At 35.0% G+C, this 140,997-nt stretch overlaps 4 protein-coding genes and 1 non-coding gene across 5 annotated transcripts in view; 1 reads left to right on the top strand and 4 right to left on the bottom strand.

Moving 5' to 3' along the window:
- The window catches only part of LOC144447270 (inositol hexakisphosphate and diphosphoinositol-pentakisphosphate kinase 2-like), a 24,965-nt gene extending 17,210 nt beyond the window's left edge, over positions 1-7,755 (bottom strand). Inside the window, exons 1-3 of the mRNA XM_078137187.1 lie at positions 7,714-7,755; positions 4,896-5,173; positions 1,933-2,276 (exon numbers count right to left, since the gene is read on the bottom strand). Of these exons, the coding sequence (XP_077993313.1) occupies positions 1,933-2,276; positions 4,896-4,973 (422 nt within the window). The 5' untranslated portion in view covers positions 4,974-5,173; positions 7,714-7,755. The remainder of the gene's footprint in view (positions 1-1,932; positions 2,277-4,895; positions 5,174-7,713) is intronic.
- A 4,046-nt stretch (positions 7,756-11,801) lies between these two features.
- LOC144447292 (vacuolar protein sorting-associated protein 4B-like) lies at positions 11,802-36,308 on the top strand. The gene is made up of 10 exons (XM_078137214.1): positions 11,802-12,327; positions 12,637-12,649; positions 14,520-14,649; positions 15,315-15,429; positions 16,311-16,493; positions 17,254-17,407; positions 28,343-28,391; positions 29,728-29,954; positions 31,918-32,111; positions 32,607-36,308. The coding sequence occupies exons 1-10, from the start codon at positions 12,288-12,290 to the stop codon at positions 32,807-32,809; spliced, it is 1,308 nt and encodes a 435-aa protein (XP_077993340.1). The 5' UTR covers positions 11,802-12,287; the 3' UTR covers positions 32,810-36,308.
- A 2,358-nt stretch (positions 36,309-38,666) lies between these two features.
- LOC144447511 (signal recognition particle 19 kDa protein-like) lies at positions 38,667-42,804 on the bottom strand. The gene is made up of 4 exons (XM_078137555.1): positions 42,723-42,804; positions 41,446-41,593; positions 40,242-40,350; positions 38,667-39,681 (listed from the first exon to the last, which is right to left on the bottom strand). Exons 1-4 carry the CDS (start codon positions 42,797-42,799, stop codon positions 39,560-39,562), a joined length of 456 nt encoding a protein of 151 aa, XP_077993681.1. The 5' UTR covers positions 42,800-42,804; the 3' UTR covers positions 38,667-39,559.
- A 9,041-nt stretch (positions 42,805-51,845) lies between these two features.
- LOC144447268 (adenomatous polyposis coli protein-like) lies at positions 51,846-140,746 on the bottom strand. Its single transcript, XM_078137185.1, has 12 exons — positions 140,633-140,746; positions 95,196-95,446; positions 88,815-89,007; positions 75,710-75,830; positions 72,889-73,080; positions 69,703-69,852; positions 67,821-68,213; positions 63,960-64,077; positions 63,227-63,475; positions 62,899-63,000; positions 60,914-62,226; positions 51,846-60,076 (listed from the first exon to the last, which is right to left on the bottom strand). Exons 1-12 carry the CDS (start codon positions 140,653-140,655, stop codon positions 53,231-53,233), a joined length of 9,951 nt encoding a protein of 3,316 aa, XP_077993311.1. The 5' UTR covers positions 140,656-140,746; the 3' UTR covers positions 51,846-53,230.
- On the bottom strand, positions 60,328-60,465 carry LOC144447884 (small nucleolar RNA SNORA14). Its single transcript, XR_013482065.1, has one exon. It is a non-coding gene; the product is annotated as a small nucleolar RNA SNORA14 (small nucleolar RNA).
- Positions 140,747-140,997: the final 251 nt, after the last annotated feature.

Raw genomic sequence — 140,997 nt, 5'->3', positions numbered from 1 at the left:
AGATTATTCTATGCTCATTCTTGATGGTGCTGTAGAAACTGTCAAGACCTTAACTAGCAATCTGATTATGAAGCTGGTATAGCTAACTTCTTTGAAATCCCACAATTCACTAAACAAAATATTGTAAAGTGATCATAATACCATAGACAATACAGTGAATAAATGGCAAGTCAAAATATAGCTCTCAGCTTATCAAATAATATTGTGTGTTTTAGTTTCTAGTACCGGTACTTGTAAAATGTTGTAGATTCTCCAGCTCTGATAAAAGGAGCAAGACATGAGATTATTGTGATAAATAATTTACAGGCTGTGTAATAGCTGGTTAAGATATTCAAGTAAAATGTCTGAAATAATGCAATAGTCCCTTGTAATCTCCACGTCTAAGTAAACTACACTTCCTCTTATGGTTAACTGACTTGTCCTTTTGTAAGTGTTTTTGGTTACTGGGGTATCCCTGCAAGATCTACATTTGTATGGTTACTGCAATAGTAGTTTGTAGATGAAACATTATTGATAAATTTGCAATGCAATGTACTGAACTAAATATATACAACTTTATATTTGAAATGTACTCTCTTCTTTTTTTATATTTTCTTTTATTAGTGAGTAGTTTTTCTTTGTAGTTCAGATTAATTCATTTTATGTTTGTTCTTTTGTTTTGTTTACGGTACCTTTAATAATCCCCCATATATTATGTGTACTTAATGAATAAATATATAAATAATTAATTAATTAATTATTCAGCATTCTTAAACTAATATTGATTGTAATGATCATACATTTCTGACACACTTTGTAATTACCCCTCTCTGACATTCTTTGATAAGTACCAGCTGTTACAAAGACCCAGTTATTTTCTAATTCAGTCCTGCTTTGTGTTATACTATTATTACTATTCTGATGTTTGTTATTTAACAGGATGCTTCAGGTTTTTTCACACAATTTTAATAGTGACAATAAATACTGCATGGACTTGAGAATAACAGTGTTCATGTGTGTTTGAGATAGAATTAGAGGCCTTCAATCACTGATAAACATCTTTACTACAAGTAAGTTTAGGTTCCACTGACTGAATATATGAAATATAAAATAAGAGTGTACAATGCACATCTTGTTTAGTGAGTGCTCTCTTTGAGGCAGAATTGAAGGAAGCCATGAATCCTACAAATTTCATGTAAAACTGCCAGGTGAATCTAACTCAACTCAGCTGATATTTTCTAATCTATTCTGTCAATTTGGAAAATACCCCGGACACAACTCCCACTTAGTATTATAGATGTACTCATTTAGGATGTCAAGTACTGACTACTACTACCACAGGCCTATATGACACCATTATGTGCAAATATACAAATTAGAGATTTTGTCAGGTCATCTTTTTTAGATTAGTTCAAAGGTCAAGTTGTGATATCAATCCTTGTAGAGCTAGTTATTGTTTACACTATTTCATATGATTTGTACTGTTACATAATACTGACATCCATGATGAAGTAGTCAGGACAACAGTTGACAGCTAGATAAATTGATACTCTCAATAATATGACTACCTTTAACAGGGCCACAGTCTTGTGTTATCTGTGGCATCGAATCTCAAGATCTCTCTTTCCACATTGTATCTCAAGATCTCTCTTTATACATCGAATCTCAAGCGATCTCTCTTTAGCATCAAATCTAAAGATCTCTCTTTATACATCGAATCTCAAGAGATCTCTCTTTAGCATCGAATCTAAAGATCTCTCTTTATACATTGAATCTCAAGCAATCTCTTTACATACCAAATGTCAAGATCTCTCTTAATGCATCAAATCTCAAGATCTCTCTTTACAATGCTATAAAGAGATGAATCAATACCATGGGTAAATCTAGACTAGGGCCGTAAAACATAGGATAAATATTTTAAGTACTGTAATATCACTACTTTGACATCCTTACCTGTCCTGTAGATGTATTTGTTGATATAGATCGTTAATAACAAATGGTTTCCTGAGTTCAGCATACTCTATTGCCTTGTCTAATGGGAATCCTTTAGAGAAGAATGATATAAGACAGTGACAATATGGCCAGTTTTCTACTGGTTCATTCAGTATCATTTCTTCTTTAAATACTTCAGTTACAATATATTCAAATTGTTCCAATCTGCCCAGAATCTCCTTCATAGGTTTAGATAATGATTTTTTCTCCATTGCACATATTGCGACAACGATAACGGCTTTGCTATATTCATTCTTAACTTTCTTCTTAACCTTGCGTGATGTTTCTTCATCTTTGAAGTTTTCCTACAGATATACACGAAAAAAAATTTAAAAACTTTTTCAAAGGAAATAGGCATGCCACATCAATAGGCTTTGCCTCTGTAACAAGTAAATAAAGTATCAACTTGTAACAGTAGAGGGATAAATTACTATCTGAATATCAAACCTACATTTACAGAATGTGTATAAAAAACATACTGTTAATAAATGTAAGATAAAAGAAATTATTTGTTACCTACAACTTTCTGAAATTTACAGAATTTGATATAGTCTACAAAAAGTTTAGAAGGATGAGATGGCATATTCAATAAATGTTTGTTGCTTGTTATGGCTATAATCACTCATAGATTCATTCTGACTTTAGGCCTATCTGGCCTCTACTGTCAGCTCTGTGCTAACTTAGTCACAGGGTTCCTGCATACTACAGTCTCTATATAGTGAAGTGTCCTATCTGGCCTCTACTGTCAGCTCTGTGCTAACTTAGTCATGATGTTCCTATGTACTACAGTCTCAATATAATGAAGTTTCATTAGTGTTTTCCTTATAAATCATAACACAATAGTTGGTTTTCCCACAGTTTATCAAGACAAGTTTCAAACATCTGTACTATTGACAATGATACCATGTTGGCTAGTAATACTGTAAACCTGGAAATATTTTGCTAAAGACTTGTTTTCGCTTATTTTTCTCTGGAAAACAAAGATGCAGAAATAAGTAGTGATGTACACAAACAAAATGTACCAGTCTGGTAATTAGTTAAAATTAGTCTTTGAGAACTAGATAAAGAAGGTTTGTGTAAAATCCCAAAATTTTGTTGCTGTGAAAATACCTACATTTACTCAAATTCAAAGCAGACAATATTTTATCAATCTGATGACCTCCAGCAGATGTATACAAATCTGATGCAAGCTGTGTAATCCAAGCCATGTGTTATTAAGAACTGCAAGCAAACTACAGTCCTTCTTAGTCAGGGATGTATATATGGGGCAGTACCCAGCAAAAAAAATGGCTACTTCACAATGTATTGCCAGCTACTTTTTCAGGAATCTTTGTTTCAACCAGCATATTTCCATCACTGACCTGATTCATGAATCTCATTTCTACATTTTACCACCTACTTTTTGCATTTTACAGACTACCTTTAAAATTAGCTACTTCCCTGTCACTGTGACTCTAAGCCAATTTGATGCATCATTGAGGGGAGTAAACAATTTCTAGTGACACACCAGAATTTGATGTTCCCTATCTCTTACTATGTGGTAACCAGTGTGCCCTCTAAGCCAATTTGATACACCACTGACACACACAATTTCTAGTGACGCACCATAATTTGGTGTTCCCTATCTCTTACTATGTGGTAACCAGTGTGCCCTCTAAGCCAATTTGATACACCACTGACGCACACAATTTCTAGTGATGCACCAAAATTTGGTGTTCCCTATCTCTTACTATGTGGTGACCAGTGTGCCCTCTAAGCCAATTTGATGTGCCACTGACGCACATAATTTCTATTGACACACCAAACTTTGGAGTTCCCTATCTCTTACTATGTGATGACTCACAAGAAATACCAGTTTTAATTGTTTTGACTCACAATAACAAAATTTGGCTATCATTAGAGGACAATCTAACACTCTCCTGTAGTCTGTTGTCAGATTTCAAACGGCAGGAGATAGGGGTATTTTGGTCCGAAATTGCAGACTGCAACTTTCCTGTGGTCTACAATTGAAATTTGACAAAATTCTTAATTTCATAATCTTATTATATTGACAAGTGCCAATCAACACTTAAAACAACAGCAGACAAAGGTAAATGAAAGTGTGAAATTCTATTTTATTCTATACATATTAATTACCTGGTATATCAACTTGCTTGTTGCCTGTATTTCACACCTTTCCTGACCACAGAGAGTTATTTTGATATATGTGTTATTTCCATTTTTTTATAAAATTGGCATAATTTAAGAAATCCAGCACACTGAACACATGTTAGCTTGCATAGCCCTCTCTCAAACTTAGAATTTCTTTGGTCACAATGTGTATTCAATGTAATTGCAATACATATCCTGTACAATGGGATGTATGTTTATTGTGTCTTTCCACTAAGAATCCACCTTGGAGACCATTTTATTTGGAAATCAAATATACCTAAAATCACAAAAAACTTATGAACATATTGTTCCTGGTCGTTTTTGAAATCGTTACAGAAATTTGGTTCACCGCTATATTGTTTTCAAGGAAATCATCAATCTATAATTACCCTTACACACCCTGACAGTGTTTGGTGGCCATTTTGAATTTGATATTGAATCTTATATTTCATATCGTTTTCTTCATTATTCAAAAATATTTCATAGTGACCCTTCATTTTTCTTCATGATAGAATGGGGTAGAGTTTTCTTGAACAAAGTAGCTGCAACAGTTCTGATAAATTTCAATAAGTTCATTTGTGGGTACTCATACAATGTATGACAAGTTTTGGTAGAGCTGTACGAATTATACAGTGTTGACTTGCAGTTTGAATAACGCACTGACTTGTGGGTAAACCAGCACTATTTTCCATACTAAATATGGAATGCTGAGAATTCCATACTCCTACAAACTCATATGATGCCATGACATTTTTTCCCAATTTGATCCTTACCTTATCCTTAGGAGAAGAACCGAAATCTTCCTCGTCATCTCCAACCAAAAACACAGGACAGGAGCTCTGCACTGCCATGTCCAAAATATGTTCCCGATATATTCACAATGTTATAAAAATTGCTCCTGAAATTGCGTATCCATGGTTTCAAATCACAACTTCACAGTTAGTGAACATTTCTAGTAGCTATCCGAACAAAACAATTGTGAAGTGTGAAGATGAAATCCAAAATACTTGTATCTGCTATCTATCTATATCCAATGGTTTGCTTGATAAATCTGTTGAGAAAGAAAAATAAACATGTATACAGGTCACATGATCAGAGCACAAAATTAGCAGTAGTCCAGCTAGACACATTGACTAATCATAGTACGTAGACTAATAAATTTCTAAGGTAGTAGTTGATCTGTTAGAGTTTGGCTGATGGAGATCTACAGAAATATTTAATTAAAAAAGTTTGTTTGGCTAAATCTGATTACCAAGCATAGAGGTTAAATTCATGCCCTGGGCCTTGCCTGGATCTTTGAACAAATCACAGATTCAGATATTTTGAGAAAACTGATCTATTGAAATAATCAAATTTATGCTAATCAAGCAATCATGAATTTTCATATCATAAAAAGTTTTTTTATTACAATTTAATTTGTGAGAATGAATGTTCATAGACTGTAAATAATGAAATTTCTACTCATAGAGTATACACTCTGATGATGCTAAGGAGACGTCAGCAAACATTCTGGATTCACTTCCAAGAAATATTTATAGAAATTACTAAATTTAATTTGTATTTGGAGAAAAATGTTTACTTAAAAAATCAACTTATGTCAGTCATCACAACAAAACATACCAAAGTGATTCATATTTCTTAAGTAAGTAAATAAATAAATAAAATTAATAAACAAATTAAATATACTTTGGAATACATGATTTTTTTCAAATAATGATGTTTTTTTGGTTTTGGTTTTTTTCAGAGAAATTTTGACTCAATGAGTTAACATTTTTTGAGAATAATGACATAATTACACCTCACGGACGATCACACAATGTCACACAATCTCAATAAACAAACTTCATTCATTTACAAGGAGGAGGTCTGGCGCCAATGTGATTGCTAAATATTTTGCACTTCTAACCAAATTTCGAAAATTTTCCTACCTTCAATGATAACAGGTTCTGTATTTATTATTAAGATGTTGATAAGTTGATTAAAATTTACTTCTAATGTGACATACAGTGCTGGGTTTCAGTTATTGCATCAATCGTAGTGATGTGACTGCTACAGTTTTCATCACGGTTTACATCATAAATAAACGTGTCAATGTCACACTTGTGAATGTTCACTTAGGGTAAGGGGTTTTGACTAAATGAACAAAGTTCATTTACTGAGATTGTGTTACACTGTATCATCCGATTCTCTTATGAAACCAAAGTTTTGAAAAATTTTGAGAAAATATTGAAAATAAAAAAAATTTGAGTATGAAATTCAGTTGTCTGGCAAAGGTATTATTGTAAAGAAAAGTTGGTGATGAACAAAAGAAGTAGCCGAGCTAATCCCTATGACATCACTGATTAAGATAAAAATAATCCCAACATGGCAGGAAATTAATTATAGCAATACAAACCGTGTAAATCTGGTGTTATGTGCTCTAATTAATACTTGCTACTTTACAATACTGCACATGCAAAACAATAAATCTAGTAATTTCAGTCACACCAGGGAAGTATTCCCTGGTGTGACATGATTACAACACATTCAATCCTTGGCCATATCATCTTATTATATACCTACATATTTTTCCACAAGAAAATTTTGCCATTTTGTGACTGTACTATAGTCACTAGTTGGTTTCGTATTTTTGTTTTCTTACAAAATTTGTGAAAATTGCATGAAAATGTGTCGGCTACTAGTTATACCATGGAAGTGGGTGATACATCCATGGATATAGACAGTGGAGAAGCTGGGACTAATACATGTACACCCATGGTTATACCACAGACAAGTATTACTTGTATTTGGTTATACACACATGTATGGACAGTGATTCAGCTCATCAGCTAGCTCTGGATGTATGTGCTACAATGTTCAACACGTCTTTAGACGTGCCGAACATCATAGCGCATACATCCAGAGCTACTCATCAGCATATCAATCAAGGTCCAGGAAGTTGTTATTGTTATTGTTGTTGTTGTTGTTGTTGTTGTTGTTGTTGTTGTTGTTGTTGTTGTGAAACAAACCCACCTTTCTTAATTAGTATATACTTTCACTATTGAAACCAAGCTACTAGCTATACTAATGACCTCTACAAATAACACCATAAAACCAAACATCGTGGTTTGTGTACACAGACTACGGAAGTGCGATTTGGGCAAATGTTCTACGGTTCTATATCCCCCAGTGACATCAAGATCAAGAAAGATGGTGGAGTTTCACATGTATTTAGTTCACATACATAAATTGATCACATTCGTACAACCATATTTCCATGCTACAACATAGGAATGAGTAATATTCATCTTTCTTGCCATCTGTACAAAATACTCGAGGAAAATAATTTCAAATGTGAACACAGATTCGGGTTATTTTGACTTGAATATGGGTTGATATGATGCCAATGGTGGCATGACATCAACCAGTAAGTACTAGGTAGTTGTACATTTCTATTTCAAGGAATTCCCACATTTGTCATCATTTCACCAAGAAATCTTACCTCTAAACAATCGATGGCCGATGTTTATAGTATATTCAACTTCAATGGCATAACTTCGATGCGTGTGACGTACAAGAGCACAGCAGTTTGTAAACAATATTACAACATACCCGACTAAGAACGTGACAACATGCATGCAAGCAGCTCGCACAGTAATAGTGTAACATGCACTTTGACCTCGATCTGTCCCGGCTTCTTTCAAATTCTCTCTGCTGTAAATGTTTCTTTTACAATATGTTCATGTTTTAACTGTGAGAAGGTAAAGACAAACTTCACAGGTACAATCTACCTACTCACCGAAAAAAAAATAACAGGGCGGGTTTACCACGGGGAATTTGTTTACATATGTAATTACGCTGTTATATGCACATGTACGTCATGGTCCGACCATGGTCCGACTCTCTCTTCCCCAACGAAAGAGGCGCTGTTTTCAAAGCTACTAGCACCTTGACTATCCATAACACAACGTGATTGGCCGCACCTGAAAAAGATCTGTCTTGCCGAGGCTGGGCCACCGTATTACTGGAAGCCTAGCTGAAATATTTACCTTAAGCAAAGAACACTTTGTGTAATCAACATGAAAGAAAATTGTCACTTTATTTTATTTTCAATTTGTAGATAAAGAAATCTCTCTCTCTCTCTCTCTCTCTCTCTCTCTCTCTCTCTCTCTCTCTCTCTCTCTCTTGAACATTCTTGAACATTCAATACTGTAACAGTATTCTACAACTGTATGGCTATATTACCTACATTTTAACTGACCTATTCAGAGATATTTTGGCAGACACACACATTCGCTTGGTTATTGACTGTCTCATAAATAAATGTATGGTACTAGGTAAATGAAGTGTACAATTTTACACAAGACAATACCGGGTAAACGACAGCTCCTGGTGAAGTTTGAATGTTGAAAAAGTCGAGAGAGAGAGAGAGAGAGAGAGAGAGAGAGAGAGAGAGAGAGAGAGAGAGAGAGAGAGAGAGAGAGAGAGAGAGAGAGAGAGAGAGAGAGAGAGAGAGAGAGAGAGAGAGAGAGAGAGAGAGAGAGAGAAAGAGGGGGGGCAGACAGACAGACAGACAGACACAGAGAGAGACACATACATACATACATACATACAGACAGACAGACAGACAGACAGACAGACAGACAGACAGGCAGACAGACAGACAGATAGATAGATAGACACATACATAGACAGACAGAGAGAGGACAGAGAGAGAGAGAGAGAGAGAGAGAGAGAGAGAGAGAGAGAGAGAGAAAAAAAAAACTCTTATTCGGCATTTACACAAATACATTCGCATGGCTGTCATCCAACTCATCATTGTATATTTTTTAATATACGTTTACGTACGACATTATATATATGCTAATTTATAACATGTGTAAGAAATAATGTCATCGAATCTTTATTCCTAAATTTACCAGGTTTTAAGTTCTGTTACCAAGTGTTGGTTAAATAGTCGACTTCAGTAGAATACATGTACAGCACTGAAGGGTATCTTTATCAGCTAAAATATGCACTCAAAAGTATAAATTTACAAAATAAAGACAATGTAAAAAAAAAAAAACCACCCTCACCTACCTAAACCCTTTTCACACCTAATTTATCTGAAGTTCGATCTGTGAAACCATAGATAAGGAAAAGGTTTGTCTACGTCAGTGCTCAGACCACTAAAGGGATCTCAGGTCAGGGCAATATTTGATGTGAACGAACTCGAGGTTATAATGATCATACGGTCATATATACTTAACAAAGCTGCCAAAAATGTCTAGCTTTAGTGTTAGGACTTGGAGTGTCAAGTTTTTCATGTCACCAAAATGATATTGCGTCGAATATGTAGGTTATTAAATGGACAATACATAGTAAATATAATTATATCATCTAAGTAATTGATAACTCATATGCCATGACTTCCATACTATACATTGAAATATATCTATTAGTTGTGGATAATTTTAAACATAGCCTAGGTAGATTGCCGAATAGAAAAACGATGTCATCGTCGCTTTTTTTCTGAGTGCGGAAGGATTAAGTTTAAGAGTTTAAATTTATTACAATGTAAATTGTTTAATTGGTGTAAATTGACCATTTGAGTTGAAACTTTTACTTTAATTACGTTGTGGTTTGATTGTACAAAAGAAATTGTCAACTTTTTATGAGCTGATTACTTTTGTTACAAATCATGAATTTTCTTATCTTTGGGTTTATACTTAAATTCAATGTGTTACATTAATCATATAATTTATTAGACCATCTCATTTGGAGTCTCCGAGTCTAGAACTAAACCATTAGCGTATTGAATGCAAAATTATCTATTAGTCATCTTCCGACCGCAAGGGGGCGGGCTTCGATATACATTCTCTTCCCACACCACTAGACAGAGCGAGAGATAGCCAGGGAGTGGAGGAACGGACTACTATTCATTGAAAAGTCAATACGTCTGTCTGTATTAAAGTTTTACAGGTTTTTATGTTTTTTCACAAAAAAATGTTTGAAGCTCATTTACAAAAATATTTTAAAGAGTTGGGAACAAATGACACCCTTGTTTTATATCACATGTTGATTTAAATCCTTCAGTTACACCTTCATTTAGCTTTATTCTGCAGTTTAAATTTATGTCCATAAATTTGATAATATCTTAAACATCGGTTGGTAGAAGAATACACAGCTCTCCAAACTGTCAATACCCATAAAACAGCTATAAACTTATACCAACATTTCGGTTAACTTTTTTTGTTCTTGAATACTATGTTCAGTTATAATTTGTTTTCACCGTGCGGTTTTCTACTAAAATAAAACCGCCTTTTTAAATATTTGTTATTTATAGATAGCATGCATACCTCCTATCTCAGCCAGGAAAAACAGTCAGATTCTTTCCTTTTTAAGAAAAAATTGGGCTTACATGTGTAAATAGCTTGAAAGCTGTAGTATTTGCCAGTATGGTAATCCATGATCAATCAATCAATCAATCAATCAATCAATCAATCAATCAATCAATCAATCAATCAATCAATCAATCAATCAATCAATCAATCAATCAATCAATCAATCAATCAATCAATCAATCAATCAATCAATCAATCAATCAATCAATCAATCAATCAATCAATCAATCAATCAATCAATCAATCAATCAATCAATCAATCAACCAACCAACCAACCAACCAACCAACCAACCAACCAACCAACCAACCAACCAACCAGTCAGTCAGTCAGTCAGTCAGTCAGTCAGTCAGTCAGTCAGTCAGTCAGTCAGTCAGTCAGTCAGTCCGTCCGCCCGTCCGCCCGCCCAACCACCAACCCACCAATCAATCAATCAATCAATCAATCAATCAATCAATCAATCAATCAATCAATCAATCAATCAATCAATCAATCAATCAATCAATCAATCAATCAATCAATCAATCAATCAATCAATCAATCAATCAATCAATCAATCAATCAATCAATCAATCAATCAATCAATCAATCAATCAATCATATAGATTTGTCTGTAATTTGTTATTGCAAACAAAAACTTGTTTGTAGAACGTAGAGTGCGACTCGGTGTGTGTATGGCTGGAGAAGATCACAAGTGTACTCTGGAGTTGAGCAGCTTCATATCTCGCTTTGTATGTCAACAGTAAAATTTTGTAATCAATCCTGAAACGAACTGGTAACCAATGCAGGCTGATGACAACTCAGTGGAGAAATGTGTTCAAACTTCTTATATCGGTTGACTTTTTTTGTTCTTATTTACACTATGAAATACTAAATATTCACTTAAATGTATTTTCACCGTGCAGTTTTATCTATTATTGTGTCCAGTATAAAAATTGCACTTGTTGTCTGTTTCCTAAAGCCAAGCTGTAGATCATGTTTACATGCAATAACAGCTTTACATTGTAAATGAGTCATTTTTTAGATAATTTGTTAATATATTATTCATGACGCCTCTTGTAAACAGATTTGATAAACAACTTTATTTAAGTGCAATCATGAGCGCGATAATTGAATACTTTCGTTTCCTAAATTTTGAAAAATTGTAAGTTAAATAAATGTAACTGCGCGAAGTCTTATCCGCATATCCTTGTGAGTGCGCCACGCACGGTTAGTAGAGTTTCGAAACTCGTTTGTTTTTTTACACATGACATGGTGCATGTAATTCGTGGGCGCAGTGTTATTGCGTCATATTACTATGAGTTGCAGACGCCCAACACATGTGGATGTTCGCTGCTGACGGGCTTAGATATCATCGCATTGTGAAACGTTGGTGAAAATGTTGAACGATTTCTGACAATAGTCGTATAATTTCAACATTGGTCTTTAGTTTCACCAGGTTCACAAATAATTTTACTTCTAAAGTTGCTCCTACGCACAGTATATGTCGATATCGATTCCATTGTCGTCTGTCTATTGTTAACGTCGGCCATATTGGATAGTGTTACGTGTATCGGTCGGTCGTTGACTCTGGTTGACTCGTACCGCCAAGGATAAATTGTAATACTCGACATTGATTGGTGCTTGGGAGAAATTTGCATACAATTCACAACATTTTGTAAATAATCGCTTTCAAAGTCATGTTCTCTGATGACTCATAAACGTGAAAGATCGCGAATGTGAAACGTCCCATGTATGCTTGGTCAAGTGAAACATTTCAATCTCCATATGAAGTATCAGATAGCAAGCTAGTTTATACCAAGAGATGGAAGTAGCAGAGATGAGCGTGGTACAGCAATACCAAGGTACGGAAGAAGCAACAGTTTTTGTGATTCCGATGTGTTGTTACAGTTATTATTGCCTGTTAAGTTTAGAATACGAGTAGAAATGACCGTGAAACGACTCTTGCAACCTCCAGAATTACAGACCCATGAGTGCACTTCCATGTAACGAAAGGACTGCACACGAATGTAAAATGTTCTCAAGTCAAAATTTAATCGTGAAAGTGGATTCGCTAAAAGTACACCAAATTTGTGTTTTCGCTAACTTTCTTTGTTTTATTTTCCCTCCTTTTCTTTTTCACTTGGTTGGTCATCGTATCTTCCCGATCGCAGAAGCCTCGGCGTGGTAAGTCCATATATTTTATAACATAAGTCATAACGTTATATTTGCATGGTATTTTGTCATCTGCATAGTTGCACGCTTATATTTTGGAAGTAATCGCATTTCAAGTTCATGAGAAAAATGTACGTTAAAATGTAAGATGTAATTTGGGTTAAAAATTTCACTGAATTCACACGTACAACCACCAAGGTAATTGATATAACGATGGCAGTATAACTGTATAACTATTAAACCCAGCACACGTTTTCTGGTGCTCTCAACTTCTTTATATCGAATTCAGCATGCATCTCCCGTATGGTATATGTGTTCATACATTTTTTTGTATTTTTATCAAGATCTAAAAAAAATACCATTGAAGTAAAGACTGCTCCTAACCAGCCCCTCATACATTTGTAAAACATGATATGTATTAAACTTGAATAAAGTTAAAAGTCCATACCACCAGGCAGGGGGGACTTCCTGCTCAGATTGCATCATCAATTGTGGTTTTTTAAAACCACCTTTATCAACAGTGGACTTTGGAATAGCTTCATTGTCCTTGTTTAAGTTTGTATGTATTCCCTTTATAATGTTGATTAGTGGTGACATGTGTTATGTAAGTATTTAGCCTATGGGTTAGCAGGTCACTCACTGACTGCATGGTACATAGCATGTTTGGGTTACCCAACCAGCATGTACCATGTGTGGTGTTAGGCCTTTAAAAAAAATAATTGTTTGATGCTGGTTATCCGACCCCATCTAGCTTTTCACTGCCAACCCTAAACTTTTTTTTATATTTAATCAAGAAGAAAATAATAAAATTGTAAAAATTGTGAAGTCTTATGAGAAACAGTGGATACAGAAACTGCCATTAACGTATAAAGACACTTTAAAAATGTTCTTCCAATCTGTGTTTTCTGTACATCTGATATTAAGAAGTAAATAACACAAAGACCATTTTGAAAAGTGGAAAACCTGAACTAGACACTCACACAGAAAAGAAATTATAGTAAAATATATTTTAAAAAACCATACCTATTCTAAAATTGAGCGTAACTGGAACCATGCAATTTTTGCAGTAAATGTGGATAAAGTTTGTAGCCTAAAAACTGCAACTCTCAAAAGCTGGTTTGCAAGGAGAGCAACTAAGAATGTTTCTGCTAAACTTTAGTTCTGCAACTATTTCCTTCTGTGTTCCTTCATAAAAATTCCATACACATGTAATATTGCATAGAATACACATGAAACATAATCTTCATCTCTTCACTTGTTAAAAAGTTGCAAAATGTGAGCTGAACCTAAATTTGTGTCACTAAACATTATTCAAATTATTTTTTTTGTTAAGTGTAATAATATTTCCTGTTATTTCAGCTTATGTTAGTAGTTATTATTGAAATGGTTATTTACAAATCATGAAAAAAATGGAATGAACAAATGTTATGCATTTCTAGATAAGATAGCTTCATGTTCGTAAACTTTTCAAGCAAGAATCTATATAAATGATAGAGATAGTTCTGCACAGGATGAACTCTCCATTTTAGTGTCATATGCATGGTTGATATGAGTCAGTTATGTGGCACAGTGTGATATGAATAATATCATTTCCACTGTCATTGTGCCATGTTTTACTTTAATATGTAAGTGCTGTCGAGAGGGTTATTTTAAATACCTGTTGAAAAAACAAACCGAAGTTGAGTTGTTTGTGAAATTTTTAACTTTCCTGTTATGTGTTGACAAAAATGATCATGCACTTTGTTTTTGAAGTGTACGCCAGATGAACCTTTTATAAGTAGAAGTATTGTGTTACTGGTGTGTTATTGAAAGTGTTTTTTTTCAAACAAGAATGCCTCCAGTGCACAAACAAGTGTGTTTTTCTTATTTGCATACAATGCAGGCTGGCAACAGCAGCTGAAGAGTGCCGCAAGACAGCCAACGTGGACATAGAAGTACTCATTAAGAATTGTGAAAACTGTGCGAGTATGATTGAAAACATACAGGAAATTGAAAATAACCCTGTCAGAAAGGTAGGCGGTGCCTTTAAACTTTGGAATGCACCATTCTAATTTGTAGGGCTGGTCAGCTTTCATTATGGGTGGGTGTATTTTTTCAGGTGTACAATTGTGTTTGGAGTTTGATTGGCAGAAGTTTACTCAATACACTTGCATCAGCCCTGATGGTGACCCCAGGATTAACCTTGTAACATACTAAATAAGAATATAAATAAAAGAAAGACCTTGGGTAGGATGTCATATTGTCACTGTGATCTATCTTTGGTTTGTTCAATGAAAAATATTTTTTGTTTGTCATTTTCAAGGCTGAGAATAAAATGCATATTGGTTGTTATTAATTCAAACAAATGTACAGCCTTTTAGCCATGCTGAAAAATTGTTCACAGCATGTATTGTACGTGTGACTTACGTACATGTCCAAAGTCAAAATAAAAGTCATATCATGAGAATAAAAGAGAAATAATAATGATAATTATAATTCATAACTGAAATCGCTAGCAATGATGACAATGGCCATATCAACACAAAACACAAATAAATTCTTAATTGAAATCCCTAGTAACAACGACATTGACCATAGCAACATTACATATAATTCATCACCTTAATGGCGTCAGAGAAACGATTTCTGTTCAGTCAGTTTTGTGACATGATTCACACTTTTTCATTTTCTTTTACAGACTGCCTTAGAACAACTCAGTTTGACAGTAAGCTGTCACCTAGAAGTGTTAAGAGCTAAGAAACAACAACTAGACTCGTCTCAAGACAGTCCTATGAGTCTTGCAAGCTCTAACGGTAAGTACGGAAAGTACTGTTTGTTAGCAAGAAGATTTAGAATTGAAAACGAAATAAAAAGAAACCTTTATAAATACAGTAATGTTGAGTACTTTTAATTCCAATTTTATTTTGATATAGTTGATAAATGATTCTTCCACCATGTGCTGGCTTGACATTTGCTTCATTTTTTCACAATCCATGGAAAGTCAAAACAGAATTAGTTCTTACCTGTGTTGTTCAGTGGAAATTAATTCTCTCAAATGTAAAGACTTGTTAAGTGTTCATCTATTTTCATATGTTTACAAACAATAAAGTATATAAGAAACCATAGACAGTGAATAGTTTGTAACTTTCTCCTAAAAAAATAAGATTTTATGAAAACTGGCTACTTGCATTTTTATGCTGCATTGATGAATCTGTGTCACAGTTTAGTTCTACACTACTATTTTTAGCCTTGCCCTGTGAATATGATGTCTAGGTAACCTACATACCATAAATAAACTAGCTGCAAAGATGTGGCACTGATGTTGCACTGCCCATAGGTCACTGGATATGTTACTCTGCTATATGCATTCCCTGTTGATAGTGAAACAGTGTAATGGTGTCACAGATCTAAGGATATACAGATGCTAGCACATGGTCACAGCTAGTACAGTGCTCAAAATTATTTTCTAAACTTGGTAGTACCAGTGCTCTGTGACCATGTGCTAGCATCTGTATCAGGTTGTGAGATTTAATAGCAAATTGAACTACTACTAATTTCAAGCCCTTGCAGTGAAATCCAAGCTTACATGATTCAAAATATTGAATATTTCTAATACAAAATCTAGCAAGTTGGTAGCTGCACAGACAGGATATGCAAATTGTTTTATTTTGATTATTTCCTGTTTTGTATTCAGGAAACACATGTAATAAAGATAGTGCAGGTGGGAATGAGAAGGAGAAGCTAAGGTCAGCAATTCAAGATACTATCCTACAGAAAGGAGATGTAAAGTTTGACGATGTGGCAGGGTTACAAGAAGCTAAACAGACACTGAAAGAAGCCATTGTGATGCCAGTCCAGTACCCTCACTTATTTACAGGTAGGTTTCACATAGTTTGATTAGCTATGCAGTGATAGTTGTCTAGTGTGTAAGTCATAGCTATGCAGTCATAGTTGTCTAGTGTGTAAGTTAGTCACTGTAGGTCATAGCTATGCAGTCATGCCTTTTATGGACTATTTATAACATTTGAGCAGGTCAAGGGCATGACTAGCTTACTGTCAAATATAGTAGTTTATTACATTTTTTGTAATTACTATGGCAACTATAAATCACTATTGACTGTAAGTCTTGTGTTACTTACATGATACTCTCTGTTTAGAGCCATAATACTACACTGAGCAACAATTATACTACTACTGTACTAAGTATTTAAATTGTGTGTTCACCCGATGTCTGCTTGATTTTTCCAAATTAAAAATTACAAAGAAAAAAAAAACATGTAAGAGGTGATATATAATCAGTGTACTCTGATTTTGACTTTTACAAATATTAATAACACAGGATACAATAAAAGGCGATGAACCATAAAGATAATAGTCACCGTTTCCAATAAAAGATAAAACCATATTGCATATAAAGCTGACATTGTTTGAAGGCCAAATTTAACAAAAATTAATTTCAATATTCTAGTTTTTTCCCTTTGTTAAGATTAAATTTACCAAAAATTATTTTTAATATTCTAGTTCCTTCCCTTTGGTAAGGTCAAAATGTAACTAAAATTGATTTAATGTTCTAGTTCCTTCCTTTTCATAAGGTCAGAGTTTTAAAAATGAATATTGTTTCCTCTTGATTGCTGCAGGAGGTAGAAAGCCATGGAAAAGGATATTACTGTATGGGCCACCAGGAACTGGTAAATCAAGACTTGCCCAGGCAGTGGCTTCAGAAATAGAATCGACATTCTATTGTGTGTCCAGCTCAGATCTAGTTTCCAGCTGGGTGGGAGAGAGTGAAAAGTGAGTACACTTGTATATCATACAATTTCTTAACATGTTAGTTGGGATGCCAACATGGTTTTGTAAGTGGAGGTGTAAATTGTAATGATACCATATAGGAACTAGACTACTAACATGCATACAGCTCACTTCAAATTACTGTTCACTGACTTTTATACAACCGTGCAGAAACCAATCAGATTTGAATTGTACCAGAAATACCTGCATTATTCTGTGCCTTGACAGCCAAGCACAGGGAATAGTAGACAATGTGTGCTTTTGTTGTAGTCTCATGAAATATTCATAAATAGATTTATTGTCTCGGGGAATATTTTATTCAGTTATTCTTGTCAAGGAAAGAATGTAACAACAATACAAATATGTCATACTTGCAAACACATATTTGGATTGTTCTCATGAAATAATCAAAAGTATTTGAACAATTGTCTTCATTCGTATTAATCATAGAATAGTAGAAAAACTCTTTGAGTAAGGAATGTACCATATGTGATGTGCTTTGAACATATAGTGCATTGCAGGCATGATAAGCAGTAAAAAAAAAATACTCCAGTCCTGAAAACAAGAAAAACTGATGGCCATGTACAACAAATGATTTCTATTAAAATTAGGTGCATTGCAAATAAGCTGTTAGAATTGACTCACAAATGAAATCTGAAGAAAAAAATGATATGTTGCAAACAGAATTTAGTACTAAACTGCCAACTATTTGTTACAGCTGAAATGAAAACTTTTAAATGAACCAATTGTAAAGGGGCTGATATGCAATGTTAACTGGTCGATGAACTTGTTAAATCTCTATTGTGAACGTGTGATGAATTCCCAGTTGTAGTCTTCATAGTCAAGAGTAAAAAATATTGGATGACTAAATATTATTCCAAGGCTTACATCAGACTTTGCCAGATAAATAATTTAGACCGAATTGTGTACATTTTGTAAAATGAAATATTTATGAAGCATTTTCATGGTGTTAATTTGTAGCGTGGGTGGTAGGATTTAACAGCTTGTACAATCTGCATAACTATAGCAACCTGTATTTGTTCATGGAGAGAATTCCTCACTTCTAAAGAACTTGTTGATTTCTTTGTCTAAATACGATTTTAAAAATGTGTACTGTGAAAACTAGAAATATGAGAATTTTCGTAGTAAAAATGTAAGTGTAAATTTATTTTTTCAAAATATGATTTTACTGATGAAATATTGACATAGTGAATATCTTTTTTAATTTTTGATAATATTTTCATGATTTACATGTCTGGTGGTTGTTATTTTAGTACCTGTAACTTTTAGTCCTAATGTGTGATTTGATAATGTCAGATATTATCACATTGCAATTACGTTAAAAATAGGAATATTAAAATGTTGAAGAGCCTTCATAATGTTATTAAAAGTTTATAGAATCCTAATTTGTTAATGTGTAATTTGAGATTTAAGTTTTGTATTAACTAATCCTGCATATATAATATACACATAATTATATATGTATGATTTTAATTCTTAATGTTAATATTATATGAGTGTTCAGATTGTAAAGTCTCAGTTTAGATGTGGAAGATCAATTAATAATGAGTGGGGAAATCATTTTCTCTGGATATTGAAATTCAGTTTTGGTGGCTGTAGTTGCCTAGCCTGTAGCCTTTTAGTTGATTTATATGTAATACACTCAACTCTCAAATCATCTAAGAAACCTAGAAGCTAGGGTAGGGTAGAGTTGTCTTGAAAATTAAGTAAAAGAAAGAAGAAGTCATTTGAAGTTTCCTACAATGTCAAGACTCAAAACATGTTCAGTGTCCTAGTAATTAAACGTTATCTAAGGGATGATCAGACAGCAGTGTCACACAAGCTCAATAAACGATTGAAGTTCCTTTTAGGGCAAAAAAAAAAATCCTTCCCCTAAACAAACACTCACAGGTGTGACATCACACATTTATCATGTGTCACCATGATGAAAATTGTAGCGCTCACACCTCTACAGTTGATGCAGTGTTAAAGCATAGTAAACAAGTTTTTAAAAAATTATCAGAAACCCAGCACTGTATATTACATTAGCAGTAAATTTTAATCAATTTATCAAAGTCTCAATAATAAATACAGAACCTGGTATGGTTGAAGGTGTGAAAATGGTCCATGGCAACATGTATCATTGCATCATTATATGTTATGTATACTGAACTTTATCAAGAAAAGGGAACAGAATGTACATCATCACTTTGCACTTAATAGAAAACTGTTTACTTGGCATGATAAGCAGAAATCAATAAATTGAAATAGTATTAGGTCACAAAAAGGGGTGTTATGGCCTAGGGTCGATACATTGAGTTCACATAACCTTTGTACAGCATTAGAACTGCACACACTTCATTGAGTAGCCAACAGATTTGTGGTGGTGTTATTATCTCAAGCCTACTTTTCACAAACAAATTTGACAGGTCACTAGCTTACTCCTGTCACCATGTTGAATATTCTAAAGTGTTTTTAAAATTAACATTAGTTCAAGGGTAACAGTGACACACTGAGTCGTGGATCATTCTGTCATGGTCAGTCAGTTTCGAATATCAGCCACACACAGTAATTAATTTCTTATCATGCACCAAAATTTGGTGTTCCTAAAATTTAGTGTGCCAATGTGGTCTATAACTAAACCACTGAGTGGAGGTTTAAATCGTAAAGATACTGTATAGGAACTAGACTACACTGGACCAAACGTCATTGTAAAGTTGATAGCTAGCCAAGTCTGAGTATTCTGTGGTAACTCACAAGAAAACCAAGTTTATGTCTTTTTCACTCACAACAATTGTTGTCTTACATTAGGTACACTGCCTCTTGATCCATGGAATGAAATATCTAATGATGTACCTAAGGCTCTATTTTGTATTATGCAAAGTTAAAAAAACCTCGTAACGACATACTGTAAATGAAAGCTTGTAACTACATACTATAAATGAAAACTCGTAACTACATACTGTAAATGAAAACTCCTAACTACATACTATAAATGAAAACTCGTAACTACATACTGTAAAAGAAAACTCGTAACTACATACTGTAAAAGAAAACTCGTAACTACATACTGTAAATGAAAACTCGTAACTACTGTAAATGAAAACTCGTAACTACATACTGTAAATGAAAACTCGTAACTACATACTGTAAATGAAAACTCGTAACTACATACTGTAAATGAAAACTCGTAACTACTGTAAATGAAAACTCGTAACTACATACTGTAAATGAAAACTCGTAACTACATACTGTAAATGAAAAGTCCAGTCAAGATTATTTCTGCATTTAGTACAGCTATAGTGATTACTACTGTCAACTTAAATATGATTTGAGGTGGTGAATTATATAGACACCTTGTTAAGCTATTTGACTTTGAAATTTATAAAGAATCCCTACTGCATATGACATATATGTTTGACCATTAAAGCATTTCCTGCAAGGGGTTATGGGAAACCTTATAGTGACATCATAGTTACCAAATTAGCTATTATGCATGACAATTAGATATTATTCCCTCCCAATATTTTCTTCCTTCAGCCAAGGAAAATACGAGTGTCCTAAAGGGCCTTGTCACTACTCGTCGCTAGACGAATAGTGATAACCCTTAGGTCACAAGTATTTTTTGGCTGAATAAAGAAAAAATATTGGGGAATAATATAATTTAATTATACCATTGCCAGTAATATTCTTTAAAAATTTGGTTAAGTAATAACAATTTTGAATGTATTGACTCATATTTTGAACTCAGCAGAACCAGTAACATACACAAGCATTGTCATGATGGAGACACACGTTGTTGTGGAATAGAACAACCAGAATGTATATTCCATATTTCTGGCTCGTGCATGGTATAATTGTTTATCCCTTACAGCAACATGTGATATTATGAACACAGCAAGTCTCTGGGCCAATGTTCATTTGTTATCGCTGAAAATAGATGATGAATGTATCACTAGGGACTAAATATGGCCATAATTCAAGTTTTCACACCTGTTGCTTTCAGAACATTGTTGTTTGTTTACATACATGGATACAACACAGTGTTCTATTCCCACTACACAATGTCCTGTCTTGCTCATAAATATTTTGTTCCCTCTTTATTGCCATCCTTTTATATTCATTGTCTCTGGGGTCTGAATTTGAGAAATAAAAATAAACAAATGGATGCTGGCTAAAAATATCTACTTTATTCTATTGATGCTGATGGCAATTTGAATTTATGACATTTTACAGGGTTGGCTAGCCTTGCACCTCATCACAAGGGATTTTTGGCTTTTCTGCACCATGCCTGGCATTTCACTAGTGGTCGTTTATTCAAACCTAATTTTAGATTAAGATTTTCTACAGCGTGGAAAGGTACAAGCCATATATTCCCACATGACTTGATTCTAGGCTGAGAGTGAGCAGGCAGGCAAAAAATACTGTCAATATATGTATTGTGACTCTAAACTTATTGTTAGCAGATTCAGTTGAAATAATGTTTGTGGTAAAATAAAACAGCGTAAAAATGGAGTCACTTTTACTGGTACTATTTTTATCCACCAGATAAAAGTGGAGCCAAAGTGTGAAAATATTATGTTTCAGCTAAAACATTTGAGTACCAAAATAAACATGTCCACAGTTTTAGCAAATTTATAATTTCAAATATTTAATGTAAGTAGCTGTTACTGTTATCGATGAAATATCAGTGGTACAAATATGGTATAATACATAGGGTATTGACTCAGCTGACATTGACAGGCGGGCACACAGACAAGACAAGACAAGCTGGTGCTGTAATCACCATATTAATGATGTGAATATTACAAATCCAACACGACCTCCATGTTGTACCGTACAAAATGTAAGTCCGCCAGCTGACTGATGAAGACCAGCAGGTCACAGCGCTCTGACCACAAATCATAATCTTATGATTGAATTATTATTATGAATTTTGACATCAAATATATTTTGTTGCCAGAGTGTATATTGAACTATTTCATAATTTGGTCATTCATAATCAAATGACTTACAGTATTTTTTAATACCAATACCAATATGTGTGTTTGGTTATTTCATAAATGCATAATTTTATGATTGACAGTTATTATGAAATTTGACATTACACATATTTTTACATGTAAATAACATGGTAATTTGCATATTGGTTTCCATAGTAATCAGCATTTGGATTATAATGCACATAGTTATATTTAACACATACACACATAGACATTGCAATCAGCCATTTCTCTTCATGTGAAAGTATTATTATGATTTTGGCATTCAAAGATTTCTAAAGCTCAAGTATGGTAGAACACTTTTACGGTAGAACCCTGTCAAGCATGGCAGCCTGGGTGGCAAAGATGGTGTTTGCACGTTCTTTCTCTATAGTAGGGAGAACGCTAAGATATTAGCAAATAACTCTGTATATGTCAAAAGTACCAGCTTGTACTGAGTGTTAAGCAATGTTTGAACCAAGATCGAGAGTTAGGTCATATCATAGTGACTTTAGTTAATAAAATTCCTTTCATAATTTTTAGCTAGATCTGTGTTATTAGTCTTAATGGAACAAATTCTTTGGAAAATTTAAAATTTAAAAAAAAATACAAATAATGTCCAACAAATGCTCAGCAGTTCTTTGAATCAAATGTTTGGAAAAATTGAGAAGAAGAAAAATAATTTCTGCATTCCAGCTAATGTTTCATCAGTTCCTAGAAACAGCTATTAGATTTAAAAGGTTAGAGCTGGGAGTACAAATCACATATTGTAATCTGAGAATATTAATCTGTACAGCCTTAAAGGTGCACTGTGTACAGTATGTCTAGTCTGTTAGACAGGTGATGCATATAAATCTAAATCACCAGAACTAAATTGTCAGTGTATTTATAAATTCATGGTTGCAGAGTTCCTAGGGATCAGCTAGATGTGGTTTGTTCAAAATACCCAGAAATAGGTATAAGAAAAAATGTGCTGGTAAAGTTGGTATTATGAGTATATTTGTATTGTTTGTGTAGTCTGGGCACCCATGATAAGTATCTACACTAGATACAGTAGGTCTGTCCTTTTGGTGACTATACCAGCCAGGGTTGATGCATTTATCAAACTGTTGAGAGAGTGAATGTTATACAGTCATGTAGCAGAACCCTACACATGAGTACCATTGTTGCATACTTGGTGTATTTGCATGAGTGCTTGCAGTGTTCTCTGCGGACATACTTTCACCAATGATGTGAGTGAAAAGCGTATGCCAGCCTAAGAACCAGACGTGAAAATGCAGCAAAAAAAAAGTGCAAGCATGATTGCATATACCTGGTGCACTCAAATCTGGGGTTCTGTCATTATTTCAATTTACATGTTTTATTCAAAACAACAAATATTGCAAATTGTGTATTCACAGTGGTTGACTGTACGTTATGCTTGTGTAGGCTCATTTGCATACATGTGTCCAATAATTTATAGTATTGCACTGCAGGTATTACTTTTTGTCCCAGATCGATGCCACCCCACAAATTGTTACGAAACTTGGATAAATAATTGTAACCATCTAATTTTATTTTAATGTATAGTATTGATTACTTTGTCCCCCAAAAGAATCATTAAATGGACAACTTTATCACCAGTTCTTGTCTGACATTTCAAGTTGCATCATAACATGACTGTGTGGTTACAGTTTTATCACTTGGGTTAAAAACCAAGTCAGTGTACTTCCTGAAATTACTTTATTATCTTTGTAACATTTTGTTCATTTGAAAATTTCAAATCAGAAACACAAAATATAAGTTAGTATAATGTAAGTGTTTTCAGGGTGAGGGGGTTGATAAAAATCTAATTTATTGACAATTGCTTAGCTTAGAGGCTTGTTATTTGCTTTCAAATCTAAAGATGTAATGGAAATAATTTGAGAAAAGCAAGGAGGAGTCTCAAGGCTAACAATAGGGCCACTACCTTATTAAAATATGGTAACAGTAACAGTAACAAAAATGATTGCGCTTAAAGTGGTATGTTTTAATCCCAGCTCATCACATTAGTGTAATATTTTCTCCAAATTTTATGAAGTTCGTATGGTACTGGGAGAAATGAATATTACATGGGATCATTCTTTTAATGTTGACAAACTTTTTCTCCAGCTCTGCCATCGTACCAAACAAAAGTGTTTTACAGCTAGATTTTGATTCTAAACCAAAAGTGGGCTTTTAACTAGTGCTAGTATTAATGGACATGTTGTGACATCCAGGGACGTCAGTTTACATTACATGTAATGCTAGCAGTGATGGACATGTTGGGATCTGAGGATGTCAGTGTGTTTTAATTATTTAGTCATCCACATTACATCTGTGCAATTTGCTGTAAGCAATGTGAATAGCTTTGTAAGGATGTTTTTCCATATCACCCCAGGACATTACTACTAACTTGCTAGACATTGATACTGTGAGTAGCCTTGGACACTGCAGGGAGATTTGCACATTGATAATGGCTGAATAGAGACCATCACAAAAACAAGTGATTGCTGTTGATAATATTTAAACTCCAGTGTTTGAATCTCATGGGTTTGGATTCACCATCTTATCAAGTGTAACAATAAGGATCATTCTGTTGTTGAGGACTAACTTTTCGTATAGCTCTGCCAAATAACTGTTTTACACACCTAAAGTTTATTCCTTATCTGAAGTGGGCTTTAAAGTAATGTAAGTCTATACAAGGTGCACACTTTGTGTTCCGTTGAAAAGTTATACTTGTAGAATGTAGATAAAACGAGGAAGAGAAATTACTCATAAATTTACACACACGGAAAAAAACATTGACAATTTTTTTTACAGTTGGCTTGATTTATTGAGAAAACCCTCACTACAACTAATACTATTATTATTCCCTTATCCAAATCTGGATATCAGATCTATTCACAATAAAGAGAGAAAATAACATGACATTATGTACAAATAATTAACAAAACAGAGATGAACAGAAAAAAAGACCCAAGCAAGGAGTCAAAAATGGTTCATGTTTGAAATATTTGTGTATTTGATTATAGTGTATATGATCAGATAGACATGTATGAAACCAACCAGAGTTTGTATTATTACATATACATTATTGCTATAAATAGACAAAGAGTTAATATGTCAGTTATTTTTTATAACACATGAATAACATCTTTATTTGTAAAAATAACTAGTTTTGTGCATGTATAGTACTTAGCAGCCTGCCGTAGTTAGTTTGGATGCCAACGTGGTGTCCAATCAAACAGAGATATCTTGAAATATGATGAAAGATAACACTAAACTAGCCACACTGTGCTACACTTTAAAAGACGAGGGGTAATTTATATACTCGCATGTTACAACTTAGTATTTATTACAATGTGGTTGAAAATAGGAAGTATAGAATTCAGTTTTGGTAATGCAATACACATTGTAAAATATGAAAACATAGCTTCGTTGATTAGTAAAGTGTAGGTCAGAGTACACGTATACACGATGACTCCTTGCACTGGTTATGGAAAATATATCATACATCATTCCAAGAATAAAATAGAATAGGAACTAAGTACTTTGGAATGGTAAATTGGAAACAAATGCGACTTTTCCTGTTCCAACATAATTTGTTTTGCTGTTTAAGATGACATTTTCCTGAAACTCACTCAGGAATTTTCTTAGATTGGCTACTATCTATTCTGTCTCTTGCATGTTGTGGTTACAATGTGGATTCTTTGTAAATAGGATTTTCCTCAAACAAATAAGCAGTCACCCAGTACCAAGCATACATAAAGAATTATGATAAATCTTGGTAGCTAATCATATTTTGTTGATATTAAAAATGAAGGATATGTTACAACTGTATGTGGTTTGTGATGATAGTGTTTGACTAAACATAGGTTAGGGAAAACAACATTGTCCAATCTGGTAATCTATGTCTTGTATTTGCATATCATTTACATAGTTGTAAAATATGCTAATTTCAGACCTAGCTTTGAGATGGTCCTGTTTGCAGACAGAGTAACTCGAATCTGACAATTGTCCCTCCCTTCTCTGTCCTGCAAAGAGACAGAAATGATGAAACCTGGGGTAACCAGAAATACTGGTAACTTAGGAATAAACTCGCCCAGTGGTCAAATATTAGCTATAAATCGACTAATTGATAAGTTTACCTCACCGTGACTACAAAAGTTCCAGTTCGGATGCCCAAATATCTCAAAATCACAAATTCGACTGTAATTTCAGGGCTTCCTCCTTATGTACAATTGGATGTCATGATCAAATATGGCGACGATTGTAAGGTGGGATGTTTATAATTACAGTTTGAATTTGTAAGGGTCTGGTTTTGACACTATTTACGATCTTATCAGCGACTAAGGGATGTAAAATGAGTACATATTAGATTAATTGTGAATATTTGATTGCTGGGTATGTAATTCATTTGTAATTGGTGCAAAAGCATTTTACTTACGCACCTGAAAAAGTTTGGTTACATTGGTTTTCTCAGGACTGTATTTAGGGACATAGTCAGTATCACGTCCTGTACATGTATACCGTCTGCAAGCAGGACTAGATTTGAGAGTGTTTTGAGCTGTGCTACACAGAGCAGAGCAGAGTAGGGTTTCATCTTTGTGTTCATGCAATCACATTGATGTACTCTGCATAAAGCGATGTTTGAATAATTCATGCAATCACATTTGATGACATGTGTAGTAGTGTTCTACTCAAGGTTGTAGACCTGGTTGAGGTCATTCACCTCACTGCTGTGAATAGATCAAACTTGAAATTTGCATATCAGACAGCAAACACACAATGAAAGCAAATAGTATACGACTATTACAAGTACCCTAGATAAAGTTTACCAGGTAACCTTTTACTGTCATAGAATATTATGCGTCACATTTTTTGCACAAATTAGCAAAGATGTAATACATTGCCTCTCCTCTTTCAGTCTCCCTGGATGAGGACAATGAGTTTGGATTTTGAGATTGCATCATTGTCTGAGTTTCAATACCCTTGAAAGTGTTCATATTGATAGTGTTCATATTGATAGTGTTCATTTTGCTGATAGTGTTCATATTGATTAGAGTTACATGTGTTGAATTTATTGTGAATTTTCTTTCAACCAACGACTAGAATATTAGATTGAAATGTGATTGTTCACATTCTGCATGAGGTATCGCTGCCCCTAGACTCTCTCACAGTCCTCGGAGCGCGTCAGTAAAAGGGCTGTTTTGTATGTACCGATGTCTACTGCCTTTTTAGCAATGCGATACTCCAAGGACTATGAGAGAGTCTACTCTGCCCCATGTAAATCATGTTGTGACTATGTGCAGTGCATGTATGAAATCGTTTCCCCATGTATACATTATAGCCTAGAATCATCCAGCCACATGGGGATTTTGCTTTTTTGCTTTTCCTCTTCCATGCCTGGCATTTCCATTTTATAATACTTTATTGAATCTTCGGGGGGGGGGGGGGGGGGGGGACTACTGTTAATTTCAGCCCTAGCTATATGATGTAAACATAATTACCATATTCAATCATCACTGCAGGAAATCATAATGTAATTTTAGGTTTAAATAAATGGCTACTAGTAAAATGTCAGGCATGGCAGGGGAATAGTGAGAACAAACATTGCATGTTTTATGAAAATGTTTGTCCACATATGGACATTTCTCATGTCTCTGTCAACTTCAAATGAAATGATAGCATACAATTAATTTCGTCTGTAGTATACATTACTATAAAGCTGACCTCTTTGCTCAAACCAAGAAAAAAAAGAGAAAGTAGAATTCCAGACATGCTGAAATCAATAACTTAAAATCATGAATTTTTAAACACTTTCACCTCAGCCTCTTCTTTCATTACTTGCTATTGATTTCCCATTTTGCACGCTGTCAATTTGGGGCAAATATTCAATATTCCTTGCTTTTTTTCGTTTGAGTAATTTCGTATATTATTACTTTCTTTTTTGCAGACTTATAAAAGAATTATTTCAACATGCCACAGAACAAAAAGGAAGGGCGGTAAGTGATATGTAAAAATTCTGCAGAGGGAAGGTCATTGAACTTAGAGTAACAATTAGGGAATATGTGATACTATCACTCTTGTGTGGAGTCAAGACAAGGCAATGACCTGATTTGCTAGCAAATATCGTATGCAAATTAATTCCAAATATGTAATGCAAAGAATGTCCATATATGGCAAAGTAATTATGAATATGTAAATTAGGTCAGTGACCTCTTGCCATTGTCATGGATACACAGCATTGTAATGTGTAATGAAACTCAGTGAAATAAGTTGTATGAGTGTATAAAGAGTTGGCAAGTTGAACTTTCAAGGTGGGTTGAATGCAAACTTCTGACAGAGTGCGAGTGTTGAGTATGAGTACACATGTCGACCTGTATTTGTATAGTGGATTGAAGACTGAAGAATGGCATCTATAAATTAAATAGCTTCTTCACACATTAAACAGAGTGATGAGTTGTATTTTGCAATATTTTTCAAAAACAAAAAAGTAGAAATAACAAGTACACAGAACAAATAATTCCATTGCTCCATAAATTTACCAGGATTTTATCATTTACCGGGAAGAGCAACAAAAGTCACAACTCCGCACCAGTACATCTGTTATTATCTTTCACCAGATCATCAGATGTGGTGATGAAGTAATTATAAAATTTATTTATCAAACCTGATCTAGGATTCATTTCTTTGTCCCAAATCACTGTTACTGTATCTTTATTTCTGTTACTGATTTTAAACAAAAGTTTGTTGATAACAGATAAATCTTTTTCGTAATACTGATTTACATATAGATGAGTTACCATGGTTACTTCATGGTAATATGAAATGGGCATGAAGGTGTTGTCAAGCTAGTATAAATTAACAATGTAGAGTATCAATTATGCATATCAATATTCCTTCACAAATAATGTGAGATTTATTCTAAATTCGGAAGTTGTCTAAAAAATTCTTCTTTTTTTTTTTTGGGGGGGGGGGGGGAAATAAATGCTATTTTATGCAAGTAGCATGTTGCTGTAAAACTCTCTAAAATAATGCCTAAAGTTACAGGAACTAAAGTAGAATTATTCAAGTATATCATACTCTGGGTTTCTCACAACAAGACTCTTGCTATTATTATCAGTTTTTGCAAAGTTTGATATTTATATTAAATGCAGGTTGATTCTACCTGAGTTCCCCAGTGTCACTTTACTGAGTTTCCCAACTAAAATTATGGTGGAAATGTATGGGAGACTATGTGTTACCTTATTACCCCTTTCACGGTAACTGGGTTTCTCCAACCTTAGGAAAAAAAATGTCCATAGCTTATTTATGTCTCTTAATTTTGACTATCTACAGGTGATCTTTATTGATGAAATCGACAGTGTCTGTCGTAAAAGAAGTTCAAGAGAAGAAGAGTACACACGACGAATCAAGACAGAGTTACTGAAACAGATGGAAGGTGCTGATAATGCAAACAGTACAGATCATATCTTTTTGTTGTGTGCTACAAACTGCCCATGGGAATTAGACAGTGCCTTCCTCAGGAGGTTTCAGAAAAGGATTTATATTCCACTCCCTGAAAGGTAAATAGAAATGTTGTCATGGAATCGTTTACACATGTAAAGCGGATACAAATCATGTTTCATGTGTCTGATCTGAAATGAGGCTTGTGACAACAACTGATTACATTCCCTTCCACCCCTGATGATGGTAGTGAGACGTTGGCAAAAATTAGGATTCACTTCCAGGGCTTGGGTTTAACTTCTACTCTTGATGCTAGGTAGTCAGGTTTAGCCAAGTGAACTGTTTCAGCTACAATTTTCTATTGATTTCCTTCTGGGCTAACAAATGTACATGTATTATGTAGTCTAAATGTGATGTTCAGTAGTCTATGTGTCCTGGACTACTGCTAATTTGGTGGTCTAGATACAATGTTTAGTAGTCTATGTGTCCTGGACTACTGCTAATTTGGTAGTCTAGATACAATGTTTAGTAGTCTATGTGTCCGGGACTACTGCTAATTTGGTAGTCTAGATACAATGTTTAGTAGTCTATATGTCCAGGACTACTGCTAATTTGGTAGTCCAGATACAATGTTTAGTAGTCTGTGTGTCCTGGACTACTGCTAATTTGGTAGTCTAGATACAATGTTTAGTAGTCTATCTGGACTACTGCTAATTAACTTTTTGACTTTGTTACAAGAAATTTCCCTTGATGTATTCTAAAAACAGGCAGATAAATTGTCAGATTTTAGAAAACTAACCATATCATACCACTGTCCATTTACCTTGTGAGTAGAATTGTGTATTTATAACTATGAAGCTAGAGGCCATGGACATTCATTCTTGCATATCATATGTTGTGTGTACAAAATAAAGACAAACTGTCCATGGTGTCTGATTTCAGAAAAATCTGTTGTATGAAAGAACAGAATTTTAAACTCCAAGATTGATTGAAAAAATTGAGTTTGACAAGTCAAGTATGTCATTTTGGTATGAAATGTTTTATGAGTCCACTTCACTGAAAGCTTTCTACCGTTCGTCATATCCGTCTCAAAATAAATGTACACACTGATATTCTGTAAGGATATTTGTTTTGAAAGGTTAATAAAATTCTTGTCTCATACTGTGAATGTAAGTTGTTCAGATTTTAAGGAAAGAATATATATTGCTTTGTCAATAACATAAATGTCCACTTATGTACAATCTCATTAAAAAACAATTTAAAATCCAGTTCACTTTAAGCATTGCTGTTGTTTTTTGCATGAATATTGTCCCTTTGTATTGTGTTTACATTTTGGTTAATTCCCCTACATCTGACTGATTTCCACTGTCAGTAACATCCAAATCTTGCATGTTAAAAAACCCCACTAAACCAAAGCGAACATGTAGTACTGTGGCTCACTGATTGGGTATATAGTACACGTATATGTCAGATTAAAACGTGAACTCCTATGGTAATTGGTCAGATGTAGGAAGGAAGCGCCCACTCCCCCAACTTCAAAACTGAAAACAAGCCTCAATAAACGAAGAAAATAACAATGAATAAAGAAATCAACGTATATTCACTACATCAGATTTTAATCAGATTGACTTCTGTGTAAATTCACAGGACCTTGAATTTATGTGTTTGGTATAGAAAGATTCTACCCGTTATGTGTTTTTCTGATGTAAATTACATTTTGGAAAAAGATTACAACATTGAGGTTTTAGTTAGAGACTTTGGAATTGGCAAGGACAAATATCGGTTTGTTATGACAACGCAGAATAGTGAACAAATTGTACATATTTGTATCAAGCTAGGGAGTTAAAGTTAGAATCAAGTAAGGGATAAGAACATGATTAGACCCCCTAACAAAGCTGGTTTGTGTTGCTGACCTCGTCTGTCCACTGTCCTAAACCTGCCTGTTTATAACCAAATACATTTTGTTCACTTCAGGAAAAAATATGTTACTAAACTAATCAGTATACATTGCAGACATTTGGTATACAATTAGCATATACAATTAGCATATAAATAATATGGTTGATTTGTATGTTTGTGTAGGGATGCACGGATAGCCTTGATGAAGATCCATACATCAAACAACAACATCACTACTCTGACAGACACAGACTGGCAATTGTTGGCAGACAAAACAGATGGCTACTCGGGGAGTGATATTGCAACACTCACTCTTGCAGCATTGTTTCAGCCAATCAGAGACATGCAAGATGCTGTATACTGGAAACAGCTACCAGGTAAAAGCAGAAAATGTCCATTCCCACTCACAACCAATCAAACATAGTAATCTGGGATTCTGGTATACTAATACCATAACAGAACCTCACAGCCTTACAATAGATACCGACTTGGGGTCAGGGGTATATAGAAGTCAATTTTGCAAGTAATATAACATATACTGCAGCCATAATAATGGCCCATGTATTGTTGAGCATTGAACAAAGGTCTATTGACACTGGATGAATGAAAGGACTCTTTTATTGGAATATATGTAAGAAAAATTCTGAAATCCAATGATAAAGGAAAAATCATCATTTTAAACTGAGAGTAGATGTATCATCACTTCTCAACAAGTTTTTAAAGCACTAAGTAACCAAATTTCATTTGATCTTGCCTATGTAAAAACAATTTCTTTGTCAAATTTTGTACTATCCATGGTGATAAAGTCTGGCATCAGTGGTGGTTATGTCATGTGTGACTGACTATCTCCTTGTTATTATTTTGTCATCTAGATGGTAAATTCACACCTTGCAGTCAGGACACAGCTGGTGTTATCAAAAAGAGAATGCACCAGCTACCATCAGACAAAGTTCAACCTAAAGATGTCACCTTACAAGATTTCTTGAAGTCATTGAAAACCAACCACAGCACAGTCACAAAGGAAGAACTGCAGCGTTTCAACGACTTTACAGAAAGCTTTGGACAGAATGGTTGACATGGCGATAAACTCTGACTCCTTCAATATTATGTGCTTCCATAGGAATGTGACACTCACAGTCTTGAATATAGAAGGAGTCACAGAAGGAGTTTTAGCAGACGTTGATATTTTGCTGACATTGGAAAAAACATTGTGACTTTCGCAAATAGATGACATGTAAAAAAAAGAGTTGATGGTCTTGATGTCTGCTATGAACAGGTTATTTATGTATACAGGATTACCTTGGACAAGACTAGAAGTTGGAATGTTATAGTCTGTAAACAATTATTTGCATTAAAGTATGTGACAGACAAATGTGCAAGCCTAAAATGTTTAAGACAGGTCTTGGGCTTGTAAAGCTCTCGCAATAATTGACATCTGAGACACAGAAAAAAGCAGTTCATTCAAAACTTTGATAACAAGACTATACATAGTGCTCCTCCCCCAAATGATGATAGACATGTTGGTGTATTTGCATAACAAATGAATGCATTGTTATGTTGATTACTTGATTGTTTTCAAGATGTCATGGGGTCACTACACTGTACAGTCCTGGGGAGAACCCTAACACAGACTTCACTTTGAATGTACAAGATTGAATGTAGAAGTGTTATATTTATACCAGTCCACAAGGCTATTAAAGGGCCTGGGGAGAACTCCAACACAGACTTTACTTTGAATGTAAAAAGACGATTTGTTGAAGATACTAAATATATCAAGGCTTCTAGCACTACACTGTAAAAGGCCTGTGGAGAACCCCAAAATAGACTTTACTTTACTTTAGTATGTAAAAAAGACAATTTGTTGAAGATATACTATGTTTATAAAACATCTCATTCATTAACATTGAAATAAGAAAGTCTTGAAAACTTTTCTTCAGATGTAAGCCATGCTAAAGAATTTCCTACATGATGTGGGACTTAAAACCTTCTATTTGTGTGTCACAAAATTATTTGCTCTCTGTGTACGTGTTTGAAGTTTGAGACAAAAATTTACAGTTTATACCTCAAGAGATGTTTATTTAGCGTTGCTGTGGCAACAGAATTATGTTGTCTGTATGTGTTCTGTTTAAGCAAAAAAGAATGAAAATATGTAAATAAATATCTGATAAGCCTGTTATGTAAATTCTCATCGAGAGAAAAATGTTAATTTCTTCAAGAAAGCTCCAATCCATTTTCAGTTACGTGAAGGAAAGATTTTTGGGTCACATTGCAAATATTTGAAATAATGGTCAAAATTATACTAAATTCAGCCATTCTAGAATCCAACATGGCCATAGAATACTGTTTACTATATTTGAAGTAAAGACAGCCAATGTCCTTGAAAATGAGATGGTGAAACCCCAGATTTCTTATATTGCTTCTAAAGCTTTAATATGCAAAATAGTGAGAGATTTGAATAGCTTTGATTTTCAGGGCATTTAGTCCCTAAGGCGTATTCTACCTTAACTCAGTGTGCTATGAGCTATGGCAGGAGAGGACATATTGATATACAGGGTAACTCTGATTGAGTCATAGGAAAGTGAGCTCACTCCACTCATATTTGGGAGTGACTAAAAGACGAACTTTTCAGTCGTGGGGCCAAGTTACTGTCTTGGTTTTATCTGTCTGACTTTCTATGATTTTAGTGTTTCCAAGGTGTCGTTTTAAGCTTTGAAAACCTTCCCTTTATATTCTAAAACTTAAAGGAACCAATTTAATTGCAGAGTACACTTGCCATTGTAAGAAACAAGTGCAAGAAATAGTATATCTGAAATTTATCACAACTCACAACTGCCACACACACACAAGGTGCAAGTCGAGTTTTTAAGTACCGGGGATACTTCATATTTTTAGCTGGTTTAGGTATAGACTGTATTACACTCCTTTACTTGTGGTCACTGGTGTTTAACTACTGACTTGTCTAGCTGCCAGACTTCGTGATATTTGTCTTTCAGTAAGGTCCATAAAGTGTCCCCGAGCAGCGAAGCCATGAGGCTTGAGTGACGTGTCACAAATCTCATAGCTCTGCTGCTCTGGACACAGTTCATATGCCTTACAGAAAAGTGATTGTCACCAAGTCTGGCAGCAAGACTAACTACTGGTTTACAGGAGTGCCAACAATGATGAATATTTCATTGCCGTTACAGAATTCAATTTTTTTGACAGTTAAACTTCAAAGCATATATCAGTTGTATGCCAGTGATAGGCATTTTATGTTCATATGTATTCATTAATACACAAGACTAGAACAGTCAGCCATACAGTTGTGTACAAGCTTATTATCACTTCAACACATGTTATTTAAAGTTGGGGTTTTGATATTTCAGAATGGGATTGTGTAATGTATTCACTGGGATGGGTTTGGGTGATGATTTTATGTTATATTGGTGCAATCATATAGTGAGACTGAAATCTAATCATTGAAATCTTTGACTACAGAAACAAGATGAATTTAGTGCTAAGTCCACTTAGAGATTAATGATGACACAAGTATACTATGAGTATATGCACATATCAAATGGGAATTGACGGGTCTGAGATCTCACTGACAAGGGCATTTTAATAATAAATGGAAAAAGACTGGAGGTAGTCTGAGATGTAACTTGACATGGGCATTTTGTCGTTTTTTCAAGGGAACACAACACACATTGTGAATGAGTGTTTGACTTTGACCAATAGTCATAGTGGTGTTTGTGACTGTACAATATCTTAAACAATAATAGACCATGAAAGACAGTTGTTAAGGACACTTTTAAGTATTTGACTTCATTTAAGTGTGGAGGAAATGAATGATATGAGGGGCCTTGTCACTACGAATTGAAGGTGAAAAATAAGAAAAGCTTTGTTTTACATAGTCTACTGCTATCCTTTGTCGAATCTCAACATCTCTGAGAGGATTCAGTAACTCGTTGGCATCCCCAGAGTATGTTTTGACAACATTTTGACAGGTGAATGAAGAAAAAGAGTAGAGATAATTGTAATTTTACGTGTACAGTTTTAAAAGAATTAGGGAAATGATGATCCTCAACGTTTGACTCATTTTGAGGACCACAGAAACAAGGATTTTGACATGTGTCATTGTGAAATAGAAGAATGATCAGCATATGAAATCCATATTTTCTGTTCAAACATGTACAACTTGGCTTGTGCACAGTATAGTGATAACCCTAACAATCAGATTACCACCAACTATGGTATTTTGCAGTCTAAACCGACTATAAGAATTAACATAGATTATGAAGTTACCATGGTGATGAATTTTGTGCTCAATTCACAACAAATTATAAATTATGAATTTTTTAGGAACTGAAAAAAGCAGGTTCAAAGCAGTTTGAAAGGACCACTATGAGTTAGCATAGCTATGGTATGTGTAGACAGACGTGCATGTTTACTGGTGAAGTACCGTTTCAAACTTTCTAGCTGTCGTGTTCTATGTATTGTATATAAAAACTTACTTGTCTTCACTGTCACTAAACTCATGTACTACTTTTTCAAGTTATAAAGATAAGTTACAGAAAGAAAGTTGTGATAGTTTACTCTGTGTAAACTGATAAAAGTGTATTTTCAGTATGAGATTTTTCAATAAAATCACAAAAATGGCTTTTTAAATTTGTTTGTATTAGAATTTTGTTGTTGTGTTCTTGGTGGTGACAGAAATGTTAGAATGATTGTCAAGTCAATTGTATCTCTGTAAGACCTGCTGAGAGCTTTCTTGCTTGCATCACATATTACTCTGGTAGTTGAGCCTTCAGTTTTCTAAGATAGACACTAACTAAAACTATTGTCACAACATATTGATACAACAGTGATAAACTATTGAATGGACATTAGTTTTATCTCAGTAGGTACACATATTTGTATGATATGAGTGTGTATTTTATTATGTTTGTGTGTGTGACTACATATACCCAGTATCTACCAACTAGACTTACTATATGACCTTTCACCTATACTTTACTTTCTGGTTCCCAGTGACAAATTACTGCCGTGCTTTTGGATTGTACAGTTAAAGCAGGAAATACATGCTAACTCAAGGCAAGTGTTCGTGTAGATGCTGGGGGGGGGGTCTGTTTTTTCAAGCACGAGAGTCGGAAATGGGGCCCACTCTACATTATTTTCGATTTTGCTTGGTCTAAAATATGATCCATTGTCCTTTACCAAATCATAACTGTGCCATTAATTGCCCCCAAAATGTTTCCTCCTGGCAAAAAAATACATGCACATTTGTGAACCATCATTTCCTTAGTATGGAACTATTGAATGTGTTTTGGTCTAAAATTTTATCTTCTATAAACCTGTTACAGTCTAAAATGGGATGTTGGTTTTTGGTGCAAATAGATCTAAAATGGGGTCTAGGGTGGTAGTATTGGCCGCATATGGTATATACCCATAACAGAGCTGGCTACTGGTACCATCCCCAGGGATGCTACCCATGGTATTGAATCATCTCTTTATCTGTGATCTTGAGATTTTACACAATGGATAGCAGTATCAGCACTAGACTAGGGTAGTGTGGAACAGGGCAGCATAGATGATGCCATACATGTAACTATAGTATTTTGTAGGACACTCCACACAGCCAATCAATCATCCTGACTTTATACAGACATAGCACACAGGGGATTTAGTGTCCCCCATCAACTGTTACCTGTCTGGAAGAATTATATAAGCAGACACAAGTCTAATATGTAATTAAAAGTCAGAACATTTCAACAAAATCAAATAATACCTGAAAGATTGCACTGTGTAGTGTAAAGGTTTATTTTGGATAAAGCAAACAGAACTATGCAAGTAGCATGGTGTAAACAAGTGAATGGTGCTCCACGGTTGTCATGTCCACAATAGTTCACAGACTTGACTATCTGACTTGATGGCTCGTTGGTGAACATTGCCACGTCAGATAGCCAACTCACTAGGTTATGTCTACAATTCCTCTATATTACTTTTTATTGAATTTATCTTCGTCATAAAATTTATGAAAATAAATCTTTCAATACTGTTCTTTGAATGTCTATAAATTTGATCAGTTACTGTACAAGGAGAGTCTGGGGGTCATTGACAGCTTTTGACCTGGAGCCCAGGAGAGGGATTGACAGTAAGTACATACACAATAGCCATACAAATCTGTGCAGTATTCAATTTCATGTCTCGGTTCATTTATTTCATATTAAAAGTACCATCTACAATTACACTGACAGGAGAGCAAGGTCAAATCAAGCACCAAGTTGAAAAACTAAAAGCCCATCGTGAAAAAAAAAGTGGTAAAAACAGATGTGATATATTACTGATAGACACATCAAAGGATGGAACTCTAAACATCTTACGCAATTTTGTTTCTGTAATTAACTTTATCCAGGTACGTGAAGGCCATACTGTATACTGCTCGTAACAGTTATTGATAGTAATTAACCAATGGGAGTGCTATATAAGGGTTATTAGAAGGCCAGACTTCACACCATGCTCTCTTCATGACACCGTGATTTGTTGCATTTCATTATTAAACTGTGAGGGCGCTGTATATGATTTTTCACACCAAGTTGTACAAAGTATTGAAGTAAGAGAAAGCTGAAGGGGGTTTCATGGATATTAACCTTAATAACAGTAAATATTTGATGTGTATGAAACTGAAAACTTTATAAGACTTAGTATAACAATATTAATATAGCGTCTACTTCTTGTACTGCCACTAGTTAGACATCTCTGGTGAATATTTTCAGTCCAGCTTATATTCAATCTGGAGTGCTCTCCTTTTAAAAAGAAGGATGTCCATTAGGTAATCAACATATATGGTGTATTTAAGAACATAGTAGATGTTTTACATCAACACCATTTTAGAACCAGGTGAGGGATGTATTAAAGAATTCAAAGGAGACTATGTAGTGGATTTTTCTGTCTTTTTATTCAGTGTAATGGTATTATTTGTGAGACTGAATCAACAGTTCTTGCAGTATCAGCCTTTGTTTTCAACATGGTAAAGAGTACTTTCACACTAGGGGTTCATACAGTATTTGTCAAAATAAATGTTGCTTCTCAGACTCTTGACAAACATTCATCTAGTTGCAATGTTACTAGTATGTGATAAACTGGGGTGGTCGTTAAACATAAAACTAAACTTGGGTATATTTTATAAATTATATATTCATTTGTAATCAAATCTACACTAAGCTTTGAATGTATGACATTTAAAAAATCTGTGTTAAGCAATTTCATACATTATAATTTACTTCACAACCTACAAATATTTTAGAATGCCTCTGAGTGAATAGCGCCCTCTGTGTTGAAATATTTCATTATTACAATTGTACAGAATGAGTGTATCTTGTGAAATGCTATATCTGGCTGCATTTAAAATGAATGAAAACTAGTCTTTCTTATGATTTTAATTTAACACCACCCCCTTAAAAAACACAAAAAAAAACACACCCCAAAACACCCCCACCCCATTATCTTTTCAGATACCCTAAAATAGTTCTGGCTATTAGAAGAATTTCAAGCTGAAGTATTTGGTCTGTATGCAACATGTACTATACCTTGGATGTGCAATCAAATGACTGGTCAGCCTTGTTAATCTCATATCCAATTACTCCTTATGTTGTCTCACTCATAAAAAAGCCATATGTGTCCCCAGTAAAGTGTTCATACTAGAAACCATAGTAACACTGAATCATACATCCACACAGAAACTGTCTGTTACCCAAAGTGTGAAATAATTTAGCATCATCTTCATAGACTGACAAGTTCTACACTGTCACTATTTTTACTAAAACAATTCATGGTTCCTATACTTTTATCTTTTCTTCTTCTTTTTCTTGCCTTGACCTTGACCTCCCGAGTCTGATCCACTTTGTTTCTGTGTCCTGGTTTTCAACTTTGGAATAGTTTCACCCAAATATAATAAAATGGATTTTTCTGAAAACAAAAAACAAACACACATGTATATTATGTATTAAAACAGATTGTGAGATACATTCAAATCTAAAATGAATGAACAACAACTACCTACAGTATTTTTGGCACGGTGTGTAAGACCTGTAGCCAGAGTTTTGAAAACTCATCAGGAGCAAGATTTTTGAAAAATCCCCACTTTAAATAAGAACAATAATAATAATAGAACTATACATCTATACAGCACTTCCACAATGATTGTTATGTTCTTAGCCTTGCACAATTATTACCCTAGACACAGACTTATATCAATGCTATGGCTCTGTATATCTTTCTCAACTCCATGGGGAGCATACAATCCATTGCAGTCTCTGTAAGCACATAGGATTAAAGCATTCACATTGCAACCTCTAACCTTCCAGGATGTGGACAGATAGATATTTACATCTTTGCATAAATTTCATTGAAACATTTCTCACAGGACAAAACCATCTACAATCTACCAGTAATACTGTATTTTGATCGTTGTCTTCGTAGTAATGACTTCTACCCAAGCCTTCAGAGAAAGAAAATACCCAACTTACTGTTTTGAAATTTTTCATATAAAGGCGTTCCATCTTCTTTTAACATTTTGATTCTAAGCCGCCCTCTATAGACAACATCTCTATTAGGATCCCTTGGATACATTTTATTCTGAAATCAACAACAAATGAATAATTGATTTTTTGAATCTAGAAGTTTTCTAGTCTGTAAGGTACGCCGTGACGGGGCGCCCTCAAACATCGGCCAACCCCTAGTGTGAGAGGAGGCCGGTGAGGGCGAAACGTCACAACGTATCTTACAGTCTAGAGGTTTTTCACATCGGTTAAATTTATATCAGAAAATTACTGCCATCATGAATTACAATGTACTCTTATATTGTTTTGGTATCAAGTGTGTTTACAATTTCTATTTTTGGGTACAGACCTGAAACAAAACATTAAGAGTGCTAAGCTTGTGGACAGGGTGCAGAACTGAGTATTATATGATCTTTAATTCTCAATGTTTCATCTTACACTCTATCCTGCCAGGTCCTAGGAATATACCCCTGGTATATACTTATTACAGTAAACTGTCATACGCAGATTGTTGAACTAAGGTGAAGACATAGATCTCTGAAATGGCACACACCCTACAGTTAAAATATTGGCATCAATTGTTCATTTTACAAACACTATCATGACTGTCCAATCATACCTGTCAGTTGGAAAAAATACCAAGAAGTGGGGAATACCTTTACTACTTCCAAAAAATAGATGTGTACGATAAAACCATTTTGGATATCTCCAAATATTACCATTACTTTTTTAGTAATCTAACCAAGGCAATTTGACTCATATTAGTTTTAAAACAGGTATTTGATCAACATCAATATTTGATGACTGTTGGATGCGGCATTTCATGTGTTTTTCACCTACACTTGTATAGTGTTTTTGTTACGGGTGGTAAGTAGGTAAAATCTACCTGAATTCCCCTATCACTGTTTTTGCTGAGGATGGTAAGTACATCTAATCTGCTTAGTTCCCCTGTCATTTACCAGGGTTCCCCACCAAAATGATATACAATGCATTGGAAACTATAACAGTTTTACTATATTCCCCCTTCATGTTACTGGGATTCCCCAACCTATTAAAGCAAAAACACTGTGACAGTGTATACAGTTATTTTCTATGGAACTGTCGACAGTATGGAGGGACTAGACAACTATGTCTGAATTGAGTCTGACATGGCAAAGTACACTGTACACACCTCTACACCTAGTAAAACTCCAGCTGCTAGTAAGACATCTTTCATTTCATGAACTGTAGGGTTTTCAACTGCATTGGTTTTAGCAATCCTTCTACCCTCTGCCAATGATCTTCTACTGTTTATATATGCCGGGTAAATACATATCCATCTGTAAATAAATACATACAATAAACACAAAATAAAAGCAACAGCCTTGTTCATAATATTACTAGCACCTCTTTTCTTGATGTCTCTACACTATAGTGTACTGCTCATAGTATACTGTATAGTTATTTTGGTACTTCACATTATATTGGTAACTGCAGACTGTGTGCATTTGTGTGTCAAGTTCACTTTTTATACTGTATACTGTTCTCATAGTGGATTTCTCTGCATCAGTATTGTTTACATAAGTTCAATATATTCAAAATTTATAAGAGTGGTACAAAATGACAAACTTTCTTCTATCAAGTAGAATGTGTTTGAATAACCAATATTGGTCACCCTACATCACAGCAATACACATATACATCAATCTTTATGCACTGCTTGAATTATACGTCAAACATTCAGTCACCATTTAAAAAAAAAGATAAATTATGTGTGCACAGATTTAATTCTATTGTTCCCCAATATCTTTTCTTCAAATTCAATCATTCTGACGGAAAATAATCATTATTTAGGGGCCAGGGCTTGTCATTGCTCGTCTTTGCCTCTGAGTATCGCTCACATTTTCTTTGACCGAGTAAAGAAAAATAATTCAGGGAATAATGTCTAACGTTACATACACAACGAATTAACGAATAGATCATTTCGTTTTATAAATTATACGATAAATTGGTACTGTGCTTGTTAGTCCTGCTTACATGACGGTGCACGAGTCTGTATTACTGACTTGACTCTAAACACCCATGACCGGGGAGGGACAATTGTCAGAATCGAGTCCCGAATTCCTCCGTATGCAAGCAGGACTATGTGCTTGTAAGCTCGGCTCATTTTACCAATGACAGATAAATGTATATTATAGACTACAGATGGTAACAGTAAACTCGAATTGTAAGCTGTCAAATCTTACTAATCAGTGAGATTGGTTGAGATGCATATCGCATCGCCAACAGTAGAACACACGACGCCCTGTGTGTGTACTATGGAATCCATATGGCATATGGATAGCACAGCTGACGGTCTTTTAAATCCCGTTCCTATCAAGCGAGGCTAAAATCTAGCCACCCCCTCTATCAAAACGATAAAATTGTTTCCTTAAGGATCACTATAACACACCAACAAAAATCACTTACTTTTCCTTTTTCGCTAAATCAATTGTCAGATTTGGTCTCGATGCTTGTTGTGAATGGCCTTCCGCGTGAGCCGCCATCTTGGATATTATTTTCTCGCATAACGCGAGAAACGAAACGTGACTTCGCAAAAGTTTGCGAGTTTGTAAGCTCGCTACGCATTCTGGGTAGTCAAGCTCCCATTGTGATGTCATTTAGCGAACTAGACGGAATAAATATCGGAATCGGTGTACGTCTATGAGAGTTGCTGTGTGAAAATAGACAAAATGCCGGGTGGATCGGTAGGTGAAATACAACCTGCATGACATAAACATACATTGCGAGTATTTGGTGAATTTTAAAAAAATATTTTAAGATAATCTAATGTGCAAATAGAATAGTATTGAAGATTCTATTGTCAATTCACATTGTTTATACATGTATATGGTGTTTATGGTATTTATAGAAATATTTTTTTTTCTTGCAATGATATATGCAGCAGTCCGAAGGCGAAGATTCCGACTTTGATGTCGATGAAAGGCCAAAAGACTATATGATGAATGATTCTGAAAGAGTTATTAACGAAGCTCATCAACGTGCAGTAAAAGTTGGGATTAAAAGACATCCAGGACACTATGTGGTAGGAAATTGTTAATGTGTGTGTGTGTGTGTGTGTGTGTGTGTGTGTGTGTGTGTGTGTGTGTGTGTGTTTTTGTGTGTGTGTGTCTGTGTGTGTGTGTGTGTGTGTGTGTGTGTCTGTCTGACTGACTGACTGTCTGTCTGTCTGTCTGTGTATCTGTGTATGTATGTATGTATGTATGTATGTGTGTGTATGTGTGTGCACATGCATGTGTGTCTGTGTCTATGTGTCTGTGTGTGCATGAGCTGTAGGAATGTATATATGTGTGTATGCATTTGAATATGTTGAACCACGAAATATTTAAAATAAAAAAACTATACAATTGTTTCCAGTTTGTGTATATTCTTAGAGCATTACACATGATATCATTATCTCATGGTAAATATTATGGATACACACAAAAAATGAGAGTGAATGCTTAATTACGTTAATAAATCATTTAATTTCCAAACTATTGCTTACATGGCTTAAAAGTATTGTTTATACAGAAGATCAATAAAATGTAAGAGAAAAGAAACTTAACTGAGATATTGGAAATTTGACTCGTTATAATCGTAAACCACTGCCTCTCTTACGGCACTGTCTAAGACAGACAAAGACACATCGTCAGAAAATAAACTCTCGTTTATGAGAATGGTCAATAGGGAATGTATAAATATTGACATTAATAGACACTGCAGCTAACTAATGGTATATTCCTGAACATAATTATTTATGGATGCACTTTACTAAAATCATAAATGTATACATCCATGCTAAAATCAAGAGACAAACTTGTTCGTAATCAAGGTGTATTTTTTGAAGAAGAAAAAAGACATTTACTCTCAGAGTACAATTACAAATTATTGACCAGTACTGTTCTTACATCCTACAGCTTGGTACTTTACGTAATACACCTGTGGACGGAAGTCTGGAACATTTCTATAATGGCAAACACTGGGATGTAGACTTCCCTACAGATCGCTGTCTAGAGAGATCTACAAGAAGACTCACAATTCAAGCTGTCCATAAGTAAGTCATTGTACACATTGTTGGGAGGGGAGGGAGGGAGAGAGGGGGCAAGGGAGTGGGGGGGGGGGGGTTAACCATATCAAATCAAGCTGTTCATGAGTAAGTCTTTCAATACCATGTTGCTTATGAAAATCAACCATTTCTGTTGACCGAAAGAATTGTATGACTGACCTAGGGGGCATGAATGATCAGCTACTGCCCCTCAGCTCAGGTATTAACAGTCATCACAATCCCTATTGTTAGCAATGTTTTTTCTCCAAATTTAGCAATCAGGAGATTTGTTCACACATCTGTTGCAGTTTTCGTCTGTGTAAGGATTTATTATGCCCAAGAGAGGGTGTTACTTTAGTGTGCCCTCCCCCAGAATGTGCTTTTTGTAGGCAGCACAGTGCTATGGTGTGGAAACTTACAAAACACGTACCCCAGATAGGTTTAGCATGTTTTCATCAGGAATAATGCTTGAATTTCACATGTCATGCCAATCACTGCAAATGTTGACAAAATCTTTACTAAAATGATATCAGGATCAGGCAGCCAATCAGAGCTTAGATAAGATGAAGCCAACACAGTGGTAGGAGTAGTGTTAATTAATAGAACAGCTTAGAAACTTCTCTGAACCATTGGAAGATGCCAGTCTGAAAGTTGTACTTCTGGTTTAAAGGTGTTAAAATAAACTTCATGAATTGCAAATTGGGGTATGAGTATGCTAATTGACTAAATTGGGCATCCTTACTCTGTCTGAGTGTAGAACGGGCAGGGTTTTGTATGGTTGACAGTATGTTGATGCTGTGAGATTTGATAATATTGCAACAAAGTGTACCGTCATGTGCTATTTTTGATATATTCATACTTTACATGATATTGTTACAGGTCATTGGACATTGAGCAAGCGAGGAGAATGCAGGAGGAGGACCAGACAAGAAAGAGGGCGTCCATTACATTACAACCACTAAATAATGAATTCAAGAATGCCATTGCTGTAAATCAGGTATAAATACACCATTTCTTGTAGTTTATTTCATTTATTGAAATTTTTTGTAATTTCATACTTTTTCATTTTTTGTTGAAATCCCACTGGAGACGAGATTTTCTGTGACACACTCAAATATACAAATGTTGTACAGACCTTGGAAGTATCACCCAGTCGGTGATACTTTTATGTACAGACTCAATGAATAGACTGTATCAACTGTGGTGCAACAGGATAATGACTCAAGCCTACAAGTGCTATGCATTGGCAAGTGTGCAGACTCTAGAATAGCCAGGGGACTGACTTTGAAAGCTTTGATAGTTCCAGTATAGACTGTGTATTGACTGGGAAAGCCTTGACAGGTGTTATCACTTGTCTGTGGTGCTATGCATTGTCAAGCGTGCAGACTCGATAATAGACCATGGACTGACTGGGAAAGCCTTGATAGTTTTGAGCATACATTGGCATGTTAGCAAGTGTGCAAACCTTGTCTTAAATCTGAATAGAGTTCTCCATTTAGTCAATCATGATTTTTTGTACTTTCACAGGAAGAACACAAAAAGAAGATAAAGGCAGACATTTTAGTTCAAGAAGAATTAAAAGATGAAGCACAGGCAGAATTGATTTGGAATAGTAATAAAATGGATTTGGAGGAACAGATGGAGGAAGAACGAGAGAGAAGGGTGTCAATCATGGATGCAATGATACATGGTGACCGGGTAAAGGATGTCAAATTAGTTGTTTGTTAAATTTGTCATGTTTCCTCACCATAAATGAGACAGACTTCGGCTTTATTAAAGTTATAGTCAAATTAAAGGAATTACAATGAGATGAAAAGAATTACACAGAACAGTGGTTAAAACAACAACCAATACAAAATATATGTAAAAACTCTTTTGATTGTCTGTAAATGGGGTAATCGTGTAGACCTCAAATAAATAAGTGAATGAATGAATAAATAAATAATGAATGAGTATGAATAAATAAATAAATTAATTAATTAATTAATAAATAAATAAATAAATAAATAAATTAATTAATTAATTTTAATTAAAAACATACAATAGTACTTGGACCTGCCTCAATGACAGGTCTGTTGTTGTGGGCCAATCTGATGTGGTGAAGTGAATATGACAAGATTTCTTTATTTACGTTTATTTTCTTTGTTTGTTGTTTGTTTTCAATTTTGTTGTTCTTGGGGTGAGTGCCTCCTTCAGATGTAGAAAGAAGGTGCTCACTCCAAGAACAACAAAATTTGAAGAAAAAAAATAATAATAAACAAAAGAAAATAAAGGCAAATAAAGAAATCTTGTAATATTCACCACATCAGATTTTATCAGATTGGTTGTGAGCATTCTTATAACACACTTGTATGTGATTAATAAGGAGTGTCAATATTTACAAAGTCAGATCACCTCCTGACATTTCATTTCTCTCCAATTGTCAATATTTCATACTATTAATTTTGACGTAAATGAAAATGCTTTTCTTTCTCTTCCACAGGAAGAAACTGATAAAGAATTTAAAGCTGTTGTCAAGGCGATGGCTGATATTAATGTACAGTGGGTTTCAGTACAGGATGATCTGATGTCAGCATGGGCAGAGTTAGATGTAGGTGTCTATAATAGCTGTGTGTGTGTGGTGGTGGGAGGGAGCATGTGTGTGTGTCTGTGTGTGTCTGTGTATGTATGTATATGTATATGTATGTGTGTGTGTGTGTATGTATGTGTGTGTGTGTATGTGTGTGTGTATGTATGTGTGTGTGTATGTGTGTGTGTGTGTCTGTGTCTGTCTGTGTGTGTCTGTCTGTCTGTCTGTGTGTGTGTGTGTGTGTGTGTGTGTGTGTGTGTGTGTGTGTGTGTGTGTACGCACTTGGTTGTCATCTTTTATTAGGTGTTACAAGCAATGATTGATAAATTTTCTTGCATCATGTGTAACTCTTCTTAAGAAATCTGTGATCATGCATCATCAAAAAAAGGCTGCCCTGATTTGATTAGGAGCCATCTATTATAAATGAGTGTCACATAAACAATTCCTACTGTCTGTTTGTTGAAAATAGTTTTTTAATTTTTTTTTACAGGATGTGCGAAATGAAGAGGATCATGATATTGATGATAGATACAAAGATATTAAAGATTCCTTTGTCTCAAGTTTTAACAGGGCTTCTAATTTAATCAAACTTCAAGTCTCTGTAAGTTGTATGTTCATCCTGTCATGGCTGAGTCAATATTTTGGAAAAAGTGTTGGATTTTGTAGAGTGTCGTGAAATGGACCTTTCCATAAAATGACGCCCTCTATGGATGCAATTTTGTAGTTGCATAATGAGTGAGATACAAGTGTTTTGGTCAGAAATAGTAGCCAGGTATTGTTCTCATACATGAGATTGGTTAGAATTTGTCAAAACTGACGGTAGAAAAAAGAATACAAGGCACTGTTCAAAGAGGTTCACCTTTGACCTTAATCAGTGCTCTCTTGTAACGCTAGAGGGCGCCAGTTAAGGAGAGGTCTTTTGGGGTATAGAATGTTGTGCACATTCCTCGAACATTTGCTACAGTTATCTACTTTATTACAGTGTAAAAACTTTTGTGATCTGAAATGATGTATACATTATCCTGACATTAAAATGTACATTTTTATATCATTCCTAAAATGCAGGAAGAAGCAGAGAAGCGTCGACGTAGCAGTATTTGTAAAGATCCTAATATGGCATATGATCGCAAGAGAAAACGATCAATGTTCCTGAAAGAACTGACCCAAGCAGAAATGATCCGTATGTTTGCAGGTGTTCAGGTAAGGTCAAAGTTCACAGAGTTTTGGCCAATGAACTTTGATTAGTTTTCAGTGAATTACAATCAGAATCATGCAATCACATCTTTAAGTTACTTTTACAATTTGTAATATGCATTTCACTTTCTGGTGGAATTAAACTTTTTCTTTCCTTTCAAACTTTCTTTGAAAAAATTTTCTTTCCAACTTTGACAGCTTGATGAGGCCATCAAGGAAGAAACAACACATGAAGAGGCTCGTAAAGCAAAGGAAGAACTCATGATGGCTATGATTAGGGAGTAAGTACATAGACGTACAAAATGACACAAACCAACACTTTACCTGAAGGAAATGACAAATTTATGGAAAGCCATGATGCTATCAAAGTTCCAAAAATCTAATGTTTAACATTTGTCAGCTGCTGCAGTAGTCTGAAAGGGCCAACCTTTGGTCCATTTACATAACCACTCACTATCCAGTACATTATACAACCCTTGCAACAGTTGTCTAGAAATGCTGCCAATCAGAACTACGTTTTATCTCAGACCACTAACTTTCACAGACATAAACAAACTGATAAAGCACTGCGTGAAGCTACATCTGAGGCACTCACTTTTGTTTTGTTTTTGTATTAATGTATGTCAGTTTGATAGTGTGATAAAGCAGAAGACTTTTCGGCACCTACAAAGCTAGTTTATTATTGCCTTCCAAATTGATAATGTGATGTTCTGATCAGCAGCATTTCTAGACAACTGTTGCATGGGTTATTAAAGTGGAAGGAACACCTAGAACTTTCAGGTTACAGTTGTATCCACATTGCACTCAAATTATCATATCTCTATTCCTCATAGACATTACTTGAACCACATGTTTGTGATGTTATGTTTGTGATGACTTACATGATCTGGTAGTGTACATATTGGAGAATCTAATGTTTACTTTATATTGATCACAAAGTGATTATATTCGTATCACCAAGGCACCACTACCACCCATTTGTGTTATCTAGCTCACACTACTCGGCAGTAGCGGTCTCTGTTTACTAGGATAGACCTCAACTGCCAGAGTAGTATCAAACTACAATTTTTCTTTGTATCTATTTTTTACTAGTAAATTGAAAGTTCAGTTTCCAGAGTAGTATTTTGTCATCACCTTAGTTTTACGATACCCTCCTGGTTCCTCCCTAATGTCATTTCTCTTTGATGACTCTAGTTACAACATAAAACTGGCTGATCATTCCATGTGTGAAGAAAAAGCTCGTCGAATCAGAGAAATTGAACTGGACCAGGACGAAATTGATTTCTTGAAAGAAAGAGTCAAGGATGTTATGGCCAATGTTCAAGACGAAATGTTGATTCAAAAGTTCCACGGACACAAAGTAAGCAAAATTTTGTGTGATAGAGTAAATTACAAGTTTACCAAGAAATAGTGAAATTGTGGCATGTTTTATTTGTTACGCTAGTTCATCACTCTCTTCTAGCCCTTTACATATTTTGTTCTGGTGTATCAAGTTTGGCAAAGGAAAATACCAAGAAATTATAATATTTTATAAAACCATAGACCCACAAACAATGCTAAAGAATAACCAAAGCAAGTGTATGGTAACATTGTATGATCAACAAAATATTGACCAGCAAGACTGTACACGTGTTTTAGTGGATAGCGCCACCAACGGACAACAATATAAAATCGTTTGTTTTTATTAAGCTTGTTTTCTCATATTGACATATTGTTTGATTATTGTGATATTCTGGAGTTTTAGCAATACATCTTGATTATGTATACCCCAAGATAACGAGTTACAATGAATAATTGACCTTTGACTTTCCAGGTCACTGATAATGTCCAAGAACAGGATGTGTTTTATGATGCTGAAAGTGAACGTGATGGTAAACTACGCAGCATGCGTCTGAAGGCAAGACGAAAGTCATGTGTTGTAACGTAAGTACAATGTCAAACCTTAGTAACTGTAACTTTTAGGTGTAGGCTATATTTCTGTTGTAAATCACTATTGTTTTACCACATGGCATGGATTACTCCAAACTGATGCAGTTCTGTATGTGCACACACTACAAATGAATCATTTCGTTGTTCATAGTTTTCTCCACAAACTTTAAGTTGTTTACAACTGGGAGGAAAGTCTAAGGTGAAACCAGCATCGGAGCAAGTGCTCACCTCGGAAGAGCACAACTTGCTATCCATTGCCTACAAAAATGTAGTTGGAGCTAGACTTCATGGAGGGTCACATCCAGCTAAAACTAAATATTGAGTTGGCATATGGAGGCATTCTTTAGCCCTATTCATCATGATTACAATAGGATATTATTACATATATACCAGAGATTACTTGCACTTTGTGCCCACATATACGAGTAGTATTTTCACTGCAGTGTAATACCGAAAACATAATTGCATTCCTGCATGCAAATGAGGATGTGATAGTTCGCTACACATGAAATCGCGTTATGATTTTTATGGAAATTTGCTGTTCAGATAAACATATGTAATAATAACAGAACCCCATGCCAAGCAAGTTCCAGTGTGGATACTCAGGGGTATTTGCACTCATGCTTGCAGTGTTTTCTGCTGCACTTTATGGGCACAGGGAACACTGCAAGCACTCATGCAAATACCCGAGTACGCCACACTTGCACTCGCGTGCCATTAGGGTTCTGTCATAGTATTGGTGATGCTCATAGCATATCAAAAATTAAATGACTCTTTATCTCTCTCTTCTTTTCAAATGCCAGGGATGACTTCTAGAGATCTCCGTCTTCTTCTTATAGACAACTATACATCCACTGTAGCATCATCTGAAAACCAACAAGTCTAATTCTACTGTCATGTGGTTGACTGGACAAAATAAATAACGTACCTATAAATCTAAATTTGTCAAGCTGTTTTTATTTCTTCCATTTGTGTTTCTTGTCTTCTAGTGTATTAGCCTAAACATTATGTTCCCAAACTGGAAAAAGGAAATCTGATAAATAGCGCCCCCTTGTGGCCATCTTTCAATCACCCACACATACAAGGGTGGATGAAAGTGCTTCTTTACAAACAATAAATTTATCTGAAATTTTGGAAATCACTTTGATTTTCTACAACTGCACTGAATATCACTCCTTGGACAAAGTTGCATTTGACACAAGGTAACCCCCTCCCATAACACGCACACACACACATGCACATACAAAGACAAACTGATACAAACACACATCATACACTGACATGTACACACAGACACACATAAACTAGTCTACATGCTATCTGTGGCTTCAAATCTCAAGATCTCCGTTCAGCCCATCTAGCTCAATGAGAAATCATGAACTAGAAGTTGTTCGTGCAAATGAGTAAATGCTCAACTGTTAGAATGATGTAAATAATCAGACCACAAAACAACTTTTCGTGGTCTGAGACGCAAAGTATAAGTAGCATCCTGAGCTGACAAATATACCATATTATTACGTAAATACCTTTAATAAAACACGAACTTATGATTGGTCAGAATTTTGTGATCACTTAGTAACAAAGACATGATGTTCAATGACTGTGTGTGGGTAGCTTTGTTTGAATTTGAAATTTCATCTCAGGACCCCATTGAGCTAGACATGAAAAGAGATTTGAAGCCATAGATAGCATCTAGACTACACATAAACAATGTAAACATGGCACAAACACACAAATCATACTGACACACTGTCAGATGCAAATCACATGCTCACACACACAGACAGAAATCAAACCAAATTATGTATCCATGACAACGAAGCAATTTATTATTATATGTACATGTTACAATTATAAATATTCTTACAAATTCTGGGAGTGACATCTTAGTAGGACACTGACAGCAACAGTGATATTCTGTCTGTTAGGAGAACATTATAACATGATTAGTTGTTCCTAAAAACCCCCACAATATCAGTAGCTCTTCTGTTGTACAACATCTTTTTTATACAGAAAAATATCCTTTTGTAGAGATGAAAAAAAGGTACTCAATCTGAGCTCAACTGAACAAAACCAGAAAGGAAAGAGTCTATCTTCATTTAGAAATGTTACAGCAAAGATAACTATGAAATCTATATTTTTTTTTCAATTTTACACAAACAAAAATGTAAATAAAAAGAAGTCTGGAAAGACATAGCAAAGACAAGTTTAACTGAATACTATTTTTTTTTCTTTATAAAGAACTGGGTATGATCATAAATTTTATGAAGGGAAATGTGTACATTCTGGTAGTCAATATTCTTTTGTATTCCCCCGTTTATGCATAATCAAACATTGAACATCTGGGTTTTTTACACCTTGAAAACAGAGGCCTCAAACAACTGTCAAGTCTCTCAGTGACAAAACTTTGTGTTTCAAACACACGACTATTTTCCACACTAGACACTACTGCTACATGATTTTTGGTACTCCGACTACACTGCAAAGAGCGCCCTCTATCACCTACTTTTCTAGTAACTACACAAAAAATGTATAAAAAGGCAAAATATCATTTGGAATTTCTGTTCTTTTTTTGTTGACATGATTGTCTGGATTAGATTTTAGTGTTTTTTTCTTCAAGTTTATATTAATTTGTGCGATGCAATGTCTATATGAACATCAGTACATCCTAACCACGATACAATCCGACATTCAAACATTCCAACACTGCTATCAACTCTTGCGAAATACATCGATACACAAAATTCCCAAAACACATGAAAAAAAAATGGATGACTTGATGAAATGAACAAAAATGTGGAACAAACAAGTGAATAGAATTAACAAACTAACAAATAATGGCACAGGTCATGGAATATGTATACAAAAATTCTTTTGTACAGAAAAAAGTACTCAAAAACATGCTACGTTTATAGCAAAATGTTCTGCAGTATTTGACAAAAAAACTGATGACTTGAGTGAAGGCTTTTTTATAACAGTAGCAAAAGCACATATTGACTGGAATATTGGCAATTTACAATTTTAATCATCATCTTTTAAGTGACAACACTGATGGGAAATTATCTGTTTCAGTTTCTCTCATTTCGTTCTGCTGACATAAGATTTTGTGATGCAAGATCTGGCACACAAAAGTACCTCAAAAAGTCTTAAACACTGTAAAAATGGCCAAAGCAGTAAATGCCTTGGCTTCTACACTAGTCATACTGACGTCACAAGGTAACTTCTTGAGTTGCTGTTTTGTGTGTTTTCATCTTGGATCTCCTCTCCTTTTCGGTTTGTTGTTTGTCTGGGTCCCCGAAACCCCACTGGTCTCGGAATCATGGTTCGTCTGGTCGGTGTACCCTCTGGACTCAGAGGTCGACTTGGTGGTTGGCTTGATGGTTGGCTACCAGGTGACTGACTACTGGACTTTGATGGCAGTGGACCACTGTAGTTAAACGGTGACACCATCACTGGTTTCACAGTCTGAATGGCAGGTTTCTCATTACTCAGAGGAGGTTTTCTGGTTGCTGGCATCTTCTGTAACCGTGGAGATGATTCAGCATCCTCCTCTTTACTGCTACTTCGTCTCCAGCCAGTTGAAGGCATGTCTGAGGGTGAGGTCAACTCTTCTATCTCTTCCTCAGCTTCAATTTCACCTTCTAATTCTTCATTGTCATTAATAAGAATAAAGGAATTAAGTCTGTTTTCTAGTCTACGTTGTTGACGCGTTTCCTGGGGTGGATGTTCTTGTAGAACTGCATCATCATTTATAGGTTCAGGTTCTGCCATAATAAATTCATCATCATCATAACCTCCGTCTTCCAAATTAAAATCCTCTTCCTCTTCTTCCTCCTCCTCTTCCTCATCCTCATCCAAATCACTATTGGATACGAGATCTGGTTCTGGCTCCATCTCTATTCCAAGGATTCCTTCAGCCAGATCATCTACGAGCACATCAAAATCATTATTTTGGCCCACCCCACAGGAACCTGAACCTAAATCGTTTTTTGATTTCTTCTTGTTTTTCTTGGGTGATCCCCTAGGTGAATGCCTACGTGTCGGCGAAGGGGATGATATATCAGACTGACACTTTTCATTCTCACTGGTTGTGTCCTTGAAAGAATGTGGTGAACCTGTATGGGTTCTGTTTGAACGATTCTGTCTTTCTTTCAGTCCTGGAAGTCGTCTCTGACTATGCTGTCCACCCTGTGTGTTGATACTTTCTCGTGAGCACAAACGATCAGAAGCAGCTTCAGATGACGATAAACTCTGAATACTACTCCCTATAGATCTATTAGCAACTGGTGATATCGGAGAAATAATTCTGTGGATACTGCCACTTGGAGAACTAGCACTGCTACCGGTACGAGATGTTCTAATGGATGATGGCCTAGACCCTGTTGGTGAGTTTATAGGACAGTCTTCCATTTTTACCCAGACATTATCTCCATTTGTTTCTGATGACGGTGATGATATATGCCCGCCATAATTGATGACGGGGATATCATACTCGTTTTTTGACACATGGCGTTTCCACTGATTTCCTTTTCTTGGACTAGACTGGTTACTTCCACTGTCTGAACTGTTATCTTTCTTATCTGAGTCACTGTGGACAGGTGATAATACCTCTGTTTCAGGACTCTCTACCTCTCTGGGTTTTTTCCATGGGTTTGGTTTAGATGGACTGATGGAAAGTTCTGATGACTGTGAGTCAGTAGGACTTGGCCTTCTCCATGGACTGACCCTCTGAGTATTTGCTTTACTGTCAAGTGTAAGGTCCTCTAAATGTAGTGAAATGTCACTGACAGCTGTAGCACCTGCATTTTTGGCAGCAGCATTCAGAGCTACTTTTGAGGGGCTTTCTTTGGTGAAAGTTGACTGTTTGACAAGTTTGGGTTTTGGTACGACCTGTTCCTCAGCTCTGTTTGATGCGGCGTTTGGGGCATTTCCTTTACTTGCTTGTCTAGATACTGGTTTTGCAATTCTGCTTCCTCCTGCCTTGTTTTGTGATGCAGTGTTCTGTCTTGCTGGTGTTGTACTTCTTGCTGGTGTGCCCCTTCCACCTGGAGTGTTTGGTCTCACGTTTTGTCTCCTTTGTGTAGCTGGAGACATGCTTTTTGGACTAGGTGATGAAATGGAATTCCTTGGTGACCTGCTAGCAATGCTACTGGAGACACTATCCTTGGATGAAGCCCTAGATAATGAACTTTGTCTTGATGTATTCCCTGTTGTTTTGGTACCAGTTGTTTTGTTAGTCCTATTTGCTGGTGATGCAGATCTGCTTCCTGCAGCACTTGAATTTGCCGATCGGTTATTAGATGTTGCTGGACTGGCTGATCTGGTACCAACTGTTCCTTTGGCAGCTGGTGATGCAGTTCTGGTAGTAGTTGCTGTTGTAGTTCTTGTTGCAGGGGAGGTTGTACGACTAGGTATACCTGTTCTTGTAGTTCTTGAATTTGCCGCAGCTGTAGTCTTTGCCGATGTTGCTGTCCTTGTTGCTGAAGATGTCCTTGGAGAGTCTTGTGATCGTGTGGCAGATGATGAAGGCGGAGGCCGTCCAGCTGGTGACTGTGAGACCTGCTTGCTTGCTGGGGATGCTGTTCTTGGAATAGCACTTTTTCCAACTGAAGTTCTGGAAGCAGCACTAGTAGATGCAGTTGTTGCAGTAGTTGTCCTAGCACCTGCAGATGTAGTTCTAGCTGCAGATATGTTACCTTTAGGTGTTGGTGATGCTGTCCTAGGCGGGGTTCCAGATTTTGGTGTTGTACCTGCACTTCTGAATCCTGGTGGACTGCTAGATCTGGAACCTGGTGTTGGTGTTGACGTTCGTGTAGCAGGTGCACTTCTGGCCCTGCCTCTTCCAGTACCTCTTCCTGCTACACCAGTTTTTGTTTGGGGTGAAATTCCTCTACCTGCTGTTGACCCTCGGCCAGCAGGTGATGTACCTCTGCCAGCTGGTGAAGTACCTCGCCCAGATGGTGTTGTAACTCGACCAGTAGTTGTTGTTGTTGACCCTCGACCAGCAGGTGATGTACCTCTACCAGCAGGTGATGCTGACATTCCTCTACCTGCAGGTGATGTTCCTCTACCAGCGGGTGAAACTGCTATTCCTCTACCAGCAGGTGATGTCCCTCTACCAACAGATGATGACGATGCTCCTCTTTTGGCAGGTGATGTCCCGCGCCCTAATGGTGTCACAGTTTTTGGAGGAGGAGTAGTCGTGGTAGTCATTCTTGGTGCAGAGCTAGCTCTATTTTGACTATATGGGCTTCTGTACACTTTCTTTCCACCTTTCACTCCTTTAGGTTCATCGTCAACTTCTTCTGGTTTCACCTGTCTTGCACTTAACTCTCCTGGTTTCATGATTCTTGGTCTTCTTTTTACTGGTACTTCCTCTTCTATGTTTGCTTTTTCTTCATCATCATCATTTGGTCCTCTGTTTGAATCTTCTCTGCTTTCATTCTCGACTCTTCTCCAAGACTGTCCCTCTGTTGGTGATACAATTATATCATTGTCAAACACTTCTACAGGAGATTCTTTCACTGGGGAGATGACAGGTGGGGTTCTCTGTTTACCACCCATAATTCTAGGACCGCCTTGTCTTGCAGGTAATCTGCTTCCTTTTGCAGATGATCTAGGATTTGGCTTGCTCTTTGGCATGGCAGCATTGATAACATCATTTAGCAGAGCCTGTTCACTTGGTGTTGGTTCACAGTTTAGTGATTCCATACTCAAAGAACTCAGGGAACTGTTCCTAGAGAAGCATACTGGGGTGTCTTCCACAGCAAAGTATCTGGGTGATTCTTTCCCTTTCACACGCTCAGCGTTCTCCTTTGTTACTTCAGCAGTACCTGGTGTTGGTTCATTCAAGTCACCTGTACCTTCAAAATCACTTAAAGAGCTCAAACTTGAGTTTCTGGAAAAACATACTGGAGTACCCTCAACAGCAAAGTTATGTGGTATTTCATCAGACACACGTCTGGGATTGTATGTGGTAACTGTCTGCTGTTGTGGAGATGGACTCTCACTTTCTACTTGCTGTGTAATTTTCTTGTTTTGATTTACTCTCTTAACGCTGGCAGGGGTTTTCTTTGGATTCCGCATTACTGGTCTGGGTATTACTTTCTTTGTGGCCTCTACAGAAAGGGGTTCTTCCTTCTTGACAACCTTCATCTCTTGTTTCAGTTCTAGTTTCTCTTTAGCAAAATCAACATCATCATCACATTCTAGAGAACTTAGAGAGTCATTTCTTGAGAAGCAGACGGGAGTTCCTTCCACATCAAAGGCATGAGGCGAGTCAAATGGTGATCGCTCAGCGCATGCGACAGTTGGAGCAGTGGTAGTGCTTTTCATTGTGTGTTTCTCTTTTGTTTCCAGAATCTCCCTTTTAGGTACTCCACCTGCATTGCCATTAACTATGTCTTCATCTTGAGCAGAATCTATGGTCAAATCACTAAGTGATGTAGCTGTTGAGAAGTTCAATGGCGTACCCTCAGTACAGTATGAAGTCATGGTGTCTGGTGGAGTGCTCGAGGTCCATGTCTTTAATACTGGTTGGGCAGCAGCTGCAGAAGGCACTGATGGCATACTAGTTGTTGGCTTTGTCATCATACTTCCAGGAGGCTGACTTAGTCTTGGTGCTGCCTGACTTCCTGGACTTATTCTCTTCACTGCAGACTTTTCAGCTGGTTTCTGAGACTTTCTCTTGCCTAGGTGAAATCCCTTTGGTTTGTTTGGTTTTGGTTTTGGCATTGCTGAGTTGATGCATTCTGCCAGAATGGTACTATCGTTCTCATTCAAAATTGAACTGCTTTCTGACTTTGGATCATCTGCAACAGCTTGTTTTAGCTCAGTTGGGTTTTCAATTGTCATCTTGCCATCATCTCCCTGCTTGATCTCGATATCATCAATACTCAAGTCACTGAGTGACGTAGCTGTTGAAAAGTTCAAAGGTGTGTCTTCAGTACAGAAAGTCTGTGGTGCATCATGACTGAATACTTGTTGGCTGAAACTCACATGTTTAGTGGTGTGTGCTGTTGATGGTGATTTGTGTAACTTTGATCTGACTTTGTTTTTCGGACTGGTCTGCTTTTTTGGTGGCATGGCAGAAGAGATGCAATCTTCTAGAATACTCTGCTCTGCTTCTGTTGTTTCCCCTGACAGGTCTACATCAGCAATATCTTGTCTAGAAGAATTCAATTCTGTTCCAACAGTGGCAGTAGTACTGTCATTTTGATTAACTTTAAGTTCTGGGTCCATGAGAATCTTCTCCTCGCCTTCAAAACTTAGTGAACTTAGGCTTGTTGCTCCTGAAAATCCCATAGGAGTACCTTCAGTGCAAAATTGTAAAATACCATCTGATGCTGGTTTTGGAGGTTCAGTTGCCATATCCTGGCCTTTAACTTTTGCTGACTCATCTGGAACACTTCTCTTTGGACTCTGGTGCATGGGTTCACTTGGTGAGTCTGGTAAGTCACTCGGACTAACAACTTCACTTGCACGGTGACTACTATACACAGAACTGCGGTCGTCATGTAGGGAATGTAATTCAAAACTGCTGAGAGAACTCAGTGAACTTGATCTACTGAATACTAGAGGTGTTTCTTCTATGAAAACTTCCCCATTTTGGGCTTCTTTTCGTTCTTCACCATCATGTTGATCAGTTAATTCTGGAGTATATGTACCAGAACCTGAAGCTTCACCTATACTGATGGATCGATTCTCTTCTTCAATAGTACCAGATGATTTATCTGTTGCATCTCCTTCTATTTCACTTGTCACCTTCTGATCATGATCGGCTGACACTGGCTGCTCAGCTTGAGTTCCATTCTCATCGGCCTCATTACTATGCAAAGAACTGAGTGATGAACACCTGGAGAAGCATACAGGTGTGTCTTCCACACAATAATTGGTTGGTTTGTCTTCATGGGCTTTCTTTCTGACCTCGGTCTGACCACTAGGTTCAGAACTTTCGGCAGGTTCTGCTGGCTGCATAGCGCTGTCATCAGGCGGCATGTGCTCACTCTCAAAGGAATTTGGAAGATCTGTAGCATATTTCTGGGTGTAGTCTGTTGGTTGATCATCAGATGCGAAATCATGAGGATCATCATAAGAATTGCTGCTTTCGGAGTATTGAGAACTGTAGTTTGTGGTCCTGTCTGTTTCAAAGTCTGCTTTGTGGTAATGTTCATTAACTGGAGGTCTGTACTGTTGGTGATACACATTACTCTCTGGGTAAATATGTCCACTGGCCATGCTTTCTCTCTGTCTATGGGGCATATTGCAGTCTTGGCACTGAACAGTGAATTCAGTTGATGGCTTCCCTTGAATATTTTCATCTGAAAACTGCATACTGAAATCTTCTTGTCCTGCTATTGGCATTTTGTTCTGACCAAATGTATGTCTGTACTTATTAGGACTTTCACTCCTCAGCATTCTGTCGTAGTGACCAGACACGTTGAGGTAGTTTTCACGACTAGGAGTAACGGTACTCCTGAAAGCTTGCTTTTGGACATGTTCACGTCTGTATCCTTCTGCTGTTGAGGGACTCTGTCTGCCAGGTATACTTTCATCAGAGTACTTGCGGCTGAAGTCAATTGTGGTGTCCATATCCCCCTCAATGTCTTCCCGCATTTTTCGCATTCTATTGTGATATATGTACTGTTTCTCTGGATGACTGCTCAATGCATTCAAAGTACTGTCTACGGAAAATGAATGATCAATTGCTGGTCGGTGATATGGCAGTCGTGTGTGTGCTCCCATTGGATCACTGGTGATACTGTTGATGCTTTCGTTTGACGATCGTTTGACATACATATGGTTAACTTGATTGTCAATCCCAAAGCTGTATGAATTCGAGCGACTGGTTAAATTGGAAAAGTCTGTATTCCCAAAAGTCAAAGAATTTGACCTTGTGCACAAGGATTTCTTTTGTGGTGATGATGCTGAATTTTTGGTTGATGTCTTGTTGTCTTTCACTTGTGCTTCCTGCCCTTCTCGCTTCTCTGCTTCGATGTTGGAGGCAGAACTGATCCCAGCATGCATTGCAACTTCCTGCATCACCTGTGGGGAACAAAGTCAAAAGAATATGGTCAGTTATGTTTCATCAAATATTTGAAGAGAACTGGCTGCAAAGGCGTAGTCAATCTTGTTTTTATAAAGTTGAAAAAATCTAAAAATTCCTTTTATATGTACTCCAGACATAGCAGATTTTCATTATGGCCAATCTGTACCAAGCATGACAGATTTTATGAATGACAACAGCTCTGACATGGTTTCAGCACTGTCAAGCATTTACAAAAGGTAAAAACTCATGTTGTATGTGGTGTGAAATTATAGCAAGTACACAATGATTACTTGGTACATTGAATATCCACATTTACTATAGCATTCAATATAGCGCCATAACAAACTATTGTATTTTAGCTAAGTTATGGGGTTTAAGAATGCATGCACCTTAGCCAAGTTAAGGGGTTTAAAATGCATAAATCCTAAGTATCAGGGGTTTAAGATTTCATAGATTCAGGAAAGGGTTTTTTAAGAATGTGTAAATCGTCTATTCTACATTCAAGTTTCATCATTTCACACAGTTTTCACTTTTAGTTGATAATTGTGACAACTATTTCACAATAATATAATGATCTGTCAATTTTTGGCCAAAAATTGTGAAAAAATATTCTGTCTTTGTCGAATGTTAGTGGGTTCACTTTTTATTCAAATCTATCAAATGCATGAAAGACTTCACTTTTTTGTCATACTTTTAAAATATTTTAATTTTTTCTTGTGATTTGTACAAAAGATTTCATTTTTTGCTAATTGTATGAAACATTTTTTTTTTTAGTTATTAACTTTCAGCAAAATCTTTTATTTTGTAAAATGTAAAAAAAGATAAATTCCTACCTTGGTGATTCTGCTGGCACTTCCTTTATGGCCTTCCCTAGTCCTTTCCAATGAATGTACTTCTTTTTTATTATTATCTGTTTCTTTCCCTCTTTCTGTTCTGGTTCTGTTGTCTTCTTCCTGGTCTTTGTCCAGACTTGGTGATCGTGATCTCTGATGCAGTAACCTATTATCTAGGATTTGTGGCGGCATTCTGTTTGCAGGGGAATGTCCTCTTGGTGATCTTGATCTATGTCTGCTATTGTCTTGTGGTCTAGCCATTTCATGAGTTGGCCCTGACCCAGGTGGAAATATTCTCTGTTTTGCACGAAGAGACAGTCGTCTTGGCAGACTTGAAATTCTGGAAAGCTCTTTGATATCAACGTCTCTTTTCCCAGTACTATCCCTTTGGTGTAGTTTATTTGTGTCTGGATTATTTTCCTGAAGATTTTTCTCAATATCAGCTTCTAATGCTCGCTGTTTCCGGACATGCAAGGAAGGCATGCCATCTTTTTGTTGCATGTCACGCTTCATAAAGTCAGGCCTTGCAGCCATAAGATTGCGAAGAGCGGCTGAACTGCCCATAGCAATCATTTTGTGTTTGGAATTCACCAGATTTCGGAGCATACTAACAGCACCCATTTCCCACAGTCCTTCTTGGTCTTTGGTATTTCTGGCAGACAAGTTCCATAATGTTCCACATGCATTACTGACAGTGGTTAAACTTGGCGAGGCTAGATGACCAAGCAAAACATGAAGGCAGTTGTGGTCGCGCAAAGTTTGACGATAGTCCTCCCGGGTGGCAATATGACTAGAAACGTTGCGAAGTATTCCACCTGCATTTTCTACAACTGTCATAGTCCTTGAAGGACTTTTGTATTGCAAAGTCTCCACAAGGAAAGCAAGAGCACCATCCACAGCACAAATATCAGCTTTGTTCTCTGTGCAGTGGGCAGAAAGATTCCATAATGCACTTAAAATTGATTTCAAAGTTGACTCTTTCTTCACTTGCACGGCAGACTCCATTAGGGCAGTCACAGAGCCAACTTCTCGTAAGATCTTCTTACTTTGCAAGTCAGCTCTCCACGACAAGTTTCTGAGGACACTAGCAACAACTTGTCTTAGGTCTTCACTGTCAGACTTCAACTGGGCAACCAGAGCTTGCATACACCCTTTCAAGGAGCACAATAATGCTTTGTTGGCACCGTCTCCAAAGGTTAGATTTGTAAGAGCCATTCCAGCATAACGTCGTAGTGTGTTACTGTATTGGTCTGTGTTGTTTCTATTGATGTCATAATCTAACTGTAACAGGTCTGCAATGGCTTGAAGACCACCTATGGACACAAACATAACAAAAGGTCAGAGGTCAGACTGGTGAGAACGTTTTGTAGACAGTCATACCTCACAAAACAATTTTTTTCTTACTTCATTTTAGTTTTTTATTGTGTGGTTATGGAAATTTTGAACATTTTGAGGCTAGTTATTTCATAAATTTCAGCTTCCGGTTAAATTTGTCCAAGACTCTCACGACTTTCTGAGAATGCTTTGAAATTCCTGATCTTTCAAATACTAATACTCCACATGTTGCAAGAATAAATGTTCTTTGTAGCACACTCCAAAGGATGCGAATGAAATATCAGCAAAAACTTTCATTTATTCTCAATAAATTTTTCTGACTATATTACTAGCAATATGTTATGATTTATATAAGCCTGGTGTATCAAATCCAATTCTAATCATCTGCAGTAGTATTTCATTTCACACTAGAGGGTCAAAACAAAACTAGAAGGTAAATTTCTTTTCACATGCACCTACATGTATAGTACTGTGTGTAATGCTTAGAGCAGAAAGTCAAGATGTCAACTAAGAACTTAAAAAAATTATTGTTATTTTCCTGATGCTCCCAGATGGCAAAATTTTATTTGAAGTAATGAGAATTGCTAGTGTCTAGTCTGATAACAACCTGTCTGGTTGGCCAATCATGAATTATTTTTAGTAAAACTTACCAAGCTGGCACATGGCACTTCGATGTTCTTCATCAAAGGATAGTTTCATAAGTGCAGCTACTGATGGACCAGGGTGATGATCTATAGGAGATGGTCTTGAACCTGTAATAAAACACAAAATTTGTATGTCAAACAAGATCATCAATACTAAGGAACTTGAAAAGCTGCCATTCACTGAATTCGGCGAGACGACTGAATGAGTTATTTACAAGTAGTGTCTACCTTCACCTTGCACTGTCCTCAAATTAAAGAGTGCCCGACACATCCTAAATTGCCACTGCGCCTAATTTTTCATGCGTCCAAATCAATACATTTACAGTATAAGTACCTGTATCATCTGATTTATTTTCTTCTTCATTGTCACCATCCTTCAATGAATCACAGTAAGCTCTTATTTGTTCCAGTAGTCTCAGTACCCTGGCTTCCTGTCGCCGCCTTTTCTCTTCTGGATGTGAGTGTACAATGTTATGTAAGGCAGCTGCTGCCCTGGCTCTGGCTTCTTTGCTGCCCCTAGTGTCCCCAAGTAAGGAGTCTTTATCAGGACCATGAAGTAGTTGAATTAAGAGAGGTAGACAGCCTGTTGGATTAAAAGAACATATTAGATTAGAATTAGTGCAAAATAGTTGTCTGAGAGAGCTATTAAACTATTTGGTCCAGTATAAAAGAATCAACATGAAGTAATCCTTATGGTGCCACTGATTACATAGCAGTGTGAGAATATTGGTGTTGAATCATAGACATTTGTAAGTTGGTTACACGGTTGTAAAGATGGCAAAGCAGATTATAGAAAGATTTGCTTACACAGAGACAGACAGATAATTAGACAGACAGACAGATAGATAGAAAGACACACATACCAACAGAGGCAGAGAGATAGGTAGTAGTCACACACAGACAGAGACAGACTGTAGACAGACTGTAGACAGAGAGATAGGTAATAGTCACAGAGACAGACAGACAGACAGACAGACAGATAGACAGACAGACAGACAGACAGACAGACAGACAGACAGACAGACAGACAGAAACAGACACACACACAGGCAGACGTTAGTACTTACCTGACTGTCTCATAGCTATACAACTGTCTTGAGAACTAGACATAGCGAGTAGAGTTCTGGACATATCATCTTTATCATGTGTTCCAAGCATTGACAGCAATGAATATACCATCTCAACCTACAATATATAATACATGTACATATTTATGACACACAGTGTGATAGTGACAAATAATCAGTGCAAGCTTTGGCCTGTACACTACTAGCACTGGTTTCATTTTGGTATTCACTACAAATTCACCTTCTCTCATACCTGTGGATGCCAAAGCCAATCCATAACCAAGGGTGATAAAGACACCCTTTCTGATAAAAAAAAAGACAAATAGAGTCCAATAAAAACTTAATGGATCTTTTATCATTTGTAAATTGTAGTGAAGTCAGGAGTGAATGAAATATAATTTGCGGAAAATACAGGTATAGTACATCTGATATCCTAGTCATGTAATATCTACCAATATTCTCAAGACCAAAAAAAAAAGAATTGTTTCTGGTCAGGACAGTTTGTCTAAAACACAATTTTTTACATTCCTGACAAACCTGTCACTCAGTCTACTATTTATGGCAGTTACTGTTCTTTTTATTTAGTACTTTAGAGCAAATGTGTATATGGGGCAGATGTAATTAATTTGCTTGTTCATGATTGACTTTGCACTTGTCTTCACTGAAGTAGGGAAGTTATTTTTGTGTTTCCCCATGGATCCGCAGACTGCATGGGCTGGACAAACACACACACAAAAGACAAACATGGCGGTATTTTTAAGTGATGCGTGCGCTGGCTAGAAACAATTCTTTTTTTGACCTTATCTACTATAGTTTGTACCATAGCTTTGACTCAAAACAATCATTATTTTGAAAGTGGAAAATATTCGGTGTAGGAAGTACAGTATTCTAAATGTTAAACATGACATCAATTTCTTGTTATGTAAACTATGACTCAGGCTGGCAATAAAAAAGTATCCTAAGGATGTGACTTTGTGATAAAACCAAGAATTTCTCAAAATCAATAGCTGTTCACTAGATGGCATGTCTATCTTCAAAATTTACCAAAGTTAAAGACTCCAGTCAGATTAGGATTAACAGATTGGTGAAACACAAGTATTTGAAAACAGTTGTCTGGCAGAGTTATAGTAAAATTGGTCCTGAAATGACAGACTGGTCCCATTAAATCCTGTGGTTACACTGATAAGATAAACACTAATGTTAGAATGTGGGATTGAATTATGAGCCTTTAACAGTCAATAAAGTGTGTTGTACATAGCTTTACATTGACCTTTTTATGTAGTATTCTTTAGTAAATTTTATACAATCACATGCCAGCTACATTCCCTGTTAATCCATGACAAATTAAAAACACCATCAAACACACACTCTCTACAGTCTCGGGAATGTAGCTAGCAGAAACGGCTGTTTTTGTAAGTACCCATATCTACCATGTAACTTGAATATCCTTGCACTGTACGCCCTAATCGACTACACAGAGGTAACCATTTGCTGACGTGTTACTGGGACCACTCCTGAGGCTTCGCGATAACACGGAGCATCGCAGTAACACGTCAATAAATGCTTAGCCCTGTGTGGTCGATGAGGGTGCACAGTACAAGGATATTCGAGTAAAATTATGTGGTAGATATCGGTACATACAAAACAACCCTTTTAGCAATGCGAAGCGCCGAGGACTGTGAGAGAGTCTACATCAAAACTATTGTATTATCTTGACATATCAAATTTTTACTTCCAAAAAGATAACTACAAATTAATGATCAATATATAATAAATTCTCCACTTATTAAACAAACATTCCACAAGCTACAGACTGATAGTTGTCTAATAACTTGTAATTTTCAGCAAAAAAAAAAAATTGAAATAAAATTTGTCTAGATTTTAGCAGATATCAAATTCCATAACATTCCAAATAACATCAGTCATAGTAATCTAAAAATTAATAATTATCAGTCTAAAAAGATAATAAAATTAAATATCCAAAGATTTTAACAGATACCAAATTCCATATCTTCCAAACCACATGTATCGTGTCAAATGACAGTGGTTTAAAAACTTAACATTTTCAATCCCCTCCCCATAACAAAATTAAATATCCCAAGATATTACATGTTACAGATGTCAATTTCTATGACTCCCCGACTGTACCAAGTGATAGTGATTTCACAACAACATTTTTTAAGGCACAACGTGAATGAAATAAAATATCCCTTAATTTCAGGAATCTTGTCATAATTTTCATAGCTAATATCAAAATTAACATCTATGTATTTTGCAAATGAGAATACGGAGAATATCAGGTGTAATTTTTTTTCTTTGAAATAGCAGGAATGAAATTTGATTCCTGAAAAAAATAGTATTCATTTCATATCATGAAATTAACCACCAAAATTTCAATATTGAATAGTTGTCAAGGTGTCAAAGATTGTGACTAAAATAGAGAATAAACAGTCTTATGTAAACATTAGTGGTAATCTGATGAGGTAACCGTTGTCTGAACTTTCAGTCACATCACATCCAATCAGCCAGTGTAGCTTACCATAGTACAGTACAGGATAGTTGTTACATACAGTCCAGCTAGGGTCGTAGACTACAAACAAGTCTGTGTGCTTGGTATTTTGTCCCTACACACGGCAACCTTTTCACGTAGTTGTGAAATGTCTCACTGAGTCATAACACCAAACCTTCAAATTACTCTGGGCAGTCAAAACTGATCGAGCGTGACTTTGAAACTGGCAAAATTTGGGACGAAAATACTCAGGGAGATATTTCCAGTCATGAAAAGGCAGCTGTGTATGTAGGACAAATGTATGCTAGTTCTATGTATGTATGTAAAAGTAATAAAACCTTCAAGGCCACTCTGACACTAGCTATTGGTATTTCACAAGTACAGACTAATATGAGCACACAGCTCTGAGAAATGTGAGTGTATGCATGCTATGTCTGTAATTATCTGAGGATCCCTACTATGTGCTAAACTGAACACTGTAGTTAAGTTTGGTTACCAGCTGTTGACACCTATAAGGGTCAGATTAGCATGCTGATGGCAGGCAGATGTGATGGCATGGATATGGTAAGTGTCACACGGCATGCCCCTCTCTCCTGGTGAGTAAATTAACACATGCCCCTCTCTCCCGGTGAGTAAATTAATAAACTTAACGTTTTCATAAGTTTGTATTATGCTTTTTAGAGTCATGTATGGTTAAGAGTTAACTATTATGATGTACACTGACATGATTTCATTCAAAGAAGCATGCTTAGTTGCCTTGGAGATAGTTGCCTTGGTGATGCCGAGAACCCCAGAAAAGAGCTTCAAACTCAAACTTATTAAATTATCACAAAAAGTCAACTCCTTACACCTTTTAGCCACTAAATAAACATGATATTTAGATCGTAACAATGATTGTATTTCAAATCTAAAAAGTTTGAAATGTTCTATTAATAACATTTTTGCTATAAAATTACTCATAATTCATTTTACTAAAGATCGAATGTTTGGCCTCTCACTGAATCATGGGTAATTAGCATATTTGGAACAAATCTGTTTCAAATTTTGTGATGAAAGTAAAACAATTTTAATTGTGGGCAATTCCAATTTTCAATGACCTTTGATCCTTGGAGCCAAAATTAAAATTGTTTACCTTGCAATGAATCATGGGTACTTCTCATTTAGAGTGACCTTTGACCTATGGTTTGAGTCATGGTCACATGATTTGACACATGATGAACTGTTATAAATTACTGAAACTTTTAAAGTGGCCAGAAGATGTAATTGTCCCGATGAAATATGAAGTTAGTGACACAAATAAAGTGAAAGCCCCATCAAGTTAGATTGTTAAATGAAATGAACCAATGACACACCTTAGTCCCCAACTGGGTGCTACTGAGTTTCCTTGCTCCCGAGCAGGATGAGCTGGAGAAACTGACCATGCTGGCGGTTTCCTGGTGTTCTGCCACTGCTTCACGGCTCATTCTGACAGGCGTACTACTGCGGTCCATTGGCCAGGCACCGTGATAGATTGACTGTGGAACATTAACGTTAACAGCCGGCATAGAGCCATTATCAGCAGATAAATGGGCATAAGGATTGCCACTGTTTGCATAGACATCAGGTGTTTGTGTTGCTATGGTGACCATACGGGTGCCATTGACAGTGGTAGTGACAAAGCTTTTGTGATGGTGGTGGTGGTGGCCATCTTTGGTATGGTCCGTGTCACTCAGAAAGCCACTGTCACGTCCTCTGACGATGGGGCCCTGAAAGCAGAACAATGCACATGGCGATGAAGACAGATGGATTGCAAATGAAGATGTTGTGAAATAAAAGACACAAAACACAAACAAACAAACAAACAAAACAGGTGTGAATGTGATCTGAACAAAACATATGACATGCAAACAGATTCACAGATTTCAAGATCAAAAAGAAAATAGCAAACGCACATTACAGCTAGCTATAACACAGTGTGTAACAGCTCATGAAAAGATGGTACAATTGCATGCAACAACTAAAAATAGTTCCTGTTTTTGCGGAAGGCAAAACGGTGATTAGGCCTCAGCAATATGACAAATAAATTATACATCATTAAAGTTTGATGAGGTATCACATTCACATGATGTAATTGAGATAAAAATATTGGACCACAATTATGACATTTAGCAAAACGACAACTTTTGATAGAAAGAGCACTATTTGTGTGTAAATCACAGCATTGTGAACTCTAGATTTGCATATGTTATTCTACTTAAGCTGAATCATAAATACTCATTGACAAATGCGAATTTCATACAGATCAAGTATTTAGTTGCTGAGAAATGACATAAATTTTATTTCTTGCACTTGCAGGAAACCCAATCCTTGAAGTTTGTTATTAAAACTTAATTTTATAGTTCCATAAATCACCTTTGTACATAAAATAGAATAGCATGAACAAATGAAAACGTAAGACTTCTTCTGTATCAAGATTGTCTATTTAACAATCATGTAAGAATGACACTTCAGTGGATACTCATTCATTTTCTCATTACACTTTGTCATAAAATCAGAGTAGAAACAAATTACTTCAATCTTGTGTTGTCTGTAAATTGTTCATTTATGGTTTAACATACCTTAACTAAACAAACCAGAATTCAAAATCATGTGGAAGTAATTTGTTTCATAAATATCAAAAGACAGATTCTATCTAGTGATAAAGTGTTAGTAAAATGCATATATGAAAATCTCCATGGAAACAAACTAATTTGTTAATTGTGTAGACTTCTTAACTGCAGTTTTTACATATTGTGGCAGTGTTGCGGTACTGTGTTGTGGCAGTGTTGCAGTATGTATATGTGTGTGTTGGTGTTGCAGTATGTACCGGTATGTGTTGTGGTGGTTGCAGTATTTAATGCCACTTTTTAAGTGTTGTGGTAGTGTTGCAGTATGTATTGTGATGGTTTTAATGCCACTATTTAAGAGTTGTGGTAGTGTTACAGTATTTATGTGTTGTAGTGTTGCAGTATCTGTGTTGTGGAAGTGTAGCAGTATCTCTGTGTTATGGTAGTGTTGCAATATCGATATATTTGGTGGTGTTGCAGTAAATCTCCATGGAAACAAACTAACCTGTCTACTATGGTGATTAGTTGTATTAACAGCAGTATGTACATGTTGTGGTGATGTTGCAGTATCTATGCGCTGTGGTGGTGTTGTTGCAGTATCTACACGTTGTGGTGGTGTTGCAGTAAATCTCCTTGGAAACAAACTAACCTGTCTACTATGTAGATCAGATGTATTAACTGCAGTATCTACGTGCTGTGGTGGTGTTGCAGCATGACTTTCTCCTCCGTTAGCATTGCCTTCAAACAACTCACAGTTACCAGAATCTCTCCTATTGTCATCATCTTCCTCTTTCCTTCCCTGAGAGAAAGAAAAAAATATTTGTTTTTGAAAATACAACTATACATTGTGTGTGGTTATAGATAGTGAAATGGGATTAGATCACTGTCAATCAGGTTGTAAATGAACAACACTGTACCATATTAATACCTGGAAATTTTTGCTATAGACTTATTTTCGCTAATTTCGCTGGAAAAACAGAAACGCAAAAATAAGTTTGCAAAACTTTATAGTAGTGAAAATATCTAGGTTAACAATAGTTTGTCTAGATAGTAATCTTGTAAAATTTGAACTGAAAATCTAAAATAATTCTGACAACCCCCTTGAGTTCATTTCTTTCTTCCAACACCAAGCTGTCCCTAGTTCATATTTATTTGAGTCAATTTATTTGATATCATTACAATTAAAATATCAATGCACAGATGCGAAATATGGGGTCTGTATAAATATACATAATTTATCAGGGAAATACATAACTTTGAATTTGAATTTGAAAGATGTTGTTTTTTGACACACTCAATTGAAGTGACTCTTAATTTACCTGTGTGCATGTAATAACTTTTTCAGTGTTTAAATCAATGCAATGTTTTTTCTAAAAGCAATCAAAGTAGGTAATATCTACCCCAGTTCCCCTTTCATGTAACCAAACAAAATTATGGTACAACATATAGAAAATAATGCCACTTTTACCAAACTTCATTCTTTTTGTTACAGGGGTTTCCCAACCCACACAAAAATACAGTGATGCAGTCAAGACTATTACAATTTATTTTTCATTTATTTTTTATTTACTAAGATGAACAGCTTATCTTCATACTTTGAACTAAGAATTTCAATGTGTCATTTCATACTTTGAATGAAGAATTTCAATGTGTTGTTTCTGAAAGCGGTGAAGATGAAACCACACAAATCGGCTACATGTATTTATTAGCAAAATTCAAAGGAAGGAAATTAATGTCTTTTCAAAAAAAATAATTCAACAGGTTTTTATCTTTCCATTTTGTATTGACCTTTACAAAAATAAATAACATAGAAATGTAATTCTGTGAGACAGCCATGTAATTACAACATTTTCATGTCAGTGCTTCGACTATAATGGAACATTCTTATAGTTATTGAATGCTAGGAATCACACAACGACAGCTGAGCTGTCAGAGATCACACACAGGTTGTTCACATCAAAAGCCCATTTTCCCATCAAAGGTTTCAAACCTTTTGCTATTAATTGCATTTCCCAGGTACAATTCTCCTGGCAGACACAAGTAGAGAAGTTGTCATTCTCTCATGTCAGATACACTTTATGCACATACAGGAATGCGGGAGTTGAAATTATGTTCATGTGTTATAGCGCCCTCTATGGTGAATTTGCATTTCATGTATAGCGCCCTCTTGAGACAAATCTGACATCATGCACCTCAATTTGCATATGTACAAAACAAAAAATATCTGACTGTGTTTGTCATATCAAGGACGATAACAAAAAAAACAGGATGACATCATAACCAAACAATTTACTGATTGTGGTTAACAAGAAACATGTAAACAGATTTTTAAGTGATTCATCATGTCAGAATAGAACATACAGTTGTTATTGTTCGGCCATATTTATCTATTGATACAGGCATGTTGGTGGTTTAGCATTCCATACAGCTTTACAAATCATTACACTATCTTTAGATCTATATAGCCATAAAATTAAACATTTAGTTACTGGTTGGATTCCTAATTTCTTTCCATTTTGATGAAACTAGAATCCTGACATGATGTCCAAGTTGACAGTTATCCGCATCAATGGAAAATTCAAACAGCAATTTTTTTTTTCTCGAAATGACATCTATTTTGTGTGTTTTCACCTGCTTTTAGAGACCAAAGTTCCAGCAGCTGGTAAACACCATGTATGTTCATTTATTTTTAATGAGAACTGACTAGGTAATTTGTCCATTTTTACCAACAAAATTTGGACATTTGATATTGGTAATATTCACACATGAAATCACAATTGTTGTATTGTAACTATTGATCTATTTTTACTTGAATTGTTTTTTATTTTAAAATGTTATCCTCGAGACAAAATTCCATAGCTATCTAACTGTTACACACCACAATTTCAATAAAATGTTATTCAAGCTGACATCAACTTGTGTCTAATTAATTCCTGACAACACTCAATACTATGATAATTGTTACTGTTGTCATCATTTGACAATGATGAATTGCTGCACTGTTGGCAGTATTTTGTTACATTTGAATACAATCACGCATTTATTACCTAATATGATTGAAATTTCATTTTTAGATGGCTTTTTTTTTCGATTCGAATTTATTGCCTTTGATTGAAAATGTTCATCAGTGTGGTAGATCTATTGATTTACAAAGGTTATAACACACAAGAAGTTCAAAGTTTTTTTAGCATTGAGCTTTCCATCTGTCTTTATTATTTTTATTTTCATTTGTATTCTCCTTTATATAGGATACACATTTTAATATATTTGTGTGTCATGATCAAACATAATCAGTCCAGATGAAAACGTACAATGGTCATATGGGCGACACATGGTTATTTATTTTGGATTTTTTATTTCATAAAACAACTCCACTATGTTTTCTGACTTGAAAAAAAGAATGTGAAACAACGTCAACCACGTCCGTGTTTGTAACTAAATAAATCACAATTTTTTTTTTAATTGTGTAAAATGTTTGTTATTGTACGTAAATAACAAACTTTACAAACACTTTCTAACTTTTTGCAACTTATTTCATTGCATTTCAAGGCATATTTAGACAACCATGAAATATTACTTTGGATTATCTCAATGACGCTAAATAATTTGCTATATTTTCTTCACAAGTAATCCACACACACATAGTTCTGATAATCGATTTGTTTCCATGGAAACAAAAATACTCAAATTGCACTGCATTTTCTGCAAGGTCTAATCTAAATGGCTGCAAGAACACTTTCCTGTGGGTGTGTAATAATTGGAAACAGTTATGATGCGTCTCCTGGTTACTACTATTACGTTTTAACAATACAAGACTAATTTGGTCACAACTTACCTCTCGGTCAATTTCTTCATAGTGCTGTTGCAGGCGTAGCATCTCTTTTTCTAGCAGCCTAACTCTATGGATCCTAGCTTCATATCTTGCCTGCATATCAGCGATGGCACCTAGCCTTTGCTGCATTGCTTCTCTTAGCTGCTTGGCCTCGTATTCAAGTTGTCTTCTAGTCATATCGTTTTGAAGCGAGTACTGTCAATGGATATCAAAATAAATGAGATAAAAGTTAGGGACGATTACGCAATGTCACACAAACTCACCAAGTGAACTTCGTTCGTTTAGGGGGTAGGGGGGTCTGGCGATCAATGTGATTGCTGAACTTCATTTTCACACTTCTAACCAAGTTTCCAAAACTTTTACACCTTCAATCATAACAGGTTCTGTATTTACTATAGTGAGATGTTGATAAGCTGATAAAAATGTACTTCTAATGTGAAATATGGTGCTGGGTTTCTGGTAGTATTTTAATGTGTTTACCACCATCATCTCAGTAAAAAGGTTCACAAGGATGGAACTTCACGTTCACCATCATGTTTTTACATGGCATCGATTGTAGTGGAGTGACCGTTACAATTTTCATCATAGGTTACATCATATATAAACGTGTGATGTCGCACTTGTGAATGTTCCTTTAGGGGAGGGGGAAGAAGATTTTGTCCTAAACGAACGATATTTGCTTATTGAGTGTGTGCGACATTGTGTGGTCTTGCCTGAAGTATCAAGAAAGCATAACTTCAATGTCACATAAGTATGTCTTACTAATACCTGATACACCTATTTCAGTTGAGTAGTTAGTCATACTACATTACACTTTCTCTATACATTGTACATGTAGCTGATATTGGTAACACCAATTTCAGTATTCTTCGTCGAGCTTTAAAAGGCCAGGGTTTCAATCTCATTAGTGTTCAATTGCATTAGTAATATCTTATCCGTGGAGCCATGAGGATTACGGTACATAGGATTATTATTTGTTCTAGATTAACTTTTTCTATATCTCTGCCAGATAAGTATTTTTCACACCTGAATTTTAATCCTAATCTAAACTGGACAACCCTGCTGACTTAAAAAAAAAAAGGGGGGGGGGGGTGTCAGAGAAAAAAGAAAACCACTTTGTTATTGCTTTTGTTTTGTTGATTTGATTTGATTTGATATTTTTGGGGGGTGGGAGAGGGGGTGGGGGTTCAAAGATCATGCACTTAATAGTAATGTTATGTTTCTTGGTATCCCAGAGACTTGGCTATCTGACATAATATACATATTCTCTGTTCCGTCTGGCAAACAACATTACTAAGTCCAGATATCAGAACCTCTGTGCTATATTTTAGGAGAGTTTTTCAGCCAAAAAAACATTTTTCATACCTTCGTGTCCAAGTAAATATTGATGTTGCTATGGACAAGAGTAATAGCTATACTAACATATGAATCACACAACCAAACAAGTTAGCTATTAAAATGACATGAAACTCATACAACAATTACCCTAGTCAGGATAACTATTTGAAGTAGCTGACTTTTGGTTGTTGGGATACAAATGTCATGAAAATACCAATTAATTTGCAAACTGGGTTTTAGAAACTATGCACTATTCTATACCAAATGAACATAGACAGATGTCTAATATTAAATAGTTTGATTTTTAGTGTAGGACAATCTATTTTCTAAGACTTAAAGCTGTGCCAACTTATAAGTTTCTCGAAAACGTCCCCAGTCTAAGGAAACAAGATGTATGATATATATATATGTAGCTTTTAAATGTGAAAACATGATATATTTATTCGAGTCACATTCATGGAGCATTTGAATTTGATAAAGTATTGCTTTCAAGTACATCCTAGATAATGTGTGTGCTGTAAACGCAATCATTTCATTAATGCAATTACATGTATTATATAAATTTCCTTAATCCTACACAAAAAATGCACTTTTAGCAAATACACTGTAGTTAGTCACTATGATAAATAGATCAAAGCTGTCACATATGTACACACAAATTGATGACCATTCTATCATGTGAAGTAAATATAAACATAAATTGATAACCATTTTGTCAAGTGATGTAAACATACACATAAATTGATGACCATTCTGTCATGTGATGTAAATATAAACATAAATTGATGACCATTCTGTCATGTGATGTAAATATAAACATAAATTGATGACCATTCTGTCATGTGATGTAAACATACACATAAATTGATGACCATTCTGTCATGTGATGTAAACATACACATAAATTGATGACCATTCTGTCAAGTGATGTAAACATACACATAAATTGATGACCATTCTGTCATGTGATGTAAATATCCTAAATTGATTTATCATTGCAATTTGTTACATACACATAAATTGATGACAATTCTGTCAGGTACACATAAATTGATGACAATCCTGTCATGTGATACAAATATATGAGTATATTGATGATCATTCTAAATTGTTATATAATTGTTACATGCACATAAATTGATGACCCCACTGTAAATTGATGACACTGCTTCCATGTCAATACACATAAATTGATGACTACTTCACTACATGCCACAACACAAATATTGATGACCTAATTGTTACTTCAGCATTTATGAATCTTGTCAAAAGATGCAGAGTTTTCTTTTCCAAACACAGGATATGACCTTAGAATCAATAATTCATCTGTTGTTACACAGAAAGACTTTCAACATCTGAAGGAAAAACACAATTAGGAGATACATGGAATGCTCCAGAACTAAAATCAATACTTGAACGCAAGTTATGCCTTGTGGTCAATCTACCAAAGAATTCTCTGAGGGGATAGAAAAAAATGGACACTAACTTTTTGACTTACAGTTTCTGTTATTGGCAGACTATCGATTTTCTGGGTTAGGGATTGCATTTGTGTGTAGTACCATTCTTTCTCTTTTTCTTCTGCTTCAGTGTCTCTGAGAATTAACAATCTGGAAAATAAACAGGAAAGGAGATTTAGTTAGCATGGATTCTGAGTCATACGACACATTTTCACTTTCATTGCATCACCCATGATACATTCTAGTTCAGTTTTAACAGTAAAAAGTGTAACAGTAATACTCACGCGTACGACATAATATTTCCCGCAAAAAATTGTTCGCATATATACTGAGTCATTTTACACACTAGCACTTTTTCTTGTGTCACTGTCAGCCATTTTGTTCAGTTCTGACAAGAAAAATGATGCACTTATACATAAGACACCATTTTCCCGCCAAAAGTATGCTGGAAAATTTTCAGTTTCCAGAATTTTACTTTATATACTCATTTCAGTTCAAGACATACTATTATTTCTTGGACAAAATCATATTTCTATAAAATTTACAAATTGAAAACATCAAACATCAAACATGAACTATGTCTGATTTTTGCGTCACACACACATAAATTTGTTTGGCAACAATTTAATTTTTGTTATTATACAAAAAATGAGTCAAGTGACTTCCTGTCTGGAAGAGTAATTTCATGATTACCTAACAACAAAACAAGATTAATAACAAAAATGAAAAGTAAGAATAACGCTCTTCACACCGTCTACAAATCATATATATATGACGTAGTACACAATAGATTTACGTATGTTGAGACAGACTTGCTGATGAAGAGAGCACTCTTTAGAACGATCAATCACAGTTATGAATTGAAATTTCATCTCAAAAAATTGAAAAATGACAAAACTTCAATAAAAATAACTTAATATCAAAAATATGTAAGCTCCACAGATGTAAAATGTCAAATTCTCATATCAACAACATTGTTCAACCATTGTGCTGTGATCCAGATATCACCAGCTACACTTATATAAAATGATGAATGACTTGGCACACAAATGTCACTTCTTAATCTAGATATTCAAACATATTTACATTCAAATTTTCAAAAATATGAATGGAATTCATCTTCAGAAAGTAAAAATGCAAAGAAAAAGGAAGAAACACACCTGCCTTGTATGTGAAAGCACTGTATAATTCACTCTAAATAGTGCAGGTAACAACAGACTTCATACCTTTCAAATATTGATCACACTACAGTCACTTCACAAATGTAACCATGTCAAATCCATTCTTGCAGACAATAACAAGACATTCTCACACAGCACACAAACTGATTACAAAAGCCTTTTTTTCCTATATTCAATATTGCACACCTATTGTGCTCGCAATCCATGTGCACGCACGTGATTGGGTTTCCAGATAGCCACGGCAATAAAATATGCATAATTTCACAAATAGAATGCACGAATACTGGCAGGAAAATTGACATTTTGTCAAAACTGAAGCCCTGTAAATGATCTTTGAATTCATTAGGGTGTGCTAGAAAATGTATGTAGGGATGATAGATGGAGATAGTGGCCGTTCAAAGCAAGCTGAGGATCTATGATATTGGAATAATTTATGGGAGGTCTAGATACATACACTTAGTAGTAGACAGATAGTCACCTCAAAGCAGACTACACCTACCAACAACAATCCACACAGTGATATTCTCAATCAATTTAAGAAAATCCAATGCTTGGTTTCTACATTTCTGTACCATCATCAACATACTTACATTACTGTCATATTTATTTTCATAATTTGACATATTTTCACTTATTTACACAACACCATTTTCTGTAAATTTTGAAAATTGAGTGCTCTGTTTTATTTTAGTACCATCAACAGTAATCACCTTTATATTTTATCATATTTATTTTCATTTTTTTGGCATATTTAGTTATGTATTATTCAATTACAATAAATATTCAATACTTATTTACATAAATAAATTACCGAAATCCATGGCAATTTCTGTACCATCAGCAATACCTTTATAAAATTTCTATCATATTTATTTTCATATTTTGGTATGTTTAGGTATACATTATACTATAACAATACATATTTTCAAAACTGCGAGGCAAAATTCTCTGTAAATTATGACAATTTAATGCTTCATTTCTGTATCACAATCTTTTCCATTTTTTAGCATTTTATTTTTTACTTTCATATTTTGGCATGTTCAGGTATAATGTGTATTTCATTCTATTACAAGAAAATTTCACCGTTGATCTACGAACCGATATTTTATGTAAAATTATGAAAATTACAAGTAAATAACAAATGAATCTAAACAGAACAAGTCTTCACTGGCAATGCATTCTCACAAGTCAGACCATATCTGCTGGAGTTACGAAATATGAAAATATGAAATATCTAGGCAGGTATGTTTTGGACAGCTGTGTCAGTGTTGAGACAATGGTGACATGACATCAGCAACAATTTGGTATTCACCTTCAAAATTTTTTGACTCTGTGAGTAGAAATTTTCATTTGATACTAATAAGAACCTACATATACAGCCATTAATATTCATTCTCACAAAGTCATCACTCATATTCATATTATCTTAGTTAGCAGCATTCACACCTAAAATTCAAACTGATCCAATCGATCAAAAAAAAAATGGACTTCACATCAATCAAACCATACAATTTAGACAATTGTCCACAAATTGATGTATCCTGGGAAAATAAACTCAAACCACAGCTTTGTCACCATTACTGACTCCAACCCATAAATCTTAGTAAATCTGTAGGTATTCATATGAAATGTGAGTAGAAATACCAATGACTGTCACACCTATGAATGCATAATTTCATTAACTTACTATATTTTCAATCAACTATTATTCTCATATCATTAATAACAATTGTGATAAACAGCTTTAATTGATAACTTTATTAATTTATGATCCAGACCAATTAAAAAAATTCCATTCATAGAACAATGTCTGTGACCTATGTGGTAAAATCTAATAAATGATTGCACAGTCATTGTATGACACAACATTTTGATTGATAGTTTTCAACTTTCATCTCTATAGCCTAACCTGTCGGTAACATGCAGTTTCCCGCCAAAATTACATAACCAAAAATTTATGTATTTTTAGGAATTTTTGGTAAAAATTCATACAATTTTAGACCAAATACAGAAAGTATAAATATAAATGTCAGAATTTGGTTAAAAAATGTCAAATTTAGATAAGTTTTCACAAAAACTGTCAAGTTCTTATGTATTCAAGTGACAATACATCATCATACCAATGCAAGCATACATGTACACTAGATCTTTTTCGTTCTCATTATATCCATGGGAGGCTGTGGAGTTGAAATGTTGATTATTGAACATATTTGCGGCTTGGTTTTTCTGAAATTTACCTGTCTACTTTTTCATGCTAAAACTTTGATATGGAATTTACCATGACCTAAGAATATATTGTATTACAATAACAAATATGACTAGATATAAAAACATAATATCAAATTTTGACATAGTTTCCCTTCATATTTCAGATGATAAATAGCCATTTTGCCAAAATTGATAATTCATCATCTTAAATTTGAAATTTGTGATTTTGATAGTCATGACTGTACTTTAATATTTACATAATATCTAGTGATTTCGACAGGTTTGAAATTTCACAAAATTGACACTAGGTGTGACAGGTTCTATTAAAGGCAAAGTAGTCTGTGACAACATGTCATACACCATTTTGAAAGACAGCTCTATCATGTCTGACCTTACAAGATCAATACAGGTATAGAACATGCCGTCCATATGACACACACATGCCGTATTTACCTAGTACACTTACAAAATAAAATGACTGAACACTTCAAATGTAAAATGACTGACAGCAAATAATAACTATGAAATGCTTTTTAAGAGTTTAAGCAAACTGCTTCACTTACAAAGATACATAATAGTCCTCCTTCCATTCAGCAGACTGAATACTTTTACGACTTCACAAACATTTTCACAAAATTTCATATTTTTTCATTTTTTTGAAAATTTAACATCCATTTTGGTTTCATATTATAAATATTGCTCTTTAAAATAGACTCCTCTCAAAAAGAAAACTGTAAGAGCCAAAATCTGACATATTTTAACAAAAAAAAAGATATTTCTGAAATTCTGTCATGAAATATGGATTCCATGACAAACCTTGCACAGCATAGGAAATCTAGAATCATTTTTAATACATGATTGATGTATTCCACAAATATTTTATGAGAAATGGTCAGCAAATTTTTATGAATAGGATTGTTTTTCTGAATCTATGAATTCTGATCATATTAATCATAAAATACAGTGAAACCAAAACCATAATCCCTTCAGAATCATTCAATATTTTACTATCGTCATATTCAAGGATTGCATCATTTCTTATCCAAAGCTAAAAGGTCAACATTGAATTACTTTCAGTTATTACTTCAGAAAATGAGTCCTTGTTTTAATGCGTTAATTAAGCCATCAGGAAATGAGTATATCTTAAATTATAACCTGTAATTACTACACTGCTACAATGAAATGCAAATGATAATTACCACAACCATACAATGACATGCAAATGAAACGTGAACTTGAAAGTGACATCATTGAGAAATGACTCTTTACTTTATGAGTTAATTAGGCAATCAAAAAAACTCAACATGATTCAAATAACGAAATTGTGAAATATAACTACCATGCCATCAGGAGGAGGAAGGGGGGGGGGGGGGGGGGTTGATGTGAATGAAACTTGAATGTCAATGACATTTGATATCAAAAGTCACACTATCTCCTACTATTCTATTCCCAAAAGTGAAGTTGAAATATCAGGTAGATGTAAAATATTGATCATTCCTTGAGTTGACAGCGACTTTTTCTATCATCAATCATAACCTCCCTTGATAGTTAACTTTTGAAGTGATCGCTGTCACGCTAGGACTATTCATTGCTGTCTACTTGTGGTTTTTTAATCAAATTTGTTTTCCATGTGACAACACAGACTGTTTACATTTCATATAGTATCTACTTTATCACACAATCAAATACAGATTCCATCCAAATTTGTCATTACAAGTCACTATCCCTGGTATTTCCCATGTTACACTTAAATTGTCGACCACGTTCCTTGAAAATAAATACATCTTCTGTTAGGTTTTCTAAAACCCGGGGAAAAATTACAAGTTACTACAAGTGGTTATTTCCATGTTAAAATGGTCGGCCACGTTCCTTAAAACTGATTAGATTTTCTGTTTGAGTTTTCTAAAATCTGGGAAAAATTGCAAGTTACTACAAGTGGTATTTTAAATATTACTGTAAATAGTTGGCCACGTTCCTTGAAGCTGATTTTATCCACTGTTTGGGTTTCAAAAAACCAGGTAATGTGAACAGAGAAAGGGGAAAATTACAAGTTACCAGAAGTGGTATTTTAGATATTATATATAAATAGTCAACCATGTTGCTTGACAATGAATGCATCCAGAGAGGATAGTGAAAGATATTCACTTTGAGTGTTAATGTTTCCAAAATTGGTGAACAATATGTCCATAGTAGAGGCTAAGACAGATCCAAAAGTCACAATTGCTTTTAAAATAGACCACTCCTCTCATTAAATACTGGGGTCCAAAACCTTACAAAAAACATTACACACAGTTAATATCTATGTGGAATGATTTTTTATATTGTAAATATAGTCACTGTTAAGTGTGAGAAATATATTCAGTTTTCATTTTACCTCATACAGTAGTCAGAGAGGTTTACATTCAGTGTGTCTTGTCCACAGTTTTCTCTAATCTCTCTGCTATGTTGGTAGAGGGCGCTATTTTCAAGAAGGTTATATTTAAACGAAATATACCATCCTAGGCAATTCTCCAGACATTCTACTTATGTAGTTTAATAGTAGAGAAAAAAAACATGTTTACCTTTCCAGTCTACTTCTAAACCAAAGACAATTCTCTATGTTTCAACTTTTTGGGTAAGAAAAATCAGAACACACAAAGATGGAAAGAACACACAACAAATCTTAGTGTATCAAAAGTCAACTGGTAAGTGTTTCAGGATACAAAACTTAAGACTATGTTCCATTTCAGATAACATTATAGGAAAGGGTGGGCAGCAAGGAAAAAGAACTTTACGACATATTATTGCAAATACAGCATCAGATCACTTTTTTACTATTCACAGAAGGGTAACGTCATTGTATGTATTTCCATATCTTGTACTTCAATTTTGCTCTAGGGAAGTCCAGTGATGTGATTTGGGGAATATAGGCACATTTTACCTACATACTGCCCCTTGCAAAAACAGTCTCATCTTCGTAACATTTGAAACCATATTTTTATGATTTTCCAATAAAAAAGATATCTGCTAGCTGTTTTCAATCTCAGACATTGACCTGAAGAAAGTACAACCAGTGAAACAAAAACTGCTTTCATACATACTTCCCTAGACTGATCACACAATTGTCACTTGGTAGTCAATACATGTGCATGGCATTTGTATAACGAGGATTGAAATTAGCTGCGTTTTACAGACAGTAATTTTCCCTATGTGTATCTTTCAGTTTTATTCACTAGATTTACTTTCACTGACCCCTTTTTTTTACATCACCGAATAGTACACTTTAACATTCATCCATTTTTCATTTGACATAAATAGTGGCTTTCTCAAAGGAAATAAGTAAAGCGAAGTCCATCACTTTTAATATTTTACAATGATGCCCAAAATCCACAATTTACATACAAATTTATGATTTATATGCTAGATCTTAGAAACTGACAAGTTGTTTATTAAAATATTCATATGCAAACTTATACATTCCCCAGATTCCGCGACTTATCTCTTTAAACGATTACAAATCCACGTCCCATTTGACACGCAACCTACTTAGTTTATTTTACGTTTCTAATTCTCTCAAATATCCACTTACCTTTTTCATACACATATCGATCAAAACTCGTACAGCCATTGAAATGTAGAAATGTGAATTTGGTTGTTACATTTCTGTACTTCAAATCAATCTCTTCCTTTACTCAATATGGCTGCGGAGATGTGTTGCCGTGGGAACCGCATGCAGTACAGTTTCTTTTTTGCATGATTTAATCTAATATCTGATATTTCGCTACTGATGGGTTCTTTTATTGTGTACAATACATGTGTATATTTGATGAATAGAACCACTACCTCGCTAACAATAGCATTTTTTGTTAACCAATAGATTCTCATTGTTACTTTCATGCTGGAATGCGTGATCAAAAGCTTGGAAGGAAACTGATCACGGATATAACATATCTGGTGATTGGATGATATGCATTTGTATATCAGCTTTTTCTTTTGCCAGCCAATAGGAAAGAGCCTAACACAATATGCCACATAACATTCCATTTGGATAGTTCCTTCAGTTTAATATCAATAATGTTAATGATTAGATAATATAATAATGTTTCATTTCTAATAACTTCAATAAGTCAACTGACTGAACTTACTTTACATCAATCCCACTAATTCACTAACTTAGGTGGTCCTATCAGTGTAAGATAGGGACACATAAGGGTCCCTAGTCACTGTGAGTCATGGTATTCTTTCTAGTTGAATAATACCTTGTACAAACAAAATGTCAAAAACTTGACAGAAATATAAAAAAAAATAACATTTCGATTTAGTTTCAAAGCTACACAACAGCTGTTTATGTACTCAGTTACTACAAAGAGAAATCTTATTTTTTGATGTGGAGATCGACAGCGTTTTTACCTACACACAGATTCAAGATATCTTATTTTTTGATGTGGAGATCGACTGTGTTTTATCTACAACTAGATAGTTTTTGGTATTTGTGTATTTATGATCCGTCAGATAGAAGTGATGTTTAACTGCATGAAAATTATTCAAGTCCCAAATATTTTTAAAAAAAAGTAGAATGAAGGCAGCTGTATGTTAGATTAGGATAGCAGTAAAAGTACAGGGCCAAGTTGATATAGTGTCTGTTCTCAGCTTTCAATTTTAAACGTAAAATTGTAAAATCGTAGCGCTCAGTTCTTTAGGTTTGTCAAAAATTGTAGTCACAAATTTGATTTATCTCTGACTTCATTATGTCTTAAAAAGCGATCTGATTAGATTTTCTATTACTGTTCACTCAACTGAAAGATGTCTGTAGAATCTTAATAGATAATTCTGAATTCAGGTCTTTTATCATGAGTTGAAACCGTAACTAGGTCAGGGTATGCCTTGGCAACCAGGATATTAGAAATATAGGTACACATACACAATGATCGGTTTTGATATTACAAAGAATTTCAAATTCTGGTAGTTTGGAAGATACACCATGTCGTAGTCCTGACCTGGAACTGTACTTGGAAGTTTGACAAAAGTTGAGGCTGGCAGTACCTTTGGCGCTATGCAACCTGTGGTCACTTTTAAAGAAAGCAGAATAAGGCGTTTTTCATCTCGTGGCAGATCTCATGAGATCCTGTGTGAGCCATTTTGTCCTTAGCAGCCACATGAGGGTGGTCAAGCTGACCAGAATAACACAATATATCTTACAGTCTATAGATTTAGATACTTGCTAAATTTCATGAAGTTTTATAAAAATGTTGACAAATTAATATACCTGTTCATAGACAGAGAAGACACACAATAACAGTTCATTATAATACATACCTGACTAGGCCGACAAGATGTCAGCAAAAATTTGGGATTTGCTTCCACAGTAGAATTTTCATTTGAAACTCTAAAATACGTGACAACACATAGATTTTACTTATTAAACTTCCTTTTACCCATCTTTCTGTTTTCCTTCAAGTTCTCCATTTGTTTGACATAATTTCATTACATTCCCATATACATTGTATTCCTGATATTCAGAGTACATCCAAAGGTTGGAAAACATAATTAAGTTTCTATCAAATAAATTCATCATATTTACTGTACAGTTGAGGCAATAGACTTCAAAACACTTTGGAATGACAGGTACAGCACTATTGACTCACAACAATGGAATATTTCATCTTTTGATCATAAAATGTCACTCTTTCATTTTGTGATGTCTGTCTGATGACAACTGCACTATTAATGTATATCAATGAAGCAAATATATATTGTTACATAAATCCTCACGGAAGGCAATGCTGAAAATCAGATGACCTAATTCAATTTCACAAATACAATGACAGAATTGTTGTCCCCTATCCAATCTGATTAAAATCTGATTTAGGAATACACCCTGACTGCATTGCGTTATTTACCTCTATTTCCTTCATATACAATCATTTTGTTTTTTCTGTGATTTTGTTGTTCTGTGATTGATAACCTGCCATATAACAAGAAGAAGGCTATCACTCACAGAACAATAAACTGAAAACAAATGAAAGTATACCAAGTAATTAGAGGTAAATATTTAGCAATGGAGCCATATTCCAACATCAGATTGTATTTTGAAACCCTAAAATAGGATGGCTAAACCTGTCAGTGAAATAGGGGAAAAAAACTATCTCCAAGGCATCGCATTAGTCTGGATGTAATATCGATTTTGATAAATATGTCTATAGGGAAAAAAATGTCATGGTGAAATAATTTGAGTATTAGAGTTGTCAAGAAACACACAATACACCAAGTCATGTCTCTATTAATACATTTAAAGTTAAAATCTGTAAATATATTAAAAATAGCAGATAGTAAATGGAAAATATCGGTGTTTGCCTAGAGGACTATTGTTAACATAGACAGATGGTTGCTTCCACAAAAGATGTACATTCTATTTGACTTTTAAGGTTCTGAAATTTCCAAACAGAGAGACAGTTCTACAAATATAGTTAAATAATCAAATATTAGACAGTTCTACAAATATAGAAATAATAGTATATTGATATAGTAAAACCAAGTATCTATTATATGTGAAAATTAACATTCATGGACTCTGGGTTCATAGTTGAAAGTAAAATTTTCTACTTGCAGAGTCAAAATATTTTCTAGAAACGAAACCTACATCTACATGTACATGTACACAGAGTATTCAATATGTTACATGACTACCTTCTAACCTATACTGTATGGGTGTTTTATGGATTAGGTACGTCACAAGTGATATCCTACTATTAAACTCAGTAGAAAAATTCAAGATCTAAAATCAAACTATGGACTTGTCGAACGGTGGCAAATATGAATGGTTACAAAATGTAGCTCATTTACCTCTTATCACTGCAGTGCAGGGGTTGAATCCACTCAACACTGGCTGGGTTTGATTAAATTAAGCAGGTATATTCGTACGGAGGATGTTGTTCTGTTTGACCGGATTGAACACAGGTTTTCCCAGGGTACTTGGATTTCCTCATGCTTTAACTACACCATTTAATACACAGTGGTGACAAAATCAATGAATTTCCAAATTTACCTGGACTACTTAAGATTACTATTATAAATATGCTGTAATTGTCACCAAGAATGTCATAAGGACAGACATATACATAGACAGTCAGTAGATCTCAGACCAAACTCACACATTCAGACATTACCTTTAGAGAGTTGACTGCCTAGGGACCCATAGTCTCTCAACTCCTGATGTCAAATAAAATAATATATGTAACTAATACAAAAGACAAATACCACATCTTCCAAGAAACCATGAAATTCCACTTCCTTGTCCAGAATTTGACACTTGGAGTCAAGATATCTTGATGCAAATTCTCCCCAGCACACAATATGTTCTCATTGCTCTACGACATTTCTAGCCTCTGCACTGAAATATAGCCCTTCACTATCACTGGTTGTAGATGCACTGACTACATTACCATTGAACCAAGCATGATGTATATACACTTCAAACAACAATCTGTACTTTCAAAACGTGACAACTGCTACAGTGTAGCTACATTTAACACAAATTGGTTTCGACACCTGCTGATTGACCCATACAATTCATGTATAGTTTGTATAGTTCATATATTGCACCTGTACACAAACCCAAATATCCATTTAAGTGGTTTGTGATATTGTGAGATGAAACCACAAAATCTAAACCATGACCTTTACCCTCCCATGGCAATAATTCACACTTCATTCTCACGCAATCACCATGCTGTGAAAGATGTATGTGTATAGTAATTCACAAATATGATGATCTTACAAGCTGCCATGAGCTCTAGTGTATACAGCTACATTTGTATTACAGCTTGTATTCATACATGTAGATGACTTAGTGTATAAATTCCAAATGATCTAATCTAACAAGCTAAGCTGAGGACTTGCTATACCTATCATGAGGGGACAACCCTCTCCCCTCAACACGATACACCCACTCCTTGATGATGCAGCACTTTTTGCTATAATTTTCAAGGAATAAAATCTTAAATTAGATAATTTTCAAAGCTGTACAACGTTCCTCATAATCTATTTTGTTTGTTCTTTAAACTGATCCTGTGTAGTACGTTCTCCTAGCGAGTACAATCAAGACTGTCCTTTCTCTCTGAACATTCCAATCAACTAACTCTGATTTGAACTAGGTTAATTATGTTATATATATGTTACTTTATCCATTGAACCCAATTTTACCAGGTTTTTATTTTTATTTTACCATGGTTCTAAAACCTGTGCAAACCCCTGACACAATATTCCCTACTTTAACAAAGGCTAGTGAAGATATAAGATTAAATAACCATGCGTTATGTATGTACTAGTACTATCATATTGAATCTTTGAAGATAAGTGTTCACTTTCACTATCTTCTTTAAAAAAATTTAGGAAGCATTCTACACAAGTGTGAATGTCTGAACATTGATAACAATGAATGAAAATCAAAAGTACAGCACATACACAAATATATGACACATGATTGACACACTACACACATTCATGCATGCAAGTATGAGAATTCTGGCAGCTTTTACCAACTAACTGTTCCACACAATGCACACACAAGTTATTATTATATCATAGTTTACACAAGTGATTTATTTTCAACTTTTCACTTTTCAACTTGACATGAAACCATTGTTAATGTTATAATACATGTACAACATTCCTTTTACAGCAGATCTCTGTCAAATGTCTGTAATCTGGTTAATATTCTATGTGGGCGATGATAAGGAAAAGAGTCAATTTCTAACCCCCACCCTCATACCCCATACTCTCAATTCTTCCAAGCTCAAATCACTACATACATGTAGCTATTGGCAACTACACACACACACACACACACACACACACACACACACACACACACACTTGTTAACATTTCATATTAGACTATATCCATACTAGACTTTAATACCATTTGATACCGAATTCCATTAGTCAAGCTAATATTTCAAGTGATCATTTATAAGTACACACAAAACAACACTAATATTTTATAATATTTCACTACATTATTACATTTTTCACTTTTTGTTATCAAATTCCATTAGTCAAGCTAATATATCTAGCAATAATTTACCTATACATGTAAAAACACTGTTAATCTTCCATATTTGATATTGTTATATTTCATACTTTTCACTATCTCCATTAGTCACGCTAATATTTTAAGTACTAATTTACGTATAAACACACAAAAACATCACTAATATTTCATATCTGACAACATTAATGTATTTCTTACTTTTTGTTATCAAATTCCTTTAGTCAAGCTAATATTTTTTAAGCGATGAACACCTGCTTTTGAAACATTAGTAAAATTTCATAAAATTTGACTACATTCGCAAGATTCTTACTTTTGTTATCAAATTCCTGTAGTCATGCTAATATTTCAAGCGATATTTTACTTTATAAACACCAGTAATATTTCATAATATTTGACAACATAAATATATATTTTCACATTTTTTTTGTCATCAAATTCCTTCAGTCATTCTTATATTTCAAGCGATATTTTACTTCTAAAACCACTAATATTTCACATTTGACACAATTGATGAGACACTTACCTTTTGTTGTCAAATTCCTTACAACGACACAAAAATACCACTAAATATTTCATGAAATTTGACAGCATAGTTATATTTTTTACTTGTATTCATCAAATATCTGCAGTCATACTAATATCTCAAACAATATTTAACTTCTAAAAACGTCGGTAACATTTCACAAATATTGACACAATTGATGAGACACTCACCTTTCATTGTCCAACTCCTGTAGTCTGGCTAATATTTCAAGTGATAGTTTACTATGAGGTGTGTTCCTTCCTGACGATGACCCGCTGTAGTGACTACTACTGGTGGTGTCGGAAGACCTACTAGAAAAGGGACTTTGCGGTGTCTTGGGACGTAACGTGACACCACTGGCGGGCATCTCTGCTGGCAGTTCACCTGTAACGGACAAGATAATGACAGAGAATGACATCATCGTCTTTTTATCTATGTTAATTACTTGCCCTAATTTACTAAAACAATAGATGATAATAGCTTTTGGAGGACCATCTGCCATCAAATTAACAATAGAGATATCATATTAGTATTAAAAATGAGAAATATGATGATTAAATTATGAAATATTAATTACATGGAAGCTAGACAATATGTGGAAATATGTTTGTCATTCGAGAAATTATATGTTTATATGTTTTGGAATGTCTAGATAATTTAAGAACAACCTTTACGGAAAGCATGTACAGATAATATTCTGCTGATTTTGACTACAAGCATGTGAGTCCATTAAAAATAATGCAAGTCGGACGCATAATACCACATTTCCAGTTAACGTTATTCCTATGGGCTTCACAGACAGACACTGAGTTTCCTAATAAACGTATTGTAAAGCACTTCAATACTCAGACTCAGGCGATACATTGTTATTAGATTATGAAATCTATGCCTATATAACATATACACAACACCAAGCATTGAGAATGTGGATATTATACATGAATGCAAACTATACACAAATTGCTACATAAAGTAGACACAAATTCCAACCTAAAATATTTATAAATATCTAATGCAGAATACAATTTCAATTCTCATTACCAGAAAAAAAACAATGTTATCACCTATTACTCTTGTCCATCATGAAAATACCAGCCACTCAATTTCTTGGTTGACATCATGACTTCTGTGCTATGCATTACACACATTACAATATATGTGAGTGAATAAGTCAACCTTCTTGTTCTATTTTGACTCTCTAACATCAGGTACAATACTACTATAAATACACAGTGAACAGGTCGATCTCCTTGTCATTTTGACCCACTAGCATGTGGTAAAATTGGTCTTCTTGTTCTATTTTGACCCTCTAGTATGTGGTAAAATTGGTCTTCTTGTTCTATTTTGACCCTCTAGTATGTGGTAAAATTGGTCTTCTTGTTCTATTTTGACTCTCTAGCATGTGGTAAAATCGGTCTTCTTGTTCTATTTTGACCCTCTAGCATGTGGTAAAATGATACTGCAGGTACTGAGAATAAGTCAACCTTCTTGTTCTATTTTTTACTTTCTAGCATGAAAGTAAAACGCAATAGCAGGTATCAAGAATTGGTTCTTTTCTGCAAATTGACATGCAGATCCACAGAATATTGTTGGTAATACAATTATACAGCATCATCCTACAAAACCCATTCAAACTATTTGTACTACAGATACTTTAGATAAATACCCAGACCTGACTCAATTCAACCATGGAGATAGTTTTATTATTTTTTCTTTAACAGATATTTCATTTTTAGTCGACCACCTACATTTGTACTGCACACAGCTATTGTCTACTATCATTAAATATTACTTAGCTTAAACAGTAATTTCATATCTGGGAAATGACTAATATTTCTAACAATACCTAGTCCTCAAATATTTCCATAGTTCTATATATGTGTTAATTTCCGTCACCATGTACCTACACCCACGTAGAAATCAACACAGTAATAAGTACTGTCATCAACGACAAGCTGTCAACTCTGACAGCATTTCTGTCATTTTCAAAAGTGGGTGGATCACTTTGACTCACCTGTCTACTATATAGTATTGCATTATTCACATCAATGGTCACCGACACAACATATAAAATTCATGAAAAGAAATGACTAAATTTTATCCATGACAAAATAGTACACTCTGTACCTTTCCTCTTCATAAATTATGAAGATTCTGAAATATTTGAGTTTTCCATAAAATCTAAAAAGAGTTAATGTGTTCTGATACTTGTTGTGAGTATGTACGTGTGTAGTCATGTGTACGTGTGTAGTCATCACTAGTAATGGTGAAAAGAGTTTATGTTTTCTGATACTTGTTGTGAATATGTTCGTGTATGGACAACACTAGTAATGGTGAAATGAGTTCATGTGTTCTGATACTTGTGAATATGTACATGTGTGTGGACATCATTAGCAATGGTGAAAGAGTTCATGTGTTCTGATACTTGTTCTTTGAATACTTCAGTAGATGCAGAGCAGACAATTATAATTTGTGAGACATGTGAATGAGATTGTCTGGGTGATTTTGTTGTACATTTGAAATATTGTTCTGTTGGTAGTTCAACTTTCCCATTTAGTGCTTTGTATTACATTTATATACTGTACTGCAGACACAACATACAATGAAAAGATCGTTTCCAGCAATATACTTATCAAAATGTATCTGTCAGAATTGATAATACTAAGGTCATTTTTGCACGTGGACAGGTCCCTCAAGGTGAAAATTTCTACTAAAGCAACCATCATCAATAATGCAATGAGTATTGAAGATAATTAGTTATCAGCATTACCTGGACAGGAAGGCAAAATGATTGACAACTCATTTTATATGCAAATGAACAATACAATTCTTATCTTTGAATAAAGACATCCATTCTGAGGAAGGAAATGATGGACAACTCATACTATATGCAAATGAGTAGAACAATAGCCTTGGTCTCATCTCAAATTGGGATATAAATTATGACAGAGGAAAAGGTCTATATTTTATTTGATATGCAAATGAGTAGAACAATAGCATTCTTATCTTGAAATGAAGACATCAATCTCAGGGAAATGATTGATAATTTTAGTTTATATGCAAATGAGCAGAACAATAGCATTCTTATCTTGAAATGAAGACATTAACTCAGTCAGGGGAAATGATTGACAACTAGGTTTATATGCAAATTGGAGAACAACTCCCAACAACTTGTCTTGACTATTAAAGGGAATAACTATGGACTGAGGAAATAAGAGACAATTCATTTTATATGCAAATAAGCCAAACAATGGAATGCTTGTTATTTTGAACAAAACACAGTGGAAAACGGTTTATAATTCATTTTGATATGAATATTTATTAGGTGAACAGTCTACATTCCTAATTATTTATCTGAAGAAAATAACTACTGAAGAAATCATGAATATCAAATATTTATCTTATACATATTCATGTTTGCTAAGACGTGTAACAAAGAAACATCAATACAGGTGAAAAAGTATTTCAATTTGGTGTTTCTTGGCAAAAGAAGTAAATATTTATGATATAAAATCATGAAATGTCTTTTCAGATCCCAAAGTTTATGAAAATACCTTTATTTTCCTGAAGTGACGTTCCCCTTTAATTCTGTCCTGGGAAATGACTAACAATTCATTTGATATGCAAATTAGCAGAACAATAGTATTCTTATCTGGAAATGAAGGCACTAATTCAGCCATGGGAAATGAATGACAACTCATTTTATATGCAAATGAGTTAAACAATGGCATGTTCCTTGTCTTGAACCGATGACATTAATTCATCCAGACACACTAATGAATATTGTATGAAGTTTAGTCTACAATTTGATAGATGTACAGGTGATGACAGCAAGGATCGGAATTTTATCATGTAACGTCTTGAAAATTTGTACTATCACTTCCTTTGTGTTTCTAGATGTGGTTATTATGGAGAAAATATTTCATTTTATGAATCTCTCAGACAGAATCACATAGATAACAATATATGTTTATATGAAAAGGTGAGGATACATCTAAATGCTACAAAGCTTTCCGTTTCTGTGTTCATAACAGGGTACCCAAGTCTTGTCAAATTACTGCCACTGTTATATATTTTATATATAGGAACGCTGATAGGTAATCTGAGAGATCTTACTAAAGTCACAAGTACTCATTGACTTCGGTTCAAACCCCCATCCCCAAAACAAAATCGAGATTCCATCATATGCACTTTTCACCAACACTGGTGTTCCTGTCCATCAGTTATTATCTTATCCATTACACACTACTAATCATGTCCACATTAACACATTTCACAATTTTGTACAAATATTATCCACTATGAGTATAACCTGCAGTCTTTGCAACGATATCTCTTTTGCTAGCAGCATAAAAGTGCTGGCTAAAGAGACAATACATTAAATAAATGTCATACAGGAAATATCCCCAATGTACATTGTAATATATAAATGGCCACAAGACATGTTCACATTGCCCTAATTTCAAATTAACTACTATATTTTTACTGATCTATAAATAATTGTCGTTATCAGCCAACTTAACGGTCTATCTTTCATTCCCTCATACACAAACTGACAAAGGCATACGTTTTGTTATTTCATGCATCAATTTCCCACCTAATCAGTAATACAGCCTATCAGAAGGTTTGTGCACAGAGGCTAAACAGAGATAACTAGTGTTTGTTGTTTCTTATCTCCAATGTGAAAGTTATGGTAGCATACTAATACATGTATGTGTAGGGAGATGCATATGGTACATGTAAAGGTGTTCCTTTCCTGTGTGTGGATCACCTTTCTTGGTTATTTTTCAGAGATTTTCTTATATCAATGGGTTTTTTGTGAACTTTGTGAGTCAGACAGGAGATTATTGTGAGGTGTGATGAATACATTGCTGGTAGAGCTATTCAACTGAGTAATTTCCGATATGTTTCCTTGAAATAAACTTCATCCCACAACTTCTGACTTGCCCCTTTTATGGTGTCTAAATTGGTACTGTGCCAACATGTGATAAAATAATAAGCTACCAAACTTGTACATTTTTCTGCTCTTTTCGTCAATTAGACATCTTGAGAAAAGAATAAAATATAATAGGCAATACTGTATCACGCAAGGAATGTTAATTTTAGCTTTTACCTTGCAGATCCAATTCTAAAGAAAGTTTTTAACAATTTGAACTCAAAATATAAAAGTATATACTAAGTAATCCTAGTTATGTGCATCAATAACTTTGAAAATGCAATCAGATTCCAAAACTTCATATCCAGAAACGACAGGTAGGGCACCCTAAGTGAAGTAGAATAAACACAATTTAAGACACCCTAAGTCAGGTGGAATAAGATTGAAATCAGATGACCTCTACGTGGATCAAATCATGCGAATTCTAGAGCTCAGTGCACTGATTATTTGACATTTTTCCAGAAATTAGAAATTGCTGACAGATTTTCAGGGTTGAGTGAATGATGATCGTCACAAATCAGTCCAATTTGAAAAGTCAATATACTGTAAATAGGTTAATGTATGTTACCTGTCTTTATACTGAAATACAGAAAGATTTGTATTACATATTTATACTGGTTTTTAAAGCTCTAGGGGATATCACTAAATCTTGCAATATTATACCATGTTTACACTTTCATACATACTGAGATTTTTACATGGGTAACTTTATATCACTTCATGGATTTTCATTTTTCAAAAGTACTATTCAATGTAGACTAATGTAAACTATCACAGGTGCTCATTAAGTTTTTAAATTCTAGAAAACTAAGCAACAGAGAGACAATTATGGCAAATGCTGCAAATACAGTTATGGGTGGAACTCAATGTATAGTAGTACAATGTGTGCTTCATGATCATACTCTAGTCAGTCTGTAGGTTCAGTTGACACTGAGGCTTTCAAGTTTGGTTGTGAGTCACTGTCATGGACGTCAGAGATATACTGTGCCATCCACAATACAGTAGATGAAGTTCGTTCTTAGAGTTAAAGACCCAGTTTAGATTAGGATTATGGATAGGTGTGAAAAACCATCGCCTGTCAGAGCTTCAGAAAAAGATGATCCAGAACAAAGGAATGATTCTATGTAATCCTTATGGAACCACTGATAAGATAATATTAATGTGAGAATTTCAGATGAATCCTGGCTTTAATTAAAGGGACAAGTTTCACTCCTGGGTCATAGCATGTGCGTTATCTTATAAATGTAGCCATAAGGATTATATGGGATTATTCTTTCATTTAGGACCAATAGTCCTTTCCCAAATTTGCCATGGTGGCACTCTACTTCCTGTCTGTGTGCACCTTGGGGGTTACTCAGTTAATCATAGAGCACTGCTGCTTTCCTCAATGTCTGAACAATATGAAAAACATTCCTGATTTACACTTCTACAGAATACCATGGGACAAATCTCTAAGAAACGGTACTATGAGGTGATGATACCCCCAATTTGAGTGAGGGCGCTGTATTCTCAATTTCCTGTTTGTAGTCTGGAATGGCCTATTTTATCACTCACTCTGCCACACAACTACTGTTTTCTACCTAGATTTTGATCATATGAGAGGGGCTTTAAGTATATAGCATCATTTTTTTCTTACCATTGGAATTTTGATCTACAGAATCAGGCACATTGGCAGCATTCACTGTACCCTCTGGGCTTGTATCTTCTTCATGCATTCCTGTATGTATTTGTGTCAACACATCTTTCATATTGGAGGCTTCGCATTCAAGTTTGGTAAGATGGCTGGAGTTGTCTTGCAATTCCTGGCGGAGATGAGAGTTTTCTGCTTTTAACGATTCTACCTGATGAAGCAACTGGTCGTAAGACGACACAGCCATCTTCTTAAATCTGTAACGAGAGCAGAATGAAAAGAAAAAAATAAATATATTTGTTCCGAACTGAAATTTTTCACAGATGATGAAATGAAAACATTTAAATTCTTGTTTTTCAATAATTCACCTTTTTGTTAACACAGTTTGGAATATTTTATAGACGATGATACAAAAACATCCAAAAAATTTTTTTTTAATAATACGGACATAAAAGTTATTTGCTACAAACTGAAATATTTCACTGATGCAAAACAATGAAATGACAACATTAAAAGTTAGTTTTCTAGTATACTAATATAACACACTACCAAAGTACAGTTTAGTTTTGCTGTTGAACAAAACTGTGACTGAAAGTATAAGATTATCATGTCGTTTTGTTACAATAACAAGTGTATTACACCAACCCAGCTGACAGGACCTTGACCCCACTGACAGAACGCTGAACTTTAACCTTTGACCCACCATGTATTCAGAACAGTTCACTGTTGTACATAATGCAAACAAATTTTCAATCAATCCTGAAAATGTCTTGGAACCTGGATGACATATGACAGTTGACACCTTTCCATACTGTCACACAGTAAACCATAGGCATTATACCGAATTGGGTTTCAATACCCGTTAGTTCAATTTCCAATATTTGCCATGGTGGCCAGGACTGTTATAAATGAACTATGGCTAAAATCCCGGATTCTGAACACTTACAAAACACCTGATCCTGGAAACCAATCAAAATATGTCCAGATATATGCACACACACACACACAGCTATGTATTGCTACGTACTACCTCAACTACGATAACGTACAGGTAGAAATAATGTATGTCCAACCAAAGAGTCATCTCAAACACATGAAGACACCACACACAAACACATATACATAAATCTTGCTAATGTTGCATTCTGGTCACAAGAGTAACAACTATTTTGAAGTTTCAAGTTTTGAAACCTGATAATACTGTGATGGAAGGTGATCCAATATACACATAAATGAACATGGATATACAGGTACTGATGTATAAAATTGTCATTTCAATAATCCTTCTATCTGTACACTTTCTATCGAATGAAATATTAAAACCCACCACAATCCACTCTCGTTACAATTCCTAGAAAATCTGTCTCAAAATCGTGACTGTGTATTTATATCTTGAGGTCACAATAACTAAAAATATCAGGAACATAAACTTAATGGTAATGAGAACTTAGGCTAATCCTCCTCCTATGGAGATCCAAACTAATCAGAACAAGAAATTAGTGACAGTACACAATATGTCATATGAATGAAAATACAACGCATCTTAAAAAGAGTTGGAAATATCAATTTTTCACTCAAAGCACTCTGTAAAAGGTCAAATAATATGATATGTACGGTTGAGATGTTGATGTGAGGTATGAAGGAGACTTGATTGTCAAGAGACAGGTACCTTAGACTTACTAGACATATGTAAGAAGACTTGTTGAACTGTATGAATATATTGTATGGATGCAGTTGCACATGTACTAAGTTTGTTACAGTTTTAGTGTATGCACTCTCTCTCTCTCTGTCGCCTCTTGCTCTCTCCTTTCTCTATTTTCATTCGCTTTTGCCCACTTTCATCCTCTCCCCTCCCTTTCTACCCTCTCTTCCTTCTTCTTTCCTTCCCCTCTCTGTCCTTCCTTTCCAATTAATTACATGGTGCATGTAACATACTACCCTCCAGCATTGTCAATACTACTTGATACTAACTATAATAAATACTCATCAGTACTAATTTTTATATCACAGTTTTATAACCATACAAATAGACAAGTCATGCAGTGAACATCACTTGAGAATAGATCAACATTTTATGGCAAGTTGTCACGTTAATTTCATTTGGAACATGTAACATACTTCTGTCATATTGCTCCCATCAATACATCCATGTATTGCCTCCAGCAAGTGCCATATTTTAACATCCAAAAATACTGTTACTAGAATCAAGAGACTGCATAAAAATTATCTTCATTAAAACATCCCTCATCAGTACATCATTTGAAGAAGTCTTAGAAGGAAGTTGTGACAAGTTTTGTCAACGGAAAAAATTTCAACTGAACTTCCTGTGACAATAGTTGGATTCTAAAAATAAAAAATTGTTTACTTGTCAGTAATTCGGCAATATTTATTACGCCAATTAGCAGGTCCCATTGAAAATGAAAAATGCACTTTTTAAGTTTTATTCAGTACCATGATTATTTTTACAATTGCAACAACTAATGACTGCATTTCTTTCGAAAACAAAATTATGTCTAATAGTTGTAGTAATGATTTAGTATGAGTTGTATGTACAAAATAAAGTAAAACCTAAAGTCAACAACTCATGGATATCTAAGTTGTATTTTTATCACAGTTTTGATAAAATGCTCTGAAGTAAACATACAGCGGTTTGATTTCTACCTCTATCTACCATAGTAACACTGGACAATTTCCAACTATAAAATACCTAATGGCTATCTTTTTTAATCTTTGCCATGTTTTGATAAAATGTTCTGAGGTAAATGTAAATATACAGTGGTTTGATTTCTAACTCTACTATAGTAACACTAGACAATTTCCGACTATACAGTGTCATCAACGTACATTGAAATAAAGTAAGGCCTGAAATCCAACAACTAATGGCTATCTTATTGAATCTTTGCTGCATTTTCATAAAATGTTCTGAGGTACATGTAAATACACAGTGGTTTGATTTCTTACTCTACTAGAGTAACACTGAACAATTTCCGACTATACAATACGATCTACATGAAAAGGAATGGAAATCTATCAACCCGACCCATTTACAAGTCATGTACATGCATACAAATGATTGATTTTTAAGAAGAAACACTTACTAACTTTATTTCAATTTAGATACAGTACTAGTTCCTATAAACAGGAATCACTTAACTCAAATTGTCCTGAGTTATTGACCATATAAAGTCACAAAGTTCTACATTTTGGATGAGAGTTTGAATTACAGATTGGAATGGTTTCTACCCATAGTAGTTTTTAGTTTTGTAGTTTTTTAATTGTATTGTATCTATTCGGCTTTTGTATATATGGGATTTTAGCTTGCAATAATGGTAGGTAATATTAGAATTCTGTACAAACATTTATCATATTTACTGTAATAGCTGAATTGATAAGATTATAAAAATAAATTATATAGTCACATTGTCTACAGTCCCACTGGATATGACCTTTGCCCTTTGGAGGTTAAGGGTCATATATAAATGTATCTGGTATTCATCAGAAATGCACTGAATCAGACAATAAACTGGTCTGATTAAAAGTTTACTGCACAATCATCAATCTTGAACCCACACTGGATGTGACCTTTGACCTGTAAGGGTGAAGGGTCGTGTAGAAATCTGGTATTTCTCACTTATCAGTAGTGAAATCAGTAGTGAAATAAAGCAGGTTCTCTTATCTTCTTTTCTCATTACTGTTGAGGCATGACTGACATCACTTTCTTATCAAAATACTTGCAAAGCGTTACAAACTTACAGAAACTAGACTTTTTAGAGATAAGACGTTTGCATAATGGCTATGTCCTCATATCACCTTTGTATTTCAATACTACACTAGTATTCAGGACAATATCAATATACAGTATTGATGGTAATAGACTATATAAACACCATGCATGCTCATAAAAGAACAGTGTTTTTGTTAGGAATAGGACATAGATAAAATCTACCGGAGTTCCCCAGCTACATTTATTTTACTTGCGTTCACCATCAAAATAATGACACAAACTTTGGAAAGCTAATCAAATTTTCCCAGATTGCCCCTCTGTCAGTGTTGCCAAGCTTTTAAGTCTATAAGGTACGCCATGATGGGGCGCCCTCACACATCAGTTGAGGGCACAGCGACACGATGTATCTTATATTCTTATAGTCTACAGGCCTCTCAAACCTTAGCAAAACACTGGCACATGTCTGATGATGAATTGAAAACTGTACTCTACAAGTTCACCAAAAGTAACCTATGTACACTATATCGAGGTGTATTTAAGGTAATCACAATGTTATTTTATCCACACCTGTATTAATTCTGGGGGGGGGGGGGGGGGGGGGGGCCACTCCCAGTAATGAAATCATACAGAGATATTCATTGGTTGAAACAATGTGTAGTTCGATCATATAATCATTTAAATGAAACAAATACACACACATATAATGTATATCAAATAAGTATGATAATTTATGTTAATGATAATCAAAAATTTGCATACAGGTATTCCGAGTGTAGCTTTTTGAGGCATGGAAAATTCTATAAACTTTTTTCTGATAACGTAGAAATCCAGATTTACACTATGACATACTTTAAGGCATTCAGCTATATGACTTTCAGTCCTAATACCTCTGGGCTTCTAATATACATACATTTTCCTACACAATGAACCAGTTTTAGTAACTAATCTTAGACACTTGAGAAACTTTATCACTATGTTTAGAGTTCTTTCTCCTTCTTCTGTTTCTTCTCACTGCCACCGTTTTCCCAAAAGACAGTCCCTTTAAACATTTAGGTTATTAGCCATGATAAAAATAAGTAACAGTGACAACCAAGCATTAAATGATTTGTAACAGTTTGCACATGATAGCATGTATATATTTCATTTGTTTGGATTTAAATTTCATCTCCACATCAATTCCCTTGATACTATTACGTTTCATTTCTGTAACGAAACTTCAGGCTTTGGAAAACATAGCAATATCAACTACACAGTAGCATGGAAGTATCCACTTATGAAAGGCAGTGAATGATTGGTAGTTTGCGATGTGGATATTTCTAACACACAGATGATTATTTTTGGAGATTAGTTATGGTTTAGCGTCTTCATCATTGGTTGATCGTGGCCAGGTCCACACAAAAATGTGGTGTTCAGAAGACAAAGTTGAGATCAATCAGCAAAGCTAGCAAATTTATGGTTTAAAGTTCTATAACACCAACCTTAATGATACTGAATTAGTGCAACCGAGTCTATATATATATATACCAATAACAAAATTATGATTATTATTCTGACCCTAGATTCTTAGAGAAAAGTATAATACAATATAGAGAGGGGGAAGAGATGGGTAGGCCTACCTCATACTCTGCAGCATGATTCCGACTGTTCAGATCTCTGAACACAGTCTGATATCTGACACTATTGTACCTACGGCTTACATGTGTGCACTTTTTAGTTCTTTCATCTTCGTCATTCTTCCATGGTTTTGGACAAGAAAGCAAGACAAATGGCATTTGTAGAGTTGACACCTCTGTGTTGACTAAGCTATCGATGTGCTTCAACACCATCCAATGCCCTCATTCATCCGTACCATTTGACCTGACTCCCTACTCCAAATGTTTTACCTAGCCATAGTTCCGTACAGTTGATTATCAATACTAAACAGTAAAGTGTGAAATTAAGACCATCCCAAATCAACCATTGGGACAGACCGGCAAGTCTAGTCAAGAATTCTAAACCCTCAGATCAATTTCATTTTAACAGCATTCGTAATGGTGGCTGAGACCACATACCTGTAACATCAACCTTGCAAATCTTGTACACCAATTTTACTTCCAAATACCTGTACAATAGAATTGACAAGATCTAAAAAATCTAGAGTTTTTGCAAAATTCTATACTTCCTAAAAACAAGAATTCTCTATCAGGAAGAGTGTAAAATCTAACTTGGAGTTCCTAGGTAGTTTATCAAGGCTATAAACCCACCAAAATAATGGTACATGGTATGGACACTGTAGCGAGTTTTACCAGATTTCCCATCTCGGTTACCAGGGTTACAACAGTCTAAATACATCGACACAGTCTTAGCTGTAAACACATCATGAACATCATAAATATACCATTGTATTTGATGATACATATCTATTAACGGCAAACTCTATAATTTATTTGTAACTACGGTAACTTCCTATTACGTGTACATTGCATGTTGTGTTGAAGACACTTCACCTTTTCTTCCTCTGAACAGAACAGTATTGATTCCATGCCAACAAGAGAAATATCAAAACAAGTAAAGATTTCATCATTCTGCAAATATCAGAATTATTTCTTTGACAACAAATCAGCTTCAAAAACAAGGGAATATATTCAAACCATCCAAACTTCTAGACATTACAATTCTGCCGATGCTAAAAGTAACACCTTTTAGCACCTTCTTACACCTGTACCCATATGGTGAATAACGCCACCAGCCTATGCTTTGGGGCTATGTGTAAATAAAACTTGTTTGTCTAAACTAAGCATCTTGCTGGAACTCGTTCACACCTCTCAATCCGATAATGGTCAGTAGTTGTACCTCACATCACAGACAAGAAACTGTGTTCCTTGTCTGTGCTCAGATGTTGTACCATGGCTCACAGTCCTGCTTGTAGACGGTGCACGCGTTTCGCTCAACACCGTCCTACGAAAAGTAACCGTCCTATAGCGAGTGCGAAAACAAAATACTTTCGCACCAATAACAAAATAATTACATAAAATTTTTTTTATAAAGCTATCAAATATTAGCAATCGGTCGAATATGTACTCATTTTACATCTTTTTGACGATAGTAGTCGCTGGTACGATCACAAAAGGTGTCGAAATCGGAACTTTTCCAGTTCCGACTGATTTCAAAGTCCCGCCTTACAAACTCCGCCACATTTGATCGGGCGTCCGCTTGGGCATAAATTTTACGATTGAACTTGTGATTTCGGGATTTCTGGTCCTCCGGACTGGGACTAGTACTTTTGTAGCCAAGGCGAGGTAAAATTACTAAATAGTCGATTTATTGCTGATATTTGAACACAGATGCGTTAAATCATTAGTTACTACTATACTAGCATTTCAGGTAAGCCCAGGTTTCACAACTGTCTCTTTGTAGGCGACTTACTCCGTATGCAAGCAGGGCGACATGGACCCTCAGACCACTAGTGGTCAACCGGTCTGAGATGGATCATAGACCCTACGAAATGGATGTAGCCTAGTAGAAATGTCTGTATTTGTGAACAGTAAGGAATGTCTCTCAGATAGACTGTGTCCATGACTGTACAATGTTGTGTCAATCAAGGCCTCTTCGCAGGTTTGTGAAAATGATGCTGGGGACTAATCTCCATTTCAAAAAGGGAAGTTTTTCTAACTGAAAAAAGGTGTTTGTCCTGAATGTTCGATAACTTGCATTTCCGTCATTTTCTCGTCTCTGTTAATTTTAGCGACGAAGGGATATGATATTCCATAGAACGCCTTTTGTTTTATCAATTACAAACAATAGCATGTGAAGGGCGATATAATGTTGCCTTGTCCGAGAAACGGGAAGTACACTAGCTGTTTTCACTTCACTGCTCACACTTACATTGAAGAGCTATGTAGTCAGTAATCTTGGCTAGTCTATTCTATTGTCAAACAGAATTTTCCCTCAAATTCAACATCACTGTCAGAATATATTCGAGAAAGGTTTACAACGTTTAAACTTTATTCATCCTGGATCCAATAGCAAGTGTACATTCTTTGATCACGGATTTGCGAGTGCAAAACATTATAAAACTTAAAAGCACGGGACTGCAATTTTGTGTTCCTTGTCTGTGTAACCTCAGATCACTGAAAATATTCATTAGTGGTCTGAGTCTGAGTTGGAACACATCTCCGTTTATAGTGCTAGTTGTGTGTATTCACTAAGCCGTTTCAATATAATAATCATATGGATGTTTTATTTTCAACATCACGCAAACCATTGGCCTCTTTTCATGGTAGCGATTAGTCTATCTGCTAGACCTCGGATGTTCTTCCGATACAATACGACACACGACCGAACATCGCTATCGAGGATGGAACATCCAAGGCAAGCCCTAACTGCGAACTTCGTTCGCTTATAGTAATTAGTATCGAAAGAAAGCACGAACATCTAGCAGCAAGATTAGGTAGCGATTTGACAGACGCCAACAAAATCGAATTTTAGACTCTAATATTACTCTTCGCACGTACAGAGTACTTTTTATAGGATAATATCATAAAAAGTGAATCAGAGCAAGCATCTAACCTAGAGTCTAAAATCAGATTTTATCCGATAATGGATATTTGTGTAATGTCGCGTCTTCATGGGGTCAGGTGTAAAAAAGACGGGTCAAAGTTTGGAAATGTGCACTCAGAGAACTGCGACACAACTGCTGACAGAGAGTTCTCAAATCATATTTCAGAGCTAAGGTGGCTATTGTCCTGCGTGTTCATTATAAAGCGGCCAAGTTCGCGTCACAATTTGTAAAATAACGCTACGACATTATACTAAACAATAAAGAATAAATAAGCCTTTGAAGTTTCTGTGCTCCTACTATAAATACTTCATATGAATCTGGCCACAGCTACTCATGTCCTAGTCTAGCTGCTAGACCTCAGGTGTTATTCCGAATTTACAATACGACAAGGATGGGCGTTCGCCGTCACAGCGAACTTCGTCGGGAGAAGCCCGAACGTCTAGCAGCAAGACAACCTCTTTCTATAGTGGTCTGAGCGCACCATGCATACAATGAAAAGATGGAAAAGAAGATTATGCAAATACCCGACACTTCTTTATTTCTGTTGATATAGATGATGAGGCCAATTAACACATTTCTAACAGCTTAGCATATTAACTAACCTCGGATTTTCGAGGTTGGGAAGTTCTCAATTGGTCATACTTTAGCATCGGAGAGAATTATAATGGGATTGGTTTTATTCGTCTATTAAAAAAGAACAATATCCATGCATACCATGGGGATACAAAACCCTAGAGACAAATTTCACACTATAGTCTTTCGGCACCAATTCTCTCAAATTTCTGACTAACCTTGCCCTGAAAGCAAACTTTCATTTTACGGCTGCTATAATGATTAAACAGACACATTAAATTACCACATTAGACGGTATATTACAAAGTATAATGGAAATATATGTTCTAAATTCCAAAATCTAGCAATGTATTATCATTTCCAAATTTTGGTACAAATTACATAGCCATGGACACCTGATCCTCATTTGAATATACGATTAAAAATGATATACATGTTCCAGGTCCCTGATTTGCATAACTTCCTTGGTTTCAGTCACCTACTATACACTGATTTGTCAAAAATTAACACATTTAATAATATACATGTTCCATATCATTCATTTGCACACTTCCCCTTGGTTTCAGCCAACCACTGCATTGCAATTTGTTACAAAAAATTTGAATATACCGGTACATGTAATACACCATGCATAATATCCAAGTTCCCAGGTCCTCATTTGCATAATTGATTTACATATTCATGCCACCTATCCAAATTCAATAAACTTCAATGAATTAATGTGTTCCTCAAGAGTACCTTTCGTAAATTTTCATCTGGAATTGTTCATACGTAATTTAGCTTTAGAGCTGTGATTGATGCATCTAATCAATAATGCTATATTCTTGGAAAATTTAATTTTCCCAGTTCAATAATTTGTCTGAAGTTGAAATCTGATAGGTAATCTAGGGACAACCAGCGATCTGAGAATTGTTGTTTCATGTGAATCATCCTAGTATGACCAACCAATGAATGTAGAATGTAGAAGAGTGCACCAACTGTACAACTGAGGCACACATAATTGTATTCTAGCTTTGGAGTTGAGGGGTTACTTTAGGTTAGAGGTACAATGTACAAAACATGCAGCAAATAGCTTTAGACTCCCTAGCCTAATCCTGATTTGTATCATCTGCAATCCACACACTTCTACATCTGTACCAATTTTTTCTAAAATGACTTTAACCCTTTAAAGCCAGACACCCTATATTTAAGGTGTCCATGTACCGGTAATTATGTAGAGTTACAGAAACCAAGGGTTAAAGATTGCTCACAAAAATGTACAAATATTTTACCTTGTTACCATTAACAATCACCTTATCCTGTTGCCTGTATTCGTTAGGTTATGGGGTAAAGATGATGGCCAACAGAATAATCAGTCCATTTTTGACCATATCCTCTAAGTTAACAAACCCTGTAGACTGGACATGCCAAAACTGTTCATGTACATTTCCTATTATTAACAGCAGACAAGATGAATTCTAATATATAATTCACTGTGTATATGGGGTCAGAACAAACAATGGTCTTAAAATGTAATTAGATGGCATCACTGACAATAGTGAATATTACCCCTCCATCCCCAACCCCATCCAACAGTGGTCACCATACATGTACATATACATGTAATATAGTATAGTAGTATTAGTAGTAAAGGTGGCCATGTGAAGCTGGTAAAATATTTGATTTGAGAGCAGTGTCTGTTAAAGAACTCCCTCTGTGTCAAAATATACTCCCTTCTCATTGGTGACCAAGCATACAACATGTATTTACATATGATATATAGTTGCACTATGCTGGCTATGGGTGAAGCTGATAAATCTGAACTCACTTTGTATCTAAATACACCTACACCGATATAGACATATACAGACATGTACACATACGTACACATACATCCCTCCCCACAGAAGGTGGTGGTGGCCATGCATATATTTACATGTAGTTATACTATGCTGGCTTGGTGAAGCTGATAAAATTTTCATAGACACTATGAAAGAACTCCCTCAGTGTCAAAATAACCCCCCCCCCCCCTATCAGTCTCTCCATGGCAACCATGAGTAAATTTACATATCTATAGTGGCTACATGAAGCTGATAAAATTTGAAAACACAGGATGTGAAGAATTCCCTCTGTATCTAAATACACACACAGCAGTACTGACACATTTACATGGTATGGTGTAGGAGTGGCTTCACATCCTAATAGTTCCCTCAAGTCTGTGAGTAAGATGGAATATTAAACTTAAAAGACCTTGTAATACAGTAGTAAATTGACTGTAATTTTAAAGATTACTTTGTTATTGATATGCAATTATCTTCTGCAATTGCATCAGAACATTCCACGTTGACGATACCAATATCATTGGATCCAAATTGACAGATAATATCATTGACAGCATGACTCATCTTTAGTTCATCTTTCAAAGTTTTGATACATGTACAAGAGTAGTTGTACAGAGTGGAATTTGATACCGCAACTACTTTGATGTTACAACTGAAACGTTACTTTGCCTACCACAAGAGAAGTATACGATAATCCCTTACAGCTATATATATATATTAATACAGGCACATTGCTATCCCTTGTGGTATGTTTTTAAGAGTGAAATACTCTCCACTGTTAAAAATAAAAAAATTTCTTCTACATTATACTTTCACAAAAGGCCCACACTTCATTCTGTATATACATACACTGGTACACACACAATGCATTTTCCCCAGTGGTACATTTCAAAGAGTGATATTCTATCTCCAATGATATACAATTATGAACACCGATATGGGAAGGACAAAATGTGATATTTCAACTGAAACATTCTTTTATTGCCACAAAAGGCAAAGCACTTAGATTTAACTTATTTAAGCTATCCCCTGCAGTCCAAATATACAATGATACAGGCACAATGCTATCCTCAATGGTACACTGTTAGAGTGTAGTGCTGCTATCCACTGTCATATACCTGTACACTTGGTAGCTGAATACTGATTGACGTTGGGTAAAAAAATGTGATAATAGAACTGAAACATTTCTACTACCACAAAAGACACAACACTCGGCTTTATAAAGTATCCCCTGTGGTCAATGGTACAGACACAATGTTATCCCCAATGTTAGAGAATAGTGTTATCACCTTTATAATATGTATACTAATTTGGGTAGTGTAGAATGCTACATTTGGGTTGGGTAGAATGCTACATAGGGTAGAATGCTGCATTTGAGTAGGGTAGAATGCTACATTTGAGAAGGGTAGAATGCTACATTTGCTACATTTGTGTAGGGCAGAATGCTACATTTGTGTAGGGTAGAATGCTACATTTGGGTAGGGTAGAATGCTACATTTTGGTAGGGTAGAATGCTACATTTGGGTAGCGCAGAGTGCTACCCGACAATCTGCAAGATTATAAGTTGCAGCTGGCAAGTACATTTACAAAGAGCAATGAACTCGCTTACAATAGATGTAGTGGCTGCTATGGTGACCCTTTACATCCAATCCTGACCACTATACTATGGGCATTATCATTTCTAACACAGCTGGACAGCATGGACTGAATGATGAATATCAGCTTACTGAGCCTTCATCCTTCATGTTAGCATGGATGGTCAATGAGGTATAGTGATAGGCATACATGTACTGTACACATACAGGAGTATAGTGAGCTCGGAAAAAGTCACACCTCAAGATGATGCACGTGTGATGGTTACACTACAGGGGTATCATCATTTACAATGTTAGGAACCATGTGGGGTGTACATGTAGTCAAGATGAAAGTAGTGACGTCAAGTTCTGACCCCTCACAACCTCCCACCCCTTCCATCCTACCCACCCACCCCCCTCCCAAGTACAGTGGTAACTATAGCTACATGTATACATGAGTAGTTGTAGTAAGGTGTCTATTTGGAGGTGAGCATCTTTATGGTAACACAGTTAAACTAAGAGTTGTGTGGTCGATTACACAAATCACATGGAAAGTAGAATGCCCTGCTCGCATCAATATTAGTTGGCCTGAGGCAAACTTGCCATGTCAAATTGCTTCTACTTCCTTTGATAACCATATTGCCATAAGGACACGATGACTCAGTCTTCACTAATATTTCATACATATAGATATACTGATGACAGGACACAGATGGATATTGCTACCGAAAACAAAAGAAATGACATATTCTATTACCAGAACAGTCACATTTCCATGGTAACCTTTAAATCAATTACATTTTACACGTCTTCGGAATTGATGACAGAGATATGATATATTCACATGGGTCAAACTATTGAACCAAACACAATGTACTTTTTATCTACTAATTATGCATGGAATACAGCATTTGTCTCCCTTGGGTCATTACAAATTTATAAACAAGGCAGGGGACACAAGGTCAGATATTTACATTTATGATTTTCAAAGAAGATAAAATTTAACTTAATTGGCATAGGTGTAGATGTTATAGCAAATGCAAACCAACATATTATGTACCAGTAGTAGAAACTACAAGGCAGGGAACACAAAGTCGGATACATTTTTGTATTCATGATACACGAAGAAGATAAAAATTGACTCTGCATAAATGTAACAGTAAATGCAAACCCATTTACACGAGGTAGAACAGGCCAGGAACACAACGTCAGATACTTTAGATTTCTGAAGAAGATGAAAGCCTTGTTTCTACATGAAAATCTAAATTGGTTCAAAATTATTCCAAGTCAGTTCTCTCATCCCCATATGCTCTACCGGTAACACTGGCTTTAGACTAATTAAGTTGGATAAGACTGAAACAACCTCAGAGGGCTGGTTTCACACCAATTCATACTAAATAGATTAAAAACTGATTGAACTTGGCATAGAAGATAGAGGCAGAAAAGAATTTGACTTGGCAAATGTGTAACCATGGTAACTAAAACCAACCTACAATGTACATGTACTACAAGCATCTGATGTATATGTAGGATACTCTATCAATTTCTAGACCAAACAACAAATATTTGCCAATAACTTTCTCTCTCAATTTCTACTTTTAGACCACAGCTTACATTTGGCATGTCTTTTTTAGTATACATGTAAAGTGTTTCTACTGCTAAATACTAGTAGCCATAGATTTGGCTATCATAGTGATACATAATATACCAAAATACGACCTACAAACGGGGAAGAGAAAATGAATACATCATCCAGCCCATCGGCCTTACAAATCATTATGAAATTAAATAACTACATGTAATCTAAACACATGAGAGTGAATCTTCATTGATTGTGGGCTCGTAGCTCCTACTAGTAAATCAAACTTTCTACTCAGAGCTCTAGTCAAAACATTTATTAGAGTGAATCCCAAATGTCTGAATACTATTCTCATACATCACTTGAAGATAATGTATATCTTACACCAATTATAACAGAATAATTATTTGTAATTATCAAATATTGCCATCAAAAGAGTTTTTACAATTTTGCATTTCATTTAATAGACAAATCTTAATTACAACTATCAGATTATTATCTGACTTGCAAGACTGCGATAGATACCACAGATCAAAACCAAGATACAATTTCTAATTTCCCTGATACATGTATCACATTCACATCCAACTTGTGTTACAATGTACATGTTATTAGTGAAACCCTTGGCAACTTAAGATGTAGCTATACATCTACTGAACTACTCAGTGAGAAAACTTATTGTAGCTGTCAATCACCTAGGGTTTTTTTCACTGAAAAAGAACCAGTGATGTCTAACAAACGTCAAAATTATAAATGGTCTTTCAAATTCATATTGATAGCGTCAATCACAGGTGAATTCCTAAATGCAAGACTTTACTAGCCTGGAATCCATGCGGATGGGGATTTTGTAAATTTTGTTCCCCCTCACATGATGGGAAAACCAAAACTGAAAAATCTCTGTCCCCACGGATTCCAGGGTAAGATTTTACCAACATTGGAATATTTCAGCTTTCCTTTGCATCTCCCTGTGCTGTTCTTACATTTACTGACTTGATGATAATGCTGAGAAGAGAGTGGAAAACTATAATCCTATAGCTGTACATACATACATACATGCCTTGTGAATCTTTGAGTCTAGGCATAAAGCCCATAGAAAAAACATTAGCCATACACATGTAATAGAGTCTGAAGTCAGTACCATACTTCTTGCTATGCTAATTACATGGGCTTCACAGAAGCACATCACTATAGGTGTGCAGTTTACAAACTGTATAGTACAGATTTCCAAACACATGCTTAGATTTCTGGTAAAAATTTTGGCTGACAAAGATGACCAAACCTTGGTCTGTATAGCATATACATTTCATGTCTGTGTTGGAAAGAGTCACAACCTACCAGCCAAATGTTTTCTGACTGCCATTTTGTAAGGAATATTCATATGATTGCATCAGTGCATTTTTGTTGTTGCAAGTGTCATTCACATACTCATTGGTGAATACAACACACCTGATGTCATTACTAATCAACTTGTATTATTTCATGTGTATTCTGATCAGTTTGTGATTCATGTATGATGTACAAGGCCCATCTGTGACACAACCCATTCTCTGTTACATCTCTATTTCATTTTAATGATGACAATAAGTATTGATACAATGGAAAACAGATGATATGAATGTGAACTGGTGGAAAATGATGACAGGTGCCACAAAATGTCTTACATCAAACCACACTTCTAGTCTTGGAGACAAAAAATTATACAACATTTCATGTGTTTCACATCACAATATCATCGGTCAACCTATGTAGTATGTATTTGAGGTGTTGTTCACAGAAGAACAAAATATTACATTGCAAAAAGTATGGAATAGTCAGGTTTGCCTTCAGGTTGAATTTCTGGTTTTGCATCAGACACATACAATACATGTACTATGCAAACTAACATGGCTTCATTTTTTTGTAAAATCAATGTGCCTTGAAATTGAAAGAAACCGACATCACGAACATATCAAACCTCTAAGGCATTAACAATGGTAATTCCTTCAGTGCATGGCATATAACCTTTGACCCCATAACACCAGCAAAATATATTTGGGGATTTAATGTTCTCAGAATTTTTTGTAAATTTCTTTTATTTCAGTACAAAATTTTGACATAAAATAACAAATAAATATGTTTTCCTTGTTTATTATCAAAAATAATACATTAAATTATTTCGGAAAACATTGATTTTTTTGATCAAATCATTTTGGCTCAAAAGTGTTGGGTACTCATGAGTAATGTGCTTGGATCATATTACTTTATACTATAATCATATCCAAAAGACATATGCAAATATGCAAATATAATCCACACTGAGTATTCAAAAGTATGATGTATTCAAATTTGCATTTTTATAAGCACATGACATTCAAATTATCAAACTTATTTATTTTTAGCATGCTGGTACCATCTGTCTCGTTAAGTCCACAGGTGTCATTGAAAACTTGTCATAAAATAGCTCAATAATGGATGACAAAATACAAACCTGATTCCTATGAACTTTTAAACCATGCAACATCTGTCATGGAAACACAGTTTGCAGACTCCTAGGATCTAGAAATCCATGCATGCAGAGACTGTCATAGCCTCAATACATACTTAGCTGTCTAAAACAGAATGTAGGATTCAAATCTTTACTATCTACATTTGTATCTTGAGACTCACACCGCAAATTGAAACAAAATTACGTTTTGCAAATCCATATGTCTTTTCATAATATATTTTTCATTACCATATTTCATTAACATCTTGGCAACTTTGACCATGAAGTTTTCAAAAATATTTTTTTATCTTGATTTTTTTCCTTTTCACAACAGCACATTGTCAGCCCTATTGCATATACATAATAAATGTAATACACCGAAGGCAACACATTGCATAAACACTGACTTGTTCTTTTCACATAGTATTTTTGGCTAAAAGTACACAAGTACATAAAATCTTCCTGTGTTCCCTAGTCAGTTTACCAGGGTCCCCCCAACAAAATCATGGTACACTGTATGGAAACCTTAGTTTTACCTGATTTCCTGTTCTGTTCATGTGTCTATCTATACATGTACCTGTCAAATGGACAGGTCATGGGTCATGTACATCCTCTCAAAAAATTTGAAAAATTTTGTGTTTTAACTTGGCAAAGTTGTCATAGGATTGATCAGGAAGAGGGGAGTCAACCTCGAAACATGGAGAATATGCATTGGTCGCTTCATATCACCCAAAAAATGGACAAATATCGAATTCCAGTTCTGCAACCCAAATTCATCATAATCATATGCAAATGAGCTATTCTTCAGATAGGTTATACTTGTACTGTAGTTTCTCAAATCTATGCTTTTATTTCTAGCTACTGTCATTTTAAATAATCCTATGGTCAGTCTCTGTATTTCTTTATCACAATTTTGCTTGGATGTAATCAGCCAATGGCAAACTCAAATTCCACACATACATTTGTACAAGCAGTATGTCCTCATGTCAAATACATGACATTGGTGAAACGATTCAAGTTGAAGTTGAAAATTAGACTCAGATGTTAGTATTTGACACAACTGAACTGATGTTAAGATGTTGAACATGAATGTTACCCCAAAACAAATAGAAAAACATATATTCATACTCAATGCCACTGGTGAGATCAAACAACAATCAAGGGAGGTTCTATGAGGTTCTACTGAGACACAAACATCAGATGAACATCTGAGTTTAATCAGAAAACTGTGCCTTGATACATGTATACAAATGAACAAGTCAGCCATGCATTCTACAAGACATCAAACACTAAAGCAATACTTGTGTACCTGACCAAGCTGTACCTGCACTCCATTCTCTGGGCTTCCCTTCAACGTAAGACCTGAGGCTGATGCACCAGGGCAAGATACTTACAACGTACATACACATCCACTCCTTGGCAGTATTTCACACAACAATAGTTGCTCTCAGTTAAAGCTCCAATTGTGTGGTGTGAATTTACAACTGTACAGCTAACATAACAATAAACAGGATAAACCTTTTACATGTAAACTGTTTGTTGCTACAGTTGACCTCGTGTACACGTTTTACTGTGATGTATGGCACACAGTGGGTATAAATAAACAAGTATCCATCAAAACCCATCCATGGATGAAAATTCCGAAGTATGCAAGAACGAGATAGCCTAAGGCTAAAAAAACCATCAACTCTGTCACCTTCTATTGACACTTCAAACATTCTTGTACAAGTGCAACAAGCTAGAAAACATCTTGCTTTATGGCAATATTTTGATTTTATTAAAAATTCACGTCTTACACTTTCTCAACACAATATGGAGATACAATGGAAGCCATTCCTTTTCTATGTGTGTGCTTTAAAAATCTGCATCACACATAAGATGGAGCCAGGCAATAAATCAGTGTGTGTACATAAATCACTGTCAATCTAAACATCATTAGTGTGTAGCATGGATACTCTTGATCATGGCCTTGGTAGATAATGGTTTCCAGTAAGTCTTATGTCAATACATTATGGGTATTTTATGACAACATACAAATGTAGTTCACTTTGATCTCCCAATAACTGGATCAAGGTAATGATGTCTCTAGGGGACACTATACACAAGTTTGTTATACTCTCAATTAGTGGGGTTGGATGGAAACACTATGCATATATGTACATATTTGTACACTACTTATTTCCCTGTCTATATTCTTTTGCTTCCAATTTGGTATTCACATCTCTATACCAATGGTGGGGGGGGGGGGGGGCACATTCTTGTGAGCCTGCATAACATTTTAACTATTGCTACAATTATCTCAAAGCAGCCTATGACTTGACAATGATGGGGTAAGCTCACTGAAAACACCTGCCAAATATAAGCCAATGCCTGCAAGCTATGACCTAATGTCACACAAACATTATTCCCTCACCGAATTAAAGTCATCACTCATAAACATTATTCCCTCATCCCTACCTTGCCCCCTACCCCTCCCCAATAATTATACCATATGTATGCAAATCAAACAAAATATACATTCTGCCCACATTAATACAGGAAATCAGTATATCATATGATATTAACACATTTCATGTTATAGCAACTGGAAACCATCCTAGCATCCATCCTTTACAAAAATCCAACCAATTAAAATCCAATTCTTGCCATGATACTGGAAACTATTTCATGTCACAGCTAAAAAACGATAAGTTGATAAATCCTAAACTTGCGTAAAGTACTACGCAAATATTACTAATTGATGTCGGGAGTCAAGTCACGGCCACTTGTACTAATCTACCAACAATACATTTAATATTTCACTCACAGAACAAGTGATCTATTGCACCCGGGAAAACACAGCATGCAAATAAGTCAACTTCTATAAAAGGAGGTCAACTCAGGTCACTGATAAAAGGAAAGTTGTGTCAGAGCTAATAAAACACTACATTTCATGTAAATCACTGGCTTTTTTCACAAACAGTTTAGGGGCGTTATTGCTACCACAAAGGCACCGTTAGCGGTAACATCAAAGGTGCGGGTACGCTATTATTCTAATCTATATTACCGATATTAAATTGACATGAGACTCGTGTTGATCTAGTCTGAGCATCTCTCTTTATTTGAGGACCAAAATGTGATTAACTTTAGTATTTCCATATGTTCTAGATCAATACTCACCGTTTTAATATTGCTCCACCATTGAATCTGATGGTTAGCATTTATATTGGCAACAATTACTTCATGTAGTATTCATGAAATTTCAATATTGAACAACTTTGATAATTTCACTCTGTGACAGATATGCAGCTTCTCTCTGTGTACTAACATGAACAGATTAATTTTACAACAGCTGAGTTCAATAGACTCTTTCAAATAAACTATGCCCTCTATCATCACAGAAGAGAAATACCAACAGTGCAGAGTTTACTAAACGGTAGTTTCAAATAGCTATGTACAGAAGACTTTGTCAACTGATAGTAACCTCATTACCATGGCAACACTTCCTAATTCATCGACTGGGTACAGGTCAAACTAATTTGATGTCTTGAATGAACTTGTTCTGAAACCACAACAGATCTCCTGATAACCTTCTGAACTAGTACATGTACATGTACATACATATAAGAACATGACTCTGTGTTCTTATCATCCTAGATGTGTAAACACAAATTTGTCTGCCTGAGACAGAATCCAAGTTTGTCTGCCTGAGACAGAAGCCACATTTGTCTGCCTGAGACAGAAGCCACATTTGTCTGCCTGAGATAGAAGCCATGTTGTCTGCCTGAGACAGAAGCTAAGTTTGTCTGCCTGAGACAGAAGTTATGTGTACATGTAGCACTACATCCCCGGTAGTAGGCTGAATGGTTGACTGGACAAGCATTCTCTCACAGCCTGAAAACTCAGTAGTTAAAACTTAGTATTTTTGGCCTGACCTCATTATTCGCAACCCATGAGAAAAATACTACATTTGAATTACTAAATGTTCACAGGCTGTGTGGCAATAACACTCACCAGGTTCACACCAGCCTCTACAGGGACTAGAGATGCTAGGGTACTTGCAATTAAAGCAGATGTTTCTTTCTTTTGATTGACACCTTTTTTTTCCATTACAAGTTACAATTACTACATCCTGAGTACATGTACAAATGTACAGGGAGGTTGTCTTGTATTCTGAGTCACATATTCACAAGACAACATGGGATGACATCATTAGATCTTCACTTCTATTCTGATCTCCCATCATTTAAATCACTTGTCTGGGCATTAGAGGACATGGTGTATATTCTATAAGGTCTCTTCATATTTCAACTCCAGGTCTGAACATCTAAAACAAATTCTAGATCTGATGAGTTATTTCCTTCGAAAACAGTAATGTCTGTATGACTCATTGTGAGCCATTAATACATTGAAAGTCACCTTTCTAACACTCAGTACATTTATAATGGTAGAAATGACAGCACTCATACATGCAGTATTATTTCATCAAAATGGATGATCGTTGTATCATAGGGTAGATGATAGTGATGCAACAAGCAATGCCTACCTTTTAGTCTTTGCACAGGAAGCCATATCAAAACATTTGTAACGTTATTTATAGCACATACATGTGTGGTGCCTGTAGAATTCCAGTCATGGGTAAATTAGCCTGATCTGCATGCACACTCACACACATTATTTTCTCCATGGCTGTGTGATGCCTAGCTACCATACAAGTTCTTCTCAAAGCATACTAATTATTCTGCCATTACCCGCTGTCTCATCCTACAGTGAAAGCTATTTTTCACTGCGTGTATTCACGAGTACTAGTATAAGTACATGCGTATATTCCTACTGCATGTTCTTGTGGTGTAGTCTCTCTCCTTCTTGAAACACTTTCACACATACAGGTCAGCTCCTCGGGAGAGGTTAAGTGTTATCACTTACACACAAGGTCAAAACAGATACTAACCCATAAGCACGTGTATACTTGTGGTTTGCTGACTGACTCAGTCAATGGATGTCCTCCAGTGAAAGACAAATTTTTGTTGTTGTCGGGTCAAACTGTTAAGAACATGGTTTTAGCAAGTGACCACATTGTAAAGGATAGGGGGAAACATCAAATTTTGGTGTGTCACAACAAATTGCTCTTAATCAATGATGCGTCAAATTGGTACAATGCCGACTGAAATCTGAAGAACTAAACCATAGTGGTATATGTCAGCTAGAGCATATAGACACAGGGGAACATCAAATTTCAGTATGACAAAAATGGCTGTCTACGAATGGTGTGTCAGATTGGCTTTTACGGCACACTACTAATAGCCTACCTGTAGACTTCAGAACGGCTATCGATACATTACTCCGCTATCCTAACTGACATTTTGAATTTTTTAATTTCTGCTCTGTTCTCTCGGCTACACTGCTAACTGTACAACTTAACCATTGTGGTATATGTCTGTCCCTTAGTGGTGTATCAAATTAGCTTTGAGGTCAAACTAATGTAAAGTGTAGACTAAACCACAGAGTTACATGTACTGTGTTCACAAGCATGTTGCTTAGCACTGTGTGCACAGTTAGGCTGTGATTTCATGTTCATGAAGCAATGATGAGAGTACACAATACATACATGTACATATATGCTGGTTGGTTTTACATGTGAAACCATAATGAGTACACCTCCATCATCTTGGTAACCATATTGTCAGAATTAATATCAACTAAAATGAAACAGAGTGGGGAACATCTGGTGAGTCTTCCATTTCATATGTTTTTTTACTAGGGCTTCAAAACTCCTGAAGCAAACAGAGAAATCTGTCCAATCTCATATGTACATAGCTTATCGTAATTTTTTAGGGAAACCCTTGAAAAAGACCTAGGGGAACTGGGACAGATTTGATGAACTTTCTGCCCTGAATTTGCACCCAGTTCAGTGAACTTCAGGACATTTTATGTGTATACCACCTGCACAAAAAACACTGCAGCATATTAAACAGGAGAGTCATGTAAAAGTGTGACTCAGTTGGTCTAATAACTGATTATTCTCAGCCGTCCTCCTCATAGAGGTCAGCACAGCCTAGCTGATCCTATTACACAGCCAGTCATTGCTGTGTTGATATCATTACACCAGTCAGGACAGATTTTTGTGCATTTTCCACATCAAAGAATACATTGTTATCAGATCTGTTGGGGGTTTTTTGTCCCTTTTTTGTCCAAATTTTTCGCTAGATTAAGCTACAACACCAAAGTGTCATTGAAGGTAAATTTTTAAAGTGTGGATGCATGTCCAAATGTGTAGGTGAGTAGATTTAGAGTGTCCCGTGTAATTGATGGATTATTGTCAAGAGGGTGAATCATTGTTAGATTTTTTACTCATTGTGTAGATGCGATGAAAAACGAGAGTTTTATACAGCAATCAAAGATTGCGTTATTAACCCCAGTTCTAACTTCCCAGTTTTCCTATAATCTTATTGAGGGACTTTGGGTTTTTCAGAAATGGCTGTCTCATCCAGTGTGTTCTCAGAATCTAAGACATGTCACTGACACACAGCAATTTCTTGTGATATAGGAAAAATTTCTTGCTCCGCTTACTGTAGTGAAAAGATCACATATTCTTTCTAATTCTGACCCACAACAAACACCTTTATCATTCATTAGAGGTGGTCTTTTCTGTCATACATATGCAGAAACTTGGATGATACTTTTACGTCAAGAAATTGTATTAGGACACTTGTTTTTTTCATGGAGTTTGTGAGATCCCTAATTGTACTAATGATAGACTACTTGGCTTCCTGATACATTCTGTGCCTCAAGCTATGCTTTCTCAAGATTAGGCGTCTTACAAATCTTCTTTACTATTATTACTATTATTCTGAACACCACATTTTCTATTTCTTGTATAAAACTGTAAGTTAAAAACTTTATCATTCAAAATTTTTACAAAAATTAAGAATCTAACCCATCCTCCACTATAGTTGCCATGAAATATCTTGTTAACCTAAAGATTGACAACATATTTTTAGGGTGTATTACATAGATTTACTAGCAACCAAGTCCGTAAATGCTTTAAACATGAATTCTCGGTACCTGAAATAGAATATTACTGCCTAGCCATATCCTAAAAATAACAAACATTCAATTTCTTGCATGTGCGTCACATGCATTACTACAGGTGCAAGTGAGAATATTAAAGTCGACCTTCTTGTTCTATTTTGACCAGCGAGTATGAGGTAAAATGTTATTTGCAGGTACTGAGAATAAGTCAAGCTTCTTGTTCTATTTGGACCCTCTAGTATGCGGTAAATAGCTATCGCAGGTACCGAGAACAAGGTGAAAATCTGTAGTACAAACTAGTGGTTGACAGATTTGTACACCATGTTTCATATCAGTTTTACACTGAATGCACAATCCAGTATTCTAATTGGTCTGTTCTATATGCTTGAATGGTTCAACATAAAATTTGGTACCTAAGGCTAGATAAATGTATATCATATTCCATTCTGTTCATTTACGATTAGGTAATAAAAAGTTTGGAATACTGACAATAAATTAGAGCTTATCGTTAACTATTGTGACAAACACATACTAAGTGACTGTCTATTTCAATTACTGAAGCTGTGTTAGCTACTGAAACAGTAAAATTTTAGTCTCATAATTGTAAAAGTTAATGTCGAAAATTAGCATAACAATAGGGTCATGATGCCATAGTACATGTATTACAAGTAAATACGATGTTTCTATACATCAAACTGATTAACCCCCCCTCCCCCTTCTCTTACCCTCAAGGTACTGGATTATGGGGACTAAATCCATCATAAGACAATGATGCTGAAATATGACCTGGTTTGACCTGACCTGACCTAGGTCAATGTACAACTGTCATAGTTGTCACATGGTGTAATAGCTACAATATATCTTTATTAGATTGCTACAAGTTGAACAGAGATATGTACCCATTGTGATCAAAGCAGTAATTAACCTAGACATTAAGTGCACTTTATGTAGTTCTTGTTTGATCAGTTGGATGACATCGTTAGCTCAGAGTCTCAAACCCTGTCAAGAAAGTAACAAAGATGACGTCATCCAAAATGTCTACCTGTCTTCCTGATTGAATTCCACAATCTTCCTGTGGTTTTCAGTATCAATGGATGGAATATATTAAACAGTGGTTTCAGAATGTAGCAAAACACATCTATGAAACTTGGTGACTTTTACCAGACGTTCCATCTCTAGTTCTCTTTTGCACTTCATCTTTTTCTGTCTCTGATTCTCACCAGTATATGTCTTTATGTCTCTCTGTCTCCCTGTGTCTCTGTTTCTGACTGACTGACTGACTGACTGACTGCTTGATTGTCTCTCTCAGCCTGTCTGTCTCCCTCTCTGTCTCCTTCCCTCCCTCCTTCCCTCCCTCCCTCCCTCTCTATCTCTCTATCTCTCTTTCTCTCTCTCTCTCTCTCTCTCTCTCTCTCTCTCTCTCTCATTTTAAATTCAAAGCAAAACACTGCAAACGAGTTCATTTGCATATATCCAAATAAGGCTTACATACTCATTTACAAAGATGTTGATGTGAACTACTCAATAATGGTGAGATGATAAATTAGTAGTTCATCGTACACATGGGTTTACCTTGAAATATGACTGGAGGACAAAATCAGTCTAGACATGGTTATGAGAATCATTTGTTAATCTCATTTTATTCTAGAACTGTAAGTCCTGGTAAGAACAGTTTGAAATATCTCAATCTAAATTTATCACACTAGAAGACTTTGACAAACTACTTCATAATGAAACTATGGGTGGGGTACATATAATTATGCATGAAAAAGTCTAGCAATAAGCATAGTGTTTGGTTAAGGGCAAGGGATTCAATCCCAGGTTCTCTCGTTAGTGTTATCTAATCAGTGGAACGATGAAGATTATATAGGACCATTCTTTTGTTCAGGGCCAACTGTTTCACCAACTCTGTCAGACAACTGTTTTTCACACCTACATTTTAATCCCAAACTGAACTATGCCTCATTGGTGGTAATATCATGCCAAATTCTCCCATTTTACATGTGTTTCCAGCCAAAATTATAGTTTATGGGAGACTACGTTAAGTACTTCAAAGTTCCCTTCTCTAAAACAGTGAACCACTGGCAATAGACGGTTTGGATGAAAGTGCACATTTCCTTGGTTCTACATACGTGTATACATCATTTGGTCTTGTGTTAATAACCTTAAGTCAACTTTTTGCTAGATTGGGAAATTATCCAGATTTCCCAGAATTATATTCTGCTATTTGGTTTGGACCAATAGCCTTCAAGCTGCGAACCACGCTTCTTTTATTTTCTTCTTTGATGTTATACGATTTACGTTCTCTCATTCAAAAGTAAAATTGGACATTTTAATCTATTGCCAATTTCCATTTTATTCAATGGTAGCCTGAATTGAATCTACTGCAACAACAAAAAAATGCTTATAAATATACGGAAAAGTAATTTTTTCTTCCGTCGCGAAGGAAATAGTCTTGAAATTGAAGAACTTGAAAGATAATGACATGCCTGTCAAGAAACAGGAAATTTTATATGAATTATGTGAATTCCACTGAGATGAGGTATAAAAGAAAATTTTCAACCATCATCATATTCAAGGTAAAAGATGTCGGTAATAACAAAGGAATGGAAAAATATACAAAATATTCTCTACAGAGCAAGGTAGTTAATTTAGTAAGGAAGAAGACACATAGGTGTCAAAAGGCATTACTTTGTATGGGTCAATTGGAAGAGTTGAACTGTGAAATATAATATGGCATTCTGTGATGATAACACACCTGCTTTGTGTGGCCACCATCTTGGATTAAAATGAAACATCATTCTCCTTTCTCATGTCAAAGATTCTTCTGACTCCTTCCACACATTGTTCCAAAAAAAAACCCTCTACTTTTTAAAATTATTTTGTATGAGCCACGTGTAATGACTACATCAGAAATTTTGGAGGATAACGGTGATTTCTGTCATTTTAATCAAAAATAGATTGGAAATAATATGAAAAATTTGAAAACAAATAAAATCAAATTTAGCTACAGCATACAGGTAGTGTAGACATAATTTCTTCACCGAAAATGGAAATTTGACTGCATTTTATAAATGAAAACAGGTAGGCATGGCATTCAAATATACAATTCTCTAATCTTTTAACTTTTGGATTGCTTTGTCAGTATTATTCTTTGTGGCCAGATTTTGCAGACTACAAGGGAAGGGAAAAATTCTAAAGAAATTAGTAAAAGAGTATTAAAATTTGATAAAATACTAAACATTTTAGGGGGAAATGTAAGTAGAATGGTGTTTATACAGAACAACTTTATAGTAGGATACAATGTACATGTAATTTCTCATCTAAAGTCACCTTCCATCAGAAAAAGATGTCACAAAAGTACACAGCAGAGGAAAAAACAAATTTGTCAAATTTTAATATGATAGATCAACCCGTCATTGCAATTAAGAAAAACATATAAAAGTTAATTTTTGTAATCTTTTCACTGAATTATGGATATTCTTTTGAAAGGACCACCTACGTAGATATCAACGAATTTTACCACTTTCCCGGTAAAACACAAAATATTTCAGCAGGAAAACTTCAGCAGACTTCATTGGCCAGTACACATTTTACCACCTTTCGGTAAATTAGATAATTCTATATACGATGTCTGCAAGGCATGATGTTCTCTGGAGATTTTCTGATATCTAGTATAAAGGCTTTAATGATTTGTCAGTCTCTAGTAACATATATTTATTTACGAGGGCTGAACTTTGAAATTAAAGCTAAGGTAAGAACAAGTAATGAAATTTCTGAAAACCTATGTTGGTCTTTAAGTAGCCATATGGGTGACGATTTGGATTTTAATTCATAAAACAATTTTATCATGGCTTCCTACTTGAAAAATCATTCTGAAAAAACATATGCCAAGTCCTTGTTTGTAATTCAATAAATGGCAAAAGATTAATAAATGTGTAAAATGTTTATTATTCATACAATAACAAACTTTTTACACAATTTTTAGTATTTTGCGATGTATTGAGATACAAACACAGACTTAGTGAACATTGTTTCACATTGATTTTTCAAGTAGGAAGCCATGATAAAATTGTTTTATATATTAAAAATCCAAAATGAATACTCAATATGGCCACTTTATCTTAAAATGTCCCTTTTTTTTTTTCCTCTCTTTTTTTTTATTTCCTCAGTATTGTAAAGCGCATTGAGGCTGTTGCGTAATGCGCTGATAAGAATTTATTATTATTATTATTATTATTATTATTATACATGTATGTACATGTAACATTCCGCAAGATTGAGAATATGACAATATTTTGTTAATTTCCATTTATGTTGTTACCAGCTTTCCGAAAAGTTTGTGAAAATCTAATAATCTGTTTTAAATCAAATGATAAATCAAAAACTATCATTGATAATGTAAGAAGAGAACTGAATCTGAGCTGTCATGATTGTTTGAAACATAATATGAACAGGTGACTATACATTTGTATCTGTGAATGCAAGACTTTCATAAGAGTATATCTTCACTTTTTTGAGAGATATGCAAATGAACTCATTAATATGCAAATTACTATTTCAGCTACATCTCTGGAAATGACAGAATGAGACATTAAATGCATATATTGAACACTTGCATGACAGAATTGAGACTGACAAAACATTTGACAATGTGAACACAAATGATGGACTAGTAAGGAACCTGTTGTGTTATCAACCACAACTATTCCATAATCTAATTCTTACCACCAAAAAAATGTCAAAAATTTAGTATGGAGCGGTGATATTTCTAAATTATTGTAACAAACCAAAAATCTATATTTTACAATGAGCAATAAAATTGTCCAATAAAATGAAAAATTATCATTATTCCATATCAATAGCATTTCATCTGAACAGGATATTGCATGTACAAAATATATGGCCTGAAAAAAAAAACAATTTCCATTAAACTTCAGCTAGAGTTATTTCACCAGGCATTACACCTCAGAGACAACTTTTACAGTTTCCAATAAATCATCAACAAAATTAAATTCTGAGTAAAAGCCAGACACACAGTGAACGTACCAAATTAACAAATTTGATCAATTTGGTCACACCGCCACCTTTGACATGATACATACTATTTCTGATACACTCAATCAGACAGTTTGTCGTCACTATCTCTTTCAATACATTCATCTTCCATTATTTGTGTTTTCGCATATAATATTGTAATTACAAGGTAGTGATAAATTCTGAGGCATGTCTTCCTGTGAAAAACAAACCCAGTTTAAGTTAATAAATATTCCTCAACTTGCACATTGTTGTTTCACTACTACATACATGTACATGTATAATTATGCAATAAAGACACAGTGGTTCAAGAAACAGGTCCTTAAAGACATGCGACTCAATCTCATGTTTCTGTTTTAGTTTTATCTTATCACTAAGGATCCCAGATCAACATTTTCTATTGCTCTGAGTGTGCTCAACAAATGTTATTCTCACCCAAATTGTAATTCTCATTATAACTAAGACTTTAATATCTGTAAAATATGGAAAGTGAGACATAGACAATCCAAGGCTTACATGTATGCAGCTTATGTTTCATATTTACATACATGCAATACAATCAGTAATCAAACATGTCAAATTCCAAATATAATAGAATATTATCGAAAGAATATACCCAGATCAAATGTTTGTCTAACAGTCAATTGGGACTGTGTGATCTACACCTACATCTATTTCTTGTTTGGTAACATTTTTCCGTTTCACAGGAACAAACCTACAAGTAAATCTCTAGGTACCACAGAAGGATGTATTTTTCACTACCCAATGATTACGATTTTCCAAGTTACATGTACTGAAGCAAACCAATTGCATGTCATTATGTAAATTACCTAATTAAGTGAAGAGGAATTACTGACATTTCTACCCTTCAAGCAAAGAAACGAAAACCCTAGAAGGTATTATTTTGCTTGACAGGACTTCATCCTTGATTTAAGACATTACGTACATCCCCTCATTCCATATGCCGATAAGCTGGAAATTTACATGTAGAGTGTACATATATGCACTTTAGGCTATAGCTTTTATTTTGTTTCAATGAACATTCACAAAGTTACAATTTGGGGGCAATTCAATATGGGAGGATTTCTGAAATTGTGATTGCAGACATACATTTTGTACAATGTGGAATTGGAATGGCAATAAATTGTGGAAACTGCGTACACTAGACCTTTTCTTGAATTGTGATTGCAGGCTCATACATGTAAGTGGGATAAGCATTGTATCATGAGAATTGTGCATACTAGGACCTGCCTGGAACTGATTACAGGCACAGAAGTGGGATAGCATTATATTGTGAGAACTGTGCGTACTAGGACCTTCCTGGAACTGTGATTACAAGCATACAAATAGAATAGTATTATATTGTAGGAAAGGCTCGTACTTAGCCCAGATTTCTGATTCAGTTTGCAGAGTTGTACATGTAGATGGCAGGCAATCTATCACCACTAGTAAATGAATGAAACCAATACATCCTTTCTAATACTATTCTCCTACTGACAATATCTCATATTTCTACTTCTTTAACATCTGCGAATTCTATTGTCTATGATAAACAATCCTCAAAGCTTCAATTTTGACAAATTTTAATTAATGTCAGTACTAATCAAGTTAAAATATTGCAGTGATTGTGAGATTGCATTGTTTCACACCATGTTATATACGGTCATGTACTTCTTCAATGAGCAAACATGTAGCAGTAGACAAATATCCTCCACTTAGATGAATTCTTAGTCATTCTAATATCTTCGACTACCAATCCCAAAAGCTTCAATCTTGACAGTTTCAATGTTCACAATAATGATATTATACAAAAGCTGCAATTACTGTGTGACTGGTTTCACACCATGTAATACTTCTTCAAGGACCATAGCATTAGACAACCTTCAAAAGCTATAAATACATGATTTTATACTTAATATATTCATGGTCATAAGTTTCATGTTTGATCAATATGCATATTAGCTATAGTAACATTTCCAAGTATATGTACTTATACCTCAAAATTTCTACATCAATAATCCCAGAACTTCATGAAACATGAATGCAAGTGGCATACTCAAGGTATTTGCATGAGTGCTTGCAGTGTTCTCTGCACCAGTACTTTCATGAGCATAGCTTGTGAAAGTGCAGCAGAAAGCAAGAGCACAAATACAATGTACCCCCAAGTACATGTACAAAATGTACCTACATGTACACTGGGAACTCACATAGCATGGGGTTATGTTATTATTGCATATGCTTATCGGAAATGGCAACTTTCCATAAAATACATCATACAACGTGATAACGTGATTTCATGTGTAGCGAAAGACCACATTCTCATTTGCATATTATTTGCATGCAGGTATGCCATATTGGATTTGGTATTGCACTGCAGTGCAAATACCACTATATGTGTGCACCAGTGCAAGTAATCTCTGGTACATTCATGTACATGTACATAATAATAATGTATACTTTCCACCAAGGTCTAATTCATTTCTGTTTACTGACTTGTAATACAAGAGACAGACTGTGCAACATAGATCTTCAATCTGAACACCTTTCATCATCTACATATAGCAACGGTTATTAACCTGAGGCTACTTTTTCTTTCCATCAGTATGCAGCAGAGCAGAACCACAACATCACATAATTTCAAAAACTTGCATTCTTTATTGATTCCCAACAAACAAGATCCATCTTACATGTAACCATCATTCCAAACACTTTAAATTGTACATTTATTGGAAATACGGCAGTATTGATACACCAGACATTCATGTTTGATGGTCATAATGGAATGTATATGCTATTTCAAGCCCTTGAATCTTATATTGACTGCTAACAAAAATAAAGTCCCATCTTACATGTACATGTAACCATCATTGCAAACACTTCAAATTTTACACTGACTGAAACTTAGCAATTGTACACTGACTAAAACTTAGCAGTACTGCTTCACCAGACATTCATGTTTGATGGTCGTGATGAAATGCACTTTGCAGAGCAAACCATACATGTACTACCATGGTACATTTGTATTTCAAGCCCTTGCATTTTATACTCCTAACAAAAATAAAGACCCATCTTACATGTAACCATTATTCCAAACACTTCAAATTTTACATTGACTGAAACTTTGCAGTACAGCTGCACCATATGTTCATGCTTGATGGTCGGGATGAATTGTACTTCGAGCTGATGCACTGTAAATGGCATCCTGCCAAAATACAGACAACATATATACTTCAGCAGCTCTATACTGTGTGCATTCATATCACCAGTTTTCAAGTGTACAAGCATTTTCTCCTTTAGTCTTTAACACTTTCAAGATGTTAGAGTGGGTAGAACTGAGTAACTCACCGCAGATATTATGAATTCAATGAAAAGATTCAGCTAAAAGACATACTTCAGATATGCAATACTGCAACAGCTTTGCATATATTTCAATATATCGCACAGATGTTTTTGTGATCAATATTTTTCATCAAGATAGAGTAGAACTGTCATATCACAGATGTTTGTACATAAACAACGACTCATTTTTATTGATATGCTGTAAAGTAGAAACATCACCATATATGTACATTTTGTACATGTATACATGTACTAAGACTTTCACATCATCCAACAAAATTCCATACCTTATTTCTCATCTTGTTCTACAACATACAACTTGAATAGATTGTAGGGTTTCTTTAATTTCGTTTCATCTAAGGTCAGTTTCCCAATTTGATCTTTGAATAGTTCAGTGTGTGAAAAGTATAAAACTACACACTCCCAATTTGTCAATAAACATGACCCACACCCCCACACCACACCCCCTTTCATACAAGCAAAATCTCTCTCATCTATACATGTAAATCTAAAAAGATGTGATATTTGGAATTAATGCTATGAATCTTATATTACCAAAAGCCTGGGTGTTTGATAAATCAGATGCCACTTGAGCCATTTTTAATATTACAGAATTTTTCCTTCTTTTCATATTACAATTTTCTAATTTTGTAGACAGTTATATGTTAACGCGTCAGTGACATGACAGCATGTGCAAACGTTTCTAGATATGAGTAAAGGAAAGGATTCAACATTACAATTTCCTCTGATTGTTTGGAAGTCAAGTATTTTGATTTTGATTTTAATACACTTCACAAAGAATGTCATATCAATAGATGTATTTCTCCAATGAAGCACTACATATTTCCTACTTCTGTCTCCCAAAGCAATTTACTAAAGAATGTTTTCTCAAAGATTTGCTACTGATCAAAGGAGGCACTTGACCGCATCAAATTAAGAAAGCAGTCGGGGATCCTAGCGTTTCTAATCTATTTGCTATTTCATCAAGGTATTTTAATTATTATACTAATGATTAAATCGTCTTCGTCTTGAAAAGTATGTGATACAGAAAACCTTGTTAGAGATGATTTACTTTTGTCCTTGCTTAAAATAGCGTTTCATAGAGTTACATAGAATGTAATCTTACAGAGGCGCCTTTCCAAATGAAAGGACCAATAACAAGATCTGTTTGGCTAAAATGTCATTTACTTGCCAGTTTTTGAAGGAAAATACTCTCTGTTGTTCACAAATCTTATAGAAATGGTTCTCTTCTTAGATGAATGCATAATTAGATTGGTATGCATTTACATGTACATGTACTTGTCTATCAATCGCCTGAAAAGCTGCCTGTCAATCAATTCTAAACATGTTTCATTGGCTGTATGCATGCGTAATATAAATGCCACTGTAAATAAGCATACAAGTAGTATAGTATGACAAATGTAGTTGCCAAGAAATTATGATAATGCAGCACAAATTCCTGTAAAAATATGCTTTTTCCAAATATTCATATTAGTTGCAACTTTTGTGTAAATATTTGCCTACTTGTATATGGACACTACAAGATACATGTACAATGTAGAACCCTTGTGAATGCCCTAGTGATGGACATGTACCGTACATGTACATGAACCAAGTCATTCAGGTACACAAAATTCCAAGTTGTGTATTCATTGGCGAGTCAGAAAGCTCCCTAATCAATGAATGAGCAGAGGATGGAGCACCGACTATTATAACCATTTTCGTCAAACTACCCAGTCCTATTTATACTACTGGGGATATATCGACGTAATACTTGGTATTAAATTATCCAACACAGAGATGCAATGAAAACTTTGTAACAATACTCTGACGAAACCTAAGATTCCATACTGTGAGTAGTGCCTCCCTAAAGATGACAGTTTCCTTGTACAGTATTCCCACGAGCACAGCAACATTAGAAAGCTGACCTCTTGGGGAAACCGTAAAGTTTCTACATCCTTATAACATCAGTGTAATTGTAGTCTGGTATGACGTTACAACACCCTCACGTTCCATGAAGGTGAGCCAACCTTTGAGCTTTCTAGTGAATTGAGAAATTTATACATGTCTTGAATACAAATCACAAGAACTGACTGAGGTAATGCTGTATGTAAATTAAGTGAGTACCATGTCTTAAGGTGTGTGATAAATTATCACACATCTAATCCGGCAAACATCAATACTTTCTCATCCATGACAACTTGATGAGTTTCAATTTCATGCAGGAATACCAGACGACAGCAAGAATGGATAGCTCAGAGAAGAATTATCACTTCTTTGGCGCCTACACACATGAATTCAGAAAGCTACAAGTACATGCAAGGAATTTTGAATCAACAGATGTTACGACACTTGCCTTACTATGAAAATTTTTTGACACCTTCTCCAGAAGACAAAGTACTTTAAGGTCATGTGCCAGGTCAGGTCAGGTCAGGTCAGGTCAATATTTGCTGAATCATATATCATAATTCATCTTCATACATAATTCTACATCATTCATAAACGTTCTGGACCAACTTTCTAAGCTCCGCCAGACAAATGAACTGATTTTCACACCTACTGTACATGTTGTATATGTATTTTACATGTTTTAACCCTATCCAAAAATGGCTTTTCCATGGTTTACCAAAACCATCATCCATTCATCAACTGGCCTTATAATAATTATTGACAGATACATTTTTGTAACTGACAGTGATAGTATAATATCTTTCTATATTAAAAGTCTGAGGGGTTTACATGTATATTTAGATACTAATAAATCCATTTACTGTTAATGTGTGTTCATATAAGATACATAATTTTGTATTCCCTATAGCCTTTCATAGTAAAACATACATGTCATATTCTCTTATCTCAATTATAATAATATCCATTCTTTACTACTGGTGTCTCATTTATATAATTCCATATAAAGTGAAATCATAGTTGTGTGTTTACTTTTCCTCTATAATCCATTTCAGCTCATTCCTATCAGCCATTATTATCTATATTTGTAACATTAAATCTTATCTTTTCACAATCTGGTTATCGTTCTCTCTGAGATAAGAAGAATGAGATGGAGACTGATCAGAAGATAAAATATGACATTAATACATACAGGGAGGTGGGAAAGAAGTTCTATGTACTTTTGAGCATGGTTTATGAATGAATGAATGAATGAATGAATGAATGAATGAATGAATGAATGAATGAATGAATGAATGAATAAATGATCGAACAAATGAACAAATGAATTTGCTGTGCATATAGTGATTGTTTTAGACTGTAGACAACTACAAAATTTATCATATGCCCAAATATATATATGGCTGTACATGCAATGGCCAGGCAATCTTGCAAAGTAATCAAATATGGTTTCTCCATTCCCTTCCAGCATATTCCTCTGCTCCAATTAAAACTTTTATCCTTAGGGATTTGAAAATCTTGAAAGAGCAAGCTGAAAATTGGATTAACTGCCGAGAGCTTTCTAATTTGATTTAACCAAATTCTTTGAGTCTCCTTTCAAAAAATCCCACAAAATATTACTTTGTACCATGCACCATTTCCCAGTGATTGACTCAATAATGACGACAGACAGTACGTCTCCGTTTATTCTTGACTCAAAAAAGTGTACGTAAGGGTGAGAGTCTAAACGTGAACTCAATGACTCCTTCTATTAGAAATCTAATGTTTACATTCTGTGTAGGACACTACTAAGTGCTATATATATTAAAGCATGCCATATGCAATCAGTAAATACATATGCATAGTTCCTGAAGAGAGTAGAGTACAGTAGAACACCTGTATTGTAATACCTTGCTCTGGCCCACTGTCTATTTCATTATCAACAGATACTTGTAAATCTCATTTGCATACTAATGAGATCTACATGATGGCTCTAGTCCTAAAATAACTTGTGTTTTCATGCAAACACTCTATCTGAACTATGACTTTTACAAAAGCATTTAAAAACATCAGGTAATTTTGCTCCCAAGGAGGAGCGATATTTGAATAAAATAATTCCCCATATCCCTGCTACATTAGTAAATCTATAAAAGGTTCATCTCATCTCAAATTGTCAAATATTTTGGTCAATACTACAAAGATGTACAGATAAAGAGTTTATTTGAAGATGATTTGCATATAAATGTACTTTTAGAGAGAGATTGCCGTTTTCATTTTATGATTTCCGTTCACGACATTGCTGTTGCCATTACAACTGAAATAGGTCAACGGTTAGGAAGGTTTTTTGCTGATAGGGCAATCTGGAGTTGTTTATACATGCACATAAATTTCCTCTAAGGTCAGACTTTTTGATGAAATGGCAGATTGCAGAATCAGCAAATACACTACACTGACGATAAATGCACTTAAAAACCACAAAGTTACAAATTGTCATCTGCAGCATACATGTACATGCTCAGGGTTTGAAAATTCTAGAAATGGCAAAGGGAAAATATGGTACTATTTGTACAGTTTCTAAAACACATCAGATTTTAAATAGCAATTATTTTTTTTAGGAACTCAAATAATCTTTGAAACAAGAAAATGTGATTGATTTTACCTAACTACAGCCCCCAAACTACATGGAAGTCTACGATATAAATAAAACAATGTTTCATGAATACAAAGTTTTCTATCACGCAATACATAACCCCATGATAGTCATAAAGTATTAATCAAAAACATAATCACAAATATCAATATTTTTTTTCAGTAAAATTACATAAAGAATTAATCATACATGAATCATAAAATACTCAAGAAAAATTCAATATTAAGCTAAATTTTACGTGATAACAAAACCACTGTCATCATCACTTTCATTGTCTACCTGGACTGTCACCGAGTGATTCAGCAATGTATGATGCAATCTTCTATTCACTGACTCTCCTCTCAAGGTTTTCCTGAGATTAAAATATTGTCATGATTCATGGTGATTACCTTGATTTAGTTCAACACACACTCTACAAAATGTACATGTACATGTATGATTACTCATATTTTTTATAATCTGGGTGAATATACCACAAATATATCATATCAACATCACATACGTACATGTACATATTTGATATCAGTGTTAAAATCCATGCTGTAAGCACATCAGATCTACAATGTACAAAATGTAACTGAGTGACTAATACATACACTCACATATTTTATAATCCGAGTGAATATACATGTAATGTACCATAAATATGTCATGTCAACATCATATATGTACATGTACATATTTAATATCATTTTTTAAATCCACGCTGTAAGCTTATAGCGTATCAGATCTACATATACAAATGTAACTGAGTTCCTAATATATAGTGTACACTCACATATTTAATAATCCAAGTGAATAATGTCATATCCACATCAAACATGTACATGTATGTATAAGTTTATATCAACATTTAAATCCATGTTATAAGCACATCAAATCTAACTGAGTTCCTAATACACATCATATATACATATACACTCACATATAATGTGGGTGAATATACCACAATGTATGTATATCATATCCACATCACACACGTAGTACATATACATATTTAATGTCAGTGTATATCGATCTGGGCACATCAGATCTACATGAAACTGAGGTCCTACATGTCATACTGTAAAAATGATACATTTCACATGGTTCCATTACTATGGTTACCTTGCTAGAATATACCAGTGATTACATTTAACCACATCCCCCCACTCCTTTCCATTTCAACAACAGTTCTAAAACCTTTACAAAAACACTGCATGGTTAGTATTTTCCTCAATCAATCAATCAATCAATCAATCAATCAATCAATCAATCAATCAATCAATCAATTCTCTCTTGACAGTCTTCTAGTTGTCCATTTAATTTATTAATCATTTCTGATGGTAATTTATACACTGAACAGTTCACACAATAATACTGCTGAATGTTATTGTTTATCCCATCAAAACATTTTGGTTTTGTTGGAGGGGTTTTTATGTTTTGTTTTGTTTTTTTGGGGTTTTTTTGTGGGAGGTTGTTGTTGTTGGGTTTTTTGGGGTTTTTTTTTTTTTTTTTTGGGGGGGGGGGTTTGGGGGAGGGGTATTAGGTATATGTAACTTTGTTAACACATACACATGGTAGTGACTTAATCATCCACATTACTTCTGTTTATCTTTTAAGATTGCAGGGCAAGGTCATGAAAACATGTAGAGTGTAGAATGAATGAATTTTTACAATGGCATGCTTCACAAATGATATCCTTATACATCTTACATTACTACATTATACATACAACATGTACATGTATCGCTTGTGTGGAACCTCAAAACAGATGGAACATGCAGTTTCACTATGCAGACAGGACCAAAGTTATATGAATTATGTATAATTTGTATACTGTAGGGTGGGAACAGATGGAGTATCAGAATGACAGTCTGGGCAGGATAAATTAGAATATCCAACCAACAGTTCATAATATATGTTTGTTGACAATTTGAACACTTCAGATTATTTTTTATGCTGAGCTTCATTAATTTTCCTTCATTAATGGGTATTGCCACTTTATACATGTATATATAGCATATTTAAAGATATGTGAACTGCAGAACTTCTGTTTTGTTCTGATGAAACATTGGTGTAGTACAAAATACAGCCAGGGCAATGTAAGCCGTGCAATTTTATAATGAACGGGCCTTACCAAATATACAAATGTAACCTTGTCACAACCACATACATGTACAGGGTTGTGACAAGGTTATTCACTTTTACAGTGAAGGATGCAGATTTACAGTAGCTTGTGACAGGGCTGTCACAACATTGACAGTTTAGTATAGGTGTCCAGGGCTAGGACAGAGAGAGAGACATGAAATCTTATCAGTTGTCTGGATACACAGAATAGCTATAGCTGATTTACATGGTTGGAGACAGCCTGCCTAGTCCCAACATGCTGTTATTGAAAATCATGCCATCAAACATATGCGTATATTTACTGTAATGGGGCTTCACATCTTTTTTTTATCTCTCTAAAAGCTTTCTGTCGTCATTCCATGGTTATTCTTGTAGCATACATGATGTTTTAACAAGCCTGTTGAAATCTTGAAAATTAAATGACTCAGAATCGACATCAATGTCTTTCAATGTCAAGCCTTGTACATTTACAAATGTACGTTTCCATCCTCAGACAAGTTGGGAGACGAGTATTGACAAGTATTGCACTGGCGTCACCTGTTCCACTACTTTTACTTGTATATCAAGATTAACCACATTTTACTGACATCTCCCTTCAACCCACATCTCTATTCAAGAGACACTAACACATAGAATACAACCGCGAAGTATCTCTTAAAAGTTTCCTCATGTATACAGTTGGGTAGACTGATAAGATACATGTACATGTACATGTTTGTACGTCATGTTATAGCCATAATATACATGTAATATGGCTTCTCAAACAAAGTGAGAGCTAACCATAGACCCTACACGAAAAGGTCTGTGGTGTAGGGTCTATTGAGCTAACTGATAAGTGGCATAACACATCATATTTTACAGACTAAGGATTGGGATGAACTAAAATTCTATGATATTTGCTACTTCACGAGTCAAGACAAATTAAGTTTTTTAGAAATCAAACACTGAGTCATCCCAAAGCACACATACTAATGCTGAATGTGTGGACAAGTCTCATTTTTTTTAACAGACTTAGTTATTTGCAGGCAGTAAATAAACTTCTACAAGTTGGAGAAAATGTATTCTGTTCCTCATGTATTATATGTGTGTAATGACGAGTAATCTACATTTGTATATGCAAGAATCATATTTGCAATGGTAAAATAGACAATGTGTAACTTACAACTTGTTTGAGTCTGTATCCTGATGGATTGTTGACTGTAACATTTGTTGGAATTTCAAATAATCTCAAATGACAAGTTAATTTGGCTGTGATTGAAAACTACATACACCACTGGATTTCCTACAGTTTCTTAGAAATCATTAATATCAAACCATCAAGAATACTGTCAATGATTGATCGAATCTTTGGTCATACTATTCACAAGTGTAATGACATCATCATACGAATACTAAACAAGGTCAATGGGGTCAAAATTACCATATATCAACCATTTGTACTTGTCTAATGGAAATCGAATATTTTACCTGTCTGAGGAAGAAATTTAACAGTTTTTACCTGTCTGAGGGGAAATTTAACAGATTTTACCTGTCTGAGGGGAAATTTAACAGATTTTACCTGTCTGAGGGGAAATTTAACAGTTTTTACCTGTCAGGGGAAATTTCACAGTTTTAGTCCATTGTAGATATCGCCTATTCATGATAATTTTAACAAATTTTTATGTATCCATAACAGAAATTTTGACCAATTTATACTACCTGCACATCATGGAAAATGGTCACTTTTTATATGTGCATGTCAGAAGCCTGTGCCCAAAATATACATACATGTGTTTTGCTTATCTGTTGTTTTAATATAACTACATGTACATGTACCTCTACATGTACCTACATGTATCTGTGGTCAAAATATATCACTATTTGACTAGTGGGTGGTGGAAATTTAACTTGTTTTAAACTGGAAATTTATATGAAATAGGATACCCTTGTTTGGTTGAAAATTACTCACAAATTCAATCTACATGTATAGTTGGAGACATACATATAATAACCCTTATTAGTATCAGTGGCAGACCTTGGTGAGGACCTCTGCATAATTGAGGTTTGAAATTCTAATGACTTCTATTCTGAAATCCAACATAAATGCATATCTACATCACTAAATGCTATTAGTATCATGTCTAACACAGCATGGGGTTGGATAAAGTCTCTAGAACCTGTATCTAATTCACATGATCCATACATTCCTCAAGTGTGTATGGGATACCAACTAGCTTATTAGAAGGGATGGTGATCATACATGTCACCTCTAGTTTAGTTTATATGTCACAGAGGACCAATTACCGGGTACCCCAAACTCCAACCATGATGCCCTTTCCAACAACCTATTAAAGTCTGTATATTCTTCAAGTGTGTACTGGGATACCAACTAACTTATTACAATGTGACTGACAATATATGTCACCTCAAGTCTAGTTTATATATCACACTATGGACCAAACACCCTAATCCCCAACTCCCATCCCCTCCCCCCACACCTCAGGTACATGTAACTTGTACAATATATCTAATTCACATGATCCATACATTCTACAAGTGTGTGTTGGGATACCAACAAGCTAATATAAATGTGATGGTGATTCTTCTGCCAGTTCGGAGAGAGACATTACAGCTTTAGCGCTGAATAATTAAATCATTACGACATCAAGGTCCATAGTAGAGGATGGATCGAAACATCACGTTTGTTTCCAATTTACCTTTCCAAAGTAACTATATTGTACTGTTCATGGTGATTAAGGTCTAGTTTATATGTATGCCCATGTACATGTATGTCACAGTGGACCAAATAGCCCAACCCCAAACATTCACCCCTATTGCAATCCTGTTCACTTTGTCACTTTATGAACAACACAGCTACATGTACATGTACTAATGTCGTCTAAGTTTATCGAAGAATGTCTGAAAGATACAAATCCAGCAATAAGGATTTTGGTTCTCTGTTCTGAAGCTTTGGCTTTGAAGCTTTGTCCACTGATCAACAACATTACCTCTCATCTTTGATACACTTATAGTTTTATCTGTAAAACTGACAATTCAAACAATTGTTGATTTTGCTATTGACTGGAATCTATGCCTGTACCACAGTCTAGACTTTCTACAGTACAATGTACAACTATCATCCAGGCTTCACGTAGGAGATTAGAAATGGCTAGTAGGGAAGCTTAGATCATAAGCTCAGCCTTGCTTGGCTCGAGTAGTGTCAAAACGTGGGACCAGTCTTGCAGTGAATATATTGTGTACTGCAATATAAACCCTTGAGTCATAATGTCTACATTTGTACTGTATCTGAGTATAAAAGACATCTTATTTTGGAAATGGTACTGATTTTAATCCCTTATGTATCCTGTACAAAGGGTACCCTGGTCACCTTCAGGCTTTTGACCAGGATTCACCTTCAAAAATGGTAATCTAAAACTGTGTGTGTTTGCTAGGTTTCTGATCACAATTTTACAATGATCTGAAACCACTATAGTATATATAGAACAAAACACTGGTGATGCTCAAAAAAAAGTGAGTTTAGACAACCTTCAAATCAGTATATATAATTTAGTAAAGTGTCTTGTGAAAGTGGTTTACTTTTGATGATAATCATTGAAAGAAGTGAAACATACATGTACACAAAATACAGTTGAGTTTTTGTACATTACGCCATCAGCACCATTATATAGTATGAATATAAAGATACAGAGAAGAATTGGAAGAAAGAGTTACAAATGAGCTAAACATCATCGAAAAAAAGTGAAACATATATGGTATACATACAGAGTATTGAGCTAGATGTTTGGCTTTGAAAAACAAATTTACCAAAGTCAAACTCCCAACAATAACATACATGTATGAAAAGTTCAAAGGTCAACATTAATGGACTTCATTCACACTTGCCTCTTACTTGTTAACTGTTTTAATTACAATTCATTGAGATTATTGATAGCATCAAGGCCTTTAATTTCTAATAGTTTCATTGGACAATACTAACCTCTTAATTTTGAAATTACACGATGATTTCAACCATGAAATTAAAATGAACACTCAGGAGTAATGAGTTCATCCCAAAGACGTGTATTATGCATGACAACATCTCAATATTAACTCTGGAGAATTATTTTGGGCATATGAAAATGTACCTTTACGATCCACAATATCATTTATGAAACCTTTGATGGGTGATTCATGTCAACCTTAATATTACCCCAATTCATTCATTATTGGAGGGTAGGGAAGGGTGACAATAAAAATGTTTACACATTTAACCCATAGCCCATACATATCCTACATTCTTTGCCTGAAAGGTTATAGAACCGTCATACTACAGAGTTGTCAGTATTCAGGTAAATTTCATTATTCAATACATGCCATTTCTATCTATATCATCCATCATCCATGCATCAAAACAAAAAATTTAGCCATTACAATTGTAGTAATAACTAATTTGAAATTACTTCACACATGTACATGTACTAAAACTATTAGAGTCTAAAAATAACCGAAACAGTCTAGCAATGCATGAACCAAATACATTATAATTATCACAGCAACGTCATTACCACCTGTAATTTATTCATCAAAGCACTTTCCAAAAGTAGTATCTGTGTCCTTCATTTGCATATAATATCACGGCCTTGGATACATAATTTCATAGAAAACAATACAATATATTCATATTCTCCATCATTCAAACATATAATTGGTATTATAATAAAGAGGTACAAATGTAGATGCAATTATTTTTATAGTTCTACATCAAATTTTACCTCAGTGCCACACCCAAACAAGACAGTACACGCTAGGATACCACCTGTAATATGTATCAGTGTTTGTCATGTAGGGGTCATTTGTATCATTATCACCTCTATTTGAATAAAGTACCGGCCAATTATATATTTTACTGATAACTACCCTGGCACTGCCCTGGATTGTTTTCTGATATTTTTACAGATAATAAAGTCATTTTGTAGTTATCCTCCAGGTTGCGCCCTTTGTGGAAAGGTGTGACAGTTTAATACCATCTGTTTCGGTCCTATTATTAAATTTGAAATATACACTGTAGAACATCGCAGAGAGCAAAACATGATGCAGCACATTGTTAACGATACACTGTAGAACATCACAGAGAGCAAAACATGACGCAGCACACGGTTAACAATACACTGTAGAACATCACAGAGAGCAAAACATGACGAAACACACTGTTAACAATACATTGTAGAACATCACAGAGAGCAAAACATGATACAACACACTGTTAACAATACATTGTAGAACATCACAGAGAGCAAAACATGACACAACACACGGTTAACGATGCTGATGAAACATCAACAAAAATTTGGATTCGCTTCCAAAAAATATTTTGACTCGGAGGAGAAATTTCCATTTGTCACTGTGACCCCAGAGTCTATGAACCCTCATTCTCCCAAACTGACGTAATATGTACCAGTGACCATCAGAGCACACAAAATGACGCAGTACACATCTGACGACATTATCAAAACATCAGCCAAAAATTTGGGAAATGCATCTATAAAAATATTTGGACTCCATGAGCACACATTTTAATTTGAAACTATGAACCATGAGCCCATGAACATTCATTCTCACAAAATGACATCCTGCGTCAATGAATATTGCATCTCGTTAAGTGCTTTTCTAGGTGTCAATTTTCTTGGCAATTACACAACAGGCAGGTGCAAATAGTGCTCCTTTTGTCAGGTAGATACAGAGAACTTCTTGGCATGTCACTCAACGTGACAGTTACTTCAAAGGCCAGAATGACTATTTCCCTCATACCGAGACAATACCAAAAACATGGAAATTTTCGTTTAAGACTTATTTTTGCTTATTTCGCTAGAAATAAAAAGGCAAAAATAAATTGTAACTAAAATGCCTTCTTGTACATGAACACAGTGTACATGTCTGGTACTTAGTGAAAATTAGTCTTTCAGAATTAGCTGATGACTATAATAAAATCGCAAAATATTCTAGTAGCGAAAATATCTACGTTTACAGTACCAAGACAATACCAAAAACTGTTCATTTTTCTTCCTCGTGTGAAGTACAAAATGTATTGGTGACAAATTGTAGCTCTTAACAGTAATATTGATTGTACCAACCACAGCAAAAAAAGTCAATACTACATTCCAACATTTTTATGTTTGATGGATTTTACCATTATCTTTGATCGCAATATTTACTCAGATTTTAAAAACCTTGACAACTAAAAGGGAGACATTCAGTAAATTTCACTTACATTCAATAATAATTTCAGACACCAAATAAAAGCCTGGAGGAGCTGAAGTAAATTTTACTGACTTACAACCGCATCGTAAAATGCTATTGGAATCATTTTGTTAAATACAACGAAATATCCATACTTATATCATAAAAAATTTATGGAAATATGAAATAAATGTGAAGATATTTTAGCATGACCTATATAAATATAAATTTACTGATCATAAAGCTACGTCAAGTAGATTGCTGTAAAATATATGTTAGTACATGTACATCCCCAAAAAACTTATAACCCAAACTATATAGAAAGCTGTTACCAGTTACATAAACTAAAATACATCTTTTTTATATTATACACGTAATACATACATACATTTTCAGTATCAATGTACTCTTATATTTCAGCTGTATTGTGGCCAGGATAATCAACTGACCAACAGACGTAGTCTTTGAAACATCCCGTATAAATCATTGCAGGAAGAACATTTTAATCAAATTGGAGACTCAAATGTCATTAGTAACATGTGAATATATTGTGGATAAACAAACTGAAATAATTTCTAGAAAATTTTAGTCATATATTAAACTGAATTTGACCCTAGTGGATATAAAATGATCACAAATTTTAATGACTGTTAATTAGTATTAACAACTACACTTACTGAAATTATTTTTATAATTCACAAATTTTGAATACTTTTGATTTCATTAGTATGTTACTATACACACATTTGACAATAATTCCGCCATGAAAAAATTTGGTAATGAACAGAGAACAGCCATAATGTATCAACATTAAATAACAGGTAAACGGACTTTCAAATGTTGGTATACAAATGTATGTCCCACACATCTGACAATATATAATCTTTTTTCTGGCCTTAATTTTCACAAAGCATGCCTACCTGACTTTTTTCGGTGGTTTCATTTTGATCAGCCAATTCCTATTGTCCGGCGATAAACAATCGGATGGGAAAAGACAGTGCTGAGTGGGCTGTATTGGCAGCTACAGGTTCTGGTAGACCTGTCCAACTAATTTGCATATAATTTACATAAACCTCTGCTGGAGATGTGACTGTTGGAGGCAGGTGACAAGCATCACAGCTTTGTGACCACATGCATACAGTTATGAATATGAAAATTATGAATATTAAGTATGACTAATTTGAATACTATTTTTAATATCTGTCTACTTTTCTGTACATGATGCGTGTACAGCCATTATTCATTGTACCTACCTACCGTGACATGACGATTAATAATTTAAACA

The sequence above is a fragment of the Glandiceps talaboti genome, chromosome 16, assembly GCF_964340395.1.
Source record: "Glandiceps talaboti chromosome 16, keGlaTala1.1, whole genome shotgun sequence".
Classification (NCBI taxonomy): Eukaryota; Metazoa; Hemichordata; class Enteropneusta; family Spengelidae; genus Glandiceps; species Glandiceps talaboti.
Note: the sequence above shows the minus strand (reverse complement) of the source record. Positions and strands in the feature narration are given on the sequence as shown.

Bases quoted from the DNA above. Each gene is read 5' to 3' on its own strand.
- LOC144447511 (XM_078137555.1), bottom strand. From the start codon at position 42,799: ATGGCGGCTCACGCGGAAGGCCATTCACAACAAGCATCGAGACCAAAT. The intron at 41,594-42,722 runs GTAAGTGATTTT...ATTTATTTACAG, and splicing joins GATTTAGCGAAAAAGGAAAA to ATGGATATGTATTTACCCGG. The intron at 40,351-41,445 runs GTGTGTACAGTG...TGTTGATTTCAG, and splicing joins GAGTTTTACTAGGTGTAGAG to AATAAAATGTATCCAAGGGA.
- LOC144447292 (XM_078137214.1), top strand. From the start codon at position 12,288: ATGGAAGTAGCAGAGATGAGCGTGGTACAGCAATACCAAG. The intron at 17,408-28,342 runs GTGAGTACACTT...TCTTTTTTGCAG, and splicing joins TGGGTGGGAGAGAGTGAAAA to ACTTATAAAAGAATTATTTC. The intron at 29,955-31,917 runs GTAAATAGAAAT...ATGTTTGTGTAG, and splicing joins TATATTCCACTCCCTGAAAG to GGATGCACGGATAGCCTTGA.
- LOC144447268 (XM_078137185.1), bottom strand. From the start codon at position 140,655: ATGAAACCACCGAAAAAAGTCAG. The intron at 75,831-88,814 runs GTGAGTGTCTCA...TTTATTTTCCAG, and splicing joins CAGGAGTTGGACAATGAAAG to ATTGTTAATTCTCAGAGACA. The intron at 73,081-75,709 runs GTTAGTGTCCAT...ATCCATTGACAG, and splicing joins CAGAAACTGTAAGTCAAAAA to TACTCGCTTCAAAACGATAT.